This window comes from Centropristis striata, chromosome 6 (assembly GCF_030273125.1).
Source record: "Centropristis striata isolate RG_2023a ecotype Rhode Island chromosome 6, C.striata_1.0, whole genome shotgun sequence".
Taxonomy (NCBI): Eukaryota; Metazoa; Chordata; class Actinopteri; order Perciformes; family Serranidae; genus Centropristis; species Centropristis striata.
The window spans coordinates 14,746,915-14,868,462 of record NC_081522.1 but is presented as its reverse complement, the minus strand read 5'-3'; the positions used below and the strand labels follow the sequence as shown (position 1 = coordinate 14,868,462).

The window sequence follows — 121,548 nt, the reverse complement described above, 5'->3', positions numbered from 1 at the left end:
ATGCTGCAAATGTAACAGCAAAGTTGAATATGAATGAACAGACAAGTGCACTTGTAATTGTTCACTTTCGAGGCATCCTTGTTTTTTACTCTCTCTTAGTATTCCTCTCCTGCCACTTGAAAGCTACTGGTGAATAAGAGAAGATGACCTTGCATGTGTGCGTGAGTGTGTGTCCCAATGATTTCTGAGATGGAGACCACAGAGAATAAGAGGCATCACTTTCTGGTGTGCTTTTCATCGCTGGTTATACAGCGTACTCTAATATCACCTTCACTGGCACCTGCTTGGCGTAAGACTGTGGAACAGCAGAGAACCTGTACCACCTGATGTGTGTGTACATATGTGTATGCCTCTGTGTGTGTGTGTCTAGGTGTGCTCGTGTACGCACACTGTACTCAACCTGCCCAGGGAGAGGATCCATTCTCTCATCAAATATTCACCAGCAACCACAGGCTCCCAGCTGCCTGCTGCTGTAATGCACACACATTGCTGTGTTATTGGTTCCTGATGTATTCACTGAAAAGCATGCCCCATAAAATGTTTGAACAGTCCTTTTCAAGGCTCATTTTTCAACTTTATGCAGCTCAGCCTCAAGTGTAACTGCCGCACACCTACACCTGGTTGCAGCAAATCTCCTTCTTGAGTGCAAGCCGGCTGGTTCACTAGATTGTGAGTAAAAAATCAATTCCCACTCAAAAACATGTGCTCGTGTGCTTCCAGAGTGTCTTGCAGCTGTTTCCATCCAACCCTCATGTGCACGCCATGTTTGTCTATCAAAGCAGTAGTGATATTAATCATCACTATCTAATAAAGCCAAGGTTGATGTAAGATGTAAAAAGTTTGATTGGCAGACCTGTAACCAGGGGAGGAAGATTAAATGCGCATGTTTCCTTATTTGTTCACAGTGCTGGTATATTTGCGCCACTGTGACATGAACTCATAGATTTATAAATGACAGTGCCTTTGAAAGGAGAAAAATGTATCTGACTTGAAACTGATATGACTCAAATGTGAACTTATAAATTATAAATGTCTAGAGCTCCACAACCAAAAGTGGAACACTTGTGCTGAAGTGCAATGATGGAACAGACACACATGTCCGCTAAAATGCTTGGGGTATTACAGTGAAAAGCAGAATAACAGTTGTTATGATAACAATAATAATGCTTACTCTGTGTATTGTGCATTACTGTATACATGGACATTACAGATAACACCCATGCCTAAGTGTAACATAACATAAGATAAAACATACTGCAGATCATATTCTTTAAGTTGTTTTAAATTATAAAATACATTATTTAAGGTTAGTCAAAAATATACCTTCAAAATGATTGAGTATTCCGAGTGAACATAGAAAAGCATGACCATACAGATGCTGATTCATAATTCATTTCAGATACAGGAAAGCAGGCAGCCTCACTGAATGTCTGTTTATTTTCAGTGTCAAAGCATATTGCAAAAGGCCCCAGATGAAGATACACAGTACAGTACCTTTTTAATAGTAATATTCTGTTGGGGGAATTCATTTCATAGCTGACTTGTTTCATTTTATCATGAAATGCTGTCAGCTCAGACAGCAAATACAATTGCTTTTCGTTGAGGTACAGTGTGAGCAATTAATTCAAGCAAATCTCCAACACTTAAAAACATGCAAGTACAACCAGTTTGTGAGAATATAATATGCAAATATAAATATTTAAGTATTTTAATGTACTGTTGGGGCAAATTTGCTAAATTAGATTGCATTTGACAATCTCTTCTACTGCATGAGGTTATGTAGCCAGAACGATGTGGTGAAAGCTGAGCTGTAATCAGTGATGTATTACATTTAACACAAATCTAATTTAATCGCCTACAAAGTGTAAGTGCACTGCAAGACACTCCTGCAAGACTGTGTCTTAATATGTCACAAAAGGTGAACAATCTGCTTGGTACTTTTAATTAGATCACTCATAAATCCTTTTTTTTTTTCTGTGGAAGCAACATCTGCTGGTACCTACCTTGCAGGCTTAGTGTTTCTCAATGCAGCTTTGACTCAGGGGTCCTGGATGATTCAGCATTGCATAAAATGTTGTTGTGAGCCTTCTGCAAGCTCTTATCCTCTCGCTTCAGTGCAGAAAAGTTATATATTTCATCTTCATCAAGTTATCTGGTTGTTTTCGATTTACGATGACTAAGCTATTTGTCATTTAGAAAGAATGATTCAGGCATTATATCAGAGACAAGCAATGAATTTTATGTGATGAAGTACAGTCATTTGATTCTTACTTTTTAAGTGATTTGGATTTTCTCAGTTTGTTTTATAAATAATTAACTTTTTCGGAGTTAGATACAATATAAAAATGTCCAAACATCTGTCATGTTCCTTTCACTTTTTCACATAAGTTATTTTCATTTACTTCAAGTTTAAAGAAATCATAATAATTTAAAACTTTCCATGTTCAAATAAAAACATTAGGTCAAAACATACAGAGATACAACAGAGACGGAGAAAATGTCAAGGTAGGCAGCACCCAACTTACTTTACTGTAAGGCTGCCTCAACATTATTTAATCACATACAAGGCCTTGAATATTGAATATCAATTTTCTTCAGTTATACAAATATTTTTGGGATCTCCAGCATTAGCTATAGCCTAATTCATGCAACTACACTGCATCCTGTATTCATATTTCATATCTCTGTATTTATAGTTGAGCTTTTGTAAGTGATCCATGCTTGAAAACCACAGAATCTTATTGTGGTGTAACGTTGTATATAATACTACACGTTCTGATTCATGTAGAGTCAATATGGTGTGTTGATTGACCGCACGTGTTGTTGGTTGTTTAACAGCCTTGACCAGCTGTTGGGGTTGCCACAGTGCAGAGGTCAGAGTGATGTAATGAGGAAGATGCAGGGATAAAGAGATGGATTAGAGGAGAGAGCAACTCCCACAGGAACACAGATGTAGTGATTACACCCAGATTAATGACACAGCATTTACTGCGTCACACACATGCACATGCACACATGGCATGTGCATGACTTTCACTGAACATAATGTACTTTAATGCATGCAGACACAGAGACATGTGCTAAAAACAAAGTTGCACAGATGGATATATATGCATTCCAAAAATAAAAGCACATGACATTGAATTATTGTTATTTTCAGCTGTGCTAAACAGCATTACTAATTTATACCAGTCTGACATGCTCACTTTCACTATTAGGGCATCTGTGTTTTCTTACATCAGGTGCTGGTGTCACCTCTCCTGGCAGATTCAAAGTTCATGTTGCCAGATCAGGCAGCAATATAAATCAAAGACCTGTTGGTCCCATGAGAGGCAAAGCCTCAAGGTGCAGGAGAGCACAGAGCTTCATTTCATACAACTCTTTGGATACATGCTTCTCTGTTTCCTTCTCCTCTCCTTTTTCTTTTCACCACGTCACACTCTCTCTCTGTCACTGATTCACTCTGCCTTGTATGCTTCCCTCGGCTATCGGCAGAAGGAAAAAGCCAGATGATCTACGCCTCCCATCTTTCTCACTCCCTCGGCTGTCCTCTCTGGGGTATGTGAGCTGTGGGAAACATCACAGGATATGGGTGGTAGGCATCTTTTATACATAGAAACTCCTCCTAAGAATCATAGAGAAGCACACTGACACGTGTGCAGCCTAGTGAATCATACTGAATGAATGGATTTAATTTTTATTAGGCTGTATGTTGTATATGCTTTGTGTGGTGAAAAAACAAAGATCATGGACACAAGCAGATGAATAAACACAAAATCACATTTTTCAGGGGTCAGTCCAACCTCTCCTGGTGCTGGTTATTTAATGTTCTAACTGCTGAGGGGGAGTACTGTACCTCGGAGACAGCTGTGTCAGCGAGATAACACAGCACATGTTGACACGCTGCTTGTGTGTACAGTGTTCATGTCCATATTATTTCAGATTCCCTGTATGTGTTTTGTGTGTAGCCAATGGAGTCATCATATCTATTGGTGACAAATACACACCGTACCTGACTCCACATCTGGAGGCCCTTTTGTTCTAACCTGATACACCGGGCAAGCTACTGCCTGTGCCTCTGCTGATAGTCGTTCCCCTTTGCTTATCGCTTTACTCATCAATATGGAGAGTGTTGCATTTGATGTTTAACCTTCACTTTTTGCACCTATGTGCCGAGAACATCTAGAGATAACAACAAAGGCTTTCGGTGTCTGGACACATACTCAAGTACTGAAAATGATTAGAAAATAGGCATAGACGGGAGAAAATCCAACAAGGTGAGTCTTTTGGAAAGATTAACAGCACTGCGGTGCGACTGAGCGCTGTAATAAGAACATAAATGAAGGCTGAGAAAGTAAATCCAGAATATGAGCAACAATTTATTTCTCAGAGGCTTTAATCCGTAGCTAACAGGTCAGCATGAAAGAGAATTTATGACGTGAATGGTATGAAAGCAAGGGACATTTTGTTATTTGACTGTACTTATATAGTCGCCCTTATAGTTATATAATTCACCCGTTCACACACACATTCATACTGGTGGCCGAGGCTACCAGGGCACACTGGTGCCACCTGCCACCATTGGGAGTTCATTCACACACCGATTAACACAACATCGGGAGCCATATGGGGTTCAGTATCTTGCTCAAGGATACCTCGACAAGTAGGCTGCCATGGTCTGGGATCGAACCACCAGCATTCCGATCAACGGTCGACCACTCTACCAACTGAGTCACAGCTACCCCGTTATTGCGGTGTATTTAAGCTGTGTATATCACTGATAAGACTTAATCAAAGGTGTGTGGGCGGTATCTGTTCATATCTGCTGGGTTTTCATTCTTATTTACACAGACATACTTATCAAGGCTTTTATGCAAATGCAAACAAATGTTGCATAAGCATGTACGCATACACACATACATTATACTGCACACACTGACAGAATGTGGAGTGTTACTGGCTGTAGAGGCTCGTTTACTGCTTTCCTCCAATGTTCATTTTCCAACTGCCTCATAACCTCTCCTTCCCTCTCTGACATTTCCTCTTACAGTAATGCGTTCTGGTGCATTGGCTCCTAATAGAAACAGCACTGCGTGGGGACAACAAAGGCAGCAGGAAGAAAGGAGAGGGGCGCCAGTGGAGGAAAAGGATAAGCACTGTCATCTTCACACAGTGACGGAAACATGGGCAACAGCCTGTTTATTGTCGTGGCCTTTGCCCTTTTAACCCCTTTGTAGATCAATGAATAGATTTCGAAGACTTCATTATATTAAATTGTCCTCTTGAACATTGAAATGTGTGATGTCTAGAAGGAAATATGTGCAGCTCCAGATTCATCTCTATTTTTGCATCTGTTCCCAAATGGCATCTGTCTGTGGGGTAAGAAACTCCATCCAGCTGGCAAATGCCAGCTTCAGTCCCAGAAGAAAAGAAGGCACTTTTAAGCTTAACTAAGAGGACCAGTCTCATCCATTAGAGTGTGATCTATGAGTGGCTACAGGGACCATTGGCTAGAGGGGGCCCAGGGGCCGGAGTAACAGTGTTAAACTTGACAGCGAGAGAGGGAGAGAGCTTTGATGAGGAGGGGAGCTGAACTGGTTCAGAGCCTGTTGCTATGGTAGCCATGTGGAATAAATCGGGAGCATGAATTCATTCTCAAATGCCTTCAGCACCCCACCGACTCAGGTGGACCCAGACAGAATTTGAATGAGTATGGCATCCTTGTGCGCCGCTCACCATGATAAAAAAAAAATCATAACTAGTTTTTTTTAGTTACTAGATTTTGTATTTCATCAACATATGTCTTATTATAAAAGAAATAGAAAACAAATCAACTGTTATATCATGTTCAAATATAAATATAGCATTACATAAACAAGAAAATGTATGTTTTAATCGAATTGACTTCTGCACATGGCTGTCTCTCTACCTATTTCTTTCTGCTTCATTGGCTCAGTCTCTCAAATGTCTGTTTTGTGTCAGTGTGTGTGTGTGTGTGTGTGTGTTCTTGTACTTCCTACATAGTGATGACCGGAACACGTTTAACCAACATAGTGAGGACATTTTTGTGAAGTGAGGAGATTAATGCCAGTCCTCACTTCTTTAAAGGCTTGTTTGAGAGTTCGGACTGTGTTTTAGGGTTAAGGTTACAATTAGGTATATGTTGGTGAAGGTTAGGTTAAGAGTTGAGGGAAGGGGCTAGGGAATTCCCTATTCCAATGAGGGCTCTCACAAAGATACAAGTACAAGGATGTGTGTGTGTGTGTGTGTGTGTGTGTGTGTGTAGACTGAGTATACGTTGTCATTATTGATGGCTAAACCACAGAGGTGACACCACGGAAGGATGGTCCATTTTTTTTAATGGCAGGTATTTATAAGGGGTATAGCAGACACATCATTTTCAATCTAAGTCAAAGCTCTTGGTAAAGAATATTAAGGGAGAATGATGAGTGACAATATAAGGCCTTGATAGAGACCAAGCAATTGTTTTTACCCCATTATGAATACAACAAGGTCAAAACTCTAAAGTGACAAAATTAAGAGATAAATAAGGCACAACATGGAAAAAAAAACTCCAGACTATTTTACAATGCATTTTACCGCAACAACAGATTGTTTGCTGTTTCTGTCATCTCAGGATTCACTGAATATTCATGAGGCTGACTCATCAGTTTTGCTAATGGCATGTTTGGATGGTCACCCTAAATTTTCTTTTTTTTTAGTCTGAGGGAAATGTGGTGTTCTGCGTTGCTGTTTTGTGGTGGCAATTATGAATCCCATCTGCAACATTGTTACAGAGGAATAAAAGGAAATGAAGGGGGAGGAAGGATTGTTAGAGAGAGAAGAAAGAAAGAAAGAGAGAGCAAGGGAGGGAGGGAAAGACGAGGCAACAGCCAGCAGAAAAGGATGACTTTTTGAATACACAGTTATAGTTACCAGATGTGCACACAAAGACCATCCTGAATTTTAGATAAATACAATATACAATACACACAATACTGTTGGTACATTTGATCACAATTGTAGATGTAAATGTAGACACTTACAATAACAATAATATCCACTGATATTATGACTTTTCATCAACTGTAACAGTTTTCACAAGTGCTTAAATAGTAATCTTTTCCATTGAGGGCATAATCATAATTAAAACATGCCTCAAGTATCCATAATAGTGGCATTGCAACATCTTACTGTATGCATAGTGGCCAATATAACCACACACACTACAGCTAAGAACACATGATAATCAAATTAGCAGTATCATAAAGCTCAAGATATTTTTCACTGTACAAAAACAACAACACTATATTTTCCAGTTTATGACATCTAAAAACAACTACACAACTAATAGTAGAGACCAAGAAAATAAGTTATCATAGTACCAAAAAAGATTAAAAGGCCATAACCTTTAACAATGTTTCTCTCATATAGATACAGTAAGTTTGTTATATTGAGCCATTGAATGAGGAGGTGCAGAGTTTTAGTGTAGCAGTCTGTGTGCGTTTGGGTTGACAGCTGGGTTGGGCTGGGTCAGTCCACAGGAGCTGATATATAATATTCTGTCTCTTCAGATCAGAGGCAACGTCGCTGAATCAGTTGTCCATCTCCTCCCAGGGCCTCTGCTCTGATCTGACACTGATGTTTCTAGTATTAAAGGTCTGCACCACATAATCAGTTAACACCACATACACAAAAAAGACAAATTTCTGCTTTCTTTTAAACCTCACAGTCAAATTACTGAGTGATAAATGTAGCTACAACAGCTACTGTTGTTTTTCTGTTGTTAGCAACAAAGTGAAAACCTTTTACATGGTGCAAACACTGAGTGAGTCTGACCTTTTGGCTGTGTGTGTGTGTTTGTGTGTGTGTGAGTGTGTGTGTGTGCATGCAGTCAATCTCTGCTCTCCTCAGGTGTCCAAGGTGTGCCTGGGTGCTCGGTGGGAGTTCTCCTCTCCTCTCCCTTTTCCTCTCTTCTCGCCACCCGGAGGAACATACTTCTTTTTAGTCTTTTTACGCTTTTTGTCAGAGCACCACACTCTCTCACAGTACTCCTCTACTCTCTGGGCATCCCCGTAGCCAATCAGCTGGAGAAACTCCTTGTACCACAGCCTGGAGTGGGGTCCTGGGACTGAGGATGGTACCAGAGCCCTGGGGCTGATGCTGGGGCCTGTTGGGGGTCCCATGGATGAATGGCATGGAGCTGGAGCTTTCTCTCCATCTCCATCATTGGCCCTGTGGATCGCTGACTCCACCCTCTCTCCTCTGAGTATGTGCAGAGAGATACGTAATAATGTGTGCACATATGAATGTTCCACAGTCTGGCACACGTACACACCAGCATCGGAGCTTCTCACTCGTAGAAACAGCAGCCCGTGGGAGGTTATGACAACCCGTTCGTCACCTCGAACCTACATGGAGGAGAAAAAAGCAAAGTGTTTTTTTTTTTTTATCCAGCCATTGATGCAGCCAAATGTAGCAATTCAGCCATTTGCAGCACTGCTGCTAAATTTGTTCTTCTCCCACAATGAATTTTAATTAAAAAACCTATAGAACTAAAGGAGAAGTTAAGGAATGGTAGAACATCAATAGTGCACTCAATACCATGACTTCTGTACTTAAGGTTCTGTGAGCTGTATAACCATCTGGGGTTATCCAATTCTGATACATCTAAATGCATTTTCCAAGGACTATAGCTATGGTCAATAGAGGTGAATAAAATCCTAAAAAAAATCCTAGAAATAATGTATCGAAAACAGATATTTATTTTACCCGAAGTTGCTTGTTATTATTCTGGGGATAGACATGTTTGTAGGTCAGTTATATTGTTTCTTTAAATGATAAAAAGTGTAAAGATAGTTAATAATAGTTAATAAAGTATATTCAAAATTTTAAGTATATTTTATGGTTAATTATGTGCCAATATTACATTAATTTGATGCTTTGAAGGCACAAAAATGACACAGATACAGCATACAGATACATATTCAGATAATGACGTCTCTGTTCACCTTTATGCTCCACTTATTGAACAAGTACACCAACATCCTTCCAGAAACAATGTCCCAGATACACAGGACAGTCCATAAACCTCACTATGTAAATGTCATTCCATTTAGCGCAATTGTGCTGAAATCTCTGTGTGACCAGACAGATCTATAGGGCCACTGTGGTGTACACTATAGGAGTAAATGGCAAAATATTGTTTAAATTAACTAACCCTTATACACCACCTCCATTGTGCCACTTTCCTTTTTTGTGTGTGTATTTCAAGCACTTTTTATATCCGTGTTTGTAGTGTAATAAATGTGTAGAATTTTTTATATTTGTACTTTTTCATTTCCATCAATCTCACCTCCTGTTTCTCTCCATCTTTCTGTAGGAACCAGAGGACTTTGGCTTGTAGTGACCGAGGGACACATTCGAGTAAAGTGCTGTTGCTCTCCACACCGTAAACAAACCTCTCCTCACCTCTGGGCCATTGTTCATCTACACACACACACATCATAAAAGATAGTGAGGCAAGAGAGATTGCAATGAACTGACGTGACCTTTCATTAGCTGACAAACATTGTTGTGCCCCAATCTATTGCCTCAGTAGAAGCACACTAACCTCTTACCTCCCAGTGCAGTGACACATGAAGAGTTCTTTTTTTTTCATATTGAGTATAGTGCTTCTGAAGAAGTGTGTCATTTTGCTGGTTATACAGTTTGTTTCTGACATTTTTTTAGACCAATAAATACACACACACACACACACACACACACACACACACATCACACATCACACATCACACAGTCATTTTATACACTAACCATCAATTTGCAGCCCATTGCACAGCTGGACGGCGTTGCCATGGCGAACATCCTGCCGCCTGAATCGTCTGCTGAGATTGGAGCAAGGGAAGTAGAGAGAGCAATTTTGAACATGTGATGAAAGTGAAAGAGATGGGTGAAAGGAAAGAAAAAGAAATCAAAGAGAGAGAGAGTGAGAGAAAAGATAGAAAGAGGCAGGGGGTGATCAAGTGCATACTGATAGGTATTACACAACACCTGGCTGTCATGTCTCCCAGAACCTGTGATACTGACATGGCAAAGCAGCCTCAGAGCACTGTGACATTCAGGGCAAGGTGCTATGGTGAAAACAGAAGTGCTGGTAAATACGTGAACAAACACATATATGCAGAGAGGAAAGAATGAGTCCTGTGGTTGCTGTTTTTACCTTTTGGTGTAGACTCCAGCAGGGTAGTATCTGGAGCAGGTGAGACCATCCCAGGCACAGTAGGGGTCTCTGGCCAGACAACAATCAGCACATTCTGAGCCATAGAGGTCACACTGATGCAGTCTGACCTGGGCCACACCCACCTCTGACCCAACATATAGCTGTTGCTGTGGACCCAACAGCATGGGTGCCATTAATATCAAGTCAAATTTTAATATATATACAAAATATGCTTATACATAATGTTTCCTGTATTTACCTAATTCAACTGGGTTATATAGCCAAAAGCAGGCAACAGCATATATAGATTATGTCAATGCAAAATAATGTAAAGTGTTGCAATGTTAACATCTTGTGGCTAAACAACAGAATTGCATGAATGAACAACAGTGTTGGGACTTAGATGGTCCTCTTACCCTTTTGGGTGATATTATGATCTCTCTTATTGATACTGGCACCTGCAAACAGGAAACATTTTACCATTGTTCAAAAATGTAACTGTTACTTAGAATCAATGTCACATCATATACCATTGGAATAAAGAAACAAGAGTAGACATGAAGTTCTTTGTGACTGGAGGCCTCCCGTCATGCTTCTATCCATCACAAATCAGGCCTTAATTAAAATTGGAGCAGTAACTGCTTGCAGACTAGTTTTCAAATGTAACTGATCTAAGAAGGACTGATGTATTCAAATCACTCTGAAGATCTCTCTCAGCAGGCTGGCTGCTCAATGACACTTGTGCCCCTCTGACGATGGCAAGGAAGCAAATCAGCAATCAGTGTTTGCAAAATACTCCCTCTTATTTTGTAAGTGCAGCAATAATGGACTGTGATACGTATGCAGTAAAATGCAGAATTTGCTTGGTTACAAAGTCGACGTTGCTTTCACATTTTGCAGCTAAAAATAGTGTACCTTGAATACTTGCAGCTCTTCCAGCAGCACCTCCTCCATAGTGTCTGTCTCTTTGTTGTAGATGGTGATAACTTTCAACACCACTGAGTCATCTATTAAAAGAAGACATTAATGTTACACTGTTGCTACTAACAGTTAATAGCATTATTCTTATAAAATGCAGGTTTCAAGCCGTCAGTATGCAACAACTTTGGTATTGCTCTTTCACTGATATATAATTTTAATATATGTCTTTATGCCATTAAAATGTCAGTTTTGATGCTAAAGTGTGTTGGTGCAGCCAAATGTTCAGTGTGTGTACCAGTGCCGATGTAGAGAACGTGGTAGTGTCCATCCTGGGCTTGGACTCTGTCCACAGCGATCTGGGTCAGCTTTCTCCTGCCTGGCTCTGTCTGCAGCAGGACAGGTTTTCGGTGCTGGGGGAGGACTGGACGATACATTACAGGATGAGAACGCACAAACCGCAAGACCTCATCAGGAAACTCCTTAGAGCTGGAGAAGCCACCGCCGTTCACTTTACTGGCACACTGTGAAAGAGATGGCAGGACAGAAATATAAGGAGTAAAGAAAGGACAGAGACAGAAGAGGGCCATTAAATGTCTCAGCCCTTTATGTAGTGTATAAAAAAAGCTGACATGCTTTAGTCTGGCTCAGACTGTCCCTGTGTGACCTGCTGAGGTAGCTACAACAATGCTGACATTCACCCAAGCTGTCCTACATGCTCCCAACACTGTCTATCCCAAAGGACTTCTGTCATGGCCACAGACTAATGGAAAGTGCTGTGAATGCATAATGTTGGTGCATCATAGAATGAAAACCCATAAACATTATTTCATTCAGATATTAAGACTCACAGATCCAGGTCGAGGATAGGGGACTCTGTCCTCGTAAGGTGTCCAGTGATGCTCGGGTCTCTCTCGGTAGGCAAATGGACCGTTAAAGGCTGCTCTTATATCATCCATGTGATAGACACACACTGCATAGCCTTTAAACACCGCACTGAAAAAGAAGGTTTTGTTTGTGATTTGATGGATAGTAACATCACAACAGTGAATAGACTGCTGATGTCACCCTGCACTCACCTTGTTGTGCTAAAGAGGCCAAAGATTTCTGGGTTCTTCCCATCCTTGTTCTTGAGCACAAACACATCCTCTGAAACACAGAATGTAGAAATTAGCTGTCAGCATGTCCACCACCACCATCACTTCTCCAAAACTTTGACATTGCTGACATGGTTAACCCTTTGATGCACAACATGGGTCTAAAGTGACCCGACAGAGTTTTTATGTTTTTATGTATTCTATATTGTTGCAATAAATTATTTTCATCATTCAGTATTCCAGGTTTTCCTCAATTAGTTTGTTTTTGATCATCATACACCCTAATTTTGTTTTCCTTTATTCTTTTTTAAATAAAATCCCTTTTTGTGTCACTACTCCTCGAATGCACCACATGGGTCAAAAATTACCCATATCTATTTTTTAGCTTAGTAGCTTGCTAAGCTAACTACTTAGCTAAATTCTTGGCTAAGTAGCTTGCTAAGCTAACTACTTAGCTAACTTCTTGGCTAAGTAGTTAGCTTAGCAAGCTACTTTGCCAAATAGTTAGCTATGTAATAATACAAAACATTTTTTTCTTCATAAAGTATGAGAGGCAAAATGGAAATAATGATCTGTTATCAAAAACAAGATATTTAAAGAATATCTTGGAATATATTGGAATATTCAATCATAACAAGTTGATATCAAAAGATAGAGCACAGAAACACACAGCAGCATTAAATAACATGGGGAATTAATGCGGGTCATTTTTGACCCATGTTGTGCATTAGAAGGGGGGTCAATATGTTGTGCATCAAAGGGTTAACTTAGTACCTGCCAATCATCAGCAGGTTAGCAGTGCCGTTGTGAACATGTTAGCATGCAGATGCTGGCATTTTGCTCAAAGCAATGCTATGCTAAGTAATACAGCTTTGCATTGCAGCCTACACAGCTGGCCCACTCATTTGAGATATGAGCTGTAACTTAAGCACCCTAGATTCTAATTTTTCAGGAACTCAATACAATAATAAATAAAATGTAACCTCCTTAAAAAAAACTGGCAACAGTAAGCGCTAGTTTTGCCAACAAATACCGTAAGCTCAGAGATGGGCCAAATGGACAATGTAGGTAGTAATTTAATGTCCCCCACTATCCCATAATTAAAACATTTTTTAAACAAAACAAAAAAACTAAATAGGTACATCACATTTTGGGGTCTCTTTGTTTAGCTTAATTACATTAATGAAGAAGACAATAACTAAAGTCAACATGAACTATCTTTACAAGCTCTTCTTTGGAAGTTTTCCAGCACTGCAGCCTATACTTTAAGTTAAATAAATTACATTTGGAGGTCAATTTAAGAAAGTGTTCTCATTCTTTTCATATTGCAACAGACATATGCGATGCCCTGACATGCCTGCATTGTGGATGACTAGTATTTTATATACACAAACTCAATCCTACATAGCCCCTCCAAAAGTTTAGAACAGACCCTGCTAGCATGGTTGAGAGAGTTTGTTAAAGTACACTTTTGGGAGCTTTTGGTTAAAATCTTTTTTATCCTGCAGCAGACGGATGAATATGTTTTTCATCCAGATGGATATAACAGTCCTTGTGGATTTAGAAATACCTTCAGAGCAGCAGTAAGCCTTGTTAAACGAGTTCCTGGGATTTCTCAAAGATCATCCCTTCTTTATTTGTTGGTAAACTGAACACTTTGCTCTGTGACTTGAATGTAATGTAATACATGGGGCTTTAGTCACTCTTCACTTAGTGGATTTGCATCTTATGGTTACAACTACTGCAGTTTAGACACAGTGTTACAAAATACCACAATAGTATCCTTGATACCAAATTGACACTCTAAATCTTGAGGAATATAGATGCAGATGTGTGCATAAAAAGCACAAGACCATTAAAGTTTAACAATAGAAGTAAAATGGCATGCAAAGAGTCTCATTGTAACCTCACCAAGTTCATCAAAGTGTGTATCAATGCCGTTTGGTCCAGCCACAGAGCAAATAAGACGAGTTTTCAGGAAGGAGCTCCATCTATTCACCAGCATTCTCTGTCCTCCTTGGTCATTCTGAGAGATGAAGGCAGATATAGAATGTGAGTGCAATACTTTGGCTGGATAGTGGCCAAAAATCTTATTACAGCATTTGCATTCTCACCGCACAGACTCGCCCGACACGAGTATACACAGCCTTGTTCACTCCCTCAGCATCCATCTCTCGCTCAGTGAAGAAGAAGTAAACTTTATCATCATCCCTGTCATCAGTGTCAGGAATAACTGCTGAGCCCACAAATTTAGGTTCTGTAGGAAGATGAATTGTCACAAAAGAAATGAGATGAAACAAAGTTATAAAAATGGTTAGGTAGTGGAGGTAGAGGTAGTGCACACACAGTATGCCCATTATAACCTCTTAGTTTTAAATTCATACTTATTCCAGTGCATTATGGTAGGATTCTCTTTTTAAGAACTGAGTATTTATTAAGCCTGTGTGTGAAAAAAATCTATGCCTAAACAACACAAGCTCATTAATCAACAATCGCCCAATCCTGATAAGAATGGTCAAAATATATTTCCATCGTTTAATTTGATCATCAGTCATTAAATTACCAGGTCCAAATCAATACATCTCATGTGAATAGCTATTTACAATAGTCAGAAAGTTTTGATATTTGTAAAACCATACTTAGGATTTAACTCACATACTATAGCTGTTTACACTCCTTGCATTTTAAAGATATTTTTTTTATAATGTACACCAACCGTTGAGTTGCTGCCTGTCGTCTCTTTCAGTGCGTGTGTAGGTCTGGTTGTTAAGTCTACAGAAAGCACCATCGTTCTCCCAGTAGTCAGTGTACAGGCCAACATACAACTCCCCTCCTAATGCACACACACACACACACACACACACACACACACACACACACACACACACACACACACAAATGTCAAACTCATTTCACAGTGATTGAAATAAAGAAATCATTGATGAAAATGGCCACAAGATGGCAGTATTGACTAGTTAGAGGTCAACACAGTAAGCATGTTTCTTCATTGTGAATTGCATATACTGAATTGTATAAATGAAAACATACTTTAAGTCATAGTCTCACAACTGTGCTTTTAGCTGAGCTGATGGTGAGGGGATAAGTGATAGAGTAAGCAATGTCTTACTGCAGAGTGTAGACGTGCAGGGACTGTTGGGGTCATAAGGACAGCGTCCTCTGCCACTCATGATACTGTCATCCTCAACAGCAAACAGCCTGTCCTAAGAACAAAACACGACACACAAACGGATACAGAAAGAGTTATTCATGAAAATATATGCATGAATATGAATACAGTACGCACATATTTAAAATATGTACCTTTGCAAAAGCTTTAACAACATCCAGACAAACCCCTAGAAAGTGTGCAGGAGGAGAGAGAGAGAGAGAGGTGAATTAGAGAGAGGAGGGATCAGAAAGTGATGGATGGGAAGGAGGAGGAAAGATTGATGAGACAAGGAGTGATGGATGACCAAATGAAGGATTTTTGTCTGGATGTGTATAACTAACAATGTTCTGCTTTTATCTCATAGAGAGTTCACTACTTCTGCTCTTCTGATCTTATTGCCCTGCACAGCAGGTGGCAGAAACACACACAGAAACACACACACACACACACACATACATACATAGACCTGAACTCCCTATAGAACCACAGCTCATATCGTGTGGGCCACCACACTGTTTATGACTGTCACTGGCAGATCAGAGGAGATGTCATATATTGATTTATGAGTAGCCACGGAACCCCACCGTGCTGTGACTACTGCCTGGCGTATGACTGTAACAGAAGTCACTTTCTGGGTTAAAGTCATCCATCATTTAATAATAAAACCAAATGGAAATAAGGTAAAATAGGCTGATACAATATTAGTCTGCATCCAGTACTCTGCAAATGTGGGCTGTTTTTTTTTTAAGGTCTGGGCCAGTGGTGTATTAATACCTGATTTATTGCTCAGTGGCTGGTTTGATAAATGGCAATGGTGTTTTCTATCACAGTTTATCGTTTTGTAAATATTATTCAGCCCAGACGTAATGGTAATCGTAGACTAGATGTAATCTCATACTCCGAGTATGAAATTTATGTGACCCTACCTTGCAGAGATTAAGTAGCTTATATGGATTCAGTTTTTCTCAGCATTCCATTTATATGAGTGATGTTTGGTTCCTGTTTAGATGGTGTGTCTGGCCTGGTCGACCTACTGGACCAGTGTTGGAATGCAGGGTGGAAACCTTTTCCCCTCCTTGCACTCTAAATACACCCAGACACACACACACACACACACACACACACACTGAGGACTGTTCCATGTTTGACATCTGGTGGGAGATATGTGTCATACTGTAGGCAAACATGCTCACATAGATGGATGCATGCAATTTCACATGGACAGCAGTATGCACACAAAACACTCTGTGCACCCAAATTCCACTTAGAAGCTGACACACTTCAACTGACCCCTCAGTGAGATATGAGTCTTCCCTAACATGCTGCAACAGAAAGTCCCTGACCTGTTCACCTTGTTTACCTGGACAATACTGGTGATAATTTTTTAGATATAAATGAGAACCTTATGCCCAACAGTACACTCCCTCAGAGGAAATCTTAAACTACACCCTCTCTTACTGTCTTTTCCACCTCACATCTCTCCTTGTTGCTAGGAGGATAAACTTAACAGTAGCATGAGTTAAATAGCTCAGCAGTCCAAGTTTGACTAACAGTTCTAGGAGCTCCTGGCTAAAACATCAAAACAGTGTGAAGAAGTTTTGGCTACTCCATCTAAAGAGCGAGAGAGTGTAAGAGTGTAGAGTAGAGCAGCACAATTGGAGAGTTGGCTGAATGTATAGTGAAGAATTCTGCAACAATGTAATCATAATAACCATCTGTTTTGCTAGTCTTTTTTGCCGAGGAAAACTGATGCTTTCAAAAGGCACACACTTTTTTAAGTAGGCAAAGAAAAAACAGCATAACTACAAATATTCCCTATGGATAAACACTCAAGAAAAGTCAAAGTTCTGACTTTGAAAATATCTCTCGCAGGAGGAAGCTTTTGAAACCAAAACTTGAAATCTATCTGGACTCACCTGCCCAGTCTGTCCCACTCTGACCAGGACACAAATGGGGTTAAAGGCTCCTGTTCCACAGACCAGCAAATGGGTCTGGTTGTACTGTTGCAGGACCTTGATGTAGTTAGCACACTCCGACTATTGGAAGAGATATAGAGATGAAGCAGTGTGTGAGAAGAAGGATGGTTGGGTGAGAAGGTCATGAGGGCAGATGGAGGCCAAGCAAGAGAAAAAGGTGTACTGGAAAAATTCCAGGCCTTTTACTGCCTCATCAATAACATCAATACCTCAGGTTAAAGAAAGGTTAATGAACACTGTGATATATGTAAATCAATCAATACATGCTGACAATATTTATAATGTATGCATCTACTCACATAATAATGATACTGTATAAATGCCAAGTTAATGCACAGAATCAACTGGGCATTTATGCTTTTATCTAGATAATCAATCTCAGCCATACTACCAATGCCCATTAGAGGAGAAATTAGGGTGTCCCTTACCTTTTCCCTCCCCTTCATCAAACACTCTTCAATCTGAGATTCTGTGCTGGCCCACTGGATCTGAGAGAAAACACAGTTGAACTCAAATGTGAACATTCATAGGTGTATAGTTGAAAAAGTCACCAAACAGCCATTATCTTCACTGCATAACAAGATTAGAAGAAGAAGAAGATTACTTTATTAATCCCACAATGGGGAAATTCTACCTCTGCATTTAATCCATCCTTTTTTACACCTAGTGAACACACCATGCAAGGAGCAGTGGGCAGCACATTACTGCGCCCAGGGAGCTGTGGTAAGTTGCCTTGCTCAAGGGCACTTCAGCACTGTCAGTACCGGGATTCAAACCGGCAACTCTCCAGTTACAAGCCCGATTCCTAACCTCTAGGCCACGGACGCATTTAAAACTCAAATTTTTATGCTGTGAAAACAGACCTATGAAGATGCACACATACACACTTTGTTTGTCTATTCATTGCCCTGTTGGTGTGTGACTTTCACTTCCTAACAGGCAGGGAAGGATGACAACAGGCCTACCTCTCTGTGGTGTGTGTTAACCCGGTCCAGGCTAAGGGAGAACAGAGTATTCTTGGCCCCAACATAAAGCCTCTCATGGCCCTCATCCAGCAGCATAGTCTGGGGCTGAAGTGACGCTCCATGTCCCTGGAACACCCAGGTCCTGTTCAGCTGCCAAAGCTCTGCAGATAACAACACACACATTAAAAGAGATTAGGACAGAAAAATTATAGCAACACAATAGAAATGTGCAATTAAGAAATTTCAGCTATGCAGGGAAATATAGAAAGAGATAGAATAGATTGTTCTCTTGTCATTTCAAATGTGGATTCTCATTTTTCTTCTTGCCTGTGTTAACCAGTGAGATCAAATTTGACCAAACCCCATCTTTAAAGGATTTCAGACTGCTTCAGTAACCCACGGGCACATTGCAACATGTGTTTCTGATTCAAAGCTTCCCCAAGAGAATGACAAAGAGCAACAGCAGAGTTATCTTTCCCTCTCATCTGCCTCTCATGTGCCACCTCACTCGATTCAGCTATACTTCTATGTGTCATTGGTTTATAACTACAAAGCATCTTATTTCTATCATCAGTAAAACATCAAATGACAGTGAGAGTGCAAGCAGGTTAAAGCTGACCTCCCAGGCACCAGGAAGTACAAAAAGATTGCTTTCAGGACTACTGAGAGGTCATTTTGGACACTTCGTTGAAGCAGAGATGGGAAGAAATAGGATGTGAGTCAGGAGGAAGCAGATTTATCAGACAGGAAACAGAACCAATCTCTTTATCAGCCATTAGTGTGAGATCAGCTGCCACTCCCTGTCAGTCTCGCTTTAGGTGATTTTGAAATCCCACTTTAAGAAGGAAGCAGTGGACCATGACAGATATGTCATTAAATATAAACTCAAACTCATCAGAGAAATCACCAACCAAGTAGATCCAGATAGTTTGCATGCACACATGCAACACACCCATCTGTATCTACTTGATTGAACCTGACAGGCTGCTCTTCTATACCTGTGAGCTTCTGGGGAGGTTGAGGGTGAAGGATTTCAACAAAATGCTGAAGCCCCTGAGGTGTGCACTTCCTCTGGCTTAAAAAACCTTTCATTAACACATGACCAGGTTGGATCATCGTGTCCTTGTAGAAGAAGAAACGAGGATCTGGTGTGTGTTAGCAAAACCTTTGAAACCTCATACAGATTCAAGCAGACAAGCCAGGATTTGTGATCAAATGTATAGCACAAACATTCACAGGATGTCCATTTGTTTTACTTTTATGCACATTAAACCATTCACTTTTCTGAAGCATCCCTTTAAATGAAGAGAGGGAAAAAAGGCGACCACTTACCTACATGATTGTAATACTATGCCAACCCTACAGCTACTTCAAATATCACTGAGATGTTTCTACATGCTGGGGTTGCAGGGGGTAATTGTATGATTTGTTTTTCTAGCATCTGTATATTTTTAGTGATACTTGATCTCCAAGATAGAAACAGGGAGTGTTTATCCCATTTGTGTAGATTACTCACAGCAACAGCATACACTTCGTAGAAGGGTTTTATTTGTTTAACATAGGATTAGGTATCCACAGAGGAATGGGTGACTGAGTACATTTTGTTGCTATTAAGGTTTCTATGTTGGAGACAAGCGACTGTTTGTTTAAGTAGCATTAGATCCGGGTGGTTAGGTGGCAGAAACTGAGGGGATGTGGCAGTGGTGTTCTGCCAGAGTTCAGACATGCTTCCTGTAATTATCTAATCCACACACACACTTGGAGCTATTTCTCTCTCTCTCTCACACACACACACACGCGCGCACACACACACACACACACACACACACACACACACACACACACACACAGTCTCTCCCCTCTATCTTCTCGCAGTCCGCTCAGAGTTAAGCTGAACTTGGATCAAGGACAGTCCCTCTAACATTCCACTCCAACTTTTCTACAAGTGTTAGGCCAGGCTCTCAAACAATCGGCCCCTTCTTTATGTGAAGTCAAATCTGCTACCACTTATTCAGATGACAGACGGAGACGGCTATTTAAAGTGATGGAGTAAACAGTCCATAAGCCAAACCCTTTTTTTCCATCTACTTCTCACTTGTCTTGGGTAATAATCATGAGTGGCATCTGATCTGTTTGGACACATGCACATGGCAAGATGCATAGACATGCAACTGTCTCACTCTCTCACACACATAAACACAAAAACAGATAGGTTTCATCCTGAAATTTTGTTTATGTAAATGTGATATTTTAGATGAACTGGAATGTTTCCATGTCATGTTCATATGATTAAACAAAAGGAGGAATCTCCTAACTATAACCAGCTTGAACCTTGAAACTGAAAGAAAAAAGGATAGAGGAGAAAGACTGAAAGAGATAAGAACGAGAGACAGAAGGAAAATGTATTCCTCACCAGTATGTAAATACAAGTGAAAGGAAATTATAATCACATTTATTATAAGGTGTTGATTAATTGGCTTGATTACACATGATTACAGAGTAACTATAAAACAATTGTTGGATGTGATTACACTGACACACTGAGAGACTCTTTAGAGCACACATACTGTTTAAAAGGCTTCTCCTCTGTCATTAAATGCACTGGTTACAGACAGTTGCAGCCACTGCTCAGACTGAAGAGAGGGAGAGGGGGGATTTCCGCAGTTTCCCTCTCCCTCTCTCTTCTGTCCAAGTTTTTCTCGCCATCTGTAGCCAGTGAGGGCTCCTTCGCCGTCAGCTAAGGAACTGAGAATAGCAGGAGGAGGAGGAGGGTGTTTCTCTGTCGGCAACTGAGCCAGGGAGACACATGGCCCTCCTGTGATCCCACTTCAAATGGAAAACACAGGGAAAAAGGACTCCCTCAAGACAGACACTTTCATAGTCTGTCTGAGGAGTGCTGAGAGATGCCCGTGAAGATTTGGTTAAGTGAAATCAAAATAAACTTTGCGATCTCCTCTTTATCCATGTATGGAGACGCAGTTTTGCTGCAACGGGGGAGAACAATATGTGTGTTTGCGTACGTGTGTGTGCGCAGTAGCAACTTTTTTCTTCTTATAAGTCTCTTGGCATCAGTGGGGGGCTGGATATTCATGTTTAGTTAAAGATAAATGCACAGAGGAGTTAATATAAAACATTCCTCAGGAACACAAATTAAATTTGCTCCTATAATTGAATCTCTTGCCAATACTAAGCACACATTTCACATCAGAAATACTTGTGGTAGGCAGTCTCATATTTCCAGTTAAATAAGCCTATGGAGGTTAACTTACTGAGCTATGGGACTCGTGCTGGATAAGAAACAAAGAGATTGGTTGGAGTGTGTTTTAAAGGGGACAAGAATAAGGAGAGAGCCTGTTCTCTTTGTGCCGTCGAGGTCTGAGACTGCGGAGCCCCTGGTGCTTGGGTCGGGAGCTGAGGAACTGGGGTGTTATGCCATTATCGGTATACAGCCTTGTGTTCCCGGATCCTCTCGTGTGGGGGGGGTGGTAGTGATGTCACAGAGCAAAATGAAAGCCACATGGAGTGTCCGAGCAGACAGAGAGAGAGAGAGAGAGAGAGAGAGAAACGTGTGTCTCTCTGTAATAAACATTGGGCCTCATTCATGAAACGTTAGTAGATTTGTGCGTAGATTTGCACATAAAAGCCTACGCTACTAAAAACCTACTCCGGATTCATGAACGCCGCGGGAAACTCAGATCTGATCGTAAACACGTGTGTATGATCATGAATGCCAATCCATCGTAAGGTGGCAGCGCGCTCCCGATAATCAGCAATTAGCATGAACCCCGCCCATGAATTGCTAATGACCACCATATAAGGAGGTGTGTAGAGGCATCCTGTCAACCTGTCAGTCATGGCACAAAGAAAAAAAGAACGAGAAAGAAAAAAGAATTTTTCCGAAGCGGAGATTGAAGTTATTTTGGGAGAAGTGGAGTCCAAAAAATTTTTTTTATTTTCATCTGTTAGTAGTGGTGTGACAGGGACAGGCAAAGCGAAAGCGTGGAGGGAGGTGACGGACGCAGTAAATGTGGTTTCTGTAGTGCAAAGAACTACGTCCGAGGTTAAACGTAAATGGTTTGACATTAAACTTGACGCAAAGAAACGCATTAGCGCACACAAAAAAAGTACATCTGCCACAGGAGGAGGACGCTCAGAGTCCAAATACCCCGTTGGTGCGCTCTACAACGGCCCGAGTAGCCGCGTGCGCCTCATTGTATGCTCCTGTGGTGTCTGCGGGCTGGCCAGTGGGGTCATAAGCCACGGCGTCAGTGGGTAACCCCTATCCCCTATGGATATAGAAAGGTAAGTCCATATATAACACACACATGTGATTATGCAGGCTATATTCTTACCAATGAGCCAGCCGTCTCTCACAGCTCCATCCTCCAAACGCGTGCCAACTGCGCAATTACGCAGGATGAATGCGTCATGCGTCCCACCGGGCCACCGTGCCACAACGTTTAACAACACACACTTTGCGTCACAGATCAGTTGCACATTCACGGAATGAAAGTTTTTCCGGTTAATGTAAGCAAATGCATCACCGGATGGAGCCTTGATGCGTACGTGTGTGCAGTCTATGGCACCGATAACACCTGGCATGTTTGCAACTGCGCTGAACCCCTGCATTACTTCTGTCTGCCGTTGTGCGCCGTATGGAAATTGGATATACTCTGGCATTAATTTAATGATACCTCTGAGAACTGCAGGCAGGATGCGTCAATTTACATAGATAATTCACAATTATGAGTTTAATCTGAATCTTAATCCCGCCAATTGCCAACTAATTTAACTAAATATGTTATATTTTTAATCGTTTGTCATGTTTATATCACATGTTTCAAAGGCATCTGCGTATTGTGTACATAACAGAACGCATTATGAATTAAAATTGTAATTTCCAACAGTGACGAGCATTATTTATATGCGTTCTTAAATTTACACAAGCACTACGTGTGGTCAGCAGCATGTGTAGATTTTGTTAGTAGCTACGAAAAGATCGGAGCTACTAAAATATTGATGAATGCGGAGATGCACGTAAATTTCCGTCTGCGAACGGTTTACACACAAATTCGTTCTGCTCACGTTTCATGAATGAGGCCCACTGAGTGCAAGTCTGTGACCTGATTGATGTTATAAATCAGGAGAACACATTGACAGTTGTTGCTGCTATTGGCCCGAACAGATATATACCTTTTAATTAAACCATGTAGGTAGTCACATACAGTAAGAGTCGTGTGTTTGCTGTATTTGACTGACATTTAATCAAAGTCTCTCCCATCAGCCCAAAACTATGCTGCCTCACCACACATGCATACGACCTTGGAGCCTAAATGAATAAGATATTGATGCGGTAACTGTGTGTCAATGCATAGCTGTATGTCAAAAGCCCCATAAAACTTAAGACATAAGACCCTTTATTCCACTTTTAATGATTGCGTAGGTTTAAGCGACAATTTGTGTTGCAATATTCCACATGGTTAGTTCTTTTTTTTTTCTCTGTCCTCAACAAGTTGACAAAGTGAAATAAAGGAAGACAAATGTTGCTTTGTATTTAACAACCAGTCTACAATAACCTAAATCCACTTGTTTCTGTGTCTTGAAATGCTCACCGCACTTATCATCCTTCATCCTCTTTTTTCTCTGCTGTAATATCATTGCGACATACTCTCTAAAGACTCAAACAATCTTTGTGCCGGCTCTCCTTTTCCCAGGTTGCAAACTTAACTCATCTCCGCTGCCCGATCCCTTCACCGGGAAAAGGTCAGAAAGGATATTAGAGTTTCACCAGCTGCCTTCCCCTCTAGACATCTCATTAATGAACTGGAGAGCACACACATAACACAATAGGAGAGAAAAGGACGCTGGGATGTTCACAGAGTAAATGAGAAAGGGAGAGTGGAGGGGAGGGGAGGGGGTTTGAGAAAATATCATTTTTCCTTTGCTGACCTGTGATTTATCTAATCATCACTATAAACTCCGTTTTCCAGTAGTTTGATATAAGGTCTATGACTGCACTATGGCAATGATCCAATGTGGTAAATGTGAATTATAGGGTGCAAGTGTAGGCGGAAGAAAGTTAATGGCACTCCTCACTTTGCACATTAGATTTATATAGAAAACATAAAAAAAAATCAAAAAATTCCCCCCATTCATTTAATTTCAGACAGACTTTAGGCCATACTGGTTTTCCCCAGCTCAGTCAGAAGACAGTCATGTACAGCCACAGTATTTCAAGATTGTAAAATATATAGGAAGGTTTAAAATTACAGCTCAAAGGGGAGTTTCAAACAAACAGTAATTGCTACCTGAGTAATCCCTGTGTTCACACTTCGCACGTCCCTTAGCTCCTGCTGCTTCAATCTCACAATTTTACAGTGAATTCTGAAGAAAATGGCTTTAGTATTTATTGACCTATTTCTATCCACACGCTCCATGTGCTCACCTATACTGTATATACACATACATGTGTGAGTAAATCCAGCTGTTAAGTGCTTTAACCAAGTTTTGTTTAAATTTTGTATGAGGTAAATGTTGGGTTGAAATGGGGAAAGCACATGTGTTTATTTATATGAGCGGACATATACAGTATGATGTTAACCCTGTCAGAACATTTCAGCATCAGCAGATAACTTGATTCACCTTCACAGACTGCTAAAGAAAAAATATTTATACCTGACTAAATGATTAAGACTTTTAGGTAAACACATCTTTGGCAGGCATGCTGAAGGTATGCCTGGTCAATTTAACCATGGTGAAATATTTTAGTCTGTGTGTTTGCTTTACCAGATCTTTTGAACAATTTTACTAAACTGAAACGTTTTAAGAGAGACAAGTTTGACTGCAATAATAACCTGCCGACTCGTGTTGTTTTCAGGAATGTGAGTGAAAAACTTTAGCTTTTTTTGCTACAAACAGTGGTAAGAGTACATAGACTCTCTCAGCTATGAAGAATTTAGTTTTATAGTTGCTGTTGTCTGCAATTTCTTTGTCAGGTAGTGGTTTTTGTCACATTACAAGGGCAGTTATGGACAGGTAACTATTAAATGGGTGGGGTCAACTTTCAAAGAGATAGTTCAGATTTTTTGAAGTGAAGGTGTTAGATCCATCTATGCTCCCTTCAAAGTCACCCGACTTTTTTCTCGTAGCACGAGAAGTTGCTTGTTAAATGCTGCCTGCAACGGTTGGTTTGTTTATCTTATTGTGTAACTTTGAACAAAACCAAAGAAAATAATAAATAACACATAACAATTAAACAGATCCAGGCGAGTTAGACCACCAACCCTTGTGTGAAAATGAAATTAAGGTAAAATTATTGTTTTAGTGAATGGAGCTTGGTGGCTTTGAAAAGAACATACAGTAGATAATGGCAAAGTGGTTAGGTTCAATTAAAAAACAGTAAGTTTCCTTATTCCTTACAAAGTTAAACCTCTAACGTTAGGGCAGTAAACTTCCTGGTTAGGTGTCAAATGAATGCACAAAATTCCATAGGTTAAAGTGTTACAAGGATGACATGAGCACTGGAAAGGATACGTTGGTCATGTAAAATGTCGTAACACCTTAAACTTTCGTTTTGACATTGAACATCAACCCTGGTCTCTTTGGTGAAAGTCCTCGGTTTGTTTGACCCACCGACCCTAAGAACGCCTTTTTTTCGTGCTTTATACTCAGTTTCCTTGCTTCCCTCTCGCTTTCACACTCATTAACATAATTTTCGCCTCTCTGCCATTCTGAATTTCCAAGGCCAGTAGAGGGCACCACTGAACAACACAAGTCAATAGAGCAGCCCCTTCAATGGGCTTATAAACCTACTAGCACCTTTCATAGTGCCATTTCATCCCGTGGCATTTACGGCTCTGTAACATCTCGCCTGCGCTATGAACACAGGAGAAGCGGGCTGAAAATCAAATGATCCCACCAATTTTCCGCCTTGAGAGGTAGTCACAGAGGTGGAAAATTGGTGGAACTGTTGGAAGCAGGACCACTATGAATATTTGACGTTGTGCGTGACGTCTAACACACACCTCTCACTTTGTCCGACAGTCATGCAGAACAACTGCAGCCGCCTTCGCTAACTGTCCACAGCATCCGCCGAATATTGTAAACAAACCAGCATGCTAACTGTGCACAGAGTGTCCGCCAGCGCCGCTGATTGTAAACAAACGGAGGTCGCTAAGTGAACACATGCTGCAGCAGTACATACACACTGTACTGCTACAGAGCTAACTGTGTAGCCTATTAGCACTGTGCTACTGTGCAATGCTGCTGCTGCTCTGTCGCACGTCACTATCCTCTCCTCCCACTATCCTCCCATCTAGTTCCATGATGCCGGACTGCACTATGAAAGGGATCACTATGAACGCCCTAAGCCGGCACAGATCTTTCTGGCAAAATAGCGGGACATTTGCGGGGCCGCACTATGAAAGGGGCTTCTGATATGTACTGCAGGTGGCGCAGGCCCCTACTTGCCCATACTTGTTGGCTGATAACCACTGATAACTTTCATAGAGGTGTCTCTAACAGTATAATTGGATGTCAGTTTCCTGTCAGAAAGGTTTAGGAATGCTTTCTCCTGGTTTATCCAAGAACACCGCAGAATTTTAATCACATGACATGACTGAATCAACAGAAACTCAAAGTCTAACAGAATAAGTGCAAAGTTAACAAAATTAGCCAACATGTCAAACTGAAGAGTTTTTGGAAGTGACTTTGATCTAATTAGGTTACATGATAAGAAAAACTGCTGTATCACACTCGCTGCAGCACATGCCAGCCATGATGACAGTGTTGTAGAGGCAGCAAAATAAGTCCAAGCCTGGCCACCTACATGCAGCCTGCCGAGACTCTGACACATGCTAGCTGCGCAACAGCTTCATTAGTGGCAGAATTGATGGTTGTCCTAAAGGAAGAGCTTATTTCACTCCACAGGCCTGGAGATTTGAAGCTGCTGCCAAGAGCCTTGGATGATGCAGATCCAAACCTAATGGATCAGCATCCAAAGGCACAAAAAAGTACAACAAAAACTTTCTGTTCTATAGTGAGCACATCTCCCTGCAAGAAATTTCAACATGTATGTATAACAACCGATAACAACCCTAGATTTAGGGAATTTGATTGCCTAAAAGTCCAAGCAATTGAGGTCTTTAGCTTGTGTTTAAGGTCTTTGGAAGCTGTTCAGTCAACGATTAGGTTAAATTCTGTGATTGTAACTCAATACTCCACGTGATGTAGGTAACAACCTTTTGGAACTGGAGTTAATTAGGGGTGTTAGTAAATGGAAGCATGACTGGGATGAAAGTGAATTAAATGCATTTGGAAAAATCTTCACTGGTCCAGAAGTCTAGACAAGAAGATGGGGAATAGATGAAAGAGAGAGTGAATAATGATTCCACACCATGTGTGTAACATCAAAGCGTACAGAGATCCATACTAGATGGTAGAAAGGTCATCCTTGAAACACATGATAAGGTGCCCAAAGGAATTCATTCCCAGAAACCAAGAGAAAGTTGATCTGATATTTTATATTGGGATTTATATTGATCCAACACTGCCCATGTGACCAGAAGAGGGTTAAAAATATCCCACTACTATATTTACTTCTCATTATATATTTTTCTGCCAAAGAGAAGAATCTGGTTTTTCCACCAATTTGATACCAGATGATGTGGTATTTCTTTAGTCCTTAGGGTGAAAAGTTAAAACCACATCCCTCTCCATTCCCCTGAACTACATCCAAGTCATTGGCGTGTGTGGAATTTACACTATTCTGCCTGTGCATGTGTGTATGTGTCTGTCTTCCTGTCTGTCTGTCTGGGTGTGCATATGAATTTGTGTGAAGTTTAGGGTGTGTGCAAAAATCACTGGTAGAGCCCATGAGGCATATATTAAGGCTTAGATGTTTTTCATTCCATAATGATAGGATCCAACTGCAGCCTTTGCATGGCACTCTGTGCTAGCCAGAACATGTATCAGAGGAGAGAGAGAGAGAGAGAGAGAGAGAGAGAGAGAGAGAGAGAGAGAGAGAGAGAGAGAGAGAGAGAGAGAGAGAGAGAGAGAGAGAGAGAGAGAGAGAGAGAGAGAGAGAGAGAGAGAGAGAGAGAGAGAGAGAGAGAGGTGGGCTGTCAATCAATGTAACCCTCAGGCAGTTAATGAATTGGGTGATGTTCATCAGCACCTAAGTCACGATCATAGCAAATATTGATGTGACATTCATGACTAAGCCCGTCAGTGCTGATTTGCTCAATTTAGTTGATACATGGATTATTGAGGCCAAAAAAGCAAATCTTCTTTTCTCATCTTTTTCTCTTAGTTTATCTTTGAAATTGACTTAATTTATACTTCCATTTCCATAAATTCTCACTGGAGTAGTGTCTTTTTTTTACTGTGTTTATTTGTTTACTGTAAAAAAAATCGGGAGAAATTAATTACATAGTAAATGTCACAATATAACAAATCCCCCACACGGATGTAACTGATAAACCAGACTTGTCAACTGTCACAACAGACTCACATCACCGTATTTATGTATGAGTTATTAGCCATACAAATTCCACACCTATATTCAACCATGACTAACAGGCTTATGTGGAATCATCACCTTCTGTTGCTGTAGAGATCAAAGAAACTGTGAGAAAAAGCCTGTGTTTACTCAGGAGTTTTTTATCTACAGAGATAAAACCCCCATTATTGTCCAAGAGATACACAACCTTCAGACAGCATACCAGTGCATGCACATCCATATCACACACTCCCACACACACGTAAACAGGCACACACAAACACTTTTCTCTACGCGGCCTCATCCACCCCCAAACCCCCCCATAAAAGAGAAAGAAAACACTTCCATCACTCGTTCTGCCACTATGGCATGAGAGAAAGCCACATTGTGGATTCTCAGCCCGCATGGCCGAAGAATCAAAACAAACGGAGGCTCCCTGATCATTAACAGTGAGTTTTAAAAAGTATGCACTTAACAAAGTAAAGGTGACTATTTTCTCTCAGGCTTAACCATAAATTTCCAATAACCTTCTCATTACATGTAATGATAACCTGCGGCTTCTTTTACTCACAGAGGATTCCGCTTCTCTGACCTCACTTTGTTTACAGTATCGGTGCATTCGGCACTATTTTTATTTATTTATTTTTTGCATATACGTTTATTTTTAATTTGCATGTGCATTATCTTGCAGAGAAAAAATATTACCTTGGTAAATGGTAAATTTACAGTTTAAATGGGTAGAAAGCAAAATTTTTAACTATCAATTAAGCCAATTGTAATGGTACCAACATAAGGCTTCCATAATCACTGCCATAACAGAGAGTAGAGGTCTATTAAAGAGTGAAAATTATCTTCTGTTACACCTGTCTTTTTCTCATTCCTCACCAAAGCCACTGAACAGAAAATGTTTCCATTTTACACACTGTGCAGCAAAACCTTAAAACTGCCTTTATATTGGTGCAGCACAAGAGGGCATTTGAATGTCTGCAAGATGAAAATGTTTTGACAAAGTGGTTTAATAAAAGAAACACACACTGGGTATTTCTTACCTTTGTGAGAGAGACGTATCCTTGGGTAGATGCTGTGGGCTGTGTGAGCCGTGCCCAGCAGAACAAGATACAGCAGCATCATTGTCAGATACACAGTCCTTACACACTCTGCCATCCTCATTGAAACACACACTCCACGATCACCTTCACACAGAAATCCTGCAAGTCCACTCAGCATGGCCAGCAAAGTCCATGAAAAGAAAGAAAGTCTTTGCCCTGCAAGTTCCTGCAAACAATGTTTAATGACAGATAGAAATCCAAGAAAAGTCCATTTGGAGGTAACAGTCCATGTTCTGACTATCACCACAATGTGGATCAACTAGATCTCTGCAGCTTATATACAGTCTCTGCTTTCCCCTATAGCAGTGTGATGAAAGCTGCATCCACCCACTGCTTGGGTGGACAGGATAGTGCTCTGGTTGTTATCCTTGTTTGGTCTTAGTAACCAGGGAGAAGAGAAGTCCAGTTGCTAGATTCACGCCGCAGTACCCACTGCTCTCTGTCCATATGTCTGTCCGTCTGTTTGTTTGTCTGTCTGTATGCCCAGCTCCAATCTTTCTGATGTGATGACAGAGAAAAAAAAATCAAGATTATGAATCCCACAAAAGGTGTTGGAGCTGATTTGTAAAACCTCAGTGCATTTGTGTGTCCCAGCAGGCAGGCAGGCAGGCAGGGCTGGAGCTGCTGTACTGTATCCTCAGGCTGCGTTGCTCCTCTTGGGTCCACTGAAGCCAGTCATTCTCTGGACGGGAGCCCAGGAAAAGGCAGAGTGGGAGAGGGGAGGAGTGGGGAGCCTCGTGCCTGGCGTGCGATCTCTCTGCACTGAGAAAGAAAGTGAAGCTCTAGCTCTCCTAACTCTGCTCGCGCTCAAACAGTCAGGGAGGATCCAAACCTCAGCTCAAACCTCAGTGAGTCTGTTAAGATGGCTTCTACCACAGCTACTGATCTGGGCAGAGGCCACCTGCCACGGTGTGGTGTGTGAGAGGAAAAGCCGGTGTGTGTGTGTGGCTGGTAATGAGGGGAGTGTGTATCAGCTTGAAGGGCTGAAAATTGCCTGCTTTTAGATTATCTTGAGATCTGTCTCCTCCTCCCAGGCAGCTGGATTAAGTGTGTCTCCCCGGCTCTCCTCCAAGAAATACTGCCTCCCATGTCACTCTGCAGACCACCCCTTGCTTCTCTCCCCTTGCCTCCTCCTTCACCACCTTCTTTTTGCTCCTACCTCCACCACATTAACAGAGACCTGAGCCAAGGTTTTTAGTCTCTAACTCTGGCACTTCTTTCATTTTCAATTATTGCCCTCTTTGTGTTTGTTTCCATGTGGATAGTCATTATCACTGTTACCATGGATTTTCATGTACAAGGTTTCTTTCATGCCCTGCCCATTTAGTCTCTCCTTCTGTTTATCTAGCCATCTCTCCCACTCTGCAGTTGAGTAAAACCTAGTTATTAGTTTGTTCTCTCTCAATAGATCATATATCTTGAGTTTTTTCACTTTCTTGTCTGTCTTTCTGTTTTTCTGCTACTGTATTCCGTCTAAATGACAATTCAGGTGTTGTCAATGCTGTGTGTAAATACTAATGATGAACTCATTGACATGCAGTTTTGAATTGTGTCCATGCAGTATTTTGTTTTGTCTCAAGGTCCACAGCTTTCTATATCTGAATCACAATCACACACACTCAAAAGAAGAAAAAAAAAGTACAAGATTTGACTGGAGTCATTATTGAATTTGCACATATCCCACAGGAAAGTCCCACAGGCATCCAGTTACTGGAGCAGAGCGTTGTCAGTCTCCTGTAAAGCCCTGTGTTTTACATCTGTTTCTCTCTGTCTCTTTCTCATGGCTGTGTGGTGACACCAACATTAAGTCATTCTGATCCCTAACATGGAAGCATTCCTTCAGTCTGTGAAAAAAAGTTGTTTACGAATTTGTGTGCTTCATTTTGTGTTTCTTTAATTTGCAAAACAAGGATTTAATGAGTACACTTTCCAGTGGTAATCCTCACTCATAATTAAGATCCATATTGATTAACAGGAAAAAATAGAACTGCACCAAAACACAAGCCCATGCACAGACAAAGCAAACATACAGTATATTTATGAATAAACAGGTTGAATAGCTGACAGAAAATACAAAAGGGAGATATGTGCACACTGCAAGTCTGATGCATGCCCATCAACAAATGGGCAGCTTTTAAATTAGGACACATACATATACAGAATTGGAAATGTTTCCATTAGGCTGTAGCAGCTGCACCCCCACCCCCTTGCACCACCCCGAGATCTGATGACTCCAACTCCCACGTTGCACCTGTTCCCTGCCAGAACAGAAGGACTTTGTGTTTATGGAGGGCTCGTAACATACACTATCTCTGTTATTCTGATGCCTGGTGCAATTATAGACGATCATCTGTTGTTGAGGGTGAGACAACTGTTCAACGTCAGCTTCCTGTGGAGCTGACACTATCAGACCGACCGTGACACACAATTTCATCAGTTTGAACCTAAGAGCATGTTTTAGTCTCGCATCCTGATGAAAGGTGCGCCAGAAGATTTTCATTTCCGATCTCTTAAGCCACTACCTTAGATTGATAGCCATTTCAGGAGGCTAATGCACATTGGCCAGTGGGCACGGCATCCACTTACTCACATCGGCCCCTCAGTGACTGTGTCTCTCCTTCCTTTCCCCAGTCTAATAGCAGTAATCAGTCAGAGATCTGCCTCAGACCAGCAACAGCAACAGCAACAGCTCAATCCCCCACCTTCCGACTCTTTTTTTTTTTTTTTTTTTACATTTTTTACCAACCCTCTGTCCCTGCTTCCCTCCCCTTTTCTTGATTTGTGTTGTACTTTCTGCCCTTGATGTTTCCATTAGTATGATTCTGACTGTGCGAGTAGCTTGCACCAAGGGCCCTGCCATGCAGCACTCCTACACACTTTCCACCTCCATTGAAATTCTGTCCTCTTACATGCGTCCCTGGGATTCCAACAATACCTAGAATATTTATTCAGCATGTGCTGCACTGCAGAGATATTTGCTCTGCACTACGTAAGTTCTGGTAATGCGTCAAATTTCAAAGATGGTAACTTTCATGGTCACAAATTCTGACCTGTAGCCTGTCACATCACTAAATGCCACCTTCCCTTAACTGCTGTTTTAGGAAGTGTGTGTGTTTGTGTGTGTGTGTGTGTGTGTGTGTGTGTGTGTGTGTGTGTGTGTGAAAAGACTGTTTGATTGAGTGCTGATGTCTATCGTTTGTTTGAATAGGCCATGTAAAAACGTCTGGCGGCGTTTCTTTCATGCTGTCTGAACACAGAAAATATTTTCATTCATGTTAATGCTGTGTCAATATCCGCCCCTGTTCACCAGAAGCCTCCCTCACCTCCTGTTTTGACCCGCAGACACAGACACTCCCTCTGCCCCCCAGCATACACATAGTTTATGCCTATGTCAAGTGTCTAATCGTTATGTGTGCTGGGCTGCGCAGTTACACTGTAAGAGAGTAAGAAAAAAAGGAAATGGAGATTAAAAGCAAGATTGACTTAAAAGGGAGAGTGTGTGTACATGAATTTATGCATAAAACTGTGTGTATGTTAGTATATGTCTACCATTGACTGCCTGCTGGGCTGACCTCTGCAAAAAAAGAGGCCAGGCCCCTTGCCTCCTGTGGCAACAGAAGCAGCACTCTAAGGATCCAGTGTTTCAGAGCCACTAGATACGCCAACCGTTTACACAGGTGGCTATCATATGGCCAGTGAAGTTTGTCCCCACGGCACACACTGACTGAAGAGACATCAGTCAGAATTTGACGGCAGGTAGCCACCCTAGCTTCCTTGCCATACATCAGTAATCACAGTGTATGATATAACTTAGTGAGCAGGTAACAAAACCTCACCAAGACACACATGTTTATAATGTTTGGAGATTCTATCAGGGAGCTCATGTTGCATTGTGTATGATACCACGCAGTGAGAGGGAAGTCCGTGTTCACCAAAAATTAACAAACTGGGAGAAAGAAGAAGTATGGGCCTACTCTGACTGAGAAGCCAGGTGTGTTATGGTTGGCTTAGCTGTGTCTGCAGAGTGCGAACATTTTGCTATAAAGTCCTGTGCACACCTTCACGCATATGAAATCATACTTGTAACATATGTTTATAGAGAAGTGGAAAGAGGTCTGTCTATATTCTGTTCCACTTCATTATTTCCTCCCATCTCTCTGAGTGCTGCTGACCCTCAGATGAGGCTCTAAGTAGGTGCACGTTTTGCATGATTGTGCATGGCAATAAAGCGTGGTAAATACATTTTCTCTGTGTCAAATATAATGCCAAAAACCGCAATGTTTCATCCAAGCTCAGCTGGTTAAAAAAACAGCAGCAAGGATGCTATGTGGCCACCGATTTGCTTCCTGTGAGGGTATATTTTTTAGTTATAGGGTTAGTAATGGGAAACGCAGCCCAGGCCAGTGCTCTGCAGTCACAGATGGTGAAGAGGAGGAATGGGTTACGCCTCTGGAGTGATATGTGGAAGTGACCATCTGGCCTCTTGTGTATTCTCATTCATCATCATGGAAACGGTCATATAATCTACAGGTGTTTGTGCGGGTGTGGCTGTCAGCTTGTGAATGCATGTGTATTTTTTGCCTATGTTTGTGTGCTTTTACATGAATATTGAAGCGTTTTTCCACAGGAGCACAGGTAGGCCCCTTTATCCTCCTGTGCATTGTTATCCGTCAGGCTTGACATAGTGACATGAGTGTATTTATGGAGAAAAGTTTGAGATTGAAAAACCAGGCTTGAAAAGTTTTTCTGATGTGGTCTAGTTTCTGCCCTGACCATTTGTCTTAATCATGTTCAGCTTTGATCACTGTTGCAGAAAGAATCAAGATAGATATAATAATAATAATGAGTTAAAAGTATAGACTAAACATCTGCCTGGTTAGGGATTTATTCCCACACAAATTTATCTATGACACATTTTATTCAGGACCACAGCTAAAACAAGGATATGGATGTATGGAAAAACAGTTGAGTTTGGATTCTGTGGGGAGTATACAGTGTTGTACATTGCATCAATTCAGGCAACATTTTTGGAAACCTCTCAGTAATGCTTGAAGGGACGGCTCAGTTGATAGAGCGGTCATCCAGAGGGTTGGTGGTTCAATCCCTGACCATGGCAGCCTACAATGTCGAAGTATCCTTGAGCAAGATACTGAACCCCAAATTGCTCTGGCACCGTTTAGGGTAGCCTCTGCCACCTGTATGAATGTGTGTGTGAATGGGTGAATAAGTGCAGTCTGTAGTGTAAAGCAATTTGAGTGGTAGCAAAGCGACTAGAAAAGCGACATATAAGTGCAGGTCCATTTACCATAAAACTTAAGTTCCCATACCACTAAACCTTAATGTCAATTACATTGGGATGGAAACATATTTCCCCATGTTTTCGGATTATGATTGATTATTCTTAAGACAGTCTGTAGATGTCTGCACATGTAAGAGGGTGTGTTGGATGGACCACAATATAATGTTCAAGTCCTGCCTGAAACGAAATTTCATGTTGTTATTTGCGTTTGCAAAAGTATTAATTTTAACCCAAACGACTATCTTTTAGAAAACCTAACCAAATAGTTTAGGGGCCCAAACCTAACCAAACTGCGACCATTTCACAAAGTTAACCACACGTTCAAAACTGTGACTGTAATCTGTGAGAAAATGCAGATTGTTGTATAAGAATTTAGGAGACAGGGTTAAAATTGCCCAAACTGGCAAAAAAAAAACTTTTTTTTGTGTGGCTGTGGGTACAAATGCCTGTCAGTTTGTGTGAGTGCGACGTCTTTGAGGCATTGTGCATATGTTTATGCGTACCCCTCAGTGTTTATGAAATATGAATAGTGACACAAAATTGAATCAGAGTTCTCCGATCCTGCTCCGGGGCAGGACCACCATGCGCTGCTGCACTGAGGGATATGTTGTGGTATGGTACGGTCTGTCTGCTTTGAAGTGGCTCAGAAGCTGCAAGAATTCCATAAAATCCTGTTTGAATTGATAATCTGTGACCAATAAAGACCATACAGCTCTCATATTCAAACCCTGACATTAATTGCCCAATCAATCTGACAAATAAACATCCAACCATATAAAATATGAAAGAAATCCTTGTTTGATGTAGAAAGAAATACACTTAAAAAAGTGTTAAATTGAGGCCAAATGCGTGAAAAACTAGTCATAGTGTGACAGTGTGAGTCATACTTTGGGTGTATCTGTTAGCTGGTGTGTCTCGTAGTAAATTATGGGCTGGTGTTTCCTGCATTTCTTCCTCCTACAAATGCTAGACACGCTTCAAATCAACACCTCGTCCCTGTCTGAACTCAGGCCTTACTTATCATGAGGACAGAGGTGTGAGACAGCCTTTAATACTAACTAAGTTTCACTGTGAGTCAGTAGCACCCATTGCTCACACACTGACATGCACTATGTGTTTGTCACTGTCAAAAATGAGTAAGAATGTGGGAAGACGGGGAATGGGTGGAAAGCATCAGGGCTAATGTTTGTTACAGATGTGCTGTTGATTTTGGCAAAACTATCAGTTAACCTGTTAACCTAAACTATATCACTCTGACTGCGTTACATAGCATTATCAGTGACCTGTGTCAAAATCTCCTGATAATCCATCTGCAGATGTCACTAAGTTTATATTTCTCCTTTCTCCACAGCCTTGAGCAATCATTTAGATCACAATGAGACATATTCCAGAGAAACACACAGAGAAACATGCTGACACTGTAACCTGTGTGTCTACACACATACACGCAAGAATGTGGTAGGCAGTATAATTACCTTGGAAAAACAAAGACAGCCTTAGCGTTTTTCCCCAGCTGAGCCAAATACACTATTCATTTCAGGAATTAAGGACATTTAAGAAAATACGCTTATAAGCTTTTTTTTTCCCACTCTCATATCTTCAAAATGAATATGAAACTACAGCCAGTAGTTTGTTTGGTCCTATTGCTACCATTGACTTTGGGCAGCAACTGGAGGCCAGCATTAGGTTCTGTAAGAAAGCAACTAAAATAAGCAAACTGTCTGTTTCTCTGCCTCTACGTAGGTTATGTCTAACCTCTGATTTTTTTGGGGACAATCACTCATCTAATCTACCTCATAAGTGGCAGGTATATAGTGCAAGCTCTATGAGTCGTATGTAATATTTGTCAGTTATGTCAGTGCAGCGGCCAGAAAAAAATGCTGCATTTTACATCTCTGCAAACCCCAAATATGTTCATATTTAATGTATTTGGCACCCTTTAGTGTATGTAGGAATGAGACGCACTGGGCTTTCAATATTAAACCATCTGCATCAATTTTAGACACTCTGAGCAGGTGCGCTAGAAGTCAGTTGGTGTTGTATAATAAGCATCACGGTCTGGAGAACAGGATTCGTGTCCCTGTTTGTGTGCTGTGTGAATGTGAAACTAAAGTTATGTAACAAATGCAACCCAAATAATCTTTTCCTGAACATAACTAAGCAGTTTTGTTGCCTTGTCCCATCAAGTATTCTTTTACCTAAACCTGACCAAGTAGTTTGGATTGAATTGACAACATTAACCTTGTGTTGAACACATTATAAAACTGATTTTGAGGGGTTCTGACAAAGCGTTGATTTATGACAAGTAAGGAATGAGAATGGGTTGCAGCAGTGTATCTGTAGTGTACAAGATCAGCACTTTATTCTGACAACTGAGTTTGTTACGTAGACACTATGTTGACAGGATACCCTGCTATTACACCACCAAACACCCTGTTGGGTTCAGCTCACTCTCCTTCACTTGCTACAGTACCATCATGAACAGATGGAGAAAGAGAGACTGGAGAGACCGGAAATATTACTCAAACATTTCAAGCATCAGAGATGTAACTTTTGGAATAAATGCCTGCTAGCTGTTAGCAAATGACATTAATACTCTAGCTTTGCTGGGTAAGGTATGACAAAGCAAGTATTGCTCAGGACTCAAGGAAGTGCAGTGTCGAGTGTGAACTTGTTTAGAAAAGCTTTTCTCGAGGAAACTGCAAGAAACAATCCTGGGGGCTAAGAAATCACAGGGTGTTGCTGTTCCAAACAGGCATATTTTAAAGTGGCACTGCACTGGTTTCCCATAAAGTCGTACAATTCCATTAATGTGTGACTTTCTCCAACTAAAACTTCCCCTAAAGTTCCAAAGCAATGAATTCTTACAAATAAAAAGAAAGTTCCGTAAGCTATAAATCCATTAATAAGTTATAGTTTCAGACTGACGCCAGTGCGGCACTAATCAGAGCAATCCAGTCACGCTGGTGTCTCCACTGTGTGACTGTTTCATGCCTTTGTAACCTCCACCGCCTTTGTTTGTCACTTGTGTGTCCATAATTACTGGACTGACAATTCCACAAAAACCATGGCAAGATCCACTTTGACTGTGTGAGGAGGCCTGGAGGTAAACACTGGGGTTTAGAAAGTCAATAAAATCCACATTTTATGTCAACTGACAAACACTTTTCCTGGAACAAAACACACTTGTTTTGGGTCACATATTTTGAGCCACCACTGTACACTCATCAACAAAGTCTCGCACAACCAGCATGAACAGTGAAAAGTAGATTATGCGGTCGCTGAGAAAATTTCTTTCCTCAACCACTAATTGGATAATGTGGCAACAGTGCAAAACAGATGTGCTATTTTCATGTGTTCACCACATGAAAAGGTTAGCTAATGGTTAAATTTAGACAAGAAAACACCTTGAAGCTAACACCTGCAATGAAAGCTCTTGTTAAACAGCACTTTTGCTGCAAAATTGTCTTCACATACTGACAGCCATCAGGAACAAGGCCATATTTCTTAGAAAACCATTCAAAAGCTTCACAGCACCTGCATTTTAACTACCTGTCAAATATGTGTGAGATGAGAAGGCATTTTACAGTACTTTGGGCCTTAAGCATTTCTTGTTTGTCCTCTTTCTGTTTTGTGATTGACATGACTCAGCTGCTGTAACAAGCCAATTCCCCACTGGGATTATTAAGTACTCTGTATATCTATTAACCTGTCAATAACATATTTACAAGTCCTTCTGATCCTGCCATGTGTTTTTCTATGACAGAAAACCTCAAGCTTTGTAACATTAGTGAAGAATCGGTGTGTGATACAAAAGAAAAGAATATACCATATCGGCAACAGCTATACTGAGCAAACAAGGGTGTTTTGGGTAAATATATGGGATTTGTTTGCTCAATGCTAAAAGACTGAAACTTGATCACAGATAGTGCTGTATGTACTCTTATATGTTGTGTTTCCTTTTCCGACAGAAAAAAGCTATTGAGGAAATTAATTTAAAAAATCTGCTTTTCTTATTCTAAGCACATTAGTGCTGCTTTTTATGAACATATAATTATGTGTGCAGTCGATTCAGAATTGCAAATGCATGATGATAAGATATATTTTAATTGCATCTAGATGTCAATAGCATAACAGTGTTTTAAATTGATGATGCAGAGGTTGTTTTGTGCACATTCTGTTCAGTATATTGCTGCAATGGCTAATCCATACTGACAAAGATTCATTTTAATGGTGAATGTTTACGTTTTCATGTCTGTAATTTATCATAAATTGCATCAACACATTTTTCACAGGGAGCAAGGGAGGGAGCAGAGATGGAGATGGGGATTTATTTGTGTATACTTCCAAATTCTTGCACAGTTTTGGCAATTCTGAAGATTTGGTTCAAGACTTCACTCATGGTTATATTTACATGCATAACTCAGAATCCGATCCTTCTAATACATTTTAGTCAGGCTTTGTTGCTTTCAGATGAAGAGTAAATTATTCTTTATCCTCCTAATATTCTGAAAGCTGGGCTGAGCCAGAATGACACAGAACTAAGCCCTCCACTGGGTGATGTGTTCCAGGAGCTCCAGCCAAACCTCGCTTAAACAGACCTCAATCAGTTACAAATTAGATGTGTGGAAGGGACCAGCAAAGCAGTGGTCAGACACACAACAGGCTACATAGACACATATCTGAATAACAAGACCTCTGCTCTTGGGTGCACAGACCTTTGAATTATCTCTGGGTCAGATAAGGTCAAGCCCGAGGAGGCCTCATCCATCCATTGTCTGATCCTATCTCATCAGCTCCTTTCAGCAGCTTCTTGTTTTCCTTTACATTGTCCCCTCTTATGCCTTTAATCTGATATCTGCGTTAGTCAACACCCTTTGCCCTCGAGTCTTTGAGGTAAGCCAAAAATATTTTCTTTGATTCTAGCTTGTTCTATGATATTTTGAGTCCAATAACACATTTCATGGATTTTTTTCTTGAACTGTCTTCAATGTAAATCCTTACCCGCACCATTCTCCATCAACCTGCTCTTTATAAAAACATATCTGTATATTCATGCAGACAGTGGCGGTTCTACACAGGGGCCTACAGGGGCCACTGCCCCTGTGAAGAATCCCTTGGCCCCTGCTGTGGCCCCTGTGTCAAATTAATAATAAAATGATCAATTTGTAAAGATGAGAGATGGAACAATTCTTACCTATTTTTTGTTCAAACAATATCTCATTGTACACAAAAGGAACCCAGAATGTGTACATTGTATAATAGTTTAATTGTGCAATAAAAGCTTGTGTACAAAAAAATAAATAAATAAATAAATATATATATATATATATATATATATATATATATATATATATATATATATATATATATATATAAGATAATTCTCACTGTACTGCGCTTTCAAAATAAAAAAAAGTAATTGTGCATGAAAATGAGAAATGTAATTGTTGTACAAAAATACTTGTTATTGTTGGTAAGTCTCATTGTTTCAATCAATGTATTTGTATCTTCCAAATATAATTAAATGAGATTTTTACATAAGCTAAAATAAAGGTTTTGAATGCTTAAATATCATCTTTGCTGTTTTTTAATGTGCCCCTCTGATTAATCACTGGCCCCTGCTTGGCCCCCACAGTAAAACTGGTCTAGAACCACCACTGCATGCAGAATCTGTAGGCAACTACTGGACCAAATTTTGGTATGGGGAGTGTTCTGTTTCCATTAGTAGTGCATTTGCAGTACAAGTACTATTGACCAATCACATTTCAGTGGACTTTAGTTGACTGCAGGGCAGAATCTGGTCCAGCCGCACGTGCATGTTAGAGCATGTGAGTCCCAGTGTGTCTCTCATGCACTGCTGTCATGCGGTGTTATTGTTTTGATAAAGCCTTCCTAACCTGTGTTGTAACAGAAGCATAATGGACTAAATTACTTTTCATGGTTGCATTAGCTAACTTAACAAACTAACTTTGCTAAACTGGCCACTACAATATCTTTGTAGACGTCGTCTCTCAACTTCAACTACCCTCTCAAGTTGCTTATCAGACTGTAAACAATGACCGGTGCATGGAAGAGGAAGTCTTGGCCCAGAAATCTGTGACCTGGATATCTACTGGCTACACCTGAACCCCAGAATTATTGTCCTTTGGGTTCCAAGATTCCCATCAATCTGACCCTGATGCGGTGGAAAAACACTCACGTTCACCCAGACTCACATCCTTGCCAATGCTAATATTGGACTGTCTAGACAATTACATTACACAGTACTGTACACACAAACTGATTTACTGGGGTTGTACATCATTGCCACTGGATAAACAATTCAAGGAGCTTACAAACAGACTTGGAGTGATTGACCATTCAGGGTGAGGTTTATTCCAGTGTAATTGTATGTTTATAGGTGCCCTCCATGAGTCAAGTGTGAGCTTGTAAAGGTGGAGAAAGAAAAAGACTTCCCACTTCTTTTTTTACTTGATCTGTGAGATGTTCCAAAACTGCCTCAAGTCATCAGATGTCGGATGGTTGGATTAAAAAAATAAAAAAAGACAGATCATTTGATTAAAAAACATGTTTTACACTTGTGAACTGACAAATTGTGATAGTAACACTTAAGATGACAGCCCACAAATTATAGAGTAATTTTGTACTTTAGTGAAACCAATTAAATACTCATCATATTCAGTCATATTGAATATGACATGGATTTAAAAAAAAGTTTTGAATCGCATCAAGTCTCATCAAGTCTACCTGCCACCAAAATTTATATAACATTCAGATGTGTGTTTCTGTGTGTTTTTTGTTGTTGTTGTCATTTTTATTATTGTAAAGAATAATTCTTGCATTTTTTTCAATATGTTAAATATTTGCATTAAAAAAAGCAATATTCCATGTTATATACACTAGGTTATGGTATATTGGTATGTATTGTTAAATAAATGTGAAGTCCATAATATATTTAATGAATATGTTCCATAAGAGTAAGTAGACTACATATGTGACAGTCCTAAAACTAATACGAGAGCAGGACTTTTCCACATAGGAAATTAGCTAAAGGTGTTGTCATACCTCCAGTCTAAACCTCTTGTGCCATGCTGTCACTCATAGCAAAGAAACACTTTAGGTTGCTGCCAACTGTACAGTACACCCCCACCACTGCTTCTGCCAAGCTGCCATAGTTAAATACTCTGTCCTCTGCTTTACCTCAGGCAAGGGATGTGCCCCTGCATGCTAACACAACGCTAACACGCTACCACAGTCTGATGTAGAGCAGCTCACACACATACACAAACCTGACCATGCTTCAAAGCATTAACGCTTGATGATCTATCACCCTACCCACCCATCCACCCACTCCCAACATGCAAAATTAAGTTTTCCAGAAATTAACTTTATAACTCTGCTCCCAATCGCACACGGACTCACATGCACACACTTCCACCAGCAGTATTGACTCAATGACGCAGACAGGGACACTGCCAGAAATCCTACAAGCCTTTGATAAGTGACAGCTGGATGGAAAAGAATGGATCATTACCTCACTCTGAGAGTGATGTGATATACTCTGCTATAAGGTGGCAGAACAAAGATGGTATGACATGAATGTTATTTCTCGCCTGGCTAATGGGCTGCATGCTGTCAGGGGTCATTCTTAGTTAAGAAAATGTCAGACATGTTGTCGCTGAGTAGGTCATGTTTCGCTGCACTGGGGCTCCGAGGGAGATCTAGCTTGATCCACGGATCCCTGCTATGTGGCGTGTCTTTCTCCTTAAGGGAAATAACTAAAATGTTGGGAGTATCCATGTCTGTGGTTTGCATTATGGTCTGAATATCAACAAAAATGTGGATGTATAGTCTAAAACTCGGTGCTTAATCTTTTTCTTTTGGAATCTTTGGGCTTTTTTGGAATTTTCCATCAATTTTCCAAGACTACCAATGTGTTGTCTCTCAAGGTGCCCTAGATGAGACCAGCTGGAACACACTAGTGATATGTACATGTGTACATGTCTGCAGCAGAACCCTACTGGGCCTAGTGAAGCATCAACCCGCTGTATTGTCACCAGTGTAAAATAAATGTCTCTATCTCTGCTCCATTTCATTTTTTTTTCAAGCCTCCTGATAGGAGGGAATACACCGATGCCTCATCCCCACAGCTGCAGTAAGGGATGCAGCAGCAGTAAAAGATGATGAGTGTCTGAGGAAAAGAGTCTAATGCAATGTGTGTGTCTACATGCAAACATGTGATCTTGCATGTTCACTCAGCTGCCTGCCAGATGACTCCTAATCCACACCTTTCTCTTGAAGGGTCAGTGCTGGGGCAAGATGAGTGTCACATGATAAGCAGAATAGGTGAGTAATCACACTCAAGTTTCATTGACACTCCCTCCAGTTATTCCGTTTCTGCATGACATGTAAACTCTTCAGACGTTTATTTATTCTTTTAATAATTTATTACATCCACAGATGGATTATGAGACAATGCGCTTGGACTCAGACATATACAATGTAAGAGCCCCCCCTCACTGTCTACATAGGAACAAGAAACCCAAAGAGGGTTTTTTTTAAAGTAATTTTGCGTGTCTTTGTGATTGTTTTAAATCTATACTTGCTCATTTTTCCATTGCTGTGATTGTTTTGCATCTTTTTTGATGGTTTTGCATCTATTCTTAGTCATTTTGTGTGTCGTTGTCATTGTTTCACATCTATTTTTAGTCGTTTTGTGTGTCTGTGATTGCTTTGGATCTATTTTTAGTCATTTTGCATCTCCCTGCAGTCATTTGGCATCTTTTTTAGTCACTCTACATTTCTTTTGGCTGTTTTATGTCTTTGTTGGCATTTTGTATATACTATGTGTATAGTTTTGGTCATCTGATGTCTAATTTAAGACATTTAGTGTGTCTTTGTGGTTGTTTTGCATCTCTGTAGTCATGCTGTGTCTCTTTGTAGTCACTTTTTGTTATTTGTACTCATTTTGTGGACATTTGTGGATATTAAGCACATTTCTGTGATGGTTTCATGTTTCTTTTTCATTGCAATATTTTATAAGACAAGACCCTCGACCTCTTGGGTGTAACGTGCTGTGCCATTCAGTATACCATCCATGATAAAAAATAAAAAAAAAACATTATTGGGCTACCTGTATCCATTAGGTGTAACATTTTCGATTTTTTTTTAACTTGTAATGTGTATTAGGTAAATTATGTGTCACCAAAAGAAAATTAAACTTCAATTCAATTTCAGTTTAGTTGAATTGAACTCAACCAAATTTAATTAAATTGGAATAACTGTCTTGAATGAATGTAATTTCTGATACAAAACTAAAACAGCTTTATTTTTCTCTTTACTAACAAACAGTCCCCAAAGTACCAGAACAGCAGCAGGCAGGTTATAGGCTTCTCCCTAATCTCTGTGTTCTTGGTCTCCCACTATGTCACTCATGTGTCAGTTTTTCCATTGAGTGTAGTGGTCCTTTGTGTGTATGTCAGGGCGGTCCTTTTCACTCATCCATGGCCTTGGCTTGGAGTCAAAGGGGAGCTGCTATATTTTCCATCAGGCAGAGTGGGATGTCGGAGCTGAACCGGATCTAAAGAAGTCCCTTAAGCCACCAGAGGGCAGTCATGGTCTGTGCTACAGCTATGACTACAATGCCGAAGAGAAATCCTGTCAAGCTCCTTTATGTGTGGAGGCAGAAAGGGAAATTTCTGTATACATGTTAAAACTCTACTGGATGATTTATTTCTGCATTCTCTGCTTTTGTGGTTAATAGGGTTAAATCGTACTGCCAAAAACTAGAATAATGTTGTGTTAATTATTTTATTTTTTTTTGTCATTTACTTTTTATTGGTTTTTGAAATTAACAAACCAACAATCAACATGAAGACCTATAGACAAATACAGAAAATATCAAAGAAAAAAGTAAAAGTGAACAAAAGGGGATGCGAAAACACCCAAAAATAAATGAATAAATCAAATAAAAAGGGGAAAGGTACAAAGAAATGAAAGTATTCTGATCGTCGAATCTGAGATTACCTGAAATCTGGTTTTATGGTAGAGACATATGTAATCCTTTTTTTGCCAATTTTCAATAAATACCTCTTTTTGTGTTCTTAAATTGAAAGTAATTCTTTCCATTACAAAGATGCTGTACACAATATCAATCCATTCATCTGCACTAGGTGCCTCCCTCATCAGCCATTTCTTCATTATTGATTTCTTACAGACCATCAGTAATATTCTAAGTAAATATTTATCTTTATTCCTACACTCCCGTTCCTCTAGATCCATTAAATATAACAAATTGAAACAAAAAGTTATTTTTGTTGAAAACGAAGTCTCTAAAATTGGATGTACGTTCAACCAAAATGGGATCACAACAGTTATGTTAATTATTTAATGGACAATTTACTCCAAATAAAAAAATATGACTATCCGTTTAGTCACAGAGCAGAGTCACAAAGGGTCTGTGGCTGGGGTTTTTTCTGTGATCTCCGAGCTGACATTATCAACACTAGAACCTATCAATAATGTTCCCTTTGAAGCGTCTCAGGAAGTTAAGACTAAAACTCATGAGCTCCCACAGCAGCAGTTGAATTGACACAGGTTAAGGTCAGAGCCCAGGTGAGACATATGCTCAGTGACCTTTGACCTAGGATCAAAGGTTGCCAAATATGTCAACTGAAGCTCTCTTATAGGTTTGTGTGTTTAGAACTGCAGCTATACTACGACTACTATATATTCACCAAGATCATTTAGCAAATACTATGTGTTATGCAAACAGATGAAAATGTGAAATATACCTTTTCTTTCACGATTAGATAAGATGTGTTTTTCTTTTAAAGTCACTAGAGGGCAGTAGTCAAACACAGTTGATATTTTGTTTCAGAATCTATTGAAATAATGTCAAGCCATAAGGAATGAATATTTGATTGAAAGTTGATACACCATGACATTTTTTTAAATTGACAGCATACTATGCTATGACTTTTAAAAAATATATATTTATTTTCTATTTATTTATTAGCAAAAATGACATTTGTCTACAATGACAAATCAAAAATCAAAAGTGCTTTTGACATATGATACTAAAGCATTTTTCTTTAAATTTTTGGACATACTATAATATGGCAGTTTTTTTTAAATATACATCTTTGGATGAATTATACTATCAACGTACTAATATATGTTTTTGTTTTTGTTTTGTTTTTGCATTTTTGGACAAACTACAAAATGACCGTTTTTTGATATACTATACTATGCCTTGTTTTTTTTTGTTTTGTTTTTTTAATGTACTGGTGTGATATGGTGTTGTCCTGTTTAGTAATGTTGCCTCAGAGGTATCAGGGGAAGAGGGTACAGAGTTCAAATACTGCTTGGGGAAACGTGTAATGATATTGTATGTTCTAACAAAAGTCATAGTATAGAATGTCATGAGTATTTCATGAAAAAAATGTCATAGTTTTGAATGTTGTCAAATTTAATTTAAAAAAAAAGTCGTAGTATAGCATGTGGTCCAAATTTCATTAAAAAAGTCAGTATAGAATAAGGTCCAGATTTCATAAAAAATGTCAAAGTACAGTATGACGTCCAGATGTCATAAGAAATATCATAGTATAGTATGTCATCAAATTCCATAAAAAAGTCATAGTATAGTAAGTTGCCAAAATTTCATGAAAGAAATGCCATAGTATAGCATGTCGTCCAAATGTCATATAAAACGTCATAGTACAGTATGTCATCAAAGTTTCATGTAAAAAAGTCATTAGTCACCAAAATTTCATTAAAAAAATCATAGTATAGTTTGTCATCAAAATTTCATGAAAAATGTCATAGTATAGTAAGTTGTCTAAATTTTATGAAAAAATTTCATAGTATAGTATGTCGCACAAATTTCATTAAAAATTTCATAATATAGTATGCCGTCAAATTTTTCTAAAAGTCATAGTAGAAGATGTCGCACAAATTTCATAAAAATGTCATAGCATAGTATGTCGTCCAATTTCATTTAAAAAAAAAGTCATTGTATAGTAAGTTGCCAAAATTTCATGAAAAAAAAGTCATTATAGAATGTCATTAAAACTATGACTTTCAATGCAAATATTTTAATGTCCACAATGCTAGCAGCTGGGTTTCAGTGAGTCACTGTAGGGGCCCTCATGTATTATTCACATCGCATCACACATCAAGGCCTTAATAATAACTTAAAGTAATCTCCTCTACTGCCCGAGGCACACCATCATACACAACTTCACTTTCAGCACACAGTATAAAATAAGAGGCCCCCGAGCTTACTGATTTTCATCCTTAACCACTTTGATTTTGTCATACATTTCATTGTAAGTCACTTCTGTTAATTAGCCCATTCTTCAATGTCAGTATAGTGTACTTGTCTGGACATAACAGGTAAGCAAAGCATTAAACTAGAATGGCACTCAGAGAGGGCTTCCATTAAGGCCAGTGTGTAAGTTTTAGTAGGCCAGTTTCTCAAATGGTCTCATTTACCAATTTGAGAAGCTATTTTTCCAACTTTGGTTTGTTCATGAGCTTTAAATTGCATGGACGTTACGAAGATGATATTGCTTTAGAGCATTTAAACATGTTAGTAGCTGTTTCCAGTATCTGTTTGACAGTGAAGAGCAAAAAGAGGGCCAGTAGTAATAAAAGTCTCAGATAAACCGACAGCTTTATAAAGTTTTTTCTCATTAATATGGAAATGCATGCAGCAAGGTACTCCATAATCTAATCTGATCATCTACACTACAGGAAACTTTTCTTTTCACTAACCACATACCATGATAGCAGCGGGACATGGCATATTAAAAATAGATTTAATGAAACCAACACTTCATGAAGAGACATTTATTAGATCAGTAGAATACATCACCACTATCATCATCATCATCATCATCATCATCATGCCAAAAAGCAGCAGCAGCAGCACTTCATTTCCTCACTTTTACTGTATGTCCAAGACAGATGCAGTGAGGCACCCTATATTTTCTATTTATAATGATGATCTTATCCTATGCCCATCTCTACTGAAAGTTCCACAACTCTGGTGTTGAACTTGTCTTGTTAGCCTAAAAACGATTTCTCAAGAGCGGGCGGTTCCAGCTGTTTCTCATCTTCCTCCGTAATAGCTTCCAAAAGCAGATGAGCTTTGCAAACACTAACTAGACAAGGTCGTCTGACATACTGATGTGTTGCAATTCTCGACTGACAGTGTTCAATGTTACTGTTCGTTGTTGTTAACAGGCCTGTGGACATTTAAATCCACAGTTAGATCCTGTTTGGATCTTGTTTATATTTTTTTTATGAATACCTACCTCAGGAATGATCAATTGTACAGTTAAGAGTCCTAACAGAAATAGTATGTACATCTCTGAAATAGTTAATATTGTGTACTGCATAAGCAAACAACAGAATAACGGTGACAACACCAGACTAGTATATCATTGCTATAGCAAAACAGGAACACTACAATAGTATTCACATGCACTAGTACACAGTGTCATACTTGTCAAACATAGACCATAGTATTTATATTTATTTACATAATGTTCACAGCTACATTCCAGGTTTGTTTTTGTGTGTGTGCATTGTATAATAAATGACTGTTCTAATCAGAAAAATTTGAGGTTTTTATGTTACATGCAGTGAAATAAAGTTGTTACACTGCACTGTCTGTGAAGAATATGAATGTGAGCCAATACATGTAGCAGAAAAATACAGCATGGATATTGGGTTATTGCTCAGTGCATTTGATATGTAACGCATGTAATATTGACCAATAATGATAAATTACTTCCAGTCTTACTACAGCATTTGTGATAATACAGTTGTTTTAAGAGATTGGTCCTGTAAATCAGATGAATCAAACCAAGGAGAAAAAGAAAGTCTGCACATTGAAAAATATTTTCACAATGTACATAATTGTATATTAATAAATACACATATTGTGGAAACAAAGTGTATACAAATCAAATGGACATGGAAGAACTCAGTTTGACATTTCATGCACTGAGAAGATGCAGTTGGCAGACAGCCCTATAAAATGACAGTCAACTTAATGACTGTTGACACTGGAAGGAATCTGATGATTCAAAAAGAGAAAAAAAAAGTAGATGAACAAAACAGAATAATAAAAAACCTGACTCTGTTTGGGGAAGCTTATCTGGGGCGTAGACACACAGACTAGTACAAAATCTCCCTGTTTTGCTTTCAAATTACTTTTTCTTAAATTAATTTCTATCAGGTGAAACAACATAAAGCAATAAGACAACCGCAAGCCATTCCCTTTAGTATGAGGAGACGTCATAGAATACAGTATTTACCCATCTTAGCTACATTGTTGTATTTGTTGACGAACGGTGCTCCCAGTTTCTTGCAGTGCTTGGGCATTTTTCCTCCTCGTGTTAACTGATTTAACCATTTATAATACCAAAAACAAATTACCAAATATTCCATTTGTGCTTTCCATGAGCTTCACTTTTTTGCTTCTAATTCCACTGCAAGCCCATTTACTTTCCAGACTGTTTTAATGCAATCCCATCTGCTCTTCTTTCATATTTGTGAAGTAAAAAAGAAATGATCAGGATTTTTTTTTAGGTATCTACTTAATTTCACACTAATTAAGACACCTAACTAGCATGCCATGAGACAATGCCATTGACATCTCACTGTGGAGTCAGTCATGTCTGTAGGGTGGGTATCCAGTTCTTGTGCTGGTCGGCACTGTCCCTGTGCAGTGTTCAGGCCACAGAGGCCAGCTGAGATAATATGCTCAAATGGCCTGGCGTGATACAACATCCTGTTTCCTGCAGTCCTCTGTACTGTCGTACTGTAAACATGGCTGCCCACGCAGAGAACACATCAGCCGGCAGATCGGAAAGTTTTACCTTTTTCCATTTCCATCCAGTCTTTGTGGAAGATGTCTGTATCTCAGTATGAAGGAGAAAAGTGGGTATGTTAATCTGGGTTACAGAATGAGGGTGTGGTTTCAGGTTTGGGTGTTAAAAGTCAAAGTTTAGAGGTCAGACACTGCGGGGAGCCCTCTCCAGTTCATGGGTCCTGCGGTTGCGTCCCTTCTGTCTCTCTTGCAGGTGTTTCCACTTGGCTGCCAGCCCTTGAGCATGTATGTGGGTGCGAGGGCTCACAACCTTCTGCTGCTGATGCTGCTGCTGGTGTATTTGTACTTGCTGCACCAGGTGAGCTTTCTGCTTCCTGTGTTTTCTCTCCCTTTTCCATACCTGCTCACAGAACTCATCCACACTGTTCAAGGTCGGGTGATTGACCAAAGACAGGAAGTCTCTGTACCACAGCTTTTGATTGGGACTTTCTTGCGGTGGGGGAAGATCCGGGGCAGGGACGCTGGGTGCGGCCTCGCCATCGCGATGCAGCAGGTCCTCCAGGCGCTCGTTGTCAATGACCTCTAACGTCACCTTCAGAAGAGTCTGCATGAAGCCGTGCTCTACCGCCTGGCACAGATAAATCCCGGAATCCTTCTTGTTAAGTGTGCGAATCAGCAGACCCTGGTCTGTGCGGATGAAACGTTCTTCTGATTTGATCTATAGTAAGAGCAAATTGGAAGTGATAGAGACACAGAAGGAAACAGAGATAAATGAAGGAAATATATGAGATTCGACATTTCCCAAAAATCTAATCAGCTACACCTCATGGCTGTTTTGATAACGCAAAACTTATTTCACTCAGTCAACTATGGCATCAAATATTAATAAAATATGATACTTTATTCTCTAGAATAATCTTCATTATGAGGCACTATTATTTATTTGCTCTGCAGACAGATTGTATCTATTTCAACGAAGTAGATGAAATGTGTGCAGAGTTAGTTCCAACCTCTTGTTTGCGGTCATCAGTAGAGCGCTGATACTGCCAATATGTCAGGGCTCTCTGGGACTTGGGGCTGCACTCCAGGAAAGTACTGCTGTTCTCCACACCATACACAGTTTTATCCAAGAGAGTTGACTGCCCATTTAGTTCATCTAGAAGAAAAAAATTAATACATCAGTCACCCATTATTGCTTGTGGTAATGGCTGAACATTATGCTCCGCAGACAGTTTTTGTGATTTGTAATGATAATCTGTATAAAATCTTCTTCTGCTTTTCTCTGACTAAAATGTAAAAGACTTTGTTCTCCAAGTGCTGCCTGTGATAGCGGCCCAATTTTTTTTTTTCAGTGACTGCATTTTACATTATGCTGTCTCATTTCTTATCACACTCAATCATGTGCAGAATTCGCAGCTCCCACCACAGAAGCAGTCATTGAAGGAAATGGGCTGGAACTCAAATCTGGCTTTTATACAGTAAAGTAGGTGCAATGCTATTCAGTGAGGGAGATTTTGCACTTCAAGGTTAGTGTTCTTTTGATTTATCTCCCAAATCCTGTTGTAAAGTTAACAATTCAGATTCATTAATTTCCAAAACACTTTTCCCCCTTTTGTTTTCTTTGTGGTTAACACATTGCTGCCTATTTATTGGACAGCAACAGGTTATTATATTTTCCAAATGCCTCCTAAAAACAGCAGCTTTCAAAAACACTTTTTTTTACTTTTGTTCTTTTCAGTTAAATAAATGGATAATCAGTGTATTAGAACCAGTATGAGTCCTGCTTTGGGCTAAGACCACACAGGGCAGTGGAGTGGAGGGCTTGGCGACACAGAGGAGGCTTGGCGGAATCCTGACCATTTTAATTAGAAGCTTCACATGGACCGACTGTAATCTTCACACCACCAGAGACACATAAAATGCACTCATTTAACTGGTTTCTCTGCTGTTGTGATCACTCCAAGAAAGGCCAGCAGCTGCTTTCAAAGAAGAAATAATTCCTCAAAACAAAAATCAATATATAATTTGAAATAAAAAGGGAAAAGAAAAATGTTATAATCAATGCACTAAAACCAACATAAAAATGTTACATTTCACATTGCCTTGACTGCACTAAAGTTCAGAAAATACAATTTTGTTTAATTTATGTACCATGGTGTTGCAGATCTGAGCATTGTGTGAGTGGGTCTCCGTTCCTGATATCTTGCCTCCTTGTTCTCCTGCAGAAATACAAATATAAACACATTCATGAGTCAGCAGACACAATGGTTTCTTTGTGTGTGTGTGAGAGAATTGGTGTGTACAGGGAGTTTGTGTGTAGGTGAGTGTTTGAATGTGGTTTTGATGTGCAGCACTAGTGGAAGCCAACACAAATAAATAAACTAACAGCAGGCAGCCCATAGCATCATAGAAAAAGCTTTAATTATAGGGTGTGTATGACAGAGGAATTCAAACCCAATCAATCATTTTAGTCTGTCGTCTCTCTGGGTCGCAGATGCAAAAGAGATGGTGTTTTAAGTAAAGAGTGAAACATAACCCCAAGGATATTTTCTGTAAACAATAATTGAAGAAGCTATGGAGACGCCAAAGCAAACTAGTAACTTCTCCCTCGCTGCTACCTATTGTTCTCGCCCAGCGTTGGTGTGATGGTAATAGGAGGTAAGAGTTTGCTCAGACTGTCTTATGTTTGAATGTAGGACTCTGGAGTCCAACTAGTAGCGAGAACAGAATACTGTGCAGCTAGCATTCAAATCAATAAGCCCCATGGAGCTTTGAGTGGGAGGCTGTACACCGAGAACACACAAGTACACACATACATGAACACATACAGGTCAGTCCACTACTACAACTACACCACCACGAACCTCTAACACCTTACTCACCCCTGGTTCACCCAGACAGCCTCCAGACATCACTGACATTGGGTCTCATTTACAGTAAACACATGAGGCAGGTTATATTTCTAGCTCTCTGGTAGAAACACGACCCTCTACCTTTAGGGGGTTTTGGCAAATATACAAAGCCTGCACTATAAGTGTGCCCTAGCTCCAGCCCTGAATCGCGGTCTGACTGCATATGTCCTCAATCAGGACGTGAAAAGCCCTCTATATAATCTGGTTTTACCCCTGTAAAATATAGTCAATATGTTAAACAAAAGTAATTCTTAAACAAGCATGGTTCAAACAAGTGTTGTAAATTGTACTTGCCAAAATCTAAAGCAGGTTGCGCTTATGACACATCTTTCAGTTAATGTTCCTTTCAAATGAAACACTCACCCTAACTGTGGTTCTTGCAGTGTGCTTCAGTTTGAGAATGTGCTGATTTGAAAGCTTTCATTAAGTTCAGTGTGTATGTGTTGTGCCAGGTTGGAAGTATCATGTTGCAGCACTGATTAGTCGCTGTGTGCATGGCGTCAGGCAGCTAGTAAAACACAATGGCAGGGTGGCGACATGACATGAATGTGGAAGTATGTATTCAGTACCTCTTAGCCATGGGAAAGTATCTGGAGCACTCGGTGCCATCCCATGCACAGTAAGGGTCCCTTGCCAGGCAGCATTCAGCACATGCTTTCCCGTAAACCTCACACCGATGCAAAGGCATCTGGGACACACCGATGTCTGAGCCTAGGTACAGTTGTTGCTGTGAAGGAAAAAGAGAAAGACTTCATTTTTAATATTTGGTATTTTGTCTTAGGGGCTACAATTAAGGTTTTATGTCTGGATGAGCGGTGTGCATTGTGTAATGTTTGTCTCAGCTAATGTGTGTCAGTCAAGCGAAAATAAGTCAGGAATGTGGACAGACCATTTTACTACAGGTGCTCAGCTCCCTCCTACCTGTCAATTACCTGTCTCGTTTTGCCTCTCCCTGCCATTTAAGTTGACGAGCTAACTGTTGCTGAAAAGCCAACAATTGAGATCATTGTGCAATAAAGCTTTGAATCTCAAAGTGCTTAAAACAAGCATGTCTTTGTTCTGTATTTCAGCCAAGCAGAAAGGTGTGTCACCTCTGAAGAAAAGCTCTCAATGTCTAATCGACGGTTTTTCAGACACACGTGTTCAGACACACTCTTGGAGAGTGTGTCTGGACACGTGGGTCTGAAAAGCAGTACTTATATTTTTCATTATGTCATATATATCATATCTTCTCAGCTTTCTCCCCAAAGCAATCTAGGAGGCTTATCTCCAGGCTTCACTGAAGTAATATTGTTTTTCAGAGTTCTCTTGATATAAGCTCCAGACAACACATCCTAAAACCTAAACATCAGAATAGGTCAAAAGACACTTGGTTAAGTTTAGGCACCAAAACTACTTGATTATGCTGCTAGATTAAGTTATGTTACGTAATCACACAACGTAAGGTAACGATTGGTTAATTTAAAAGAGTTAAATGTTGACTTTTTATTGCACAAGGGAAAAAATCTGCATCAAAGTCCTGTTTGTTTGACCATCCACCCCATTCCTCCCTGCACGGACTTTGCCGCCTTTTACACTACACCAGGCAGCAACCTCCGGGTCTGAGCAAGGAGGCAAACCAGGACATGCCTTAAGCTGCATTCTACTGAAAATTCCAGCAGGGGGTGCTAAGTTTGGCTGAAAAAAAAAATCTGTCCATTCATTTCAATACCTCAGAATTTTTTTTAGGACAATTTCATGTTAATAGTTCAAATAATGGCCCCATTTAGAAGAAAATAGAAGATAAAGAATCATATGATTTGGGGCGTAGCTACCTTTGATTGACAGGTCACTAACAAGGCGAGCTGTCATCAGGATAGAAGCAGAGCAATGCGTATCCACGGCACTGTGTCAATAAAGTTATATATAACGTTATATAGATAGAAAAGAGGACGTTTACCGGTTTAGTCTTATAATTTTGACCCTTTCACACTGTATTTTCATTTAATGTTTATTTGAATGTTTTGTTAAGTAAAAATGTCTTGTTTTTTTGCTAGCCAAAAGCTAATGTTCCAGTTAATGCTAACATGAATTAGCAGCGGCTTCGCTCAGTCTGGTTGCCGGAGTAGAGAGGCGTGTAGTCAGTGTCGTCAGATCCCTCTCGCTCCTCCACAGTCCAAATATGGTCTGGTCCTCGTATTGGGAACAAGATGGCGACATAAGATGGCGACGAGTGTAACACTGTACTCGATGCTCCCAACAGGCAGTCCACAAACCAATGTGTGATGTCACGGTGACTACGTCCATCATTTATAGACAGTCTATTACACCTGACTTCCTACTTTCCCATTACTTTCTATGGCCACTAGATGTCACCACCTATCACAATTGCTTTGGAATAAGCTGCTTGCACAGATAACAAATACAGTATGTGAGGATGCATGCAAAAAAATCTACGATAAATACCTGTTTTGTCGAAAGTTCCATTGCTGTTATGGTTGTCGGCTCCTGTAAGTAAAAGGACAATCGGACAGATCAATTAGAGAACACCTGCTGATTCTCCAGTCATCCTTTAATCTTTACGTAAAAAGAAAATAACCTACTCTGAAAACAGTCATTTCTTCCAACAGGACTTCCTCCAGGTCATGCCAGGAGCCTCTGGGGATGGACACCACCTTCAGTATCGTCCCCATGTCTAGCACACAATGAAATCACACGTCTTGAGTTATTATCCACACTGTGGTATATGTGCATCTATCTGTTTCAATCGGTTAATAAATCATACCTGTGCCTATGAACATGACGTCATATTGGCCGTCTTCTGCTTCTACTTTGTCCACCACTATCTGGGTGAACTGGTAGTCCACATCTGTTTTGACTATGATTGGTCGATTGTTAATGGGGTAGACAGGGTTGAACATGGCTGGGTGGCTTCTGGCAAAGGTTACAACTTCATCAGGAAGGTCCTTGGTTGTATCAAATCCTCCAAACGTCTTGCTTGGGCACTGTGGAGAAAAAAAAGTTATCAGTTATAAAATTACAGTTTACACCATACCGAAGAGTCAGTTTGGAGTGAAGTGTACTCACTGTGCCAGGCCGTGGGTAGGGGACACGTCCTTGGAAAGGCACCCACTGATAGTTTGGTCCATCTCTATGTGCGTAAGGACCCAGGAACACTCTCCTGATGTCTGTCATGCTGTACATGCACACAGCTGAACCTTTGAAGATGTTGCTAATGGGCAGAAAGAATAGTTCAGATAACAAAGGTCAGGTTCTTGTTGAAGACAAAGGTCATACAAGCAGTGATTATGGCTAAAATTGTTTCCATGTCAGCCACTACCTGGAAGTGGTAAATACTGCATAGATGATTGGGCTCTTCGGATCCTTTGTGCTCATGAGAAAAACATCCTCTGAAAGCCAAAGAGAAGACTCTTTATTACGGACATATTCTCCACTGAAAAGACAGCATTTTATCTTCAGGAAATAATGTCAGAAAGACGTTTTAAGGTGTGGGAGCAATCACTCACGTAGTTCATCAAAGTGTGTGTCTATTCCATTACTGCCAGGCACGGAGCAAATAAGTCGAGCCTTCAAGAAGGTCGTCCATTTATTGACCAGACTCCTGTGACCTCCCAGGTCATTCTGTTGGACAGATCACATGTAAAGCTCAGCAGAGAAATGTATTTATTTGTAAGTTAAAGAAATATTGAGACAGTAAGTGTTTTATTTTCCACAGTTACTTTGCCCCCTTTTGCCTTTTCTGCAAATTTCTTAGATATTTTGTTTTACCAAAATTTTGAATAAAAAGCAATCTTTGTATACACCATTTTTTCCAAGTGCCCACAAGTGTTACCAGGTGCTCCACATTTTATAAATATTAAACTACAATTTCACAACCTCTTGTCCTCTCATCTCTGCTCTGTGCGAACAGCCTGCAGTTGAGTTGAAGTTTCACAGAAGATTTTTGTCACATGATAGTGAGTTTCAGCCAAGTCACTCTGACTATGACTTGCTATTTCTATGACTTCCCAGTTGTACTGAGAAGTACGGAATTCATTGTTTTTTAAGGGATCGGACAAACAATATTTTATTTTTTGGCAGAATATTAATTAGGAACTGATGAAATGTCAATGCTTTTAGGCTTAGAATTGGTTATTTTTCTTCTTGACTGAAGCATTCTTCAATGTGATGAGCTTTACAATAACATATTATTTCACTAAATACATTTGAAACTTACAGATCAGTGTATAAACTATACTCCAGAAAGCGTATTTAAAACAAATATGGCAGACTACATGACACATAAACTTTTCATTGATGGTGATATGAAAATTTCAGTGCAGGATACTTTTTTTTATCCTAACCACTAAACAAGCCTGTCAGTCACCAAAAATCTACATTAAAATGCAAATGCATGTTGCAAAATAAGAAGACTGTCTCTAAAGAACCATATGTTCCAGTACACAGCCTAATCAGATGTGTCTGTGTGCCTCACAGTATAGTGTTTGTTTTCTAGAACATAGCACACAAACACAGAGGCACAAAGTACTGGCTCATAAAAACTTATCCCACTTGGTGTTGATTTATGACAGCAAATTAGAATGTGTCCAAATATGCATAGGCCCAAATTAATACCACATCCTGCATAATGGATGGCTTGTCTTTCGTAGAGCATAGCAGATTCCTGACATACTGGGTAATCAGGCTGTTATGACGGAGGCACGATATGCAGCTAAATGGGAGGTTGAGGCTGGACATTACTGGCTGATCTGCAGTCGGCCCTGTGGATTCCTGCTTAATGAATAAGAATAGGATTTGGAACATGAAAGCTGATACAAGACCAGTGATTGAACATAACCATCCCCTGGAGCTAGAGGGTGTAGCAGACCCAATCAGTGCCAAAGCCTGGCATTAGGATAACAGTGCTGCCATTGACAGCGTCTTTGGCTCTCAGGTTCTGGTGACATTTAACATTTCTCTCAGGTTTCTGTCTTTGGGGGCTGATTGTACCACACACAACAAAGCCCACTCTTCTCCAGGCTAAAAATAATCACAGATAACAGCCTCTGAAACCTGCCATTATGAAAGCCACTCAGACACCCGTCAAGTGTTTTTCCAGATACAGAAGCTATTTCACATTATGTCGGTGTGAATGTGTGTGTGTCTTTGTCTCTGTCCTTTTGTGCGTGTCTGAATTTTCCTTTGTGTGGATCAGCTAGTGTGAGTTTGTGTGTGTTTAAATGGAAGTGTGCCTGTGTGTTAAAGCGTGTGTGCGTACTTTGCAGAGCTGTCCAATTCGAGCATGTGTGGCCTTTCCAGCGTGCTCTCCATCTATAGCGTTCTCTTTGAAGAGCAGGTAGATTTTGTCATCTTCCGGGTTGTCGCTCTCTGGAATCAGATGAACACCCACAAACCTGGGATCTGCAATGTATACAGAAACATACACATTTAAGATAAACAAAATCAAGTTTATTGATCAGCACTTTAAAAAAAAAAAATTACAAAGTTGGAGCAGTAGATAATAGTTAGCCAACCCGAGGGACTTGAAATCAGGTACTCAGGGGCTTCACCTTGTAGAGCCTGATTAGTTATTTAGTGGTTCTATTTCATTCTTACTGAGGCCATGCTTTAAGAACTGGATATTCCATCTTGCGCATGCGCAGGTCGAGTAGTTATACCAACAAAGTCACCTGTGACCCCTGGATGACCCGGAAACATCTATAAGTTCCGGTGTCACCAGAGGATCTATTCCTTCTATCTTCTCGCGATTGCGGATTGTATGATTGCAGTTCATACACATATTCTAATAATCTATCAGCTCATCGCTGGTAGCTTCATAACCCAAGGGTTGGTGCTTCGGATGTTATCCGGACGATGCCTCTCTGCCGGCTCGTGTGTCTGCTTACTGTCAGCACTCGGCTAGGTGTGGTAAGTGCTGCATGTTTGATCACTGCTCTGCCGACGGGTGTTGTCGCCTAGTTGTGGGTGTGCGTGTGCAAGTAAGTATGTGCGATCATAGCCTGTTTGCTAGCCTTCGGGTAGCACGGTTGCTGTCGCTACTCTCCCCGCTGTGTGCGGTTGTCTCTCGCACCGTTGGCTTTGAGGCTCTCGCTTTAGCCCGGTTGAGTATTTATTAGTTTCTGAACCTTGGCTAGTGTATTCGCCAGACCGCTTTGTGTTACATTTTTGCTACACAGTGCCGGTTTTACAGCAGCTGTTTGCTGTTCTCTCTCGCACCGTGGCTTGTTGCTCTCGCTTTAGCCCGGTTGCGTTTTTTTTTCATTTCTGAACCTTATCAAGTGTTTTCGCCAGACGGCTTTGTGTTACATTTTGCCGTACGGCAGCTGTGTGCGGTTCTCTCTCGCACTGTGGCTTTGGCGCTCTCGCTCTAACCTGGTTGCGTAATTATTGATTTCTGAACCTTGTTTAGTGTTTTCGCCAGACAGCTACATTTACATTTTTGTTACACAGTTGTATATTGAACTCTAAACCATAAAAGAAGAAACCACTTTAGTAATGTGCTCCTTGTGCTTTCTCTTTGTTAGAAAACGGCTGTTGAGTCATACAGAAAAGCGACAGCTCGTTGTCTGAAGGAGTATAATGAATTTCAAACACATAGTTGTGGAGACTCAGAAAAACATAAAGACAAGAGTCAAATTAATCCCAGAGAATGCTTCAGGGTTGTTTTTCCCAGGGACAATACCAAGGACCTCTGTTTTATCGGTTTTTAAATTAAGAAAAGTTTCAGGACAATGTCTCTCAGAGTCCACAGAGTCCAGGCGATCCTTTAGGTTAGTGCGTTTGCTGAGATCATTGTGTTTGACAGACATGGGTAGATTAAGAGACAATGGGCCCCTGGGCGTAGACATGCAGAAGGCTCCACCAGCTCTCCTACATAGGGGGATGACACACAGACCTTATCGTTGTTTAGCCTACTTTAGTTGTTGTTTTTTGGTTCTTTTTAGTCATTGTGGACCTCTCTGTGTTTTTGTGTCTTTTTGTAGTTAATTTGATAATCAGCAATTTTTTGTCCCATTTTGTAGACATGTGTAGATGTCTTTTTGTGTCTCTTTGTAGTTGTTTTATGTTTATTTGAGTTGCCTCTTGTATGGTGTCTATTTGGCATAGACACTATTGGTCATAAACCAACTAAGAGTTGTTTATTTGCTTAGTTGCAATATTTGAAACTACTCAGAAATATGATGAAAGAGTTAGCCAGTGATTTTCCTCTCCTCTCTCACCATTGAGCCATCGGGAGTCATGTTGCTCCGTCCTGATTGGGTGATGCTTTCCGAGAGTGCGAAAGATGGCAAAGTCCCGTCCCATAAAGTCAGCTGATGTTCCAGCATACAATTCTCCATCTATGAGGAATAAAACATGTTAGTTTAGTAACACCAGAGGATAAAACAGTCTGAGATGATCTCTCCCCAGTGACGCTGGTGTAAAAGTCTAAGGAATTGTTCAGGGGCTTAGCAGTACAGGTTGAAATGGAATCCTGAGAGAAAACAGGCAGTGATGGTCGTGATGAACATCAGGAGTGTGAAATTGACATTAACACAGTAGGCAGGGCTGAGGAGGGAGGTAAGGGAAGGGTGAACGGATGGAGGAACACATGAGGAGGGACAGGACAGAGGTGTGAGACAGGGGGAGTACATAATAATGCTGGTGAGAGGGGAGAGAGAAAGGGAAGAGGAGATGAGGGGTGATGGGCTGGAAAATGGCCATCTGCTAGGTTAAACGGTGTGATATAACACAATGTGACTGGCAATAATTGGAGCTAGAGAGGAAAGACATGCTCACATAGTCCTGGTTTATTTGCCAAAAAATGAGATTCAGTACAAAGAAAACTCAATAAAGTGTAATCTACTATGCACGCCCAGCACTTACAGGAGGAATATTCAGATAGAAATAGTTTACAGTCCTGCCAATGACAGGTTCCCAGTGTGTAAATACAAACTACAGAGCAGATCCGCTTGTAATGAATGACAGGAATGCCCTATTCTGTTACTCACATTTACTTTACACACTACATATGTGCTGAAATGAAAGAGCAAGGCAGAGGGTGTTGTCAGGACTCCCACGCTTTTATATGACCTTGCTCTAACACAGAGAAGAACAGCGCAGTGTATCCGGTCTTAAACTCACCAATTAGCATGGACGCAGTGAGCAACTTGGGATCATAGGGACTCTTCCCTCGGCCATTTTCTATGAGAGGCTCCAGCCTGAACATGGTGTCCTGGACATGAAGAGAAAGTTAAAGAAAGTTACAAGGGTTGTAGTGAACCACAAAATACAGTGGTTCACATTATTTTCAGGCGTTAAGGAGGCAAATCACACAGGGGGAAAAAAGAGTTGGAATTCTCTCCTGGGAACCAATTTTCCTGTGACATTCAAGTTAGAACACTGTAGTATTTAAGGAAATGAGTATTGATAAGACCAAATTATTATTATTATTTAAAAGCTTTGTCAAAATGGTTGCCAAATATTTAATCAGAAATCAAAGAAAAATGTGATGCAAAAGTGCAGACATTTTGATTTTAAATACTTTAAAAAAATGTTCCCCCTAAGACTGGACTGTGAAATCACCTATAGATTTATATATATAGAGAGAGAGAGGCACAAACCTGTCACTCAATGCAGCCTCACCCTTAATTATGCATAACTTTAAGCTTTAGTATGATTTATATATCTCATGTCTTATAGAATAATTCCCCAGGGAAGAAACTATTTTTGTCTGTAAGTCTGTAAACATGTTTATTTCTGTTGTAAAGTTTGGCATTTTAACATAGGGGTGTATGGGGATTTGCTCACTTTTGGAGGCTCAAGTGGCCATTAGAGGAACTGCACTGCTGCCTTTGTCAGCACTAGAGGCTGCTGCTTGTTCTTTGCCGCTTGAAATAGCTTGTTCATGAAGCTTATAGAATATATTATGGGACATTATCATACAGTGTGGAAAAGTAGAAATCTGAGGAAATGTGTGCAACTGGCTGAGTTCAAAATCATGTTTCTACCATCATATAGTCCAACAGGAAAAGACTGAGGATGAAAACAATAAATCTCCTCACGCTCTGTGACTCTGTGACCTCCCACCAGACCCGCCAGATGAAATACATTTCTAGGTTATGACCTATATACAGTTGATGGGTTTTCTCAAGAGATATTTACTGCCTCTAATTGTCTGTAAATAGCTGTTTAATGAATAGGAAACGCACATTTATAACTCAGTGACTCAGTGACATTTGGAGAAGAAGAAGGCAATTTTCTTCACTCATATTAAAATTAACACACAGCGGTTCCATATTAGAGTGATGAATTGGAAATCCTGCAGACTATGAAACCTTGTGTGTAATTTTCCACCTCATTTTGCTGAATGAAACCATTTTTATGTACTTAGCAAATCATCAGAGAACACACTCACACCCAACTGCACATGGTCCTTCAACGCTTTAAGTACTTAAACTTTACCATGATATGAACTTGGTACAGTTTATATATCTTAATGCCAATATGCAATATTGCTGGATACAGTGAAGAAACTGTGTCTGTACCTCTGGTTTCTTGCCCACCTCCAGGTAGGAACACACAGGGTGGAAGGCTCCCGTCCCACACACATAGAGATGGGTCTGGTTGAATGGCTGCAGCACCTTAATGAAATTTGAGCACTCCCTCTGTTGGACCAGAGACAGATAACAGATTAAGGAGGATGAATCATTTGACACAGGACTTTTTTGAAGTCACAACTCTCACTGTCTTTGGTACCTGTCTTTCTACATTTGGTGCAGTAAAAACAGCTGGATAAACAAACTTGTCAGACCTCACTAAGAGCACAGGTCACAAAGGAAAATCCAATACTTAAATAGAGAAATCTGATATAATAACAGAGCGTAAAGCCTACTTTAATCTACTGTAATTCCCCAGAGAATGGCCTATAGAATATAGATCTGTGCTGAGTAATAAAAATAATATTATGACCAGACTAAGCTTTATTATCCATGACTCTGTATTTTTTTCCACTTCATCTACATACAGCACTCCACACACACACGCTACACTCGTTCTTTCTGAACTCAGTGGCATCTGTCACTGTTGGTTTCAGAGTTTTATGCACATGAGTTGTGTCATTTCCCATGGAATAATTGTTAAATCCATACAGGAGGGAATTAGACCGTAGAATAACAAAAGAGTCAGCCATAATAATTCTATTGTATATCAATCGCAGTAATGTAGACCGACACTGGCTTGATGTCAATCAGCAGAAAATACAAAAGTGATGTTCTTGATTCTACATTCTCCTGGGCTCTTATGTCTTTGTTATATAATCATTGGAGGAACATAAGAATATTTATCACAAGTATTCTTTTGAATGTAGTGTGTGTGTGTGTGTGTGTGTGTGTGTGTGCATTGTAGCATTGCTCCACTGTTTTCTCGTGCCTGAGCAGACCTGACCTCAAATAAAACAGAATGTATCATCACATATTCAAAAAGGAGAAAAAAAGAAAAGAAAATAGTGCCACAAATTATGCATGACTAAGTTTATATGCCTTTACTGGGTCATCAGCAACTAGCAGCCACTGTTTGCGTAAGCTTTTCTTCTGATTGTCATTTAAGCAGCTGTCTCTGCTTAGATTTAAATGGCCTGTGTGGGTGGATTTATTTGAGTGATAATTACTGTTACAGGCAATAACGCACTACTGTGTATCATTTCTGTGAACCTGTCATACCATATTGAATGTTAAGCACGGTGATGCAAACAAGATTAATCAAACCTGTGTGTAACATAGTGGGTTTATTCCTTAATGCATCATCAGTTGTATGCAAATATCTTTGAAACAACAGTCACACGTACAATCCAATCAACAAATATTTCACATGGAACTAAATGTGCAGCAGAAAGCACACAATACGAATATTGAACCAAAAAATAATGCTGATATTTTTACTACTACTTTTTGGTCAACATTTTTTGTAGGGATTTTCATGTTTGGCATTGACTTTCTGCATATTTGTGAGGCTATGCAATAGCTGCAGCTTTCCCTTTTTCTCTTGTGGGTGTACACCTTTCACACCCATCTATCTCTTTCTTTCCTCTGCTTTATCTCCTGAAGTGTTTGCTTACAGTACATCTGGGGGCATCAGCAGACTCACTCTCCATCTCTCTCCACCTCCCTTTAATTCTCACTCTCCGCTAACTCTATAACAGAAAGACCACCCCTCAGGGCACCTTATTCATCCATGCCACAATGTTTACAGAAAACACACAAAGGACTTCATGGCGCTTCAAATCAGCCATACAAAAGGGGCAGGAGAGCTTGGCCAATGCCCAGGCAGAGAACTGAGGCACAAACAGCATTGCTATGATTTTACATTCTAGCCTATTGCCTCAGGCTCTGTTCAAAACAGAATTCATAACACAGCTTGAAGGGAGCAGAGGCAACCTCTCAGCGTGTTTACATAGAGTTTCACCACATCACACAAGATGCTCTCAAACTGGGCTCGGCCACAAACAGGGAGATGTGATGCTTGGCTTGTCATGCAAGGGTTGAGTGAGGTAAGGAGTCAGAAAAAAGCCCTGGATCTTAATGCCACAACAACATTTTTTTTGTTTTGTTTCAGATCCTCGACCCTTGGAGCTCATCAAATTTAATAAAAAAAATCCCATTCTAAACAAATAAATACACTGCACAGCTTTGGAAATCCCTGATGATTAAGTGTGTGTGTTTTGTTCTCAAATATATTACTGGAGGGCACAGGATAAGAATAATGCTCTTCATTATGCAGTTTGGGGAAATGTTTAACTTTATTAGTTAAGCTGACAAAGTTTAAAGGCTAAACAGAACCGTAATATACTTATTTACATTAGTATTAGTAATTAAATTAACTTCATATCAAGATAATTACCCAGAACTATTCAAAATATGTGAAGCCCAAGGGTTCTTTTAAACTAAATGCTTCTATATAAAAAACCTTCTGAGGGTGCCAGATATGTACCAAGCTTTCGAACTTTAAAGGTTAAAAGAAACACTTTTTCTCGAGTGATGTTTTATGATTGAGTGACACCAGTTTGTCTAGTTCAAACTGGGTAAATTAGCCTTTTCTGCAAGCTTTTCTGTCTTAGAGGATCAGTTTTATAGCAAGCCAGTCGAGGGCGAGTCTAGTTTTGATTTGCTCCCTGAGGTCAGGGAACAACACTGGATTGTATGAACATAGACAGTCAAGGGCACAAAAAGGAGAAACATGAAAGATTTCGGTCTAATAACACGGGGACAATAATGCTGATGATCCCTGAATATATGACAGTAGTTATTATTCCTGCAGTAATGTTATACCAGTAGGTCTGGCAAAAAGCACAGTCATTTCCCGCACTCTATTAAATGGAGTGCCCGGAGGCTTGATAAGTGATTAAGGTCATATGATGGTCTCAATCTTGGCTTTGAGATTATGATCAGACTTATGGTGAGCTACAGTAGGCAGTGTGCTGTCCATGTGACATATTGGATATGTCAACACAGTGGTATAAACAAGCTGAAAGATTAAAAAAATAAATCTCATATTGTTTATGATTGCAATGCCATTAATGTGGAGCGCACATTTCGTATAATCCCAGTGTAACTGCAAGTGAGGTTTACTTTGAGACCTGCAGAGTTGCACTTCTTTCATAGCACAAGAGAACAAAGATATTTTCAAAACATCTGTGGGAGTGGAGGGGCAAAATGCTGACACCCACTTGCAAGATGGATGTTTTTAGCTCTTACCGAGAGATCTTTTCCTGCCCACTTGCATTCATCTCTTCTGGTGGGAGAAGCTGGCCAAGGGATCTGAAACACAAACACAGTTCCAGTGCATGTTAGAGAAGAATCACCCCCTCCTCGAATCAATTTAACAGAGTGATTCGATACAGCCACTGCTTGTGTGCATGCATGTGTATATTTGAGGGTTGAAGGGGTCACAATGCGATTTGTTATCCACTTTGTTTCAGTTTACTCCATTATTAATCCAGGTGTGCAGAGAGCAGCTAACATGCCTGGCACAGCGTGTGATCGTGTGCGACAGCTCTGGTCTGAAATATTCATGAGGTTCTTTTCTGTCGAAACAGAAAAGAAAGTCCCGAGACACCTGAGCCTCTGACTGGCACTCTGGATGGAGATGTGAACACGAGGCAGATATTAAGTCGGTCAGAAACGCAAACAAACTTAAAGTCCTGATAACTGAATAAATGGATGAAACCCACAGACAGACTGACTGGAAATCCACCACTGGTTTTACCTGCGCGTAGTCTCTGCTGATATTCAGGAGGTTAAAAGAGAAGATGTGGTCCTTGGCTCCCACCACGAGTCTTCCTTTCTCCTCATCCAACAGGAAGGTGTGGTAAGCCGAACTGTTGGCCAGGCCTTCAAACGTCACAAGGTTGTTAGACTCCAGCATGTCTGCAGAGAAAAAAGGAAGGAAAAGTGATGATCAGCACAATATGATAATCACTTTGTGAAAATCACAGTAACTGTGGGCAGCATGAATGTCGAAGAAAATCCATCAGGTTTAATATTTATTTCAATTATTTTATTAAATTTCCATGGGTGTCTAAGAGAAACAGTCATGGTTTTTATAAAAGCTTTCAACATTTCCAACCACTTAGAATTTCTGTGACCACAAGTTCACCTCTCCATTCACCAGTCTGCCGGCTCGGTTGTAATGTTCCACTTACACTGACAGTTCACTGCTCTATGTTGTGAGGGTACTCTGAATAAAAAACAAATGTTACATGAGGTTGTTTTGCCTTCATCCCTAATAGACTGGTCCTATTCTTCTTTTAATCAAAGCCTCTTTCAGAGCTGTATTTCAATGTGTTTTTATTTTTGTGTAAATGTTGTAGCTTCTATTCCCTTTCCAAAATGGTCTCAGGACTAGAAACTGCACAGCCTGGCCAAGCAAGGCAACTGACAGATAGTGAAGAATCACTAGCTAGCCAAATTGGACTGGGTAAGTAATGCCAGCACTGGGAGCCAATGATCAAACTGTCTGCATGGGGAAGCGACCTTGACCAGAGCAGCCAAGCAGAACTTGGTACACTCACAGTGGAAAATATGTAATGTTAAATGAATCTGCTATTTCACAGTACAAACTGCGGGATTATTGTAAACTAAATCAGCTATCCGGACATGTTACTATGGACTACAGCTCACATTTTGCAGTGTAATGCAATGGTCTGCCAAGTCTGGCAAAGAAGGGCCATTTGCTTTCACAGCGGAAAGCTGAACTTGTCACAAACAGACATTGAGGATCTCATTACCGTAACGACCTCTAAAGGTGGCATTATGACTATGGCATTATAACACCTTTTGTGTAACATGTGCATACACAAACACACATTCATGCTCCGTCCTTCTCACATATAATTCTCACCCGCAAAGTCTAACCACACTCTGATGCCCTCCCATTGACCACCCACACAAAAGGGTGGAGAGTTATGGAACAGAGGAGAACTGGTTCCTTTGGTGCCCTCTCTCTCATTCTCTCTCCCCTACTCTTTCTCGGGGAGTAAATAACAAAAACATTCATGAATGTTTTAGCAAGGAGAATGCCCCCTCTCTGAAGTGTGTCAGAACCCGAGAGAGTGAGAAGACACAAGCTGGCGCATAGCTGGTGTAAGAGAAAAGAAAATTGGAAAAAAGAGGGCAACACACTGCTTTTACCCATTCATAAACTCTCCCATTTTAATAATATAAAAACATGGCTTATAAAAGTTTGGCAGCTGAGAAAGATTGAAAATCTAGATGTGTTTTCATAAATTTGATTTTGCCCACTTAAGTCTTTAAAACTTTTATTAAAGTGACCTGACAAACCAGATTAAAAGCTTAATGACAAGAGTAATGTAGTTACCATCTAAGAGAGACAACATTTGACATTTTTTTCACTATTTCCCATTCTTCTGTTATAAAACAACCTCATAAAAGCGTTATGGGTGAATAGTATAAAATAATGCTTATTATAGAAATACTTGTTAAATATATATTACAATAATTAGTATCATCTAAATAAAAATCAAATCAATATTTTTTTTATTATCATTTCATTCAGTTGTTTCAAATAAAGGGGCTCTGGAGATTTTAGTTCACAGGTTTACTTTTTATGGGGCCATAACAACAGCCATTAAGAACTATTATCAATGCAAAAAAAAAAAAAAAAAAAATTAAGCAGGATTTGTAAAAAGGAAATATATTTACAGCCAAGAAAACACAGCTGTGGGAGACAAAGGAAAAAATAGACAACCTCTTGGCTCTAGTTACAAACATCCTCGTCTTCATGTAACATTTTGGCTCTGGCTCTCTGTCAAACACAAAGCTATTTTTCACGGACATAAATGCACATACTCATCCTCCTACTCACATGCACACTATTGTACACACAGGATGATAATATACAATGGGTTGACATTGGGTCTTTATTCTCATTGTTTGGTGAATTAGTTGCTTTCCTGTGTGCCCGGGCAGAGTTACTCTCCTAAGTATAAACTCACGGCACAGCGTGACCCCACCAGAGAAGTTGACATCTGAATCTGACTTAATAAGTGCATGGGGATTTAAAAGTATCCATGAAGTCATAAAGAACAGATCTAGTCTGTAGCTGCTCAGATACAGAGTGGGACTCGTTCCAAACTTAAAAGACAGTCAGTAGCCAAACCAGTTTTATCCTTGAATGCATTACATAATTTAAGAATATGATCCAATAAATGCTTCCAGACATTTACAGTATAAACTTGTAACTTGCATGTATGTGTCTGTAAATCACAGAGACAGTTCCAATCGATTCCTCGATTTGTATTTTATTGTGGAAATGTTCTTGGAATATTAGTATTTTAATTTTGTAAAGGGATTCTGAGCTGCATCACACAGACACTTTCTCAAGAATGGAAACAGGCTCAAGGTCATAAAAAGTTGCAGTAAAGTATTGCTTAGCCAATTCCAAAGCTGTGTCCCAGATTTATGCTCCTGCTGTAACCTTGGTGATCAATCATAAGTGGATCCAATGTAAGCCCTTCACTGACAGCACAATAACACCCGCCTGCTACCTCTAACCCTTTTTCACCTGCACCACTGCTGCATTTGTGTGTGGGAGAGAAAGAAGAAAACAGAGAGGAGACATCCTCCACATCTAATATTTTTATTTTTACAACTACAGAATACTTATGGTTGTTGCATATTGCAGCAAATTCCTCCATACTACTTCACATGCAGCAAGATAATTAACCACACAAATACACATTGATGAGTCACCTGGAAGAGCAAAAAGGAAAAATCCCTTCTGGTCTTTAATATGAGCCTGAGCGGCTGTGGCTCAGTTGGTAGAGCCATTAACCGGAAGGTTGGTGGTTCGATCCCTGACCATGGCAGCTACATGTCGAAGTATCCTTGAGCAAGATACTGAACCCCAAATTGCTCCTGATGCTGCGTTCATCGGTGTGTGAATGAATTCCCAATGGTGGCAGGTGGCACAAGTGTGCCCTGGTAGCCTCGGCCACCAGTATGAATGGGTGTGTGAATGAATGGGTGAATTAGCGTAGTGTGTAGTGTAAAGCGCTTTGGATAAAAGCCTGTCTGTAATTTCTATTTAATCTGTTTATTTAAAGGAAATAAGTAATTACCCACAGAATAATAGACTTGTTTTATAAACAGCAAGGTGTCAAGGAGCTGTATGGAAACGGCACAGACGTGATGACTGAACTTCTTCACCTCAAACCACATCCCTGAGTGAGAGAATGGAGAACAGCATCACTACACACACACACACACACACACACACACACACACTTCTCTGGTTTGTGAAAATTGTCTATGGGAGTAGTGTCCATGGCAACAGACCATTCAACAGAGACTACTGCTAAGTTATTAAAAGCTATTCATCCAGAGACAGATACTCTATGGGTATTGTGTGTGGTTATGTGTGTGTGTGTATGTGTGTGTGTGTTTATGGAACATGCTCTGATGTGTGTTATTGGAAAGAAACAGGATGTTTCCAAGCCACGCCAGAGGTAGTAGCCTATACATGTCTCAACTGGCGTGCCCTCTGGTTAAATATACAGTGGGCTGACACCCTGTGCATGGAGAAAGTAACTGTGTTTTTTTCTCTCCTATATATCCTGCAACGGGAAGTTTTTTTAATTAATTAATTGCTTTTTCATACAGTGCAAGCTCTGACAAAGTTGTTACAGTAATAACAGTTTGGAGCTGTAATGTTATAATACATAGAACATTCCTGGCTGTATTAAACAAGATACAGGAAATCAAACCGGCAGACAGAAAAACAGAGACATAAAGACAGGTGGATAGGCAAATGTGTGGCCCGTAACAGGTGTCAGCTGCTGCGCTGCCATATTTGACTAATTTTCTCTTTTACCCTCTAACTGTTGAGACAGAGCTGTCAGGAATCCTGCAATTGTCAGTTTTTACCAGCTGTTTGTTGCCTACTTTCTCTTTCAAGTGCTATTCCTCGCCACTTTTATTTTCGTAGAAAACTATTTCCAACCATTTCCTTCTTCTTCACTCCCTCTCTCTCTCTCTCTCCCCCTCTCTCTCTCCCTCTCCCTCTCTCTCACCACCACTGTATTCTGTTACAACAAATCTGTGAGAGGAGGACAGAGAGCCGAGGAGTGAGAGGGAAAAGTGCAAAGTGAGAGAGAAAAAGAGAGTGAGAGAGCGATAAGGGGGCAGATGGAATGGATGCAAAGAATCAACAGTCCCATGTGAGACTGATAAAAATAAACTCTTTTACCCTACATTCTCTCCGTCTTTCTCTCTCTCGACTGGAGGGCACGGAGAGTGTTATCTAAGTGCCTCTGAAGAAAAAGCAGAAACACGTCTTAACAATAACCCACGTGTGGCCGCGCTGGAACACTGAAGTTTGGCCCTGGTTCAGCAGCTTCGCTGACGTTCAGCGTTCACATGGCTGAGTGTATGATTGCACTCTGACAAAACACAATGTATCACTGCATCGCTTAAAGTATATACAGTCACTGATTCATCCACGCCTGAGGGAAGGCACCACAAAGCTTCATCAGTCAAGTAATTTGTTCAGTGTCAAGCAGAAATGCAGCCAAACACCTCATCGACCTCAGCTCTCACATATTGGAGGCCATCCTGCAAATATTATGTTGATAAAATTGTTCATGTGGTGATGACATTTTCCTATTCATATTGATTTACAAAATTCTGATAATTTCATGCAAACTTAAGTTAAAGACTAACAAATGTAGATGCTGATTTTTTTGTTTAACGGAGTGTTCACTACTTTTCTTCAAATGTGATTTTTCATACATTTGCCATATTGTATTTGATATCCGAAGATTGTTCTTATTGGGATATTGATTCCAACTATACTCCCCAGCAATAGCTGCGCACACTGCAGATGATGCAGGCTGACACATTTAAGCAAAGTCAATTTATTATTTGGAGTATCTTCCTTTGCAGCTGGAACATATGATGACTCAGTCAAATGACTACAAAAAAACCTCTGAGATCCCCTGGAGAAAAAACTCAAACAAAAAATCAACACTGCCAAACAAATCCTGAACATGCAGTTGGAGAGAAACTGATTTACTCAGAACCCAAGAAAGCCTCCAAACATCCAGCTCTCTGAGTGTATAGGATACCTTCCCATGGCCATTCAGGGCCATTCAAAGTTTATACTGTACACACCCCGAGAAACCCAACTCCACTCCGAAGATTCTTAACGTGCTTATGGATTAAAGGTCTTTAAGAGAACTTCTCCATCCTCCAACTCTGATTAAAAGTCAATCCGCACTGCAATGAAAACAAGAATAACACAAAAACAAAAGCAGCTGAATGTATGACTACTTGAGGAAGAATTTTTGAACAGTGAAACGAAGAAGTTACTACTGTAGTTTCATATTTTCTTGGCTGTTTTCCTCCTTGGTATTCAAGAGTTGGAATTTTGTTCTGCTGCTGTGAATATATTTGCCTGTGTGTGTGTGTGTGTGTGTGTGTGTGTGTGTGTGTGTGTGTGTGTGTGTGTAAGCCATTGGCTCTGCTTGGGAAAGGGGTGGACAGGTCGAAGAGTAGGAGAAGAGAAGGAGTACTTTTGGCAGCACACACACATCCTATAAAACTAAAGTACCCCCTCTTCCCTTCCCCGGACAGCAAACAACATGTGTTCTACTTCTTGTGCCCTATAAACTTGCAAAACCATATGGATCTCTGTTTACTCCCAGGGGGATAAATTTACCCCAGTGGTGTGAATCAATCTCATATCAATTCATATCAAAGTATAACTGGAAATGAATCATGGGGGGTGAACTGTAAATCCACAGCCTCCCACTATCTCATCATCACCCAGTCACTTAGTTGTTGATACAGTTGGACCTTAGCTCGTGTTTAGATAGCCATGGGGTACCATTGTGATCTTTCCCCCTACTCCACTGCCCTCCTGCCCCTCAACCCTCACTTTCAAAAGATCTGTTGGAATCTCCTGGGGTTCAGCAGGGAGTGCGTGTGTGTGATGTTTGTGTTTGTGTGTGTGTGTGTGTGTGTGTGTGTGTGTGTGTGTGTGGTTGATCAAGGAAGTCAGTATGTGTGCTTCAGAGAGCCAAACTGTGTTCACTGAGGGGCTCATGCTGCGGCGGAGCAGGCTGCTGCTCAGGTTCACGCTTTCGAGATAAACATGAGCCTGCTGTGTTCATATGACTTTTCGGTAGAGTCAAAAACATGTGCAAGTGCGTGGATGCCTGCACTCCCACACACACATTTAGACACATGTAGATTTACCCAGTATTCCCAGTGACCTGCAGGGGTCAGAGTTCCTTCACCTCATAGTCCCGTGTGTCACTGATCAGACGTCCCCGCTCAAGTCTGGACAACGTCTCTAAAAAGGAACTGCTCTGTAATTCACCACGGTGAATCATCTGATTTTCTCCTCTCCACGAGTAAATCTGCTTCATCTATCACAGGGGTAATAAATAATTTATATGACGATATAAATGATTCATAATGCAATAATCCCATGTCACCTGCCTAATGGGACCTACAACGGATGATGTTTGATGAAATTCCACAGTATGATATGAATAATATTTCCACCACGTTCCTGGAATGAAAATTATACCTGCCTGCTATCCTCTGGCTACAACTCCTCAGCCACATACTGTGCCAAATATTGTCGCCACCAGCCAATATGCGAATGAGGTTTCAGGGAGGTATTGAATGTGGAACAGGCAGCCAAATAACCAAGCTGGCCAGGCTGGTACCTGAAGGCCTCATTGCTAACAGAGATATCACTGCATGGGCGTGTTTCAACAAACTGACAGCATGTTGTTTTAAATGACTGATATGCTCACAGGTATCATTAGCTAACTACAGATGGCCATGTATTTATGTGTGTGTGTGCGCATGCTCGTGTGTATAATTATGGATCTCCCAGTGCTGAGCGAGAAATTTTTCTCTTTGGGAAAGCCATCTGCTGAAACAGACCTGCACCATTCATCCTGAGTATAATTACCATGCAGGAAAGAACAGAGCGGAAAAATGACATCCAGGAAAAAAGGAAAGAGAGAGAGGGATAAATGACGCTCAAGTGCCAGGGAGTCCATGTCTGGCACCACTTTTCATCGCAATACTGACAACAGTAGTTGATCAAAACAGGGACAGAGAGACAGTAGGAGAGAGTGCATCAGAGAAAGACTTGTGTAATAAACAAATTCAGTTGTAGCACAGAGATATAAGAGGCAATTTAAGTTATTTTCCTAAACACCAATAAACTTCTTTATTTTGCCATAAAGTAAATTATTCCAATGTACTCCTATTTATTATTCCTAGCTGATTATTTATTTAACCAATTTGGTACTATTTCTCTAACAATGACACGAAGTTTCCATGAATACAACACTTTTGCTTTGTTCGCATCTAATTTAATGTAATGGAACATAAATACTATATTTGGAAGAGGTATCTGCATGACTTAATGAACATTAAATAGGAACTTGCTTTAGAGACATGCAGATGATCTAACACCATATAAAACAGCTTTCATGTTCAAAAATGGATTATAACTACCTGGCAAAAATCATAATTCCGTCACACAACCAGAGTGTACATCTAATAAGCCATAAAGCTCTGCAAGCGTTGTAAAGAACAAACTTCACTTCAGTTTTCTCTGCTGATATTTTTAACGGTTGTCAAAGAAAAAGCATCTCTCTGCCTCACAGGGACATCCAGGATCTTACAGTTAGTACAACTTCTCTAGCCAAGCTTCTCTAGTCAACTAATCGGCACACCACATGTGGTTTCGGGTTTTATATCTAAAAGATCAAGTGGAAAGGCATGAGGACAAAGGCTCTGATTCAGACAAGAATAACTAAGATTTTCCATTTATGACAAAATGAAAAAATTCAGGGAACTCACCTTTATAGGAGAGTTTTAGTCGGGGGACATTGTTCTTGGTCTGTTGGGCTCCGCTGCCCTCCGTCCTGAGCAGAATCACCCCACACAGCAGCACAACGCTGCCCCAGAGAGAGCCCATGGTCCTGGGGCAAGAGAGGCCAGAGAGGTCCTTTAAATGCACGCCTCCAGTGCAGTCTCAATCTGGTGTAGCAGAAGAAATGTTCCTTGTTGTCCAGAGATTATGAATAAATGCCGGTGGGTCAGTCCAGACTGGTTCTCAGCAGGTCTCGTCCCCTGCCAAATCAAAAACCCGTTCCTGTTCCAGGGGTCAAAAGACAAAATTAGAGTCCAACTCCAGGGGAGACAGAACCTGCAAAGCAGAGTTCGGGGTCAATGTCACTGTAAGTGAGCCTCCCACACACTAGCAAGTCCAAGGTAAACTTGACCAAACTAAGCACAAAGAAGAGACTGTCACCGTACTAAATGCGAAGAAGCGTGAGGGGGTCTGAGTGCCATAGTTTGTCCTGGTACCTAACCAGCATGCAGCTCTGTCTAAACAGCCATCCCCGTTGTCGCTGAGTCTCTACCTATTGCTCCACAGAGAAAAAACAGGTCCAGTTTGTTTCAGCTGTTAATCCAGTCTGCTTGGTAAGCACAATCTGCACTGACTACACTCTCTCTCTCCTTTCACTCTGTTTTTCTATGTACCTCTCTCTCTCTACTTAACACTGCTCTGGACTAGTTCAGCCCCACTCAGCGCAGCTCTGCCCTGTCCCCACAGCACAAGCACACAGTGCAACTGAGAACAGCTGAGGCAGACAGCATAGTCAGAGAGAGAGAGAGAGAGAGAGAGAGAGAGAGAGAGAGAGAGAGAGAGAGAGAAGGATTGAGAAAAGAGAGTGCAGTGTAGGTGGGAGAGAGGGTGAGAGAGAGCATAGAAAGCATGAGAGAGAAGAAAACTGTGAAAGCAAAAGTAGTAGGAGAGGAAAGGTTAGGGCAAAGCAGGAGGTTAGGAAGAGTATGAAAACAGGAAAACACAGCGGAACATGAAAGCACATTCTGAGGAAACTCATTCTTAGTGAAACAATTTTCCATCCCTCTTTCCTTCACTGTGCACAATATTTCGCTCACATTTTTCAATACATTTCTACATTTTTTTATGCATTATGCATTATGCAGTTATTAGGATTAGCTGCTGGAAAGCATGTATTTATTTCTATAATTTATTGTCTGTTCCTGTATTAATGCCTTATTTTTTTCCTGAAGACTGGCATAATACTCAACAGTAACCATTTGATAATGATTTATTTCCCAGAAGACCAACTGCGTGACAAATTAAATCATACATAATTTATAGTTTTCAAATGTATTATGCAATGCAATTCAAATGAGTCAATGTGCTTTGTGGTTAAAAGTCAACTACTTTTGATTAACTTTTATTTAATGTCACTGGAAAGAATATCAGTCATAACACTATAAGTTAGATAAAGTTTTTCTGTGCTGAGAGGGGGAAGCCAGACAGAGAGACTGCACAGAGGCCATAGCAACTGCATGCTTTTTAACTGGCTCCTCTGCAATGTAAAACATCAGCAGTCTACTCTCCCTGAGTCTGATGGATTAGTGACGAAGCTGACATTACAGTGTGTTTTTGCTCATGGTTTAAATGGAACTATCTGGACAACAGACAAATACATCTTGTCGAGTACATCTGTCTGGTGGTGGCGCCACTTGTGTTTTAACAATCACATGGGTGAACACGCTCCTAAAATTACATCATTTTTAAGCTAAAATAAATTTCAAGCTAAACAGTCTTAGTCTTAGTTTTATGGGTTGAAGTGCAACAAATATCATTAGTACTGAGCAAAGTAGATACAGCAGAGTAGAGTTCAGTGTAAGAACTTTTACACCATGTACAAATCTCTCAAGTGACAGATTAAGCTGGTCTTGGTGTAAAACAAAATTAATCCACAATTTACACAAATACAATGTTCTAAACACATTACAAAAGCAGATTAACAATCTTAAATGGTCCCTTAAGTATAAAAGCAGATTGATTGGGCATTTATTAGGCTACTCCATCATAGTCTGGAGGGGAGTTCCCTCCCTGTCTTTTCTCCGAAACCGTCCCAAATGAGATGTCAATCTCACTCCAAACAGCAGACCCACAGTGAGCTGATTCCTCCTCGTGGTGAATGATAATGACTTTAGTGGCAATGGTGTGGTTAAGACCTCTAACAGGCTGTAGCCATCTGGATAAAGAGCCATCAGACAGTGGGAGGAGAGCTGAACTAATCCTGTAGTGAGTGGATGGGCCTCACGGTTATGCTAATGTAAACTGGCGCTTGGAGGTTCCAGGGAGAACACTACAGGGAACAAGTGTCACGCCACAGTCTCTGCTTCCCAAACAGACTGGATTAGGGGCTGAAACAGACAGATCCTTTTCTTTAGCAATGTGGGATTGGCAGTGTTGACGTACCAGTTCATTATTCCAAGGATCGTGTAACACAATCTGCCATAACTAAGGCCAGACGGAGCGATTGTTTGAGGTGAATTAGAAGTGAATGGCCCACTTGAGAATGTTCCTCCACACTTCTATTGGAAATACCCTTTGCATGTTGATAACTGCAAAGTGTTTTCACGCATAAGATGTTCAAGTGTTTGAGTAGATAACAACAACTAGAGCTCCTTGTTCTATATGTCAGAATAATAACATCGTCCAAGTCATTAGTACTGTACTGTCTCAAATGATTCTGTTTGATTCTTATTAAAAATACATATGCAGACTTGAAAATTGGCAGTTGAATCCTCCTGGCCCCCTCCTCAAAAAGAAATAGGGATGGTGGTGAGAATGTCCCAGTTCCTGACATAGGGGAGGTATTCAGAGCTCAAGTGTTATCCACTTCACCACTGAACCCTCTCATTTCACATCTTATTTTAACTCGTTCATTCTATGCACTCTAACTACTCTCTAATTTACCCTTGCTTTTTATTAACCCTAGAATTTTTAGTTATCTCTGAATGGCCAGGAAACAAGTTTCTCTGTTTGTTATAAATTCAAAATTGTATTCTGATTTACAGTGTTGTAAAAATTTGCCTCTCAGTCTGGCTATAATTCAAACATATATTGAATATCGTTGGTCCAATAAAAAAGAGGGGCACGTCCTTGACTATGTGTGGGTTTTTACAGAGCCCAAAGGGAGTTGTGTGTTTCAAGGAGAAGGCCCCTTTCTGAAGCACCAATTCAGCCTCATGGTCTAAACTCCTCTATTCACTAAGACAGAGGACCCAAAGTACTCTGAGCATCTCAGAGTTCACCAGCTCCTATCTGCAAGTGCTGCAAGCAAGGGAGGGAGGGAGGGGGATCTTTAGGTTGTGGAGAGGCATGGCATGCTTAGAAGTGGGGCTGATCAGGCCTGTGGAGTAGGAATAGCAATGGATCTGTCGATAACCATTGAAAGCTGGAGCCCCCCATCAGAGTTCACTCAGCCCTCCTTAAACAATACTCTCCCCACCTCACTGTGCCTCCTGCCCACACAAGTACACCCCCAACCCTCAGATCTCTCCACACACAAGCTGCTTTCCTCCTCTGCCTCTCTCTGAGCACCACCTCCCCCCATTCTACATCAGTACATACATAAACCCCCATCTGCTGCCATGTCTATCCATCCCTCTACACCTGTACCCCACACCGAAAACTCTTTCCATCACTTTTTTCTCCATTCCTCTGTCTGTTCCTCCTTTTCTGTTTCATCCTCTCTGACCTCCACCTACACCCCACAAGCCTGGGAACATAATCCCCTAAATGAGAGGATTTGGCTCAGCAAAATTAACCACAAGCCCAAAGACAAGCAAATTAACCACATTTGCCGCCCACCTACCCTTTACAATACCAGCCTGCATAGTTCACCCCTGCATCCACCCACCCAGCTGTAGTTAAGATTAGCTTCACAACGGGCAGCATTGAGTGACTGGAACAGGCAGCATGTGAGTGAAAAAAAAGAGAAAGCGCATGAATTAAAATGATCAAGAGTAATATTACAGGTTCACGTATAGGATAACCCATTAAGAATGGTTTTAGAAACTTATTCATCAAGTCTTTCATATTCCATCTGCCTTCACTTCCTCTGAGTGGAATCAACTACCATTTAAGAATTTAAAATTTTATGTATGACGTTTTATTCTCATGCACCAGACGATATGAGATATACGATGCAGTGACGCAGTTTGCCCCACTGCTGTAGATATTGGGTTGCTGCTTATGACAGGATTGATGTATTGGCATTGTGGTTATTATGGACATAAAATACACACACACACACACACAAACATGCAGTGATGGAATCCAGCTGTGTGAGCCGGCAGGTCTTGGTATGAAGGGAAAAGGAAAGGGAAGGCCTTTCTTCACCTTGGGAGCAAATGGGATCAAATCCTCACCAACTTGCCCCAGGGGCTTCAGGGAGACAATATTGAAGAAAAACACATCATGTCTGGCCACTGCTGAACACTAGAAGTACTATTTAGAACTCTAGTTTGGACAGAGTAAAATCATTTTTGAGTATATCTGTCGTCGCTGTCATCAAACAAAATGTGGAAAAACTCTTTTCCACTCCAAATCTTCTATGTAAGCAGACTCATGAGACTATGGCATAAATAGACAGAGCATGTTGTGCACTATTCATGACTGAATAAACCACATGCTGTTGGTGATTTACTCTTTCTTAATGAAAAATGAATGAAAAATACAGCAAAAACCTCAGAGCTATGAATAAATTACTGGGAACAGTGCATCGTCTTCAACACCGAAGCGAAAACACCGTCAATGTGGCAGGCAGAGGGTCGTCTATGCCAAATCTGAGGGAAAAACAAACATTCTCTACACACATCATTCAAAATTTCACTACAGATTAACACAACTTAATTTCCTCTAGAGGACAATATCGGTTTGCTACAGATGGGCATTAATTGTAAGATCAGAAGCCACAGCTTCACTCTTTCACCAACCACATGAATTTATCATCATCCATCAATATTTCAGCCTTCAGGCTACCTGCTTCTCACCTCCACAGGGAACAACAAAAACACACAGCCTTTTTCTGACTCACATGGAGCCACCAAGAGATTACACGAACAAGCACGGGACCTGTGACAGCACCTTTTTCGGTCGTATACTCCTAGAAATAAAGTCGCAGAGTGCAGGAAATAATCTGCAGAAATTTGTTCAAGCCATTCAAGACGTACTAGTGGGTAAAATAAGACCTTTAGACCATGTGGGAAAAAATACAGGCTATCGAGTGGGAGATACAGTACAGGCCAAAAGTTTGGACACACCTTCTCATTCAATGCGTTTCCTTTATTTTCATGACTATTTACATTGTAGATTCATCAAAACTATTAATGAACACATGTGGAATTATGTACTTAACAAAAAAGTGTGAAATAACTGAAAACATGTCTTATATTCTAGTAGGCAAAGGGTGGTTACTTTGAGGAATCTAAAATACAAGACATGTTTTCAGTTATTTCACACTTTTTTGTGAAGTACATAATTCCATATGTGTTCATTCATAGTTTTGATGCCTTCAGTGAGAATCTACAATGTAAATAGTCATGAAAATAAAGAAAACGCATTGAATGAGAAGGTGTGTGTCCAAACTTTTGGCCTGTACTGTATATGAAGAGAATATTACATGTTTGGGAATAACTGTTGATGAGTTTATGAAAAGCTGTAAAGCCTCACTGTGTTAGTAGAAAGAAATTAAATGTGATACTTTTTGTGTGCATTCCTTCTAGGAGGTTAGAGTGCAGGGTCAGCTGCAGTACATTGCCCCCAGAGCTGGAGTTTTGCTTAATATTTCATCACTCACTGCAGGATATCCTCTATCAGCCCCTTACGTTCTATCGTTCCAAATATACTTCAATATATTAATGATATTTGGAGATAGGCAGAGGTGCTCAATATCAAAACCTTTCCACTTGTGCTTCCAAGTTTCTGTTGCACTACTTGGCAGACACATTTAATTTCCTTGACAGTCTTTTCCATACTTAGGCTTCTGGAGGTGTTCCCTTTATAGAGATCTGCAATCGTAGTGAATCAGCTCCTGTTCTGAACTGCATGTGTCCTAACTGAGCTTTTATAGTGGGGAGAGACAAACCAGACGTACGTTGCAGCTTAAGTCATGCACCATTTATACCTTAGCTATCTATTAATGCATCAACTGGAGAATAATATTAGTGCTATCGCTTCCTTAGAAAGACACCGTCACATTTGCTCAGTGATCCTGTAGGACTTTTCCAAATATCCTTGCATAAACTGACTCTGGAACCTGTATACTATTGATGATACAAACATGCTTCCTGTCCACAGAAAATGCACAAATTATGGCAAAAATTACAAATACTGTAGATAATGTTTCCATTGACATATATTTAATCACCATCAAGTAATCAAGAGAAGCTCTTCCGAAGAGCTTGATCTGAAGAAAGGCTTGATGTTCGAAAGGGAGCATTATCTAGTGTCCAGACTTTTTTCTGTCTTTTTCATATTCTTCAGTCTAGCACCTAGTATTTATTGTCTGGATGTGTGTGCTTTGATAAACTTTTTACTGCAAAGACCTGCTTGGCCTGTGTTTAACTTCAATACGAGGTTGACAACAACTAGACATGCAACAGCAGTGAGACCTGCACAAGCAAATTCTTTTTCATAACTTATGTTGTTTAGGTTATTTTACACCATCATTAAATCCCACATCTGTCACATAAATTGTATATTTTACAAGGTTTGTAAAACTGCTGGTGGTTTGCAGATTAACAGAAGTAATAAATAATATGAGAATAAAACACCTACGTTTGCAAAGCTCGTGTGTCAGAGCACAGTCACACTTTCCAGAGAATTGGGGTATAATGCGGTTGAGAGAAATACCAGTTTGTTTCTTTTAACATTGTGTGTGTGTGTGTGTGTGTTCTTGTACTTCCTACATGGTGAGGACCAGAACACGTTTTTAACCAACAGAGTGAGGGCATTTTTGCAAAGTGAGGACATTTCGGCCGGTCCTCACTTCTTTAAAGGCTTTTTTGAGATTTCAGACTTTTTTAAAGAGTTTTCTGTTTTGTTGTTGTGTGTTCTGTTTTGTTGTTTTGTTTTTTGATTTGCCGTTGTGTTCTTTGATTTGTTGTTGTGTTAAGTAATTTGTCGTTGTGTTATCTGATTTGCCGTTGTGTTTTTTGATTTGTCGTTGTGTTATCCGTTTTGTTGTTGTGTTTTCTGATTTGCCGTTGCGATTTGCACTTCAGGGCCACCATAATTGCGTGGTAACAAAACTAACTAAAATTATAGTGAAAATGTCCTTCATTTTCGTCTTTGTCAACTTTTTTCATACGTAATGAAGATGGATCAGACAAAGGAAATAAAGGCAAAATTTATTGTGACCTCTTTTAATCTCCCACCCAACAAATATCCCATTACAAAAAACTAAAACTAATAAAAACTAAACTAAAACTAAAGCATTTCAAAAAATAAATATTAAACCAAAATCAGCAAAATCACTAATGAAAAATTCAAAACTATTATAACCTTGCAAGGGAATTCAAAATGAGGGCCCTCACAAAGATAGAAGTACAAGAATGTGTGTGTGTGTGTGTGTGTGTGTGTGTGTGTGTGCGTGCGTGCGTGTGTGTGCGCATTGGAGACGGACAAGCTGAAACTCATCACTGATGCTGTTTATTGACTCAGCTCAGCAGAGTGACAGCGGTCTAGACATCACACAGTTCACTTGCTTCATGCTACAACAAACTAAATAGACATGACCATACACTTCACTTTCTGTCTCTCTGTCACACTTCTGGCAGTAACCAGGGTAAACCTTGTACAGCTGGAGGTGTGAGATGAAAAACGTTGGCAAATAGAGTGGGAGAGAAGCAAAAAGCGCTAAACCATAGACCAGCATGTAATAGTATACCTTCTGGAACGAGACATAACAATAACTTGCTCGGCAAACATGTGACTCAAACCTCTTTTTCCCCTCGTTGCGGGCAGTGGCAATGTTAATGTAGTTCACAAGACACACAGGAGCTACTGTTCGTCCTTTTTCAAAAAGTTCCAACCTGCTGATAGTCGAGAAGCATCTTTCACTGGTTACCAGTCTCCGCCAACTCATACATAGTCTAGAAATAATATTCAACATTCAGTATTTTCTAATGGTTTTAAACCACAAGGAAGAAAAATATGACTGTTAAGACAGGGGCTACTTTCATTCTCTGACTGTGAGCCAACAAGACAGAAAAACTCAGTGACTACTGTCATGGTATGCTGGGGCTTATTGGGGGTTAAAGGTTAGACTTCATTAAAAAACAATACTGGAGTCTTGGGATTACATCCCTGCTGGGTCTTTGATCAGAAAAGAAAAGGGGTAAGTTAAGATCCTGTGTCACTCTGGGTTAAGCCTGACCTCTGAGCCTATAACTCCAGTAGCTTTAAAACAATATCTCTCATCAGTGAAGTCAAAAGAACTGAAGTTTTTGAAATCATCCTGCTTGATCCGTCAGGACAGTTCCTTCCAATCAACAGGACAGCATTTTTGTCTGTTACCTTAAGGGTGCAATTTGTAAGATTTGGACAGTTTTTTTTGTTTAAAATATTCTAAAAGACGTCTATGGGATATCAAGTAAAATTAGCATGCGAATCAATTAGACCTGGCCCGACCTGTCTGGTAAGACCACATAAGCCTTGAGAGGTGTTTGTGAGTGAAATAATGCTCCTTGTTTTTTTTTTTGGAGCATCCAGTCAATAATTACAAATTGCACCTTGAAAAATGACCGATATATAACCATTACAAACATGCTTAATTTGAGCGTTTGTGATGTCACGTGATGTTTGGTTATGTTTAGGCACCTGTAAACACATTGGTCACGGTAAACCAAAACCAATGTTGACTGTTAATAGGAGACCGACTGTTAATCACATTCTCTTGTACCAAAGTCGGATACTTTTTAACATGTATTTCTCTAAATTAATTACAGAAAGCTCTGATGAAAATAGCATTAATGCATTGATTACTGTTCCTCCCAAATACTCTACATGTTGAATGTCCTTGTAATGCTCCTTTGTGCATTTTAATCAAGTCGCCTTGCTCACCACAGCTGACCCCTGGATGTGCACATCAGCAGTGTCAGTTGAGCCCATAAACATTGTGTGTTCTGACATTTAACGATAGATTAACTGACCTTGTCAATAGCAGGGGAGTCTGGGGGGGAAGGAGGGGCTTGATCGATCGAACTGGGGCGTCTCTTTTAATGGGGCTTCTGGTGTTAAGCTGAGGTCAAACAGAAGGGATCCATGAGCCTCCATCCTTCCACCCAGATTTATACCTTCAATCAGAACCTTGACTCTGACACAAACCCAATAATCCCTGTTCAGCCTTGGGCCACTCTGTCCTGACTGAATGCAATCTACCTACTCTAAATCATTGAGTGCCACTAAAGACGATGGAAGAGGGAGACATAAAGGGAGGACAAAACACGGACAGCAACAAAACTGCAAAAACAGAAAAAAGCAGAGGCATAGAAGTTGAATAAGAGAGTAGACATTCTCATTGAAAAGAACATAGCAGGATGGTCAGAGCAGAGACCACTGCCACCGCAAAGAACTGTTGTAGTGTGCTATCTATATAAACCTTCATATAAACCAACTTGCGCCAAATCACAATCTCTCTGAGATGAGATTTTGAAATTAGCAGTGGAGTAGTACAAATCAGAGAATCAACCACTATATATGTTAAATTTAACAACTCAATGCTTCATCCATACTCCTGTCACAGTGAATATTGTCTTTTCAGCTTTTTAAATGGCCATGTCAAACAGTCAAATGTCCATTCTCCTCTCATTCTATTTCTATGAGCAGAGGTGTGAAAGGAAAATGTTGATCAGAAAGAACCAAATGATTGAATCATGCATTGCTTGATGTGTTTAAGGAAAGAGAATAACCTACAGAGGAACATGAATCAACATTGATGTCACTGTGCAAAAGCATCTTAGGCCCCGTTTACACAAGGACGCTCGCGGGTAAAAACGACAAAATATTTTATCGGAAGTGCCTTTCGTTTAGACGGTGACTGCGTTTTTTTGGGGCTTAAAGACGCAAAAATCTGAAACCACCTTCCAAAGTGGAAAAGTTAAATCCGCTCCGCCGTAGTGTGTCCGTCTACACAGCCAAGACGCAAAACTCTGCTCAGATCTGCTCACGTCACGTATGTGTTTACGTCACATACATGCTCCAGTACAGGAAAATAAACAAACGTGGGATTATTTCCATGTGTCGGACCTTCAAGCTGCTCTGACAGCTCTAATAAACTTACAGGAGTCTTTCCACCAAATGTACAGGATATGTAGAGATAGTATTAGTGAGCAGAGAAGGATCTGTAATTACCTCTATCACATTTAGGATGCAGCAATTCGTCGGAGGCGAGCCAGACGGCTGTGAACGAGACCTGGGAGATCTAGTGGATGGTGGATAACTTTGTGGAAGGAGAAACTGATGAAAATGTGTGGCTTGAAAACTTCTGCATGCCCAAAGATGCTCTTATCGCTTTAAGTGATGCCGCCTGGCTGCATACAATCGAATTTCACACACTTTTGCGTCACCGTATGCACGCAGATTTCCACCCGAAAATGTTTGTCTAAACGAGGAATAAAAAGTGAAGACGCGACGCCACTTTTGCGTCTTCTGTTCAGACCGTCCTCATGTAAACCTAGCCTTAGAGAGAGGTCATTATGAGAGCAAAGAAAGGGACTTACATTCCAGCCCACATTGCCCTGTATAAAACCAACAGAAAACATCCTCTGGCTGATGTCTTCTGTCACTTGTCCACACCTCTCTGCCCCTGTCTTGTCTGCGTCTGTCTATACTCATCCAGACAGCTTCCAGTGTTCTGTCCCTCCAGCTAGAAGCTCACTTCGCAGAGGCCCCGGGGAGACTGATAAAACAGCACCAATTCCACACTAATTAGTCAAGAGGAAATTGCACCTCATTTTGGCTTATTGCTGGACACGTAGCAGAAATGTGACTCAACATGTCTTTATCCTGCCCGGTCAGTCCATGTGTTGACTCGAAATTAACCATGGTTCATTCCCACCCACATGTTTTAAGAATAAAGAAAAATATATGTTTTTCATTTGAATGAAACTTTTCCATTTTTCCACATTGAAGACTAACAGCTCAACTTCATTCCACCTCTCTGTCTATATTTTCCCTCTTCCACAGGTATCTACAGGTATGTCCACACGTGCTTTAACTTTGCTGCAATCTGCCAGGTGCAGCTATATAAATTTAACAAGATTGTTAACATCCGGCTCATAAAAAATCTTCTGGCGAGGAGAATTTAAGATTCATGTTCTACAATGTTGTACCACATTCAGGGCCCTGCAGTGACCCTGATGTTTCATTGATTTAAACACGTCTTACAAAGATGTTTTTAACAGATCAAATGTCATGTCACATAAAAGCATTTATCAAAATGAGTGCCCTGCAGACAAAAACAAGTCATCATGAAAGGACAGTGTGTTTAGTTTCACTTCTAAGTAGAAAGCCTGCATTCCTGTAAGTTAATACAGGGCACTCACTGACTAAGAAGAGTTTCTGCTCTAAATTAGGTAGCGAGAACCCCTGCAACCTGCAGAAGAAGAAGAAGGGGGTATTATTGTATGACCGCCATAGCTAAAGTATCAATAACTGCCGGGCTTGTCATGGTCGAGTGAGAAAGGCCGTTACCTGGAGGGAAGAGAGAAACAACACATATCCATCTCTCGATCTCTGATTACAGCACTGATAGCAAGCACTCTATGCTGAAGTAATGCCAATATTGGGCAACTAAACCTGGGGAAGAGCAAAGAGGAGTGCAGAAATCATTAGAGAAGAGAAGAGAAGCTTACAGCATCCTCTTTGGTGAAAATATGTGGGGAAATAGTCCAGCTGTCCAATTAAGCAGAAGCTCCAACCTTGAAATCCATGCCCAGGAAGGAACCCTTGGCCCGGCTTTCAGTACCCAGTATATCACGCCACATTAGTCAGGCACCAGTCTCTGCCAAGGCATCAAACACAACACAGCCCCTGCTCTCCAAGTCTAAAATCTCATTTATCCACCTTCCTATTCCTAATCCCTTCATCTCATCCTCATCCAAGCCTCATGTTCTTCTGCTTGGGTGCCTCATCACGGCGCCCATAGTTGTCAAGTCTTAAGCGACCTATGGGTGAATGAAGATGAAGGCAACCGATGTTACAGTGAGCGGACACATTCTGGTAATGCTGCTGATTGCATACAAACAAAAACAAAGGAAAACCATCCCAACATGCACAGTCATTGTATTTCTGCCTGTGCCCTCTTGGCCTCTATGTTCAATGGCTCTGCCCCATTGCCCGCGATCAAACAGGGTCGGAGTGCCCAGCCTGCCATCTCCTATCAGACCGCGGCATCCTGCATCTTTCATGTGTCCGTCCAAATGGGAAACATTGTGTAAAAGCATCATTTTGTTTTCATCATTACGGTGGATCCATTGAATGTGGCCACCCTGAGTGTTGTAAACATGGATTTAAATGATTGTTAATGAGGGCTTAGTTTTCTAATCTAGTTCTGTACAGCATTCCCTGTTTCAAGTATCCGCTAGGTATAAAGCCATCTGTATGAGAGTAACCACTCTGCCGTCTCTCCACTGTTAATGATATGCCTTCTTTTGGAGATGCATTACAAACGAGCCCAGTGCCAAACCTGCTACCACTGCTGAATTTTTTTGCCTTGTTTGTTTAAAACTATCAAATTGAGTGGAAAAAGGACACAATGAGCTCCACCACTCTGAATATGCAACAAAGCATGATTGAGAACACAATGTTAGCTACATTGTTAAATTGAGTAATTAACCAAACCCACAGCAGTGTATTACCATGCTTGGCTTCCTCTCTCTGGTATGTGGTCTGCCATGCTGCATAATATATTGTGTTGGAGAAAGCAGTAAATGAAAAGAAGCAATGTTATATTGAAAGTGCATCTCACGGGATGCATAAGACCATATTACGCCACGGAACAATAATAATGTTATGAACAAACACAAACACTCAAACTTATTTATGATTTATATCTTTGAGTTGTAATATTCCTTCATGCCACAGCCTTCACATGATGTTTTCATTATTCTTCCATATTTTCTTTGCTAACACAGACTGACATGATTATTACAGAGCTCTTGGAGATATTAGTGACCTTTTGAGTGCCGTCACTCACACCTGCACAGACAGGCTAATCATAACCTGGCCCCACCCCTTCCCCCATGGGGAGGAAGGTCAGTTATATGAGGGGGAGGAGCAGGAATTAATGGCACACTTAGGGAGTCTTCTCAAAACAAAGTCGAACTCACCTCAGGACATCAGGGTCATTATAACACTCTGCTCTGTCACCTTCCTTTCCTAAACAAGATAGAGGGAGAAGAAACACCCCTCAGGCTCTGCTGTTTGCCATGTTTACTCAAGGCACTCTGCACTGTCACACGGGTAGATAAATATTAACATTTGACCATGTCAGATTCAGCAGGTAATTGCACTCAACCGGCCCCACTTGCTGTCCTTTTGAGAAAAAAAATGACATCGTATTGTGTTGGAAGAAAGGTGTTGTAGAATGGCTGTGCTTTTTTTTTTGCATCGGACCCCAAAATTATGACAATATAGCGGCCAGAGCAGCTAAAGCAACAGGCTGTTTTTATCTGCAGACATTGTTAGAGAATAAAAATAAAGATAACTATCTGTAAAAGTACTGAGGTAAGCTAAAGAAAACTAACTTCCCTCCAAGTCCCCACTAATGTCAATCTCTAAGATAAACCAGCTGGATGACACTTTAATGTCTCATTTCCAGGCGGCGTTCTGCAGTAAAAGCAGATAAGAGTGATAACAGAGAGGCAGTAGATAACGTGTTAATGAGTGCAACAGACATGTCGATTCATCACGTCTTAATTAGTCCTACCTTCATTAACTTTATCTTAATAACGCTCCACAAAAATTAATGACTCATTTAGCTAATTAGGATATGTGTGTGTGTGTGTGTGTGTATGATTCTGTGCCTTGGAGCGATTTAGCAAATGCTAAATATCGCTTAAGTTAATTTAATAAGGCTTTGTCCTTCAGTGACATAGGCTGACTTTAATTCAGAACAGCAGTCTAACCACAGAGGGCTTTCACTCACCCGGTTTTCCTGGAATGTATGTTTGGTGTCTCTGTGTGTGTGTGTGTGTGTGTGTGTGTGTGTGTGTGCGTGTGCGTGGATGTCTCCATGTGTCAGTGAATGTGTGCACCAAGGGGTGTGGTGGGGGTGTGATAGGTAACATGCCCAGATCCCCTGTTCCTCCACGCTGCCTGCACCAACAGAAAAGGGTGAATCTGATACTTTGTCACAGTTTGCAAACAGAAGCGTCCGGTGGGGCAGAGGGGCTCACCTTATGGGTCACCTAGCATGAACTACCCATCTGTGTCAGCACCGGGAGGGCTTTGGGTGGGGAGGATGGTGTATGGCTGAGTTGAAAAGAGGCGATCGCTGGAACAAGACATGTAGAGAGGACGGGGGAATTTTAAAAAGAGCGTTTGGATCAAAACAAGGATCCTAAAAAAAGGAAGGATGGAGTGAATACACTGCAAAAACAGCCAACTTGTATTTTTTGCCTAAAACAGTGATTTAAGTGGATAAAACTTGTAAATATAAATTATTGACATTTAGGGCAATAATGTAAGTTAGCACAACAAAGGAAGCCAGTTGTATGCTCAAAAACAAGTTTGTGAGTTGTTGTTACTTATATCTTTAAGTTGGGGTTCACAACAAGGGACAATAGTTCTGCTAACTCTTATTTCTTTGTTGTGAAATGCGGGAAAACGGTGAAATTCGGTCATTAGCGAAAGCTCGCGGCTAACTGATGCTAGCGGCTAACTGATGCTAGCGGCGCTGCTTGTTACAGCTACAAGAGTAGCCATTAGCGTATCACTGCCAACTCAAAATTGTGGTCGCAACATATAAGTTCAAAAATCTGAATTCAGAGTTGAGCAAACTCAAAAACAAAACTTAAAATATTTAGTTTAATTGTCCAACTTAAAATTTTATCGAAGTTTGTTGCCTTGAAATTTTGAGCTCACCCAACTTTTCTTTTTTTGCAGTGTAGATGGGAAGTGAAGGAGAAGCAGATGGAGGTTCAAGAAAAAATACACAACAGGAGCTCTGAGCAAACTCCAATTTAGTGAATACAGAGAGCAAATACCTTACTGCAAATTGCACACACACGTTTGTACTTAATCAAACTTCAGTTATTTTCAAGATGAAAGGCGGTTGTAAAAGAGAAATATCGTGCTGCTCAGAATTAAAGGCAGATCCATTAGCTGTGGAGTGACTTAAAGGAAATCTGAGCCGGTGTGAAGGGGGTCGTTTTTGTAAGATAACCTTGGAGATAGGAAGTGACAGTGGGTCAGAGATTTAGAGACAGTTAAGAAACATTATCACACTGATGTTAGCTAAAAGGAGGATTGAGTTTCAACAACAACTGACTAATCAGAACAATAATGCAAAAAACCCCTATGTTGTACAACTCCAAACACCAAAAAGTTAGACGGTTTTGAAATATGTAAATAAAAACAGAATTCACCAAATTCAGAATTCAGAATGCATTTTTTTTTTTTTTTACAAAGAACAGCATTCAAACAGTTCAAGGATCAAATATGTAGTCTTTTTTTTTATTTTATTTTTTTTTTTACAGTTTTCAATTAAATATAAGTCAAAAAGGATTAGCAAATTCTGTTTTATTAAATTTTAGACAATGTCCCGCCTAAAAAATCATATTATGGATTGTATTAACAGTGTGAAAATAGTCAAATTACTTGAGGAAATTAATGTCTGATGCCTTCACTTCTTGTTGGGCAGACACTTCATGGATTTGCAAAGAATCTTATATGGAATAGTAGGATCCATATGGCTTTAAAAATATGAGCAATGAGCACTTTTTGTTATGATAAAGATTATTTCTTTCCCTGTTTACTTCCCACCATATGTTAGTTTTATCTTCACCTACTAGCCATCATACAACAACAGGTTTTACCAGTTTCATTTTCAAGAATTTTATTAATTTTTCTCACTTTTTTTTGGAAAATATTGCCAGCTGTGAGATTTTCTGTGTTTTCATTTATCTATTCGGGGGCATCTCTGTCAAATATTAGCAGCTCACACAGTAGATTATAACCAGATGACACAATCCCCAGTAATAAAATGCAGCATTAAATTACCATGTTAAGAATTAATTAAATTTGGGGAATTTCCCAATCTCTGGAAATGATTAGAGGCAGTACTGCTCATGGCAAAAAAAAAAAAAAAAACTTCATATATGGTATAGAGAGTACAGTATAAGAAACCCTGAAAGCTACCTCTGGGGATTCATCTGTCTACGTCTTTTAGAAACTACCCAACAGACTATTGACAGATGACGGATTCTGTCTGGATCTTTAACAAAGAGTTGGTGGAGAGAGAATATTTAACCGACAGCAAACATTCAGAAGGAATGCCTGTTTCATAATGAAACTATAACAGCCGATCAGGATATGCCAGTGACAGAATGTGGTGGGAGTAAACTAGTAGCACATTTCTTTCTAACTATCTTAAGGCTCAATTAGCCCTCTGCTCGCTGACCCTAACACTGTGTGTGAAGAGGGTGTAATGAGAGGAAATGGCATAAGTGACTCCATGCTTTCTGCCACCCTGCGTGACAACAATAGGCAGTGCGGGAGACTACATTTCCAGGTTTTTACAATGGAGGTGTTTCACTGCTGCAGAACCAGAATATTGATATTATTCTAAAATTGAGTTATCCAGCCTGTGCTCTCTAATATAAACCTCTTATATTTCACAGTGATGAGAGCAATTTCAAAGAACAACATAACTTCCCCAAGTGAACTAATTTGTCTTCACAGTTCCGTCTAAGCTTATAAAAGCAGAATCTGTTTTGTCTTGCTACAGTTGTGTTTTTCATACTTCACATTCAAACAAGCAGCTCCTTTTTCCTATAACCATTCATATATTACAGGATCTGGTTGAGTGGTGGCAGAAGAGTTTTGCCAACCCCTCTTAACCTCACCTCCATGTGGTAACAGTCAGCTGCACTTAATGAAAGGTATTCTGTTGCATTGTGCACAGAGAAAGAAAAACGTGTGCATGCTTCTGGCTTTGCAACAGCTGACCATGTGAGCAGAAAAATTTAGATTAATTGTCAGGAGACAATGCATTTTCAGTTCAAGCTGGCCCAAATATAATGCCTAGACAGAGATTCAGCACTTTGTGAATCCCAGAAAGCAGGCTGCAACTGCTGCAACAGAAGCTGGGACACCGGGAAGTTCACTCCGTTTGTGGAATTTGGCCTGCGTGCTGCTTTGATTTATTATTATAAGAGTAAATGCAAAAATCTTTCACTCCCTCTTTACGTCTTTTTACTTTTGTAAGCTGTTAGTTTTTAATTATGTGTAAGTTAAGGAGGGGTCTTGTTGAGGAGAGTAGTGTCTCCCGTTTCTCTCCTGAGACAGGTCAGCTGTGCGCTATCTATCTCTCTCCACTGTGCATCTGTGTGTGTGTGTTACAGTATTTGGAGCAGCATGAGCCACTGTCAGCACCTTTAACTAGTCCCCACAGTGCAGCACAGCGGTAAATAAGCTTTCACGCCTTTCAGCCTCTCGCTTAAAAGAACACATCCCTGTACATAGCTTTTAATTAGAGACTTAAAAGATCAATGTAAACACACTAAGACATGAGGAATAACATCCCTTAAAGCAGCACATCATTTACACAAGTTATTTGCAGCCCTCTGTGGTACACTTAATTTCGCTGACTAACTTTTGACAGCATAAATCATCACAATGCAACCCAAGGGCAATCATTTCTGTCATTACCATTCATTATGTCTCTCACTGATGCAGATGCTTAGGAGTTTGGGTAATATATCCCCTGTTGCTATTGGTCAGATAAAGATAAACTGCAGTGAGTCATGTTGGGGGTCATTTAATGCATCATCAGGTTAAAAAGGCAGGATATCTGATCAAAGATCCTCAGTCACTGAAGGTATACAGTAAATGGTGGGCAGCCTTGAAGTATGTGTGTATGGAAGTGTGTGTGGTGTAAACATGCTCACCAAAGTGCTAAACACTTAAATATGCAGTAATTTGATCATCAGTCATCACATTTACACTCTGTAGTTATGTCTGACAAGAACATTATTTTTTTTGCTTTTTTTGTTTCTTTGTCTGTCTACCACTAGCCCAATTCTCATGAAAATGTGTGGATGGGTTTAGCATGGGTAAATGAAGAATCCACAAAGTTTTGGAGCAGATCCATAATGAAGGGCTGATCCAAAAATTAATTTTCACTTTACATTCATTAACATTGAAAGACACGGCAGTGGTGCTGCATTTATGTGTTTCCAGAATTCCCCATTTTCAAAGCGGCAAAATAATTGTTGCTGCATTCCATTAGGCATTGTTCATGTGCAAACGTTGACTGGGATATTTAATGAGAACTGGGGGGTCATGGGCAGTGTACTTTTAAGGGGAGATAGCAGGTCACCAATAAATGTCACATAATTAATTTGAGATGCAGTTTAGCACTGTATGTCAAATTGTTAGTTAGAAAAATCTCTCTAAAAATGAATGAATGAATCAATGAATGAATCAATGGATGGATGAAAGCTATTAATCTGTTTAAGGGTTCAGAACATTCATATTTGTTTTTTAAGTTAATTTCCATGTTTAACTATGTCCCATAAGTTGTGCAGCAATTTTAGGTTGATACCACTTTTGGTGGTATCAACTTTTGCTGAATTAAGGATTTTTTTAAATACTGAGAATGAATAAAAATGGTCAAAAAAAACCCTCCAGAATATTGCATCAATACACCAAGACTTTTGGAACAACACAGAAAAAATCCATGCTGTGATTCGGTTTCAAAGAGTTTAGTCATTTTGGAGATTTCTGTTTGAATACTAACGGGTTAATTACACATGTTTCACCTGCTTTGAAAAGTAGGAGTTAGACAGTGTGCTGTAAAAAAGGTCTATAATTGTAAATATGATTCCCCAGTCATATTTTAGGGTTCCTCTGCTCTTTGTAGTCCCATAAAATTCTATAGCTTTCAATGTGTTGTTTTCCAAATTATGACTTAAAGCTCATGAAAACACCAAAGTTGGAAGAACGACTTCCCAACTGGAACTGAGGAAATAAATCACTTAGCGGTGGTCTGTGCTCTCAGAGTGCCATTCTAGTAAATCATGTTATATCTGGCGGAGTTATGATTTATTTTAGTTCTAAAATGACACTACAACTTTGACATATGGTCCACAAACATACTAAACAATTGATCCATGAAAGGCAAAACAAGTGTCAAATAAAAGAGATTTCCTCTAGCTTTACACTCAAACGTAACCATATAGCTGCAAGTATTTTCCTCTGTTGAAAATCTCTGTCTAACTCCAGACCAATATGCTAATTATGAGACTCTACAGACTCCATAAAAGCTTTGACTTTATTACTAAACAGTTCATAATTCCATAAACCGGGCTGCCATCATAAATCCTAGACAAGCACACACACGCACACACACACACACACACACACACACACACACACACACACACACACACACACACACACAAACACACACACACACATTGCTGTCCTAGTTACTACACTGATGTGATGTACACACAGAGAAAAACGTGTGTTGTTAGATCACATGGAATGCCCCCCCGGTTCTGTCTCCATATCTGTTACTCAGACCAACAACACTAACAAACTGTAAAAGAGACTGATTTTATTACCATGACAAAAGATGCGATCACTGAACTCCTTACCCTAACAGCGATGACAAGACAATAGACGTCTCTAAGGATAACCAACAACAACTGTACTGTCTCTAACCTAAGAAAGACATATCAAATCTCCTGTAATAATGCTGGAGGAATGCCGCTGAAACAAACAAAAGAGTGTTCACTTACAATTATTAATCCAGATGGGTGTTTGTATAGAGTTCCGTGTATGTGACAGAGTGTATGAGAGCGAGCGCCTTTGGGTGCGTGAGAGAGAGACAGCCTGTGGATGAGTGTGCATTGAGTCCAGCCTTGTAGTAGTGTTGGGGGTTGGAGTAACAGCAGATGAGTTTAAGTGGGCAGTAATATCAGTCCTCGCTACATCACTCCACCATCTGCCAACCACTGATCATTAGCATCTCTATCTCTCTCCCTATGTCTTTCAAACATAAACACAGTTGGGCTCGTGTGTGCGTCTGTGCGCGCGTGCACACACACGCACACACACACACACACACACACACACGCACACACACACACACACACACACACACACACACACACACACACACACACACACACAGATCCTTCCTTGGTTACTGGTCTGATGTGAACAATCATATTGGTGTGTGAAAGTGTTAATGCGTCTCACAGAATCACCTGGGAGAAGAAGGGTGACGTCAGCTGCTCTCAGAGGAGGACAGGGGCTGGCAGCGGGCATGCCCGTCTGCTGCCTGCCTCTTTGGGGAACCTGGGAGTGTCCTGTATTTGGCAAAGAGTGAGTGCAAGATGGGGTGAGACAGGTAGGCAAGTACAGAGTGAATGGAGAGTGTGGGTGGGGGATCACAGATGCACACATCTCCCTACGGAGAGAAAAGATGTGCCGGGATACAAACATCATACTGCAGAGATCCAGCCAACGAAGAAACACTCAACTGTGACTCATTCATGGAGACTGTGTGACTGAGTGTGTATTCCAGATGCCACAGACACATAAAAAGGCTACAGTATGTACGGCCTATGGTTCCCAAATGACAAAGATTTACAACTCTCCAAAGTGCTGTACACAGTAGAACAGCCTGCCTGGTAACCATTCAGAATATTCCAGTAGAGCAGCAAATCTTTCCTTCACAACAGTCCAAAATATGACTTCATATGACCCGTTAACTGTATGTCCTCATTCAGAAAACACACACACATACCAACATATCAATGGGGATTAATTTGGAGACATGTGTCATTGCATCGAAATAATGCGATACACTGTCAGAGCCTATTAACAAGATGTCTGCTGAACCTAAACCACAATCTATTTAGCCTGCACTTCCATAAAAATACACACAGAGAAGTGGAATTGCATACAGTCCTGGCATTGCATGTGGTTTTCATCAACACACACTGTCACCACCATGCGGCAATGGAACAGCCACATATGCAGCACCTAAAGACTAAGTACTTTCAAGGCTGAAGCGGTACATTATTTCCCTGTATTTGCTTTTTGCACATCTGTATTCAGCTTCATAAAGCGAAACATGAGGACCACATCATTTTTTGCAGTTACACATTCTTTTCCATGCATATTTATGTGTATTAGCGTGTGACTGTCTGTAAATGAATCCGTTCTTGTGTGTGTTCTCATGTCATCAAGCAGCTCAATGTGTGGATTCCAGAAAATACAAAAAACTAAAATTCACTTCAGATAATCCTGATGGATTTGATTGCTTTCAGGCCAAAACAGCCTTGCACTTGTTTTGTAACAAGTAAGTATCAGGTCTTTGCACGTATACCCCAAGTCAAGACAGGCAAGTCTCAAGTCCTACATTTTGAGTTTTGATTCCTAAACAAGTTATTTTGTGGTTTTCACCAAATGTAATACCATTTTAACAACAGAGTGATAATTAGTAAGTACAAAAAGTCTTCAGTGTTTTTGATTCTTTTTCTTTTCCTTATTTGGTCTTTATGGCTGTCTCCTGAAATGTGACTGGATTGGTTAAACAAGGTAGATCTGGGGAATTAAGTGTCGACTTGTTTGGATAGCATGAATGGTAATTATTTATTTTTTTTAAATGAAGGAAATTAATTGATCTGGCATACTTTTTAAATAACACACTTTTGAATTTTTGGGCTTTGGGGTAGGTATCTTCAAGTCAAAAGACTCAGGGGCGAGGTGTCATTGGTTTTAAAGTCCAAGTCGAGTTGGGAGTCCTTTCTGACGTTGTCAAGTTTAAAGTGATCAAATTAGTGACTCAACACTGTCTCAACTCCAAGTCATATGACTCAAGTCCACACCTCCGTTCAGGTGTGATACTACAGGTAAAATGCTCAGTTTGAATAATATATTTGATGTTTTGAGTGCATTTAATATGCCAAATAGCACAGTGTATGCTATGCTAATCCTACTAGAAAGCAGCAGTTATTTTAATCTCTGTCTTGACAGTTGAAATCCTCTGGTTATAATATATAGTATACAGTATGTTAACTAGAATGTATAATTGTGCATATCACATTGAGTTAACGTGATGGCCTCATTGAAATAAATGAGGAAGCCACATTTTTTTGTATCGCTAATGCTATTCCAAACAGTTTTACTCCTCACAGTACAGTGACGTTCAGCCCACACTACCAAGGTCACACTGAGCTCGGCCAAATGGCAGCGAGACACTTGACAGCATGTCAATATTGTCAACTCAGGACAGGGTTTAGCCAATCAATAGTGAAGACAGCAAGCCACGAGATTTCACTGAGCAAAGACACAAAGTCAGATCTGTTTTCATCACTCAACAGCTTGTAATGGAACTATGGTAATCAGATACAAGAGATGCTTTCTTAACCAGAAATTCTTCACATACATGTCTGACTTTCACTCAGGGAATATGATGTTGAGAGCACCCATTTCAAAATGCATACTGTCAGCACAATGGTGAAGCCCCAACAAATACATACACACCACACCACATACACACATAATGCACTTGTGTGTGGCTGCTATTGATACTGTCCAGGAAAGTGGTATTTGGTTCTAAAATAGGCAATTACAGAGACCACAGCAACCAATACAGACTTGGCATACTGTGCATGAGTAACCGTTTAAATTTTAATTTTGACAATATTTTTATTATTTTACCACAGAAATGTTTTTAGTACATGATCAATAGCTCCATTATGTCCCCCCAAATGAGTGTTTGAAATGATTGATCAAATGGTGAACATCTGCAGTAGTAATTTAGTTCTTCCAGATTCAATTTTCAATGGAGTGCATGTGCTTGTGTGTGTGTGTGTGTGTAGGGGTTGAAGCTGAAGTGGGTGTCTGTCCTGGTCCCTGTCCCAGGCTGTGCTCACCAGGGTCGTATAGTTATCCAGTGTCACCACAGGACTATTGGATGGCTGTCAGCACGCTAAATTAAAAACCACAAGCACGCAGTGTTTAATTTCTGTGTTTTTACCCCTAACGGAGTGGGACTGCCTGCCGCCGTGGTGCTGAGAAGTGTGTGCGTGTGTGCACATGGTTGCATGTGTGTGTGTGTGTGTGTGTGTGTGTGATACTTTAACAACGCCCCCCTGTACGAAGTGTTCTACTGTCTCTCCTGCCTGTCTTCCAACGGGGAGAGAGCCAGACAGACTGGCCCAATCTAATAGCATTACAAAAAACAACATGGAGGAATAATTTGTCTGTTATGAAAGTGTTTTTTATTATTATTATAATAGAATAAAGTACATGATGAATGGTTGAACTGAGGCATGACCCGTTCCATCAGCAAAGTCTCATTCAAATCAAATTAGTCCAAATGACAAGATAATTAAGCCTGACCAAAAAGTTGGGCCTGAGAAAATCCAAGGAACAGAAGAGCCAAAAGATAGCAAGAAGTCTTAAGAGATAATTATGTGCCTGTAAAGATTAGCATACTGTTGGTGAAGTTGGTAAACAACAGTTATTCAAGGCTCCACTGTGATTAGTGGCTTAACAACAGAAGAGCAGTAGACCAAGTTATACTGTTTACAAGCTTGAAATTAAACTTAATAGCCTAAATTGGACACTGTTGAGTATTCAAAGTTATAAGTACAGTTTTTCATTAAAAGTCAGCAAAGCCCGACTGCAGAACCAAAAGTTTTGCAAATTCTGCAGATTTGATTGAATGAATGGAGTGTTCTGTTTAATAAAAGAAGTTGGGATGTAAATGTGAACGTTCATGCACTCTGTGGTATCCACGTTCATGAAGCAAACAGATCTTTCACCAGTAATGTAGCATATTAGCGGTCAGCCATTTCGAAACACGTTGCACTTCTTTGACCTCCACTGTGCAAATGGAAACTGTGCAGATGCCCTTCAACAACCTGCACCGTAGTAATGCACAAGTGAGGAGAGAAATGGATCTAACCAGACAGTTATTAAAAAAGAGGGAATAAAATTCTGATGACAAAACTTCTAACCTTGTAACCCAGAGTTACAAAGTGGAAAGGTCTTTATTAGGCTTTATTAAGGTCTTCCTTTTGAGGTGAAAGAAAACCAGCTCCAAAGAGCTATGTACTGTGAAAATACAATTTAAAATCTGTGCTCTCTACTTAAGATGTAGGAAAATTCCAATATGATTTATAATAATTGTGAGTCTGTCAGTGCCTTCATTTATCCACCCGTTGAAACTAAATTCATATTTTAGATCATATAGTTTGGTCTTCACGTATTCTCAGAAACACATCCTACAAAAAAACATATTACAATCGGTTGCAAACGTGTGACAACAACTTGTTTTAAAAATATGACAATTGCTGTTTTGGGCACTTAAACCCTTGGTTAAGGTGAGGTAAAAAGAAGAGGATTGGGCTTGAAAACTTTCAGATATAACTTCAAAAGGACATGAATACCAGTCCCCGGGTAGAAAGTCCTGCACTCCTTCCTTCTGTTAATACTAGTCATTAGGAAATCATTTCCTAAAGTGATAGTAAAGATGGACAAACTAGAAATCCAACATTCAGCTGAAGATAATATGAGGCTTCAGTCTGAGTTAGATAAATCAAGCGGTTTCTTCCAAAATTACAGTGTTTATAGTACGCTGCCTCTCTGTGTCACAATACGACCGCCACAAATCAGTGAGAAACCACTGTCTGGAGAAACAAAACATTGGAGTTTGGGGACTAAAAACACAGCAACTTTGGCAGATCCCTTTGTGATTTGATGAACTCAGACAATTGAAGCCTTGTATTTATTTCAGTAAAAAAATTTGAAAGACATATTTGCAAGGACTGAGAACTGATCCATTTTATCCCCCATCTCTTCAAATGAAAGCTGGAAGGGATCTCTTAATCCAGTATGAAAAGGAAAAATTATTACAGCAAGCAAAGCCTAGTTCAAATCACATATGGGCCCCTGACTATTGTTTTAAGACACATTTGAAAAAACTTGAACCTATTGTTTTGGTTGGGTAATAAAAATGTATCGCTTAATTTTACAAAAAGATTGAAATCATGGTTAAATAAAGGTCAACATTTTGAATGAGACAGAAATACAATATGCAGAAGGCAAACAATTCTATTGTTGTCCTATATTGCAACATGTATATTGTACATTTCTTTTAAAGTAGATGGTTTCTGATGGCTGTGACCCTTTCAATGGGTACAAGATGATACAAAAGATTAATGGGAAAATATATTTTTTGTAAGACTTTTCTTTAGTCTTAATTTTTTCCGCCGTAGTTTAATATTTTCTGGTCACCAAATACTGCACCAATGAAACAATGAAAAAAGTTCAGAGTGCTGTTTTGCAACAGTTGGAAGTAGGAATTGTTTAATTTTGGAACCACAACCACTTAAAACATAATTACCAATGCAAAACTTTTATTCCACAGAAATTTAGCTACTTTTGCCATCTGTTCTCAACAAAAACAAATTGCCCTAAAATGCATTGCAGTTGCTGTCAGAATGCAGGCTGTTGTGCCATTTTCCAAAAAACATTATCTTTGCAATTGAGATACAAAACTAAATGTAACTTTTCAAAGCTGCATTTATTTCTTTTCCAATGTTGTCAGTGACTTCTGCTGCTATATTTGTTTTCATGAAACATCATTTGGACTCTCACATGGCATTGTGCTGGTGTTAAAAATAAAGTAAACTCCACTAAAATAAACTTTTAGTGCTTTAAAAGACAGTATTTAAATATTTTAGGGTGGATTGTTCCTTTAAATTGACCTACAGTATCGAGGTGGGTGGCAATTAACTCAGACTTCTGTAATAATTTCAACCTTTTTTCCCGACCACTTGAGCCAGTGAGAGCTCTTATGTGCACATTTTAGACTATGACAGGCAGATTATTATCTGACGCAGTAAATCCCTGACGAATTGCTGTATAAAGTATCTTCTCCAAGAATGTCTACAAAGACATTATCAGCAGTCTGGTCAGGCTTCAGCATATCAGATGGAGAGAGAATGAAGAATGGGGTATATAATCCCAGGTCATCCTGTTTAGATAGAAAGCCAGTGCCAAAAAGGCTATCTTGCAAACAATACTATCAAGATCAGTCTTGATATTATTATTTTAGTTTTAATCTAATGCATATATCTACTTCCATGTTCGATGCAGTATTTTTCAGCCTTCCTCCTCTACTTCTGCTGAGTTTCACCTATGATTTTCAACAGTATCAAAAAAAAGCTGCCCAGACATGTTTCAGCTGTTGGTTTTACAGAAGCAGGAGAGCACAAGTCATAATCATGGAAAGAGAGGATGTTTATTCTGGCTAGATTTCTCTCTCTGTGACTGTTAAATGTCAACAGCCAGTCTGGAAAGAAAATCATTTTCTTGTGGCATTCCCTTTTAATAAAGATTGTTTTCTCCTAGAGACTTTTGTCAACTGGAAATATCTTCAGACCAGTTTCTTTTATGTTAACAGTATTTGCTTTACTTTGAATTTTTTCTTTGAATGTGACGCAGCGAGAGTCAATGGTTAATACATTTTGAATTGGTGAGAAATGTTGATTACGAGCCCTAGACTATGACATGCTGATTTTTATCGGACATGGTAAATCTCTGACGAATTCCTGTATACAGTCTATCCTCCCACAAAGTCTATGCAGACATATCAGAGGTCTGGTCAAGCTTCAGCGTATCATATAGCCAGGATGGAGAGAGGGTACGTCCTGTAGTTGACTAAAGTGAGTGGAACCATCTGTAGGGCATTAGAGCTTTAGTATGCAGTCCTTGTCTTCAGCTGTATGAAAATACACACCGGTCTCTCTAATCTGACCTGCCCAGCCTTACTATTTATTATTTCTACCTGAGACGGAAATGTTTGGTAACTGGACCTGCACTGGACTGATGACTGCATGGACTGTAGGTGACTTTAGAAGATGGGGAGCTTTAGATCAGTGTGTCCAGGAGCACTGCTAGCAATTACAGACTCCTTGAGAACAGCACATTTTGGGCCCTAAGCAGACGTTCAGACAGAATACAGCCATGCTTTGAAAAAAGAGGCGTGTTAGCTACTGGTGAGACATGAAATATGAGCCAGGAAATCCAGTTTGAGAAACCGATCCATGAGTTTGTAGGCTTATTGGATGCCAAAACACTGCACATTGATATATAATATTCTGAGACATTTTACAACCCTACAGATTTATCACAGCAGAAATTATTATTATTCAGGCCATGGGGCAATCACACAGAGCACTGGCCCTAGGGGCTTGGGGCAAAGCATTGGTGTATTAATAGGTCATATTGTTTTTTATCAATCGCTGTTCAATGACCATGATCATTTTTGGAGAAATTATGAGATCATAATGGGTGTGTATTGCATGGAAAGTTCGTGTCAGTGTGTGATGTCATCGCAGTGTGGCATCGCAGCTGTTAAACTCAAAATTCATCATCACTGGCTCGCTGGCATAAAATACCCCTCCTCCAGATACACATGTTTCACACACACACACACACACACACACACACACACACATTTTGAGGTTAAAGGACATAGGTTGCTGTATAAATAAATACTTGAAAAGGAATGCATGTTGTAGGTGAACTCCTTGTATATAATATAGCATCATAACATTACTAATATTCATTGTTTGAAATCTCTGAAGAATCTCATCATAGTGTACACACTGGCAGTAGTCCCCGTGGCCCTTTCAAAATTTCCCCAGAGGAAATTTTTGTAGTTATATCTATCATTTGTCACATTTTGTGCATGATAGATACATTAATTAAGAATTTGTCTGCCATTTATTGTTTGCAATTGGTATTTGTTTAACTGCAAACAATGTTTGAATGAATGTGATTGATCAGGTGAGTGTTGGTGGCTGGTACATAATGGGAAAAGCAGCTGGACCACAGAGGGAGTGTCTTTGACTGTCACAGAGGCCCCACTACACCAGTCAAATGTGACACTTTTTCTTATTAAAATCGGCTCTGTTTCAGCATTTCATTCACATTTGCATGAGCTAGTATTTTCACTGTATAACTTGAAACACACTTATAACTAAAAAACACAATCTGGTCTCCCATAGTTCCCACTCTTGAGTTTCTCTCAACCTTCCCCACCTTTTTGTGTCAAGGGTGGTAGGGCAGCAGCTGTTAGTGACACTGAAGACCTGAGTCTGCATGTGTGTGTTTGGCAGAACATCTCAGGGATATGGAAAGTGTGAGTGGAAAGTGTCTCCTGGCACTGCTATTGTTATTCAATCACAGATGAGTTGCATGGTAAGTGAACAACACAACAAATAGGAAGAATAGGGGACGATCCCTTTCTCTCGCTTGCTTCCTTAACAGTTTTTTTTTCATTTTACTCCACCGGTTTCTATTCTCTGGGCATTTTGTCACAGGTGGCTGCCGGTGTGTGCGACAAGGTGTTGATTTACACACACAGCAGGAGCTCCACATGGTAACCAGGACCAACCAAGAAGGAGCAGTATAAACAACATTAACCCTGTAGAGGAGAAGAGAAAGGGAGGGGCATTGACGCAAAAACGATTGAAAGTTAAATAGTGTAAACATTTTCTCAGGACTTGACTTGATGGCACTCGGTGGGAATCCTAGGGCATGCAAACACACATGCTCACCCAGATAATCCTTTCATACATTGTGTAATAGTAACAGTAAAATTAAATACTCAAGCAGTGTGTCCTGGCATTACCTCTACAAGTATGGAGCTACAATCGCACCCAGAGTCATAACTATACGGCATTGTTGCTGTTAATATCTGGCCCATTTACAGGGAAATGTTTATTAATGATAAAAGCAACATGTGTGAAAGTGCTTGCACACACAAGAGAGACTTTTTACAGATAATCTGTCTGGCCTCAGCACCTGGTCAGTGAGAGGAAATGAGCGGTCAGCCATCTCAGGACAATGGCCACAGTGTCCCCCAGCTCTGACCTCTCACACACACAGCCAGTACGCAGAAAACACACACAGCGCCATGGGAGGCCTCGACCAACTGCAGACTGCACTGGCCTCTGTGACACTGTCCATGCATCCTGTTGCTGTCAGCGTCTCCGTGTGTGTGTCTCTCTCTCTTACTCTCTCTCCCTCATCCCTCCTTTATTTCTCACCCTGTCTCTCTATGTTGCTTTTTCTCACTCTCTCTCGTTGAACTTCATAGTTTCAATGTTTGGCCAGGGTTTAAAATGCAAAATAAAACAGATAAATCAAAGCGAAAGCAACACGGGGCAGATAAAGTCACTCAGAACTGTCAGGGATGACGTTAAATTACCAGCTTGAATTGTTAACCTCATCCAGTCAGTACAATATCCTTTTATATGTGAGGGAACAATTTCGGTGGCAGCCTGGGTGTGCATTTGGAAGTTCTGCAAAGGCAGTAAATCAAAATTGCAAAGCAAACAGTATATTTATGAATATATAAATACAAATTGAGGCAACAATCATGACAGGGAGTAGACTGATATTTTACACTAATAGCTATCCCACTAGACTGCTTTGTGCTTTTATTTTCTCTTGAACCACATGCTGCACTGCCCTGCCAAACCACCAACTAAAAACAAGGGAGATGTGAAAATGGGAAGAAGAAAAGCAGAACCAAGGAGGTGGGTGTGAAAACAGGTCATGTAAGCTGTAGAATGTGTTTGCTTACAGCCCATTCACCTCCAGAGCAGGGCGGGGGTGAACACGCTCTATATATAACTGTGAGGGTGCTTTGGTGTGGCTGCTCATCTCTCTGCCCTATAACTGACTCCAACTCTATAGACTACAAAGGTACTAAAGTGCAACCACAGCTTCCTGTTAGCTTTCATTAAAGCCCAAACTAAATAGAGACGGAAAGCTTCACTCTATTTTCATTCAAAAATCACTTCATCACTAATATATAATTTTTATAATTTATATACATATCATTTTTCCCCCATGAGAAGCAAGTATTAAGTCATATAAATCTCTGTTTGACATCATGACATTGCCAATATATTCTGCTTTGCTTGTTACAGCACATCATTAAAAGTTGATTATTTTCAGTGAAATATCGCCACGATACTATATTTCATAGCACCGGTACATACATTGAAACATTCTTGTTGCTTGTGGTTCATTTTATGCACATATAGAAACATTTTGGAGCAATGTTCAACAAATTTATCCCGATGGACAGATAAAAAATGATCCACAGACTAGGGTTCAGTGCTGGTCTGGCTGATCAGCATTCAGGATGTGCAGTTACAGTTAAAGTCGATTTTGAACCTTAAAGGGCAAACCACAGCCTTTCTGAATGGCAGAGAATGGCGGACAAGCTGAGGCAGTATACCTCGTCTGTGATTAATGGGTCCGAATGTGACCCTGAACTTGATGGTGGACCTTTGTGCACTGGAGGCCACATACAGAAACCAGTAAAACACACACACACACACACACACACACACACACACACACACACACACACACACACACACACACACACACACAAACACACACACACACACGCACGCATGCACACACCACACACACAGGAACTGTGTGAAATAAATAGCTCATGTGTGAGGGTGGTGACTGTGTACAGCTAGAGTTGTATTTCTACTTGCATTTATGCTTGTGATAGCACTGCTAAACAGCTTAAATCCATATTGCTATAAATGACTTATCACATACTCAGTTAAAGTTTGGTATTCAAGGCTAGTTCCTGAATAGTTTTCTCAGCCATTACTACATCAGGACTTTCGTGCAGATAAATGTCAAGTTTTTAGCTCCAGTAGTCGCCTGTTGAACAGCCCATCCATCAACAGGAGTCAGCCTGGTTGCAGGGTTCCGGGTCACCTTACACCGTGTCTCACACCACAGCCCCCTCTCTACATTTTTACCCTTATCACCTTCTTTCTTCTCCATTTTGTATCAATGCATCATTCCTCCCTCCTTTCATCCTGTTAACTCTTTCCCTATCTGTTTTTCTCTGTCTCACTCTCTCTCTCTGGGCTTCTGTACTTCTTTTTCCCTCAGGCGCCATCACTCTTTCCCTTCCTCCCTCCCACAGGCTGGGCAGTAAAACAGGAGCGGACTCATGGGAGGCCATTAACCACCAGAAACGCGGCATTAGAGCTCTGCTGCAGAGCGAACGCATGCAGACTCGTATGCACAACCACTGAAGCAAGTATGGTAGACCAGCACTGTGCAACAAATGGGACTTCTGACCCTGCAGCTTTACACTAAGAACACTAATCAGCAATATATATCTCTTCGTATCCAACATGCTGACGACGGGAATTTAATTTAATGTCTTTCAGCTCTGGCTAGTTTGTTGATTTTTTTGCAGTCTTGTTCCAGTTGAGACAATACAGGATATTAAACACTGACCTGTTTACATTTAAATGAATAGATTTAATAGAATGCATGTCAGTTTATTTATTCTCATAAATTCAAGATCAATCAAATTAAAAAATATACCCAATATAAGCAGTGTATTCATCCTGGCAGTTAGACAGTCCCTGCCCCTGATGTTGTGATCCAGGCCATCCTACATTACTCAACACCCAGGGAACTGATTAAGCATGGCCGTTTTTGGCGCACAGACTTTAGCTTTGAAATCAGGGCTTTAAAGAATACCTTTGGATTACTGCACATTTGAGTCTGTTGTACAGATTTGCTGCCAAAAGCTTTGGTAATTAGCAAATTTCCAATGGCCAGAGAAGGTCACTTGATTCATCACCAGACATTTTAAGGGATAAAATCAGCGAAACCTTTGGCAAATCTAATTTGGCAATGAGGCCAAATTACTCCCTTTGCGCTTGTGTTGAAAATTACAGGTAAACACATAAATTATGGGGAAAACTTTAAGAGTAAAATTATATTTTCAATCAAACTTATTTAAAATCCAGGTGCAAGATTTGACATCATTCTCAATTTGGACACATACAGTTTAAGTTCCAACAGTTTCCTTATTTAACTGAAATTATTTTAAACAATTTTTTATTAGGTTATTTTACACAGAGGGTGCAGTATTTGTGTCAGGGTGTTCATGTGTGTGAAGTTTGACTGGATGGGTGCAGAATTGCTCAGCCCTCACCCCGGTCGGGACAGCTGCATTGAGGACTAAAGCAGACCTTCCTCCTCATGTCCCTCCGTCTGCCACACACAGAGACACATTGACAGGATTTTCTACCCTCTGCGAGGCTTTAGCCGGGTGCCGATCTTGCGTGTGGTCTGTAAGGCAATGCCCTTGTTATGAAGTGCTACGTGCTCGAGACGCTTACCTCAGGATTTACATGAGAGGAAAGTCTCAACTGTACTCCACAGCCTGGCATTTGAACCCACAAACACATACTCACAACCGCCACCAAAAGCCAGGTGGTACTATTTCACTAATATACAAAGGCAGGCTTATTCTCATGGAGTGTGTGATGGGAGTAATATATTTGTCATAGAAGGTAGATTAAAGCCACACACATCCTGTCTAAAAGGAGGATTGAGTTACTGCCATCAAGGGAGCGAGCTATTAAGAAGACACTAGAGTTACCAGGGTTGAAACAAGGGACAATAGCATCAGTTATTGTGTTGATGTGGCACATGCAGAGTCAGCTATCTGTGTCAGAACATCATTATAGACAAATTACACCCTTTCTCTTCAACAGTAAGCTGTTTGCAGGAAGAGTCAAGTTGTACGAGGACATAATACAGACATGTTCAACTTATGACCTACATTTAATTCCTCCCTAACCCTAAGCACTGCCACCCCAACAAAAAACTGCCAAACACTTCAGGGCACTCCCTAAGAGGAACTCCCCAGTGGGAAGCCCCCAAGAGTGTGTGAATGAAGCACAAAGTTGCTAAAATATACTTATTGCAGTAAGCACTGGCTCGTGTGTTCAACGACTAGACTGATCCCTGTACAATTACGTCTCTAAAGGTTCCTATTGTGTTGAGAGAGTAGCTACTCTGAAACATGAGCTGAAAAAACAAAACAACATTCAAATAACTTTGATAAGTCATGATTCTTTCGGGACAGACACAATAAAAACAGGGTTCTTAAATGATGAAAAAAAATGTTTATTTCTTCTGAATACCCCTATGGTTTCATAAGGACTTATTTTATACAGAAGTACAAGAACACACACAATGCTACCGTACATTTTAAGCCGAAGCAGCAGAGAAGTCACTTGTTCTTCAGCGCTAGTTATGGAGTCTGCGTTCCCACCGAAAAATGGAAAACACATGCTACCTAAAGCTTTAAAATGCAACCTAATTACAGACTGCAACATTTTTACGACTCCTATAAAAATATAGTGCTACAGCAAATTTATGCAAATGCCACTAATATGAGAAATAATACTTGCAAGTGTTAAAATGCTTTTGAATTATATCAGCAATGAGGTCGTCATAAGTGACATGTCAGCCACAGGCAGCCCGCTGAAACAACCCAATCTGAATGCCACTCAATTAATGGAGTTTTCCGTTGTGGTGGAACACGATCTCGTACTTAGGGGGCTGCTCTTCAAATTGGTTTCAGAGTAACACTGCTTAATAAAGATCAAATAGAGATGTCTCAAGACACCTGTGTGCATGTGTGTGTGTGTGTGAGTAATGTAACAGAGACCCCTCGACTGCTCCCCAGAGACAGGCTTGACACAGACGCTAAGAATAGCCCCGGCTATATTACCACCATTTGGGGGGGAGAGAGGGAGCGACAGGGAGAAGAGGCAAAGAAGGGGAGACAAGTGACACTGTGCCACATGGGAGATGACTGGTAGACACAGGAGCCTCCGACCTTCATTGGACATCTCTTTTACCTGGCATAGATATATACACATGACCTGAACGATGACCCGGATGACCCGTGAGCTGTGATTTACATGTAAGGCATGCACGGGTTATGCCGTTTGGAGCCTAACCTCTTATTTTTAGACTGAGTAAACAGTGGTCTGTGCTTGAGATGTCAGTCATCACTGGGTGTGATGCCATGAATTGTAGGAGGTGGGTGGAGAAGATGAAGAGGAGGAGGAGGGGAAAGGGAAGAGCAGGTGTCAGGAGGAGGAGATGGATAAGCAGCAGGAAGTAGGACTGCCGGGGCGCTTAAGTCATTCTTGACTTTAGATTCATGAGGACCTAGGGCTATTATCACTGATTAAAGGACAGGGATGCACTCTGTATAACCGTCTGGTTAGTGCTGTCATTTCAAAAGCATTTTTATTTCTAACAGAGCTGTATTTGTTGGGTTTGGTTAGGAGCCTGTGTTTGAGGACAGATGGATAGACAGTGAAAGGCAGAGGAGCTACAAAAACAACATATCATTGGACACATACACACACAAACATACACACACACACACACACACACACACAAACAGCCTTCTCACATGTCAGGTGAAAGGTCGTGACCCTGCACTAACAGCTCTGTTTCCTTTGCCATTGAATACGAGAGCTTCACCCGGCATCTCTGAACAGTTCTGAAAAGGAAACGGTGCATTGAACGACATGTCAAAGTAGGCGTATGACAGCAGGCCAAGGACTAACTGCATGTGTGCGTTTGTTTGCATGTGTGTCTGTGTTGACACTAAGAAAATGGAGACATGAATAGCTGTATTCAGGCCAGCAAAACAGCTACTCTAGAGGTGGTGCTACAGCAGTATCAGTGATGATGTCTGATAATCACCCGTCATTTGAAATAATTGGGTAATTGGGGTAATGGGTTTCACTGTGGTCCCCTGAGCTCATCATTACAAATAGGTATGGACCACTATATTTATGTCATCTACACTAGCTGTCCAGTGGCATAATAGGCTGAGCCAGTGGTAATTGGCTGCTGGATGTATTTTTATTTTGGCTTTGAATACAAGACAGAGAAATAGAGAGCGCGCACTGAGGCGGACAAAGACAAAACCAGGATTTTGAGAAAAAGAGAATGACAGATGTAGAAAAATAACTGCGAGCGACCGAGAGGCTCTGCCAGGTGGTTAATGGTGGTTCAGGGTTGTTCAATGTACAACAGGGGGAAAGACGGAGCACATTACAATAGCAGCCTAACATTAAGGTCCCGCTGCCATTTTAGATTTAATGACATGCTGGGTGGTGTCCAACCACACTAAATGCACTCATCTGCATAATAGTGCTGCCCTTACAGCACTCGCTGGAGAGTAATACCTCTCTGTGATCAATCTCCCTCTCTTTATCTCTCTCTTGCACTCTCTCATATGCACACACACTCACAAAGTCACACACACAAGAACAAATGACCATTAGCATACACTTTGCATAAACCAAGCTAGTGAAAAAGGGTACAGAGGACATTTGTGTACATAAAATATGACTGAGCCAAATTGCCAGTGGTTAAAAATTATCCCTCCACTATTAAATAGTTTGTCTTTTATATTACACATTAATATAATGGGCATTTCCCTGTAACAATTTCCTTTTACACTAATGGGGACAAACCCTCGTAAAATTGGATTTTGTTGTTAAAAAATCCAGAATTGTGTAAGAGTGATTAGAGTTCAAACAGTCGTAAATTATTTTCTACAACTGTTAAAATTGGGGGAAAACACAGTTAAATAGTTCAAGTCCATAGTTTTATAAACTGTCTAACACTCCCAAGATAGATATCAGACCTAATCGACGGGAATAGTTGAGCCTTGAATCCAGCTAGCAGACCTGAACAGCTAGAAGCACTGAGCCTCATGAATCTTATGAAATGACACTTTCCTCTGAGAATGTTATACCATTTATCAAGTTGATTGTGACTTTTATTTCATCTCTCTCTCCCTTTCTCGCTAGGTGAAACACACACAAGCACATGCATACATCTAGTGAGGAGGAATCTGAACCACCATAAAATTCATAGCAGGTTGGATGTGACCTCCACGTCTACTGTGAGATATATTCTCAGCCTATTCTTTCACATATTTCAACTTTAAGCATGGCTGAAGGGGCCATAAAAAGGCAGTGAGTGCGGTCATCCATCATTTGCACAAGGCTACCGAGCATCCTCTGCCCTGATGATAGTGGTGCCCTTCATGCCTGCCAAAAAATGGTGCCACAGTACTGTACCTCTCACTATGCAAGCACTCTGAATCCAATCTTGTATTTCTTTGAATAAAGCTGTGAAAAGGCGGTAAGGGGTTAGACGGGCTGATCATGAGACACTGTCTGATGCCTAATACCTGTGGCTGGACTGAAATAGTTGTGATTAAACTACAGTGGGAATTTGATATTTATGCACATCCTAAGGGGAAATTAAATTGCACTAGCATCTTAATAAGAAAGAAAGAATATTTCCATTTAGATTTGACTGAGACTGGCCTTGTGTGTTTGTGTATTGGGAGGCCCTCACACTAGAAGACAGGAATGTGCCTGCCATGAAGCAACATGACAACCAACGTGCACATGGATTTGGGAAAGACATCAAAGACCCAGCCATATGGGTAGGGTTATCAAAACCACAGGAAGGAAGAAGGGAGGAAGGAAGCTGGGACGAAAGCAAGAAAGCAACTCCATAAATATTGAAAATGCAGTCCATTTCCTAGTCTACCATAAATAATAATCATAATAGACTACCATGTGTCTGGTGACGATTAAGGAAAGTAATTAGCTAGCAGTGAATGTCGAAGAAGCTCATTAAGACAAATGCTAGAAGACGGGAGCTTATCACACTCATAGAAGCACAGGCAGCTTCTCCTTTATGAAAGCACTGAATCATCCGTCTTACAAATCAGTTCAAAATACAAGGAGGACCTGCTGTGATCACCAGGCCATGGCATCGGTTTTTATGAATGATGAAGCAGTTTATGGGATGTAGAGCCACGGATGTCGTTTGTCATTTCCAGCTGTACACAATAGGTCTCGCAAACCGGACTGTTTCTCTCCTGATGACAGGCATGCATTACTGGGATGTCTGAATGGCCCTGAATCTGAAAAGGAATTCTAGTCAATAGAAGCATGGCCCTTCTATTTATCCTTTCAACTGAAACTGATTAATACTGAGAATGCCAATACTCAATGCCTTTTAACTATGCTGCCATTTCCCACTGCGGCTAGTTCCAAATGTTGTTAGCAATCGTAAATAGAAATGTGACACGTCAAATTCCTGTCTATATATATCTCAGTCTGGTGATGATATTGCACTTTGCATGCAGTGGTGTAAGTAGCACTTAAGGTCATAACAAATCTGCCGGTTGTGTTTAATTTAACACAAGATTTCTGTTATCATCCCAGCCTGTTCCCCCTTTTATTGCTTCTTGTGGAAGTAAACTTTGTCCAGATTTTGTCTTATGTAATGCTGTGAATTTGGCGAGGCACCTGGGGACTTAAATTAAAATACCCCCTGGTCTCAATAAAAAACAGCTCTGTTTGGAACTCATCCACAGTAAAACAGAGAGGAACATTGTGTGTGTTATTGCAAAAGAACAACAAACTATTTGCAAAACAGCCAATGTGGATCTTGTAAAACAGAAGTACATGTTTAACAGGGTCAGCCATGCAGAAATGTAGTTCTTTAACAAATGTTTTGAGTTAAAGGAAACAAGCTCTGCAAATGCTTCTTCACTCAGCAGAATGGATGTGCTGCAGTCTTGACTGTGCTTAACAGTATCAAGTGGAAATCCACAGCTCTGCAGCTGTTATAGTGACAAAAATTTCATCTAAGCTTTTGATCTCCCGACGCTGGCAACTCATCACCATTCACACCACTGGAAATAATTAGACACATGCAATCTCAAAAGCACTTATAAGTATCTACGCCACCTCATTTGTTAATGTGTTAAACAGGGCTATGATACTTTTTCTGGGCTGCACAGTTCTGTTTATCTCATTACCACTGACATTACCGCAGTTGATAACTGGATATGGTTAAACAAAGCAGAATGAACTGGAGCTGTGAAAAGATATTATTTGTATCCAGTATAAAGCATTGACCAGCAGCACATACTTTGTACATGTTAAGATCAAGACTATATATATATATTTAAATATATTTTCCAAACCCCCTCCCTACCCCACCCATATACAAACTAAAGAAAAAAAACTAACTCATTAAGAGTAGGTAGTGGTCAAATAAAAAAAATTAGACGGATTAAACTTTTAAAAAGATGTATTTTGACATTATCATTTTCTCCTTTGATGAAATGCAAATAACCAGCTTATGAAATCAGCTTATGACTAAATGGGATTGCATTGCTTTGAACAGTTAGGAATGACCCCGCAGTTAAATTCATCAAAGCCTGACAGACATTTGCAATATTGTTCCTTGTACATCATCTCATTCTAATAACACAAACCCCAGTGACATCCTGCTGCTTCGTGCCCCAGTGTGGTTTCAAACATGTGTAAGTAGTGAAGGAATCACAAATACAAGAAATGTCCTTAGTCATCAGCTACGATTAGGCAAAAACCACAGGAAAACGCCGCAGTGAATGAGAAAAGTCCCTTGAAACTGCATGCCTCAAGCTGCCCTACACAGCGCTCTCACACACAGCGTCCCGGAATGAGCAAGTGAATTAGCAGTGACCCCAAGAGGCAAGTGTCTGACCATGGCAGGAAAAAATGCAACTCTTAAACCTTTTGTTGTTGGTTGTAATGCATCACAAATGTAAAATTCAGAAGGAATTTGTCTCACCTTGGAGTCAAGCAGAGGTAGTGCAGTCTAAGGGCAGCGTTGGAGGGGTGTTTGGTTTCAGCTGCCAAATCCTCGCTGGTATGATGTGATGCAGTTTGACTGAAGAAGGAAGAGATGCCATTGCATGTCATCAGGCTGCAGAGAGATACTAATCCCATTCAAGTATCCACTTTTCTCTCTCACCTCGCTCTCTGTTCTGGCTCTTTCGTCTCCCTCTCCTCACCCTAACATCTGATACATTTGGTTGGGGGGACTGAGAGGTTCGAGGGGACAGATGGACACTCTGATGGTTTAATCTCTCTCCAGTAGCTGGACTGCTTTTGGCCCCCTCACGGTGTACAACATTGTCAAACTGCTAGAGAATTAAAGATGAAAAATGAGATACGGTGGTGATGATATGATGGCGTTCATTCCGAACATGGATACGTATAAATAGACCAACATGATATGAGAGTGAGACTGCGCTTACTTTCTTTACAGTTGATATCTGCCACATGAATCAAGGAAATATTTTCCAAATGAGATTAGTATAGTCCATGTGGCTGCAGAGCAATGCAAGGATAAAGTAAAGATATGTGACCAATTGGAAAAAGCGACTGAAAGGCTAAAGGTCAATGAGGTGTGGCATCAAACTGCACTGAAAGCCGTATCCATTTCATGGATACGCAGACTGTGTTTGCCCCTGGGATCTGTGGATGCCAGCGGCAATATGAGACACACATGCAAACACACTCATACAGAAACATAAAGTTAGGAATGTGGTCTCTTCTGGTGTTGCACACACACACACACACACACACACTGTAATCCCTAATGCAATAAGGCTCATGCTGATGCAGACGTTCAACTTGATATGCCAATTCATTAAGTACATTAAATTAACTGCATAATTTGACAGCGCTGTCTGCAGCTCTATCAATCACCCTGTCGCTTAACCTACAGTTCGGCCCCGTTTGGAAGGCGAATCTGGGATTTAAAATGTAAAACAACAGTCAAATCAGCCCATCAGCACATGCAAAGTGTTTCTCAAGTCTCCAAATGAAATCCTCTGATACTTTTAATCCAATATATGTAAAAGTACAAATATTCAGATTGTATCATTGACTACAAATTTAATTTTGCAAATTACTATAATAAACTGGGAATGTGAACTCTGTCAGTCCTCATCATGTGAATCACAACAGTCTAACAAAACCTGTATTACTGTTATAATTTATTACTGTAATTAAAGTGTGACTATTGTGGGAGTAAATTATATGATACAGGTGAAGATATATATTATGTTTAATATTAGCTATATGTTACCCTGAATGACACATCATTATACTCCTATTTCGTTTTTCATCATTTTATTTTTCTCTATTGATATTTTTTGATTATTTTGATATGGTTTATTTATATTCTGCTAAAAGATTAGATGTTTTTTTCAATCTATTCTGTCTCTGCTGTTAGTAAGTTTAAACTGTCTGAATGAATTCCTGCATACTGTCAAGAGTTTTCAAGTTCATTGTTTTAATGTTTTAAGATGTTTTTACTTTATTTAAGGTTTATAGACTAAACCCTCTGTCTTTAATCAAATATTATATAATTTTCCACTATAAAAAGGAAAAAATCTTAAAAGTTTCACAAGCATGCATTGAAATCACTTTGCAATATAACAGGACTTTCATGTGTAATGATTTGTCTATGTCTGAATATTTGTTCAAAGTTAGCTAGATTTTTGTTACTTTGCTGCACCAATACATCTTGGATCAGGATAAACATATCCTCTTTCGGACAGAATGTAAAAACAATCAAAAACTGATGCTTGAAAAAATAGACATGGCAGCCTTCGAGGAAAGACTCTCCATGTCCAGGGAAAGATTACACTCCCAGATCATCTGAATTCAAACATTGCCCAAACAAAATCCTTCAGATTATTTTGAGGCTAGTAAATGATACAACCATTCAATCACATATAATCCTCTGTATTTTCACACCTTATTATGTATAACTTGTGGGTCAAATTCAGGCCAACAGAGCATGATACGACACTAAAGCATAATGCAGGTAAATCAGTGAAATATTGTATAAAATATACCCTACAATATTTTGACAGAATTTAATTGAAGCCAGCTAACGTGAAGCTATTTCAAAGGGATATTTTGAGAAAATATGGGGAGCATTTGTGAGCTGATCTCCAAAATTAAGCTTGAAATTTGAGTTCTTTCTTCACACCCAGGCATGGAAAATAGCTGAAAATCCTCCCTGGCCCACAATGTTCTGGAAGATTTCCATGTTTACTGAGCTCATTAACCTTCACGGCTGAAGGTTTTCTCCTGTGGGGCTTTGGTTTTAACAATACACAGCAGACACAGGGACAGGCACATAGGTTGTTGCTAATCATGGGCAGCACTCAAGCAAAAGTACTGCTACCTGGAAGAAAAAAAATCACTCAAGCAAAAGTAAAATTCTTGTGTTAAAATGTACTTATAAATAAAATTGACCTATATAGATGCACAGAGAACAAAGAAAACCAGGCAAGAAGAGGAGTGGAGGCCAAAGGGGCTTACTGAGGGAAGTTTAAATTCATCTGTGGCACATTGGTAGCCAGCAGACCTTACGTAAACCTGACCACATGACCAAAATCCAACAGTCTCAAACTGTACCTTCTTTGAGCATTTATGTTTGAAACTGAACAATTGCACACTTTTGTTTCTTCAGAAATGCAGTGAAAGGGAAACTAGAAAGTCAACCGTATTCCAAGAACATGTAACTTTATATTGGATTCCAGACAGGACCCCATTTTAATTAACTTTACTTTTTTGAAGAGAGTAAAGCAAGCCTTATATTTATTTAATCTTATGACACCACAGACACTGCATTTTCATGCTAAAACTGCATGTGCTGTTATGATTAATTAGATTCACTGGAAACCTGATCACAGCATGTGGAGGTCTGCTCCTCTATAATCTCTTTCACGTGTCAGTAGTATAAGAGTCGACCACCTCAATGAATAATTGTTATGGGTAATGATGCAGTAATGTGAAGGAACAAAAAGAAAAGTAAAATTATGAATAGTTTAATGCACACTATGCTTATTTTGTCCACATAGTCAACATCAGCTCCTGTCACAAATTGAAGACACGTTGACAGTCTCACAGACACACAGATACACACACCAACATGATCTCACAGGTATCCGTAGAATAGCCACGGATTCGCTTAACTCAAAATCCATGGAATAGCCATGGAATCACTTCCGTGAAACTGACGGGGATTTTGCTACAATGCAAGTTAATGACAGTCATATCCCGTGGCTATTCCATGGATATTTTTTCCTATTGGTTTGTTTCCAAGTCATGTGACTTTCAAGGTTCCGGCGGTCAGAACAAAAAACATGGCGGACAGTTCTCTTATTTTTAGTGAAAAAAACAATATTTTGAGAACGAGAAATATATGTTTTATTTTCTATTCACTAAGTGAATGTACATAATCACTTTGTGGCGAAGATCTTGCCAGAAAAACACAATCCGCTGTTTTATTTTGAAATCTCCCTGATCCTCTGTGTATTTAATGGATCAAACCTTCACCCATTACATGACTTGTGTCTGAGGTTGATTTGCTCATCAATATATTATTCTGTTGCAGTGGGAGACATTGACAAAGTGACAACTTACGATCAGATTTGTCCGCTGTTTTATTTTGTAATCTACCAGATGTGTGGTGCTATCTCATTGAGGCTGCTCTCCTGTTTTAGTTAAAAATATCTTCATTAAACAAACATTGTTGTCTTTTTTTAGCATGGATAATACACATGCAGTACAATTATTTATTAGACAGTGTGTGATATTCGACATATTGGCTAGAAATATGTTTTCACAACCCTAGGACAACCCTAAAACGGAAGAACTACAACCATGGTGCTGATGTCGACATAAGTACTGAAGGGAGGTCTAGGGAGTTGTAGTTTTTTAATAAAACAGGGTTTCCCCTAAAATTGGAAGTTGGAAATACTTAATTAGTGGCTTTCCAGGGGTTTGAGGGGATGTCAATCACATTTTTGGCATCAGACTTTAAATATTGTCTTGTTGTTACAAAAAAGTAACCAGAATATGTTTTAATTAGTATTAATCTACAATGTTGAAAATAATAAAAATATAGAAAAACATTGACTGACTTGAACAAACTTTTGACTAGTACTGTCAGTAATTAACATTTCATACTTGATTATGCCCAAGACACAGCATGGCTTTTACTTGTATTTTTCAACTTGCCAGTACTTGATAAAATAAAAGTAAAACTATTCCCTAAATGCTGAGCTTCTTTCGTGACCCCTGACCTCTGACAAGAACAACACAGGCCTTATTAAATCCTATGTGAAAGCTCATATGGATGGGTGCACAACACCAACTGACACGTGATATCCAATCAGCAGGGATGACCCCGCAGCTGACATAAGAAAATGGGAGGGAAACCCACAGGGCGAGGAGCTTTCAGAGGAAACAACTAATTTACGTTGATTTTCAAAGCAGCTTCTTACACAACAAGTGAAAACATCCATCATAGGGTGTGTTCAGGATATTCACTGCATCCTGCCACAAATTCTGGGGAGAGAAGGGATCATGTACGTCCGTAAATCAGGCAGAGGGAGCATAGGTAGTCATTACTTCTGAGGGAACAACTGTTTGTAGCTCATACGCACATACTTCTAGCCTTCCAATCCCCCCAGGCGGCCATCAATACCGCCCAGCCCGACAGCTCCCATACAACACTCGACTGTCTCCACCCAGCCCAGAAGTTCACTGTCAACACCTGACAAATACACACATCTGCACAGCTGTAAATACCCTGTAATATAAAAGCAGAAACACCTCTGTGGTCTGACATCTCAATTCCGCTCTCTTCTCCCTTTACTCTCCCTCTAGTCTTCCTGTCATGGTGTTTGATATCTTGATTCTGCCATGGTCCTGAGGACCTTTGCTGAGGGATGATCTTTATTGTATAACATCTCTGCTTTAAATGTTTGCACCTGGGCACACTTGCATAAGGTGCAGCAAATATGTGCTCGCTGGTGTCAGGATGATAGAAACAGACAGAATGACAGAATTGGGTCAACAGATATTGCAATTTGTATGTGCCAAGTAACACCAGGTGGTCATTCTCTCGATAATTGTTTTCCGAGGCATATTTTTGAAGATTGAGCCTCTCTTTAACCCCTTTAAATCAAAAGAGACACTGAAATGTGTCACTCAATAATACCTACAGTACACCAACACAGGACTACACAACTCCCACTGACCAACACAATAGTTTTTAAGGAACATAATGATAGATTACTGATGCAGAAGGAAATTATTGGGCTGCTGTGACTACTAAATTCCCCACTGCAGGATAAATAAAGTCTTATCTTATCTTATCTCAGACGATATCAGTTAATTAGAGAGCCTCCACTGCCGGTCCAACCTGTGCCACCTACTGGGAAGAGCCTAGTCCCATGCACTGTATCTGATCTGGATGTGTTCGCGTGGGTCACTGGACACAAGGAAACAACTTCAAATGAAGCCAGTAGAAAAAGCAGTATAGTGTGTGCATGTGTCTTTGTCTTTGTATCCTGTAAGGCCTCTGCAGGGGTCTGAAGCAGACTGGCTTGCTCATTACACCAATCACATCAAATTAAGCACTTCCTTCCATTAAATCTGGTTTCTTTCCCTGAATTCTGCTTCCTCTTCAACCCCCCACCACCTCTGTCAGCCTGTTCATCGCAACAAGTCATCTTTACTCACTGGTTCTTCTCCAGCCACATGTGAAGGTCAAGTTAACTCACTGGTAACTCACTGCCTGACGCAAGACCATCTCCACAGCGGGAAAACTCTTTAACCCTTAATAGGGCACTCATTGAAATACTTGAAAATTCAAAATTTCAACCCCAGAGAATATTGGAGGATTTTTCATACTGCCAGAATGTGTAAAAAAAAACAAACAGACCTGGGGGAGTGGGATAATATTTTGAGAAAAAAAGTTCACGAGATTGAGGTGTCAAATCTGCAAGAAAAAATGTGCAGATTTATGAGATTTAAAGTGGTGAATCTGAGAACCCCCCCCCCCTCCCCACTTTTGTCTCGTAAAACTGTGACTTTTTTCGAGCAGATTTGCCACTTTAAATCTCTTAAATCTGCACTTTTTTTCCCTTGTAGATTTGGCACTTTAATCTAGTATATTATCAGTTTGTATCTTTATTTTTATTCATACTTGGCCTTAATAGGCCGTCATAGTCAAGTTCTCCTCGTACAAGTCCATGTGGTTCTAGGACCAAACAGAGAGACACGGGGACCCCATTTTGATATCCACTGAAGTTACCAAATGTGGTTCTTCACCCGATAAAGGGTTAAGAGGAAGAAGAATATATGACGATAGACTTCTCATGTAAGAAAGGGACAATTACATCAAAGCCTGAATGCAAAAAATTGATTGCTGAAGATTTTTTTATTATCATTTGTCACTGACCCTGTTTCAATCAGATCAAACATCTCGAACAGGTGATCTTTTCTCCTCCAACTTCCACATTGCTAAATTGTGCTATTTATAGTATTATGCATAAGTAAGTGGGATTTCTACAGAACATGCATCATATCAATATTTTCCTTGGGCTTTTTGTACAGTCTCAAACCTTTTCTCCATCCTTAAACGTTTCCATCACCTCTCAGTTTAGATTATTTCTCTGGAATGTCTTCTTCCTGCTATTTATCACTTTCTCCTCTGACCCTAGTGAACTAAGTATTTCATTGTAGACCCATTATTAAGGTGCAGTACCAGAAGAATGCAAACAACTCAGATTTTTACTTAAAAGTACATATTTTTTTAAAAGCGCTATATAAATAAAGTTTGATTGATTGATTGATTGATTTGCTGCTGTGCTTATCCAACAAATTGTATTACAAATATTATATCATTCTTGAGTTAAGCCGTGTTTAAGTCTATTCTAGTCCTTTCCTGATGTCCCTTTGCTGTTTCCCTTTTTGGGGAGATGTAGTTTGTTCTTTGCAGCTGACTGATGAATAAACTATAGACAAGGAGGAAGTCCTTGAAATATTTATTGTCTTTGTTACAAGAAACATGGAGAAATCACTGTGAAGAAACACAAAATGGGAGACTTTAATGCTCCTCATATGTGCATATACATAAAGGGTGAGGACAGTAAGCACAATGAAATGTTGGTTTCTGTAAAAGTTAAGGCACTAAAATGCCAACAGTTTCTCCACAGAGACAGTTATAGTTGTGTAAGAAGGAAGCTTAGATCAGTAATAGAATATAGAGACTATTAGTCTGGCCTATGGGACACATCTGTGCAGAGTGATAGCTGCAATCTTTCAGCAGCTCTACCAAAACCTAATAAGTCAGTTAAAACAGAGGATTCCCATGACTTGTGTTTTTCACAATTTGTAATATTGCTGTCAGCATTGTATCGCAGTACTTTGTATGATATTATCTACGTTATTATGTGTCTAAAAATACTATTCAGGTCAGACACATTGAGCTGCATAATGTTTAGTTTTCTCACTTATGAAACGGATGCTGATGCATTTGGAGTTTACCAACCTGTAAAAAGCTTTGAGTTTGATCACAGATTTTCTCCTGTAGACGCCAACTTTCTCGCTCTGTTTTATGTATGCACCCAAACACACACACACACACACACACACACACACACACACCAGCTGGTCCTGAATCATTCTGACAGAGTACAGGGACTTGAGTTGCTATATCAGGAGAGGCTCAGCTGAACTAACCCTAACATTCTCAAGCTTCTCTACTCATGAGACAGTTTGTTACTGCACTTTTCAACATATTCTCTTGAACGGTTGGTAAGATATCTTATGAAGCATCAAGGTTTTTTTATTTAACATTGCGAAACATTCACTGATTTACAGTTTTTTCTTAGTTGCTTTCTTATATTTTTTTAAGCAGAATCAACATTTTCAAAACTACTACTTGTTTAACCTCCATATCATGTCATTACTATCAGAAAAAATTTTTAACAGCACATTGATGCAAATGACCATGTACAACTATCTGCCATTTCCTACATTATTAATTGCTATTGTCATATTGATCAAAATATATTTTACTTGTTCTCCCAAATACATCTAGGCATTAGTTAATTGCATCAGACATTAAATGCAAAATGGCTGAACAAGTTGTCATAATCTGTCAAGCATATTTTATATATATTTCTATGAGACTTTTTTTTGTGAAATGTGCGCTGAACTGATTAATTACTCTCGGGTGACTTTCACTAATGAAGGGGAATGTGCCAAGTGTTCAGATCAA

General features: G+C 40.1%; 2 protein-coding genes across 5 annotated transcripts; both read right to left on the bottom strand.

The window, feature by feature from the left end:
• Positions 1-6,342: 6,342 nt before the first annotated feature.
• On the bottom strand, positions 6,343-30,885 carry sema3e (sema domain, immunoglobulin domain (Ig), short basic domain, secreted, (semaphorin) 3E). Of its 2 annotated transcripts, none has more exons than XM_059335774.1 (17): positions 29,895-30,885; positions 18,348-18,508; positions 17,811-17,870; positions 17,323-17,442; positions 15,365-15,458; positions 14,954-15,070; positions 14,352-14,494; positions 14,149-14,263; positions 12,220-12,289; positions 11,992-12,136; positions 11,439-11,664; positions 11,138-11,229; positions 10,639-10,680; positions 10,223-10,389; positions 9,817-9,887; positions 9,356-9,489; positions 6,343-8,411 (listed from the first exon to the last, which is right to left on the bottom strand). In XM_059335774.1, the coding sequence occupies exons 1-17, from the start codon at positions 30,070-30,072 to the stop codon at positions 7,911-7,913; spliced, it is 2,436 nt and encodes an 811-aa protein (XP_059191757.1). In that variant the 5' UTR covers positions 30,073-30,885; the 3' UTR covers positions 6,343-7,910. The 2 variants fall into 2 exon arrangements, with proteins under 2 accessions (XP_059191757.1, XP_059191758.1); XM_059335775.1 differs by having other exon boundaries at positions 9,817-9,884.
• Positions 30,886-48,407: 17,522 nt separating this feature from the next.
• On the bottom strand, positions 48,408-113,737 carry sema3ab (sema domain, immunoglobulin domain (Ig), short basic domain, secreted, (semaphorin) 3Ab). 3 transcript variants are annotated; one of them, XM_059334585.1, is made up of 20 exons: positions 113,708-113,737; positions 113,422-113,593; positions 113,239-113,337; positions 74,394-74,688; positions 66,253-66,413; positions 65,742-65,804; positions 62,538-62,657; positions 61,135-61,225; positions 60,231-60,350; positions 58,268-58,410; positions 56,517-56,631; positions 56,330-56,399; positions 56,077-56,221; positions 55,775-55,994; positions 55,593-55,684; positions 55,456-55,497; positions 53,580-53,737; positions 52,250-52,317; positions 51,109-51,254; positions 48,408-50,816 (listed from the first exon to the last, which is right to left on the bottom strand). In XM_059334585.1, exons 4-20 carry the CDS (start codon positions 74,509-74,511, stop codon positions 50,283-50,285), a joined length of 2,406 nt encoding a protein of 801 aa, XP_059190568.1. In that variant the 5' UTR covers positions 74,512-74,688; positions 113,239-113,337; positions 113,422-113,593; positions 113,708-113,737; the 3' UTR covers positions 48,408-50,282. The 3 variants fall into 3 exon arrangements, with proteins under 3 accessions (XP_059190568.1, XP_059190567.1, XP_059190566.1); XM_059334584.1 differs by lacking the exons at positions 113,239-113,337; positions 113,422-113,593; positions 113,708-113,737 and adding an exon at positions 94,410-94,640; XM_059334583.1 differs by lacking the exons at positions 113,239-113,337; positions 113,422-113,593; positions 113,708-113,737 and having other exon boundaries at positions 74,394-75,069.
• Between the last annotated feature and the right edge of the window lie 7,811 nt (positions 113,738-121,548).

Coding starts and splice junctions, on each gene's coding strand:
- sema3e (XM_059335774.1), bottom strand. CDS start 30,072: ATGCTGAGTGGACTTGCAGGATTTCTGTGTGAAGGTGATCGTGGAGTG. Junction 12,137..12,219: donor GGCCTCTTTAGCACAACAAG/GTGAGTGCAGGG, acceptor CTTCTTTTTCAG/TGCGGTGTTTAAAGGCTATG. Junction 11,665..11,991: donor CCTATCCTCGACCTGGATCT/GTGAGTCTTAAT, acceptor TCTCTTTCACAG/TGTGCCAGTAAAGTGAACGG.
- sema3ab (XM_059334585.1), bottom strand. CDS start 74,511: ATGGGCTCTCTCTGGGGCAGCGTTGTGCTGCTGTGTGGGGTGATTCTG. Junction 61,226..62,537: donor AGGTGGGCAAGAAACCAGAG/GTACAGACACAG, acceptor CTTCATGTCCAG/GACACCATGTTCAGGCTGGA. Junction 55,685..55,774: donor CGTCATGTTCATAGGCACAG/GTATGATTTATT, acceptor ATTGTGTGCTAG/ACATGGGGACGATACTGAAG.